Raw genomic sequence first — 144,179 nt, forward strand, 5'->3', positions numbered from 1 at the left:
GATCCATTGATTATTATTATTTTGAATTTGATCCATCATGTTGTATTTATTTAGGATTAAACTTGATGGTTTATTTTACTTTTCTAAATATGGAGATTTTGCGATATCAAGAAAGAATTATGATGCTCAATTGATGTTTAGTTTGGCAAAATAAAACTTAATTTTATTGATTTAAAATAATTGAGGCTTTGGGACCGAGTTTGAATTTGAGACAAATATTCAACCCCTTAATTTGTTTGCATGGATTGAATTGAGCAAGTAGGGAAAAATGCTTATCCTTCTTTTTGGTTGCCCTTTGAATTTTTTTCATTACTCCACTTAATTTCTTCTTTTTCAAATTAATCCTTTATCATTCAGTTTATTTGAAAATGGACTTAATGATTTGTTTCAATTGGTTAAATATGTGGATTTTATGATGTCGAGAAACATTATAGCGCTTGGTTAATGCTAAGTTTAGCACAAAAAAAATCAGTTTCATTGACTTAAAACCAAAGTTTTTAAACTTGACTCGACAGTCGATCCAATCCAAGGTTTGGATCACAAGTTTGGTCCGGGTCAACCTTTTTTGATCAGGTCATTTGAGTCAATCCTAATTTTTTTATATAAATTAAAACGACGTTATTTTAATAAAAAAAAAGCCAACGGGTTGCAACCGGATTTTTGATCGGGTCTTACCAGGTCACTCGGGTTTTTGACTTCCCTTATTTTTCTTAAACTCGGCTTGGTTCCAGCCCTGGGCCAGGCCGGGTTTTAAAATCATGTTTAAAACAATTAAGGTTTTAGAGGCCAAATTTGAAAATAAAACAAATGTACAACCCTATTTTTTACAAGATTAGAGACTAAATGTAAAAGAATGAAATTGAAAAAAAAATAAATGAAAAAAAAAGACCAAGGCAATTTGAATTAACATTTCATACCTATGACCTAGATCATGACATTGAGATCACTGTCTTGAAAAATTACAAAGCCTTATTTTTAACAAATTCAATATTGAATGATGAAATTGAAAAAAATAAAATAAAATAAAATAAAAAGAATCAAAGAGGAAAAAAGAAATTAAAAGAATAATAATCAAATTTAACATAAAAAATAAAAAACAAAATGATGAGTTATAAAATTAAAAAATAAAATTAATTAAGCGAAGGATATAAAAAATAACAAGAAAAATAATGAGGATCAAATTTTATATAAAAATAAAATAGAACCAAATGTTAAGGGTTAAAATTAAAAAATAATAATAATAAGCAATTAAAAAAATAAGAATTACAATTTAGAGGATAACTTTCAATTTTGATTTGTCCAACATGATTTCCAGAAAAAAAAAAAGGAAAGAAAAATAAAAATTTAACTACGACCGAACCCACCATGAATAACCATATAGTCTTCGTCCCATAAGATTCATCTCCACTCAATGCTTAAAGTGATATCGTGGTTGGCAATTTTTATTATCGAGAAGCATTGCACGTGCCAAAATAAAATGTAAATATATATGCAATAAAATAATGACCTCTTTTAGCTTTTGTTTTAATGAATATATACACATAAATCTTATTTTATCCGTACAAATATACTGTTATATTTTGGGAAAAAAAAGGTCACTGTAATCTAAGATTGATTAACTTTTCTTCAATTAATTAACTTTTTTTCTTAAACACAAGGATGTAAAAGGGATAAGCGAATAAGTGACTTTTGGGCTGCAAACATCTTCGTCGAAGTGACCTTGAATTAAGCACATCTGGGCTTTGTTAGCGACCCTCGGTTCCCTACTCCTACTCCTTTACACTGAATCTCGGGCTTCGACAAGATCCAAATATAATATTTCAGGAGAAAACCAAATTCATAAGCTCATTGATGTCTTGTAACCTTTTGGTCTCTCATAAAAGGTCACTAGAACTCATCTCCATAGCCAAGTTAGCCCCTTCATTTTTGTTGTTATGATAAGATTAATCTGGTTAGCAGTTCCTCAGAAATCATAGACATACAGGGAACAGATCTCGAGTACAGTTTTGTGGGAGAACAAGCCACACATGCATAGAAGTTGGAATTTATATTGACAAGTAGTGAGGGCGATAGCCTCTCTTTTTTTCACAAATATCACCCACTAAGAACACCTGGGTATAGAAATGCTACTGCTGAGATAAAGCATCTAACAGTATGTACAATAACATATTCAGCATACCGAAAGCTAATTCCAGATTTTCCGGCTATCAAGCACTGTAACCTTGGTTTGAAGGATGCAGTTCCCCAGCATCATGGCCACTACAAGCGGCCACACAAGCTTCCTCCATGGAGGCTAGAGAGACGCCGCCATTGCAAATGTTGGCAAATGCTCGCATGTGTTTCATTCCATACTGAGTCAGTGATCCACAATGTGTTTCAAACAATCGAACCTACAATTTTCGAAGTTCACATGTTGCTAGTGATTAATAATAAAATGAATGCGCAGCAAAGGAAAAGAGACTTCAACAAAGCATTAATGCTATGTTACCGTTGATTTTAAGCATCTCCAGTCATCTACTAGGGGCGAACCGGGTTCCCTAACAGATTTAAGGATGGCGGAACCTTTTTTAGGTCCAAATAATAGTGTTGCAATCAATTCCATGCTGCTGTCCAAGTGAGTTCTATGCCTCATTGTCTCTTTAATCTGATTGAGGATTTGGGTCTTCTTTTCTGACCCACCTTCAGCTCTTTTGTACTGCACGACCCAAAACAAAATTATGGAGCTGAAGGAAATATAAATTGTGATGCTCAAACCATTTGCTGCACTTACCATTTGCCAGAGGAAAACAAGCTCTGCATCTCTCTGGTTAACAACATCCATACGCGCACCAATGTGGCCATTGTTTGGAGGGAAGTTTACACTAGCTGGATCGAAACCTTGATACAAAAAAAGCTTCTCTCCTTTGAGGCTTTCGTTCCCATACTGCATCACATGGGATCCAGAAGTGAATGCATTGTAATTGGAAGTCCTCTCTTTCACCTGCATAAACAAGAAATCACGCGTTACTTTAGCCCTTTAGCAGTAACAAATTCAAATTAAGCTGTGTAGAAATGCTCATTTAGTGATAATTGTCGGCATTACCGAATGATATTGCTGCTTAATTGTTTCTTTCTTCAGATTGTGTGTTTCACTGCAGGAGAAGGGAGAGTTAATAAAACAGAATAAACGCTGATAAACATTGATTACCTCAGAAAGGGACCTTTATTAATTGTGAACTACTACTGTGGAAGAAGAATGAACTGGTTGGTTTATATAAGCAAGTGAGGAGCGGGACAGAAGGAGCCAATATTATACACACCTATCTTCCATCCAAGCAACACTGTACAGATCCCCTAAGCAAGTGACATACTCCGAGGGTGGAGATGGATCCATCCCAGGACAATAAGTTCCCCAGCTACTCTCTTCCGCATTTGATGCTGTCGTCACGTAAATGTTTAGGTCCTTAGGCATGATCCCTTCGAAGATGCTCCCACTCTCGCAAGCTTCTATATACATTACCTGTCCGCAACAAAAGCTTGTCAGCAAGCAATTGTTTGTAAGTTGTCTCGGCAGCCTATAGAATCACTAATTATGATGTAAGAATAAATGGTCTCTTTACCATTTCTTTGTAGCTCCCAGATGCATGTTTCTTCTTCAGAACCTCGATGAAATCCATTGCATATAGAAAAGGCATATTTGGCATTCCTGTGTTCACATGGTATGGGCCAGTTATGCATTCTTTCCGAATTAAACCTTGATTAAAACCGAAACAAAGGAACAAATTTGAAGTGAAATGGATGATGTTGCTATGGTTGAGCTATCAACTGAAATATTTACGACCAGTGTCAAGACTACTGGCATTTTGAAGGCTAGGAAACGAAGCTGAGCATCATGAAAAAGGCGGAAAAATTACACACCAAGAACTCCAGGACCTCCATGATCAGAATAGTACAAGAAGATCCTGTCATTGGGCTTGCTATCCACAACCTTGCCACTTCCACCCTTGACTGCACTCTTGTTACCAAGAAGTACTGCATACAGATTCTCAGTCTTAACCTGTTCACCAGTGTAATCCTACCACAAAAGACAACGCATTTCAACAGTTAGTGAAAATTTCACCATTAAAATCCAAATCATGGCTTATAACTTAAATTAGAACAATAATTAATTATCTCAATTTGGTCATAAACCTTTAGTCCAAATCCAATCAGGTGACCGGCTATCAATAATTAAAAAATAATGTGGATAAAGTGACTAAAACCACCTCACTGTTTATCGATAATTCCTTGATTATATTTTTCTTTTTTCTTCAGAAATCAGAAAACCGTGTTGTTTAGTTCTCTATTGCTGCAACTAGCAGGAGTTGAGAGATTCACATCACACAGGCACTCAAATATTGCCGGTAGTAGTTCATGACATGCTACCAACTGAAAAGAAAATCGCAGATGGAGACTGTATAGGAGTGCGATAATTTAAAATGATTTTTGCTTGAAAAAACATTAAAACAATATATTTTTTATTTTTTAAAATTTATTTTTTATATCAGAAGCCTAAAATGATTTAAAATCATTAAAAAAAATTAATTTGTAATTCAAGAAGATTTTTAATCATAGTTTAATACACTGAAGTAAATCCGAAAATGGGTGTCCTTTTCCTTTTAGATAAATATTTATAAAATTATGTCATATTCTTTGGATATTTCGGATAGACCAATAAGGTTGAATTACAAATCTTACAAAGAACGCAACTTGGATGCAGACCAATAAGGGTAGCATCACGGAACCAATCACCATCAATTACGAATCTAGGATGGAACATGTCAACCAAAAGCTTCAAACATGGTAGACATGATTAATCCTAAAAAGCCAACCTAAACCACAGAGGGGAAAAAACACATGGGATCCCACCAAAGTGGGGTCCGAAGAGATTATCATAATTAGACGCCATTCATTTCCCCTTCTTCAGTTCTCCTATGAAATGATAGCTTCCACTGTCTTTACAGTGGCAATCCAAATAATTACTTTTGTAACATGCAATGTATGTATGTATCTGTGTGTCTACATATATATATATATATATATATATGTATGTATGTATATATATATATATATGTATGATTGTGTTACACCGTGGGTTGGGTTAAATTTTTTTTTAACATAAAAAAATATTTAGATATTACTAATACTTTTTTAATATAAAAAAATTAAACCATGTGGGGATGACTCGAAATAATATAGTTGGCTTTGCGAGTTCAAAAAAAACCTTAAAAGTGTAATTTGACTCTAAAAGAATTTCAACATGATATTTTTTTATATTAAAATTACAATATAATACATTGATTTGGGTCAACCCGAGTTAACATGTTAAATCCGTGACTCAAGTTATGAAGCTATGATACCCCATAGAAAACAAATAAAAAAATTATAAAGCCTAATTTGCAATTAACACAATGTTGAATGATGAAATTAAAAAAATAATAATTAAAAATGACCTAAAAATAACTCAAGTTAACATTTTAAATTTGTGACTCGGATTATAAGACCGAGATAATCCCTTAGAAAGAAAATTGAAACAAATTATGAAGTTCAATTCTTAATTAATTTAATGTTGAAAGATAAGATTAAAAAAGATGTCAATTACAAAATATAAAAAATAACTCAATTCAATCTGTCAAACTCATGAATCATGTCATGAGACTAATAGAAATAAAATTAAAAAATAACCAGATTTAACTTGGATTAATTTGTTAAATCCACGACTCTGGTCATGAAACTAAAATAATCCCATAAAAAATAAATCAAAATAAATTATGAAGATCAATTCTCAATCGATCTTATTAGATCCGATGTTGAATGATGAAATTTGTAAAAAAATTAATTACAAAAATGACACAAAAAATTATCCAAGTCAACCCGTTAAGCAATATTACTAGGTTATAAAGTCGAGATAATCTCATAAAAGTCAAATTAAAATAAATCATGAAGTCTAATTTTCAATTGAACACAATATTAAATAATAAATTAAAAAAACCGAGTCAATAAAATTAACCTGCCAAACCTGCAACCCGGGTCATGAGACATGGACAACCTAATAAAAAACAAATCTAATGTTGAAGGATATGAGGCTGAAATAACTTCTTAGAAAGAAAATTAAAAAAAATGACTTGATTTAACCGAGGTTAAAATACCAAAACTCGCGATCCTGATTATGAGATCAAAATATCCTCATAGAAAAATAAATCAAAATAGATTATAAAACTCAATTACCAACTGATCTAATATTAAATAATAAATTGAAAAAACCTCAATTAAAAAAATACAAAAAACAACACTCAGGTTAACTCATTAAGCACTATTCTCGGACCATGAGACTAAAATAAATTTTTTTTAAAAAAAGAACAAATCATAAAACCTAATTCCTAATAAACTCAGTATTAAATTATGAAATTAAAAAGAATAAAAAAATACTAATTAACAGTATTAATCCATCAACCCGAGATATGTCAATAATAGTAGAATAACCTAATAAAAAATAAATATAATATTAAAGGATAAAAAAATATATTGTTAAAAAAACAAAAACAAATGTTTTTTTTTTTATAAATCACACCAGAACATACAGGGATTCAATGCTACAATACTTTATCCATGTGTTTCAGTAAATAAATAATAATTCAATAAGCAAATAGTATTTATTTATTATACACGTGGTTACCTTAGGCACACCAGCATAAACATCATCTCCTTGTGGATGGTTGATGATAACTCCAGGCCTTGGGTTCAACTCATGCATGGCTATATCATCATACATAAACACCACTATGTTCTCTTCTTTTATCCCGCCTTTTCTTAATAGTTGATATGCATGGCAGACATCCGCCTGCATAATACATGTATATCCACAGTCAATCATCAATAAGAATTTCACATCCAACAACAACAACAAAATTACTGTCTTTTAATTATAATATTAAAGAATCTTCGAGAAAATAGTAATCACCATTTTTTGAATATTTTTTATTTTAAAATATATAAAATAATATTAAAAAAAACAATTATCATTATATTAAAAAAAAAAATCATTTCAAACAGTTCCCGAACAGCTTATAAGCTTAAAATTTATCAAGTTCAGTGAGTTTAGTGAGTTGAGACCACAAGAATTTTAGCTAGCTAATTTTAGTGAGTTTCACCTGATGCCTGTAATTTCCATAACCACTCGAACCGGCCACAAGAACCGCCCATCTCGAGCCAATTTCTTCACCATCATCATCGACTTCTGGCTCATCTTTCCCTGTTGGCATAAGAATCCTTGGTTCAACCGAGTTCAACCGGGCGGCTTGAACACTCTGTACATGTAGAAAAGACAGCATCGCAAGCACTAAAATAGCAGACAAAAAATAGGCCTTGTGGGTCTCCATCGGAGAGTTGTTGACCTGTTCAAGAAATATTGATCACAGCAGCAATGTTCTGGAGCAAGAACAAAAACTAATGAAGAAGAAAAATTAAGAGCCTGGAGAGAAAATTAGGAGGAGCTAGCAAGCCGCTGGCTGGAATAGAATCGGTGAAGGGGTTTATAAAGTGAGGGCGATGGGGCGATGTAAGATGCCATGCAAAGTAAGGGGTTGACACGTAAGCGAAATGGCTATAGAATGGTGGGTCCCAAAATAACTCAAGTGGAGGTGGTGTTTTGATGGCTGCTGTGTTGTTTTCATGTTTTTTGGAGCTGTGTTTATCAATCTTTCGCTTTGCTTTGCTTTGCTTTTCTTTTCCTGTGGGCTTGGCGTTCAGGTTTTAGAGATGGGAAAAGTAGTTTTACTCGGTTCAAAGAGGAAGGATTTTTAGGTGAGGCCGGCTTTTGTTGGTTTTTGTCAGAGGGAGGAAAATGAAAATTAATAAATTGCAGACAGCTCAGTTATGAATAATAAATATATTAGACTAGCTAGCTTGTATAATTGATGGGTTAATTAAGAGTTAGGACTTCCCTGTTAGGCTAGCTGTCTTGAGCTTTACTCACAAAAATAATAACCTCAGCGGCGGATGAATTCTCTCCTCTGTTTTTCGAGCAATAAATTTACACCATAACGAATAAGATTTTCATGAATTCCCCGTAAATCTTAACTTACATTTACATCAGAAAGATAAACTTAGTTTTGATGATTTTTTCTTAATATTCTACATAATTATATTTATATTTTAACATAAACTAACTACAATAGAAGGAAAGAGATGACATGCTTTTTCCCCGAATAATTAAATTATTGGTATCAATCATTCTGTTAGTATTTTCATCTACAAAGATGACATATCACCAATAAAAAATATTATTTTTAATTTTATTAATGATTTATTTTTATATTACCAACAGAATTAACATGTTTGTGAGAAAGTAGTATTAGTAACGTTTCTTATAATTTTTTTCCAACTCTCTAACCGAACCATGATGGGGAACTACTCTGATTCCTTTATCAGTGGTATCAAACCAATAATATTTGAATAAAAAAATTTTATTTTGCTCGTTATGATATTGCAATTCAATCATCTTTTCTAACTTCCCATAACAATCAACTTCAAACTCATTAGAAGTTGATCTCTTAACACAAACTTCAATGTTATATATTTTTATTCCCTCACCATAATCTTAAATATGAAAGATATGTCCATCGACAAAATACATGTTATAGCACTTCACTTTTTTTTAGGACCTACACATAGTAAATTCAAAGTACCATTATCATTCCCTCTCAATTGATAAACCTGGTACAAGATTAAAACCATTAACATTTAAAGACAAAAGGTGTGATGAAATTAATTTTTACAAAAGATAAGAATAGTTAAGCAGTACTTTTCTGTACTTGTGATCATTACTGGTGGCAATAAAAAATATATTTTACCACTATTTTTTAAGGTGAAGGTCTTGTTATTTTCCATACAGTATGGACATGCTAATTTTTCATGTGTCTTCATCTGAAAATTATATTTACTCGAGATATCATAAATTTTGACCAAAGACAAAAATATGAACTCCGACCTTATACACATCTATGGTGGCAAGTTTTAAGAGACTAACATGGTGGAATGTGAGACTCTTAAGAGGTGTTGTTGTTGGAAAATGAAAGAGTTTTGGGTTTAATCATAAAATTATAATTATGGTTTAGGCATCGCCACCTAATATTATGGTTATTAGAAAATCTATGGTCTGCAAGAGTTTGGGTAAAGGACTGGTTATGCAAGGAAAAAACGCGTCACCCCTAATGCACCGTACCAGAGATAGGCTGCATTGTTGTTTGAATGTTTTTCTAGATCAAGTTTCTATTCGTTAGTCTTTTTCAAAGATCTAAGACAGATCTTCTTTTATGAGAAAGTCTCTACCTTATTGGGTAAAGTCCTAACCATACTAAAGTTTAAATTTTAGTATCGCATTTATTTTGCATTTATCTTTAATACCTGATGGTGTACTCTATTGTGTAGTTTTACACCCCCAAATATTAAAGTCTATATCTAAACCCTAATATAAAATAAACAAAATGATTGGTTAAGAGTTTTTGATATTTTGGTCAAAGTCTAATGGATAATCATAAACTGATTATTATATATATATATATTTTTTTTTTTTTTGCTTAAAAAAAACATGAAAGATGCAATTCTTTTTGTTTTTTTTATATAAAAATATGCTTGGAAAACCTTTTTTAAAAGGAAAAATTAATTTAAAAGTTTTGAGATTTTTCTTTGAATTAAAAAAAACAAAATATATTCCAGAGAAAACCAAGTATTTTAATACTGGATCTGTATCTTACAGTGTATAAATACAATCCAATACTATGCAAAATTGATAGAAAAACACGTGAGAAAATCAAAAATATTTTGAAATGACCCTTGTAATTTTTTGTTTTTTTAATATATATAATATTATAATATATTATTATTATTATTATTATTAAATATATTGGGCTGGGATAATTGCCTAAACCATCTTGAAAAAAACATTTATTCAAAAAAACTCATCAAGATACTTATGTATCAATTTATCCTTAATACATACTCTTCATACAAAAAAAAAAACCCAAATATCTATTTCTTACTACCATTTACTAATTTGGTTTTTTCAATCATGAAAAAAAATATTTTGAGATTTTATAAATAAAAAAAAATATTAATAGATTTTACTTAAAAAATATTTAGTAATGTTATCTATTTAAAATATTTATATTACATGTATAATTATATTTTATAAAATTAGCTATATAAAAATATATAATATGATAAAAAAAAAATATTTAGCCATTACAGTTTTTATATATCATTCTCTTATTGTAAATTGTTAAATAGTTACATATAATATTCTATACATGTTAAAAAAATATATTAATGAGTTATTTTTCAATTTATTTTCTATAATATATCTAAATACTAGAAAATATTTTCTAATTTATTTTTTATAACACTACTAAATATCAAAAAATAATCTAATTTTTAAGAATTCACTTTCTAAAAATTTATTTTTCACATAAATTACTTGTTAAAAAAAATATTTTCCTGCAAATAAATATTTTCCTTAATTAAAATAATATGGAGAACCAATCATGTATTACCATAGAAGAGTTAATTATTAGAAAAGCATACAAGCCTCAACATGCATCGTAGGAGAGCCTGATCCCAATTTATCTCGTTAAGGAAGTAAGGCCTTCCATTAACGTAATTAAACGCTGGAACATAAAATCAATACATTACAGTCTATAGGATCACAAATTACAACATTTGGTAACGAAATAGATAAAAAGTTGCCGGAGGAAAAAAAAAATAACCTTCTTCGGAATGTCATGCCACAAGTGTCTCTAGTGCATCTAGTCAACAAGATATTACTCCCAATCTGAAAATCGCAGCATACCATGCCAAGTAGATCACGAAACTTCAAGTACCACTTCACACAGTTTCAATAGCATGCCATGCTATCATTGGAGAAAGATTCCACGATTTATTAGCATATTTATTATGGAAGACGATATCCTTATTGTAAAGGAACCAGAAATGTAACAAAACTCTCTCAATTGCCCTTGTAGTTCGTTCACCCAGTTCAAAATTTTGATTCAAAGAATGAAAACGATGAATTTTTTTCAGTATTTGCCCCTCCACGAAGACCATTTTAGTTTCAACTGGTATGATAAAGGAGAAATACCCAGAACTCCACGTGCTAACCTTGGATCAAACACATCAAAATGTACCCGACTCAGGGTGTCCAAGAAAACTTGGGCAGACACAGCTGGCAGAAGCATTGAACGAGCCTCAGTGGGGACTGTTCCAGCTAATGAACGAGCCTTCTGCAAATGAACATTGGCTACTGATGCCATATCAAATACAGCATTACATAAACTCTCGCGTGAATCCAAGCGGATTTCAAATCGACCTCCCTCCTTAACCAGCAACCCGTGTTTGGCTGCCACTTCAGTTGGTATGTAACAAAAGTGTCGGTTGCGACTAGCATGATATGGAAGTGACCTAAGCAGCAAAAGAAGGCCACTTGCCTTACCAGCATGTGATGCTGCATGATCAGCTGCAGTGGACCTGATACCACCAGCTTGAAGAGTCATATACAAAAGGGTTGATACAGTGTCCTCGGCATATTTTTCCAACTCTTCTATTGTTTCTGGGATGTCAGTAACCTCTCTCCTAGCATCGTTAATCCGAGCTTCAACAGGCCGTTTCAGCCAGCCCCTGCTAATTCTATTCTCAGATATCACTGATGAGAGAGCCTGGGCTGCTGGGTGCTCAATTACTTTGTTAGCGTAGATCTTATCTATAGCTTCTTGCCACCACAGAAGGCGCATAAGACCAATCCTGGGATCTGAAGCAACATCCATAGCTCTGGCAGTTTCAACATTGAAGGCACGGAGTGCGAATGCAGCCTTCCGGATGTTAGGAGGAAGTTCAAGGAGGCAGAGATAGTGATGGTAATCATAATTTCGCACTTGCTGTACACAATAGGAGAAAGCTGTTCGTAAGCTACTAGAAGCACCGTTCATCAAATCGCCACTGTGGTTCCTCCTATAAATGCATGATAGTTATACAAATGGCAAGTCTAAATGATGATTTAAAAGAACAAAACTCACTTTTTTATATCTGGGCAAAGTAGATTATTTAGAAAACCATAGAGGAGAAAGATCCACTTTAGTTCCACGAGATCAGCAATTGATTCACAATTTTGTTCACTTAGATTCCAAATGGTCTAAGTAAAAGGACAAGTAACAATGAAAGGAGTAAAAATCTCATAAATTCATCCATGTAACTTGCAAGTTATAGAACTTGCCAGTAGTGATAAAGCACTTCTAGTCATGCAAGAAAGTGGTGGTGGTTGCTCATAAACCAAACCGAAGATGTTAGCGACAAACTTAAGATGTCAAGCATGTCACACATGGTAACCCTTTTATTAGTGATAAAAGCCATTTATTAAAGAGACTCACTGTAACAGTGTTAAACATGCACGAGATGCACACTTCGGCAGGTTGTCCAAAACAGTGCCTAAGGATGCTGGCAGCCATGCCAACAATGGGAGAAATCGGCAACGCAAATTTATGCGGTTGTAGGTTCGTCAAAGGAAAATCAGCAGCGCAGATTGTTGACGAACATAGGCTTGACGATGGAATGTCCAAGCCAGGCAGGAAAACTCGTCAGGGACTTAGGCTGACGAGAACAAGGGCTGTCGAGGAATTTGGCAGCGAAGACATTGACAGCCTGAACGTAGATGCGAATTCAGCAGCGCGCAACGGCTTGTGCAAGTCATTGGTTCAACTTGGCACGATCTGAAACTTGGACGAAGGACTGTCCAAGGCATGTGAGTGACTCAACAGATGACGCAACAAGAGCTAGCAGTTGGGGCTGCCAGGTGGACATGCAAAATGTGGGTTAGTGGCAGTTATGGATATCCAAGATCATGGGATCATGGGGGCTGAAAACGTGGGGGCTGACTAGGGGTTGCTCTCAACCCACTAAGATCATGGGAGATCATGGGGGAAAACTACCCACTATTTGGTAGATAATGGGGCCACTATGTTCATGGATGAACATGGGTGAGATAGTGTCCCGCTACTTCCTTAAAAGTAGGAATGGGGGGTGTGCCTTGTAAATGCTTGTCTATAAATACTTATTGTAGCTCTTGGTTGAGGGGGTGGCATGTATGGGCATGCAGCAGCATGCGTGGGGAATGTTCAGCATGTAGGGGCATGCAAGAACATGTAGAGCACTAGTTAGAGGTAGCTTGGTGTAACATGCAATCTTTGATCTGTGTACGAGATCAATAAAGGTTGGGAAAAGTTCCTGTAAAGTTTGCTGTGCACTTTGATTCTTATTCTTACTTGTGTATTTCGTTTGCTTAGTTACTAGGCAAACACGAGTGGGATTGGTGAGGGAAGGCTGAGTTTAGTGAGGCACTAGGTTGCCGCACGGGTTTATTCGCATAGCAAAAAATTACCCCGTGACACTCACCGTGCAATATCTTATATTACAATTGAATTAACAGAGTCAGTTTCAGTTCATTTGTTACTCGAGCTGAACCACTTGCATTATTCTAGCTCTCCATGTTTTCTCTGTGAGCCAAGAAACCGCTCACAGAATTTCAAGATTTCAAAGACAACGATTCTCGTGGAGGACTTCCACATATGATGTCAACGTACACGGGTGGGAACAATAGATTCATTGTTTCCTTGATATGTCCTGGCCATTACCCAATATCTTTCCTTAAAAACACAACCCAGTGCAGAAAACAGAGTGCTTCTAGGGAAATAAATTGTGCCCAAATTTAAGATTACTGTTAGCTCAGAGTGAGGAAATTACAGGCGGTAATCCTTATAGATCAAGCATGTCGATTTTCAAACCACACGAGATCTTAACATTACAGTTTCGGTTGTCTCTAGAGAAATATGATTGCATAACTGGAAGCTTTAAATTCGAAAATTGATGAGAAATTAAAATCCAACAAACGGGTGGTAGGTGGAAACTAGGAGTAAACACAAAGCTTACAAATTTGACAACAGATCATTGACAAAATGCAGCTTAAGCACGTTTCATATAGGCATTTAATCAAACGAAATGAGGGCATTCTAAAGCATTAGCCCTTTTGCCTTAAAACAGGAAGAGCACAAGGCAACCAAATCTATACGAGGAAGTAACAGTTATAGAGCAAAGAAATCAAGTAATTTAAGAATAATCTTCACGCAGGAATGATTGCAGCTTACCGATAGAGAGAAAAAACAAAGGTGAAGCTTTCAAAAGGCAGAGCGTCCGGATTCCTTATGCGATGTTGGAGAGAGAGAGAACATTAAAATGTTCGTGTGGCATCTACAAAAACCTACCTCGTGGAAGTGAGATTCAGGGCACCAAGGTTGTCAATTCCGTTCCGTTCCGCCCAGAATGGCCGAAACATTCCATATCAATTCAAAAAACGAAACAAAACGGAACAAATTTCATCTCATTTTAAATCTCGGTCCGTTCCGGATTTTTCGGCTAAATTCCGCCCGAAACGTTCCTGTTCCATTCCACATGTTCCGTTCCGCTCTTGAAAAGCTATTGAATCAAATTGAACCTTATTCAATTTAATTAATTAAACCACCCAATTATAAAAAGCTCTTTTTATTACTATTTTCTATAACAATGATATTAATAATAACATTGAAAATTATTATTACTATTTTCATTAATAATGATATTAATTTTTTAAAATTAGATTTATCACTAATATATATGGTTTATATTCATGTTGTTTTTTTCATGTTTATATTTTGTAGGAATTTGAGCAAAACAAGGGATGCTTTAGATTTCATTAGCCTTAATAACATTGACCTAACTTTATATTTAAAATATTTGTGTTAAAACATTTTACTTTCATAATATTTTGATATTTTGTTTAAGTTGAATTACTTTAAGTTAAAGATCTATTTAATCTTGACTATTTAGAAATATTTTAAATTTTGAAATTATATTTGTTTGGCATTGTGTTTGTATTGCATAATTTATAATTAATTTATCTTGAATTTGAATTATGTTTGTTGAATATATATATATATATATATATATATATATATATATATATATATGAACAGTACAACCCCGAAACGGCACGCCGAAACACTCCGAAACTGAAACATTCCGTTCCAATTAAAAAAACGAAACACCTACCGAAACGGAATTAACAACCTTGCAGGGCACTGATGTCTCCACGAAACGGCACCATCTCCAACAACACTACCTTCCCTCTCTCCCTAAACGCTGCGTTTTAGCCCTTTCCTATTTGTGTTATTCACAATCATCAATGAAGCATATAGGATAATTTTGGTCAAATCGAATTTTGAGTTTTGAGCTGGACTGGGAGCCTCAATTAGTTTAGGAGTTCACCGGTCAGATACCCTAAATTGTTGTTATGATTTAATATTTATTATACTAAGCCCCAAAAAACGTTTTTTTTTTAATAGTGCAAAAGTTGATTTACAATAATTTAGTGTTTTAACTCAATTGTCAACATGAAAAGAATAAAAAAAACATGAGATCACAGTCAATAAATAAAATGTTATTTTTTTCTTTATAAAAATAAAAGGCTGAAAACAAGTTTGATAGCAAAATAATAATAATAATAATAATAATAATAATAATAATAATAATAATAATAATAATAATAATAAGCTAAGCAAGTCTAGCCTCCTATTGTGGGTCATGTGATATGCCAAGTCCCTTTTTTTTTTCACTGGAAAAAAACTTACAAAATTCATCTACTTTTTAGCTTTAACAAGATGCTTAAATCCTATTATAAATTTATATTTGATGTTTAATATTTTTTATTATTATGTATTTGATAGAAAAATATTAATACTAATAATAAATTATTCATGAAAATTCATTTTAATTTTTTTTATTTTTAAAATTTTAAAATCAATTTCTAATATGATTTTATCATATTTATTGTATTTTTATATTTCAATCACACGTAAAATATGAATATATTATTTTGATATTTATTTAAAATTATTTTAATAATTATAAAATTCTTTTAACAGAAATAGTAATTTTAGTTAAAAACATTGAATTCATTAAGATCAATAAAAGATATATTAATAAAAAGATTTATCTTAATTGAAAAAAAAATTATTAGACCTAAATATTTTTTAGCGTTTAAAGAAACTTTGTCACATGTTGTGCACCGCAGGCAAACTAGTATTTTCACTGGTTAAAAAATAAAATATTCAAATAGAATTATAATATGTTACATTGTGTTTACATTTTTGTAATGCTCTAGATCTCTAATTTGATATGAATATTGCTATTTTTTTCTTCTTTGAATGTTTTATTTTATTTGACAAATTGATATTATGATAGTTTATGTATTTTGCATCTAGTCTCACATATATTTGTATTTTAAACTTTGATTTTGTAAAAATTAAAATAACTTGCTTTTTATTCATAATATTTTATTTATTTTGCATGTAAAAATTTATTTTATAATAGTTTTAATCAAATATATATTTTTTTAAACCTATTTTTTTAAAATTATAACTAAAAATATATTTTTTAAATCTATAATTTTTAAAGTGCAATTATGAAACCTACTACAATATTAAACACGCATAGTTTGCTGAAAAACAATTTTAAGACTATTATTATAAATAATTTAGTGTGAGTTTTCTTTATGTTATTGTGAAAGAAAATATTTTTAATATTTTATTATATAGTGCAACAGACGGAGATAGTTAGTTGAAACCAATGCGAAATTAATCTTTTTAGCTTAATTATTTTCCTTCAAGTTTCATATTTTTTTTATATATCCTAAATATTAAAGACTAATATTTTTTTAATATATACAAATCACATAAAGAACCCTTGTCATTTTGTATTTTTCTGGTATGATATGATTAATTAGAGATATTAAAAAAAAAACTGACCAACCAAAAAAAAATGAAACAAAAATAAAGAATGACCAAAGAAAATACAACATGAATAAAAAAAATACAACAACAGTAAATAAATTGAAAAAAAAGCAATGAAAAGAAAGTCAAAAGAAGCAATTTAGGCCTATCCAAATTAGCACGTCAAATATGCAACTTGATCGTAATACTAGGGTAACCCCATCAAATACAAATTGAATAAAACTATAAATCTCAATTATCAAACAATTCAATGTTAAAGTGTCAAATTGAAGGGAAAATATCAATTTTAAAAAAAAAGCAATGAAAAAAAACTTAAGTCAAACCGGATTAACTCGTTAACCTCGTAATGAAAGGCATAAAATTGAGATAATCCCATAGGAAGGAAAGTGAAAAAAAAAAAGATATTAAAACCAATTCTCAATCAAACAAATTTTAAAGGATAAAATTATTTTTTAAAAAAAAATATTGAATGATTTTACCTGATAACGAAGCAAAAAAATAAATGTGAACACGATAACTTTTTAGAAAACAAAATGAAAAAAACAAACATTCAAAGCTCAATTTCTAGCAAAAAAAAATATTGAAGGATTAAATTGAAGAAACAAATATAATCCAAAAAAGTAAAAAAAAAAAAAGAGAGAAAACTCGACCCAAGCCCGCTTGGGTTAGCATGCAAAATTTATGATCTTGTTGTGACACTGAGATAACCCCGTCAAAAGAAAATTGAATAAAGTTAAATTATCAAATAACTTAATGTTAAAGGGTGGGGTAACTCATATTATTTTTAAAATCAATGAAAAATTCAAAAGAAAAGGAAAAAAAACAATAGAGCCCAATCTTTAATTAAATAAATGTTGAATGATGAAACTAAAAAAACAAAAAATATGAGCTTGAAAAAAAAGGACAAACCCAAGAAATCTCCTAAACTTGGGTTAATATTTCAAACTCACAACCCATGAAATCTTAGACATTGGCTCAATCAAGAAGATCAATTTTCAACTAATTTAATGTACAAGCATGAAGCTAGAAAAAATATCAATAAAAAAATAGGGATTAAATCTGATAAGAAAACAAATAATAAAAAAGAGGATGAAATTATGAAAAAAAGTCAATCGTAGAAATTACATAAAATAAAACAAATAGCAATAAAAAAAATAGAGACTGAATCTGACACAAGAAAAAATTAAAGAATGATGTAATTAAAAATAATTAATTATATAAATTATTTCATATAAAATAATTATTAATCAAAAGAGTAAAGACCAAATCTAAAGAAAAACAACTTCAATAGTTGCTTTGAAAATTTAAAGGGTTAGGCTTAAAAATTAATGGGGAGAGAAAAAAAAAGATCATCCTTGTCGAATTGAAGGTTCATTGACTACACACACCACGTAAGAATGGAGGGGGCATAAAGATTATTTGAACAATGCCTTGAAAAATAACATTTAGTTTTCGGGCGATACCCCATGTGTTGCCTAAAATGCAAGGCCATTACCCACGCATGTAGTGCATTCACCAGCTACTCATTTGTTTTAATAATATTTATATTTGTTAAATTACCAAATAGCCCCTAAGTAAACTTGGTTATAACAAAAAAAAAACATAATAAAGATGAAAAAACCTTAGACACAAGTTAAAGAAATTTGATTTGAAAGGTAATTATGGGATTTCACTATGCTTAAAAAATTAAAAAGATTAAAACAAACCCTTTAACGCAAGTTTATTTTTTTACTTTTAAGAGTAATTAAGTAATTTTAATGTGTTTTTCATAACCCAAATTATGACCTTCGTTTTCAAAATATCTTCCATGAATAAGAAAAACAAAAAATTCAAAAAAATGTGTTTTAGATGCATTTTGCCCATCACATGCTTTTTTGTAATTTTCAATTATTTTTCTCCCATTGATGTCTTTTCAAAAAATTTAAACTCAAAGAATAAATTTTCGACAATTCACGTCCATTTGTATTTCTTAATTACTTTTCTTATTGAATTGATTTTAAAATTTTTGTTAGAAAAAAACAAAATATAAGAAATATAAGAAAATTAAGAAATCAAAATATATAGTAAAATGCACAATTGGGCTAAAAGTACGAAGTAAGAAAATGAGGGACCAAAATAAAATCAAGTTATTCAGGGGCAAAACAATTGGAAGGAAAATGAAAAAAATCTTGCCTTATTAATAATAGAGGAATCTTACAAGAAAATAAGGGTCACCATGGAAAAACCCTAGCTTCCATTGGGCTAAAAAAAACTATGATAGAGTGAGTATGATATAAAGAAAAGAAGAGAGTGTGCATGGAAAATTAAAAAATCAAGGGAAAAAATGTGAGCCTCTCTTTCTTGAAAACCTAAAATCAACTCTCTCTCTCTCTCCCCCCCCTGCTGCTCATGCACTCATCAATTTTATTTTTTTTAAAATACAAAGACCACATTTTTCAATCCCTTATTCTAGCACAAAAGATCAAAAGGAGAAGAAATATAGAAAAAAAAAATTTTTGTGAGTGATTGCATCTTCAACCCTTTCTCTTGCTCGTTTCTTTTCCACTGACTGTTCATCTCTTTTTCACTATTGACTACCACACCGCTTGTAACATAATAGACCTGAATTAGTCTAATAAACTTCAAGATTGTCTATTGTTATTCCCGATTACTCTAACAATGTCTACTTCATCTACCACGTTTCGTATAAAGCTTGATGAAAATCTACATAGTGGTGTGCTTCGAGATCCAATTTCATTTTATTATATTCATTTTCACGAAGTTATACAAAAAATAAGGCGTTTTAAAAAAATTAATCCCATTTTATGCAAGTATTTTTTATCCAACAAGTTCCTCTAATAATTTATCTATTTCACCTCTTTCTTGGTTAATTGATCATGTAAACCAATATATTTTAACTTCAAGTCAGATCTTTAAATAGTTTTAGGTACTTACATAAGACATCTTTTGATTTTGTGGAAACCACCAAATTATCTTTAGACGCTTTATTCTTTTCAACAAACCCTTTTTAACTTTTCAATAATATTTATTCATTAAAGTTCTTCAAGCACATAGGTAAGAGAAACACTTTATTCGAGGTTATCATTGATTTTTATACCCTGGTAGTGAAGTTTCCTCGAATAAAAAAGTTTAATTCAAACCATCTCAACCTTTTTATATGGTATGTTTGTTCTTTAAGGATGTTAGTATGAGAAAAAATCTCATCAAAATTGCAAAAAATTACCTTCCTTTTTAGTTTATTATATATTCCATTTATTATTTATAGTTTGTGCTCTAGTTCAATTATGAGTTTGGATCCATGAATCCAACTAAATACCTGTGGATCATGCTTTGATTAAAATTTTAAATTCATTAATCTCATTTATACACTTAATGCATGCTTTGAATCAATTGTACTTTGTACTCTAGCTTGACATCTGTAACTCATGTTTTAAAATTGACCAATAATTATCTTTTTATTTTTAATATTCGTCGTTCATATTTTATTTCGATTATGCATTCATTAATATAATTATCCATTCATTTACACATTTATTATACCCTTTTTTTGTTGCTAAAACATCATTTATTCAATCAGCTCTTATTTTACCTTTCTGACCACTCATTTATTTTATTATAGTTCAAGCATTCTATTAACACTTTCAATGCAATACCATCAACCCCTCGCACTACAATCGCTCATCCAAAACAACTTTAACAAACTATGAGCACTCAAATAAACTAGAAATCTTTATATTGTCCAAGGCAGCATCTGATTAAAAAATTACACATCAAATAACAAAACAAATAAAAACTACCCAAATTCCAACCCAATTGAAAATGGGGATTAAATTCTCAAATGTAAGCAACGAAATAATAATGATATTGTCTTAAAAGCCTGCTTAATATTTCCCAAGATATCATCTTCCTCATAGTTTATCACCTTCACGTAATAAATAAGATTGACATACTTTACCATTTGACTATTATCTGTCACCTATTTCCCCCTCAAATCAATTGAATTCATTTATATTTACCAACAATTACTCTTGTGACTAGTTTAACCACTCTTAATGTAAACTTCGCTCATATAGTCCACTTAGCTTTCTTAAGAAAACAATCTCTGTTGATATGGACGGCTTTTATCTTTTTAAATCAATAGTCCCCGTCTATATGTCCTCTTTTATGATTTTATCTTTGATCATTCTTGAATTGTTAACCTGATAATTAAATATTTTAAAATTTCAAGAACTTTTAATTCTTTTGTCAATTATTTTATTAAGTCATTAGTACACTATCCAGGGTAACCTGACCAATCTAACACAATCTTTTTTACAATTATCGCGTATAAGTTTCTCCTCTTAATTACACCATCCTATACAATATATTGTTCATCAGTAATACCTTTCAAATTTATAAAATCTATTGAACCACAACTAAAAGCTTTGTTACCAATTGTAACAACCTGTAAATTTTAATGCATCTTTATTTATTTTATGTTATCATACACATGTAAATAAGGTAATTTTCTTTATTTAAGGACCTTTCTTAGTACTGTAATACCCCATATTTATCACACGTAATATTTTTTTTCATTTCATACATATCCATCTTATAAGAGATTTTCTTTTTATTAAAGTAGAAGATTATTTAATTTTAATAAAATTTCGACAGAGTTTTTCATGCACGAGGACTATATCCAAAATTTCATCTCGCTTAAAAATACTTGCAAATAACCATAAAGACCCAAACACAATAGCTCATATAGTTTATAATCAAAGGTAGCCTCAAACATACCACTCAAAACATAACCCTTAATTATTATCATCCACCATATTTTTTAACCATTATATATGATAATATCTTCTTAAGAGGAATGCAAATAAACATACATACATACATAAAAAATTTGAAATACTTAAACAATTCAACATTTTACTAATTACAATATTAAGATATTTCAACATAACCCAAACATTAATTAATTACATGTCATGATATAGAGTTTATAAATTTCTACCTAACAAGACTAAAAAGATCTAGCTAGTATGCTACTATTGTGATGGTAGATAAGATGAGCCTTATATATATATAGAAGACAAAAACAATTAGTTATAGAGAAGTATAATTTACACTTACATATCATAATACTATTTTAGATGCACACATAAATACAATATTTAGCTTTTTATATAACCATTCCTTTTTCATTTTCAACCTTGCCATTACGGTTTACTCATTTCTACATGACTAATTCTGATAGGTAAACTTACTAAATTTACACAATTAGTCCCCATCAAAGCAATTGAATTCATTTATATTTACCAACAATTACTCTTGCGACTAGTTTAACCACTCTTAATGTAAACTTCGCTCATATAGTCCACTTAGCTTTCTTAAGAAAAGTCTTTGTTGATGTAGCCGGCTTTTATCTTTTTAAATCAATAGTCCTCGTCTATATGGCTGATTTAATTATTTCCACTAGTCTTTAGTTGTTGTTTATGCGATCGGCTTAATTATTTTCTCAAATTATTAACCCTCACTTATGGAATTGATTTATTTCTCTTTTTAATGATGATTTTTTATATTTCTTTTTAAGAATCATTTCATATTTAAATAGAAGTTTTTTATTTACATTGTTGTAAATAAAGAGGCGACATAACAGACACCTACCTGATGCTCTTGTGGAATTCTAATATGCATCTCAAATGAGTGTCAAACTTTTCAACTCTGTTAACACACAATACTTTTCAAATCATCTATTATCTTTACTCAATCATTCTACTTCAAGCTGAATTCTAATATGCATCTCAAATGAGTATCAAACTTTTCAACTCTGTTAACATACAATATTTTTCACATCATCTATTATCTTTACTCAATCATTTAATATCTAATGTTATTCATCCATTTTTTTTCTCCTGTAATTCATTTTAATGCTCGCAATTTAATCCAATATATATTTTCTTATTTCACATTTCACTAACATGCCAATTTGGATACCACATATACACAACATTATCTTGATTTGAAATCCCCAACTCAATTTTTAACATCATAACACTATTACAATACTTACATCTACATAATTTCACTAAAATTTCATATTCCCACTTTCCCACATTTAACCCCATAACCAAAAGTCAAAAATTTATTTCACATAAGTCACCATCAAGATTAATTTGTTTCCATCCTTATATTTTTACCACCCATTACCCAAATTTTCAGGCATTTTATTTAACATGAATCACTATAATGAGTTATATCATTCCACCATTATACCAATAAAATTTAACAGAACAACATCATTAAAACATTTACATTTACACAATTTTATCAATTCATATACTTCCCTTTTCACACATTACAAAATAATCCAATATCTAAACACTTTATTTCACATGAATTTCGATCATGCTTCAACGTAATCCCACCATCATACCAAACTCAAACATCCACAATATCATTAAAAACATCCTATTGTAATTTTGTCCAATTTCCATAACATAACTAAAGCATAAAAATTAACACAATTAATCCACATTAATTCCCATCAATTTAAACACATTACCATTGTCATTCAAACCAATTTAAGCATAATAACATCACTAAACACTAAACATATACAATTTTGCATTACTTTATATATTTTCAATATATCACTGAAACTAGTAAACTTTTAGTACTATACCTTACTAAAGCCAAATCATTCTTAAACAACATCATTAGAATACTAAAATCAACACCATTTAAATCAAATTCCTAAATTCACCAAGTTTCCTAAGCATGGCCGACCACTAACACAACAACTTTCCATAAATTGGTTTTTAATTTCTCAAACTTAACCCTTACTTATGGCATACACATTAATGTGAAAACAATTAATATAGTTTAGCATTTCTATTCAATATTCATATAAACCCTAAAATTAAAAAATTAAGGGTTTTTCATTTCTTCATATAATTGATATAATTCAAACCATTACTATGCATTCTTAAAACTCAACAATAATAATAAATAACTCAAATTAACATTCTAACATAAAAAATTATGAACAATAATTTCATGAATTAGGGGTTTTACAATTCAAAATCAAAATCAAAATCAAAATCCAACTAGAAATTAAAATGAAATGGTTAAAGTCTTTTACCACAACTAAATCATTTAAATGGATGTGTTTCTTGCAAGGATTCCAAAGTTTCCTTATTGCTTTTAATTATCCATGTTTTTCATATTTGAAACCCAAACTTCCAACCTCACTCTCACTCTAAGTTTCCCCTAACTTGATTTTGTTATAATGGATAAAAATCACTAAATCATATTGTCATGCCTATATTCTAAGTGACTTTAAAGAAGAAAAGAGAAGAAAAATTGAAATCTATAAGTTTTTCCCCATTCAATATCGTCGACGGGTTTTAATAGTACAAGAGGAGGATTTCCCCCCTAAAATTACAACAATGCTACTCATTTAATAACATACATGGTATTTTCATCAAAACTCTAATTGCTGATGTTTGTTGTTATACAGATTCTTATTTGGTTTGGCTTGAGATTAGTAACTAACTTACTAGGGATTTTTATCCCCGACCATGAGAATTGTTTTCTTAGTTTATTGTTTTTTAGTTGAAAACTACAATATTAAACACAGGATTTACATGTTGTGTTTTATTGAATTTTATTTTAAATTTTATCCTTCAATATTTAATTGATTTTGAATAGATTTTCATATTTTTTTATCATATAATAAAATAAAATAAATTTAATTGAATCTAGTAGAGAATCCATGACTTGAACCATGAGTTTGATAGGTTAACCCAAGTTAAATTGAACTATTTTTTTCTTTGTTTTTTTCTATGAATTTGTCAAGTCAACAAAATCATATTAGGACTTATGATAATTTTTACATGATTTAATTTGAAAAATTAAGTTAGGAAACAGTTTGGTGGAGACTTTTTAAGTGTACCCCATTGTTCTAGGTTTAATAGCAATAACAAAATAAATTTTACAGCCTAAATCTTATGTTTTATGTTTAGAAAAATCTTGGTCTAACCTCAGGATAGGATCTCAGGATAGGATAGCACGTGAAATAACCTAACATGAACAAAAAGATGATGATGATGAATGATCTTATATATTTTATTGTTGTTTGGCTAACATGAAAGAGAAATGATAAAAGTCAATTCATTTAACATTAAAAATAAAAAATAAATAAATTATAAGAGTTAATTTATCTAAACTGAAAGATTATAAATTATAAATAAAAAGGATTAGAAAGATTTCCTTCTTGGATCCTTAATAATTATTATCCTCATGACATTCTCAATTTTATCTCTCTGAATTATTTCCCTTTTATCCATTTTCTTTCAACTTGACAAATAGAGTGTAAAATTTAAAATAAAACCCTTTTAAATTCCAAAAGATTTGATGACAATAGAGTCAAATTAGTCAAAACAAAAACGCATCTTAACCAGAGCCTTACCCTTACAATCCCCGTCACCAAACACCCTCTTCCCATCCAGCGAAATCGAATCGAATTAGTAAAAACCACAAGAAAGAACATTCCAGAACTCACTTTCTTACCAGAACTCTCTCGTCCTCTTCTTTCCCTATATGACCCCTCTCTCCCTCTCACTCTCACGCTCACTCTCACCTCTCTCTGAAAGAAAAAAAGTATCTCAAAAAACCCCCCTAATCCCCTAGCCGATTTAACTCGACGCCGTTCAACATGGCCGAAGAAGCCAAAGCCAAAGGCAACGCTGCCTTTTCTACCGGCGATTACACCGCCGCCGTCAAGCACTTCACAAACGCCATTTCTCTTTCTCCAACTAATCACGTCCTCTTCTCTAACCGATCGGCGGCTCACGCTTCTCTACACAACTACGCCGATGCTCTACAAGACGCTAAGAAAACCGTTGAGTTGAAGCCGGACTGGTCCAAAGGCTACTCTCGGCTCGGCGCCGCTCACCTCGGCTTGCACCAAATCCAAGACGCTATCTCTGCCTACAAGAAAGGACTCGAGATTGATCCTAACAATGAAGGATTAAAATCTGGCTTGGCTGATGCTCAAGCAGCTGGCTCCAGAAGCCGTGCAGCGCCACCGCCAAGTCCGTTTGGTGATGCTTTCTCCGGTCCAGAGATGTGGGCGAAGTTAACGGCGGATCCGTCCACGAGAATGTATTTGCAGCAGCCCGATTTTGTTAAGATGATGCAAGAAATTCAGAAAAACCCTAATAATCTGAATCTCTACTTGAAGGATCAGAGAGTGATGCAGGCTTTGGGGGTTTTGTTGAATGCGAAGTTTAGAGAACCGAATGCAGGGGACGATATGGAGATTCCGGAGGGGACTTCCACTCCGCAGCAGCCTGCGCCGGAGAGGAAGGAGGAGGAGAAGGTGGAGGAGGAGAAGGTGGTGGAACCAGAGCCAATGGAGGAAACGGAGGAGAAGGAAGCGAAGGAGAGGAAGGCGCAAGCAGTGAAAGAAAAGGAGTTGGGGAATGCTGCTTATAAAAAGAAGGAATTTGAGAAGGCTATTGAGCATTATACGAAGGCAATGGAGCTTGATGATGAGGATATTTCGTATTTGACGAACCGTGCTGCTGTTTATTTGGAGATGGGAAAGGTAAATTAAATATTTTGATGGGCTTTATGATTTTCAAATGATGTTAGAATAAGCTCTACATGAGTTAAATGATGCTTAATCTTATTGAAGTAAAGAAATTCTGTTAATGATATCATAGGCTGTTAAAGGGCGAATCTTTCATTTCAACATAGAGCTCAGATTATAGCATTGATAATCTCTCTTTAGTGACTATTTGAAAGGAAGAGTCTTAATGGAGAGAGACATAAGCATGAAAACAAATCTTCTAGTGGAGTTATATATCTGTTCCTTTCTGCTTCCTTTTATTAAACTCTACCATTAAGCAACCTGTTTTCTCTCACCCTTTCCTTCACAAGTTTGGTCCAAAAGGAGTTGCAAGTTTTGGCAATTATTTCAGTGAACTATATTACTTGAGAAAGAGATACTATTTAAGTGTTTGGAAATTTGTCTGGAAATTGATTGAGTAGTGTGAAATTGGGTTATGATGCTCATACTTGAATGGAATTTGGGCATATTTGTCCTGTTTTTCCTAATAGCAATCTAGATAAATTTAGGTGATCGCTTATAGGCTGATTAGCTTACTCTGCTTTGATGAAGTTTGTGATTATGCTAACAGGGACTGGCCTTTTGAGGCTTCTGTTTATGCCTTCTTCTGTCATAAATTTGTTCGTTCTGTTATGTTTTTATCTGTGTGATGCAGGACAGCTTTGAAGGCTGTTTTGAATCTGATTTTGGAGGCTGGTTGGGGCTGTATTGAAGTGGGTTTTTTCTGGGAATTGTAGAAACTATTAGAGTCATGTTAATAGGGTTTCTATGAATCACTCCTAGATGATAGAAAAAGACCTAAAGCTTCACACCTAGGGTTCTTTGGAATCACACCCAAGGGAGATTGATTCACACAATCAAAAGCAAATTGATGGAATTTTTATTCATAAACTGTTATTCATAATATTGAAATTCTACATGCGTATTTATAGAGTTCTAGTAGTCCTAATACATTAAGGACTTAGATTCCTAAATAATAAAATACCAAGTCTATGTCGAATAGGAAAAACCTAATAAAGCTAGTTGTCCCTTGGGATAAATAAAATACTAAATAGAAATTAAAACCTAGATTCCTGATTTTCCAGCAATTACAGAAATCCCCGTGCTTACAAAAAGACAAGTTTTGTATCCTATAGTGTCCACATCATTCTCCCCTGTTTGGAGAAAGCTCGAATCCTTACCTTGATGCAATGCCTTTCAAATAGGAACCAAAAATTCTTCTTAGTTGGTGACAGTAATGATTATATGATTTTTTTTTTACCATTTTCACCATCAAAATCAGGAATAATGAAGTCCAATTGTGTTGCTAATACCACTTTCTCCTTGCTTTCGTGGCTTTCATTAGTGTTGTGCTCAACAGGTTCTTTCTTTGGTTGAGCTCCATCAAGTGTGACATATAGCTCTTTAGGCTTTGTAAGGGCCTGATTAGAGAATTCTTTTTCATCTCTTTTACTCTCTGCATCATTGTCAATCTGAAATTCCTTGTTTTTGTTGATCTAATGCTGCTTGCTCCTTATTGAACCTGGCAGTGATAGATGTTTCCATTGAATTCTACCTGGTCTCTGTGGATTTTAGTCTTGTTTCCAAATTGTGCTTGAAGATTTTGAGTTTTGAATTCAATTCAGTGACGGTGATCATGGTTGAAGAAGAATGAAACAAAATTTCAGAATCTTGAAGCTTTGATACCAACTGATGCAGGACTGCTTTGAAGGCTGTTCTGAATCTGACTAAGTCTATGTAGAATAGGTAAAAACCTAATAAAGCTAGTTACTTATTAAAAATCTGGAATATGAAAAACCTAATAAAGCTGGTTTCTCCTTGGGACTAATAAAATACTAAATAGAAAATAAAACATAAACCTAGACAAAGTTTCCAATTTTCCAGCAATACCCTTGTCTACAAAAAGACACAAGTTTTGCTTCCTTTGTTGTTTTCGCATCACTGTGCATGGTTTTCCACTGAACACAGTAGTAGCATTTAGCAGCATTTGTTACTATTTGATTTCACCTTTACCCTCTCTCTGATCCAATTACTGTAATTTCCAGAATGCCGATTGTATTGAAGATTGTGACAAAGCTGTTGAAAGGGGTAGAGAGCTTAGATCAGATTTTAAGATGGTAGCAAGAGCATTGACAAGGAAAGGAACTGCCTTGGCAAAAATGGCAAGATGCTCGAAGGACTATGAACAAGCCATTGAGACCTTCCAGAAGGCCCTGACAGAGCATCGCAATCCTGACACATTGAAGAAACTAAACGACGCAGAGAAAGCAAAGAAGGATCTTGAGCAACAAGAATACTTTGATCCAAAATTGGCTGAGGAAGAGCGTGAGAAAGGTAGCCATTCTTTATTAATATTCAGTTGCTGGTTATTCCTTTGAATGGCACTTAATTAATACATTTCCTCACATATATGCATATTGTGCTGGTATGCATTTTCTGCAGGCAATGAATATTTCAAGCAGCAAAAGTATCCAGAGGCTGTTAAGCACTACACAGAATCTTTGAGAAGGAATCCTAAAGATCCCAAGGTAATAATAGCCATCCAAGCATTTTCTTATTTAGGCAACAAGTTTCAGCTGTTCAACTCTAATTCATGGCTTTGCTATTTTCAGGCATATAGTAACAGAGCTGCATGCTACACTAAACTAGGAGCTCTGCCTGAGGGATTGAAGGATGCAGAGAAGTGCATTGAACTTGATCCAACTTTTTCAAAGGGTTATACAAGAAAAGGTGCTGTTCAATTCTTTATGAAAGAGTATGATAAAGCTTTGGAAACTTATCAGGAGGGTCTGAAACATGACCCCCATAACCAGGACTTGCTAGATGGTGTCAGAAGGTATTTATGTTCATCTAGATTTGTTTACATTTGAGTGTACTCGTAGCTGGGAGAGTCTTGATTGCGCTCACACATATTTTACAGATGTGTGGAGCAGCTCAATAAGGCCAGCCGTGGTGACCTAACCCCTGAGGAACTGAAGGAGAGACAGGTAAGATTGCTTTTCTGACTGCTGTTCATTCTCAGAAAGTTAATTGTTATCTGGATCATGGTCTTGAGTTTGTGCCTTCCCTCTCGCCAGGCCAAGGCAATGCAGGACCCAGAAATTCAAAACATCCTCTCAGATCCTGTCATGAGACAGGTAAGGATCTAAACTGCCATATTCACCCTTTCCTGGCAAAATCCAAGATGGCTGCACTTGTGCTTGGTAATAATACATTTTGCCCCAATCTACAGGTGTTGGTTGACTTCCAAGAGAACCCTAAGGCGGCTCAGGAGCACATGAAGAACCCGATGGTGATGAGCAAGATTCAGAAGCTTGTCCATGCTGGGATCGTCCAGATGAGATAGATTTTTTATGAAAAAAAAAAACAGTTACATCAACATGTACCGTTTTTTGGTTTTGTTTTTACTTTTTAACCAGTGAATTGTAATTTCAAATGTGAATTTGAGTGGGACAGACGGTAAAAATTAAGTTGGAAAAGTAGTTTCTGAGATCTTTGATTTTCATATATTTGCTTGCGTGCGGCGGACACTTGTGCTTGCCCTTCATTAAATAGTGTAAAAGGATTCTCTAGGCTTAGCCACCTTGAAATAGATTCAACCACCACCTGTAAAAGACCAGTCCTGTGGGGATCGATCCTAAATGATTGTTGTGCTTGTCCCGGTCTCCTCCGTGACTGAAGGAATCCAAAGGCAGCTCTACCCCTGCCGCTATTCAAACAGAGAGGATGCCGTTTTTAGGTCGTTCCTCGGCATGGGGATTCTTCATTTTTCCTTTTCTATCTTCGAATTGGGGAAGGAAGCCTGAGATACGTGACGGATGTTTTAAAGGCATCATTTACAAGTTCTAATATGAAGCTCCTTCACACGTGCAAAATAAGTTAAAGGGAAAAGGAACTGCTGTTCTTAGGAATTAGAATTGGAGTTTTCTGTGTACTTTGAAAAACTGATAAAGTAGCACAGCTCTAAAAATATATGGGGATTTAAGATGTTTTTACTGGTCATACACTTGTAAGTTGCAGATAACGATTCTACTCGCCTTCTCAAGCCTCTTACTTCTTGCCTACAAAACCATAATTTACAGCAAGTCATATATAAATTTTCTGTTTCAAATCACAATTCGCAGAAGTAACACATCTAGGTGGATACAGTTCAATCCTAACTAACACAGTTAAATACAATTATTAACATAGCATAATATTTTATTAAAATTATATCCCATAACTACAACTAATAATCACCCTAGTTTGTGGACAGTCCTAGAGCACCACCCTAACTTGTCTAATTGGAGGACTAGTGTTTAACATCCCTGTAGGTGTTGGGACCAATATCACCCCTACTCGTGGACGGATCTAGGATGCTCGTGGAGGGACCTGCACCACCAATACAATTCACCCAACTCGAGGATAAGTCTATAACATCCATGTAAAGACCAACACCAACATCACTCCAGCTCATAGATGGGTATGAGATGCTTGTGGATGGACCAACAACAATAATACTCCCACGATAAGCAACCTCATCTTCTGCTAATGTTAATTCAAGACGCTCAACCTCCCTAACCTTTTGAAGTCCTATCATAACACAAATTAAATGTAGCGTTGGCTATAATACATCTCATTTCATTGACGCCTTCATAAATAGTCATTTTTGCTTTCTGAGCCTTTCATACTAAGTAATGAATCTTTATACATACATTAAAAAATAATTAGTACTCGTCATCTATAATAACATTAACAATATTTAATAAATATTACATGTAAAAATAAATTGCTTACCAGTCAATTATGTCTGCAATATTGGGGCACACAATGCATCGAATTGCGCTGATGTCTTAGAAAACACGACTAGATAAGTGTAATAAATCGTCGCGTAATGGTTAAATACCATCTCATGTAGGTATGTGCACCAATCGACATATGTTACTATTGAAATATACGATCCTTTATAGCATCCCAAAGATCTAGGTAAGTTGAATGACAACAAATTCCCCTTATACTTACCCTGACGACTGATATCATACATCTCGTTATCGGTATCAATATAATTTGATATGCGTTGAGATAGACTATATTGTCGCATTATTCATTCATTCCATCTGTATTGGTCATGCCCACTCACAACCTTAAATTCAGGAGTATAGGTTGTCATGTATTTATTTATAGGCTCAACCAAATTAGTATCCTCATCTTCCTCCTCAACCTCAACTCTATCAATGTGACAGTCATATTTATCGTCACTTGGTTTGGATTCTATATAGTAATATGAAGAGAGAATGCCATACCCAATTAAGGTTCTATATTAAAAAAAAAATATATGCTAACATTTGTCTCCTTATATACCCAATTAAGGTTCCATATTAACAACTTTCTATGCTGACATTTGTCTCCTTACATACCTAATCGAGGTTCCATATTAACAATTTTCTATGCTGATGTTTGTCTTCTTGCATTACCACCTAATCTAGATGGATAAGTTGCTCGTGATGTATGTGTGGTCTTCTGAGTTACTAGAAGAGTAGAGTTTTCTTGTCTAGGTTTACTATTTAAGTAAAACTATAACATATTAATCTCATTAGTGCTTTTAAATCCAAACATTGAATTTACACTTCCATTACTACAGATGGGTACACCGATATAACAAGTTCAACTAACCTCAATTGAAATTTTTTTTCAAGTAATTTCAACTTTTACTTGAAGTATATTATAGCCAAGCTAATCACATGACATTCTAAATAGTTTGTTAAAAGACATATCTAATATAGTTAGGAACTTATGACTTTCTCTATTATAAGTGACGTTGTTTTCGATACTGACAATAATACCACCATAAAAATATAATATTCTAATATTATTAGATATTTTGTCAGAAAATACAACATTACACAAGCTTAATTTATTAATATCATGAGTTTAATCAAAATACATAATTTATTAATAAAACCATAATAATAACATCATCGATGAAAACCTGAATTCATCAAATTTTGCCATCATGATTTTTTTATGAGATCACAGCCTTTTTTATTATGTTATAAAAATCTCTTTCGTACATTTTTCATGATTTTCTTATAAAAAAATATTTGGTTGTTGTATAATTTTTCATGATTTTCTTATAAATAATTATTTGGTTGTAAAATTATTTTTGAATGTTGTTTGATAAAATATTTATTTTTATTTTGTTTCTTTTTAAGAAAGTCATAATGGGCCCACATCACTCCCTCTCCTGAGCCACCATTTCTTAAGGCCTTGGATTGTATTTTTTTTTTAAATTCATTTAAATAAAATAAAAAATTATTTTTAAATTTATCTTTGAATGAGATCCTTACATTTTTTTTTATATTAGTGGACCCTCTTTTTTATGTCAATGATTTTTTTTTCTTTAAGTTTAATCAAAATCAATTATGATGTAATAAATAATATTAGATTTGAGATATAATTTAATTAAATTATCAATTCAACCAGCTCAAACTTTAGTTAGCTCGGAAACCTTTTTAGTAGTTCTTAGAGCAGATGATTCTCAAGCTTTCCGGAATCAAGTGTGTTTTTTCTCTTCTTTTCTTTCGCAGAATTCAGTGAAGAAATGGCAAGCAAGACATTAAATTTCCAAAGAAAGACATTACAATCGCTATGCCAAAGGGGAAGACATTAGTGCATATTGTATTAAATTTACGCCATACCATATTGTTGATAACAGCACATTGCAGGTAATTCACAGTACAATAGTCCCTAAACACACTGTAGTATCCAATAACATGCTTGCTGATTTCATACCAGAGGCCACGAAAGAAACTAGAGTTTTAGTTCAAGAAACCCAACCCAATTTGACTTTGGGGCAATTGAACCTCAAAGAACTGTTTCATAGAATACTAATCCACAACCATAGTGACCAAGTTTTTTTTATGAAACAAGATAGTATCTTCAGAAACTGCAGAAGACAGGGGTAATTCAGGCTAAAAATGCCTATATGCATGAGCTTTGACAGCTTGGGATTGGATTCCTTACAATTTCCACTGGAGGGAGATAAAATAAGGACTTCATTAAGGTAAGTTGGCTTGAGTTGAAGCATATCTATTGACAAGAGCCAAAGCATTACTGGTCAAACGTGCAATTCTTCGTATGTGTCTCTTAACAATGGCCGTCACTTTTTTATTCACGACCTCTTCAGCAAATCCATCCAAGCAGGTATCATCATCTGTTAATGCTGCACTAACCCATGTTTCTACATCACTCATTGCCTTGGAAAAATCTGACCCACCAGCATGACCAATCTCTTCCATGGACCTTTGTAGCTCATACACTGAGTCCCCAACCTCCTCTACACAATCTAACATGGCTGCAACCACTCTAGGCTCTAGACCAGGAATTTTGGACACCCTTATCATGAACCTTGATGTCGAGTTGGTGTCTATAAGGCTCACATTAAGGGCAGTTTTAGCTAGTAGTTTAGGGTTGGTTTTGATTGTGCTAGCATAGATTACGAGGGTATGGTAGCATAATTTAGGATAGAATGTGGTGTTATAACAAGAAGTTTTAATATATTCTATGTATGTGTTTCTTGAAGGTAGAGATGTAGTGGCTGAGAATGAGGAGTTTATAGGGGTAGAGAATTGGAGAATGAGAATAGCTGCCAGAGCAAGGCCTAAATAAGAAGTTTCCATTTCTCTCTATTTCGCAAACAAAGTAACTTTGTTGAATATGCGAAGGAAGAGAAAAGGATCCCCAATAATATAAAGGCTCGAGGACGAACCTGATTTTAAGGATGAAAGAGATAATGAAGATGTTCGTTAGAAAGGCTTATGAAATTGCGTATGAACCTTTCCTTAAGTGGTGCCCGTTTGACATTGACATTGATATTGATTCTGAAGTTCAATCTGTTTTTTATTAATTTTTTAAATATTTTTAGATTTTTTTGATATATCAAAATAGAAAATGAATTTTAAAAAATAAAAAATATATTATTTTAATATATTTCTAAACAAAAAATACTTTTAAAAATAATTTTTATCATATTCTTAAATACCCATGTACTTGACAAGTTATGTCATTGCTTTTACATTAAAAATCATATTCAGATCGGGAAATGTTTGTTTTCTTATGTCTTGTAGGTTGTTTTTTAAAGTATTTTTTGTTTGAAAATATATTAAAATAATATATATTTTTTATTTTTTAAAATTTATTTTTGACATCGACACATCAAAACGATTCAAAAACATCAAAAAAAATTAAAGCAAAAAAATTCAACTTTTTAAAAAAAACATGACATGTCCATAAAGATAAACAGGACCTACATGTCAAATACAAGACAAAAATAAAAAAAAAATTAATTTTTTAAAAACCATGACATGCCCACAAAGATAAAAATAAACGGACCTACATGTCAAAAGCAAGAGAAAAGAAAAGAAAAGATTAAAAATCTCAACTCTAATATCATATATTATTTTTCACACTATTCAAAAAATAAGAAAGTACAACAATAACACATGCTAAAAAAATAATTTATAGTAACAACACAACCATTAATGTATCATGCATAATCTAGTCATGTCAGGCTAATAACTTGACATAAAAAAAATTATAACTTTAGATGTGATAATTAAATCAATTTTAATTTTTTTCTAATGATTCTATATGCCTAGTTCTATAAGAAGCTTGACTCATTGCAACTAGTTGAGCTCCCAAAAAAAAAAACCCTCAAATTAGGCTCAGGCATATTATTTGTATTAATTTTGTTATTTTCTTGATTTTATGTTGAACTTGAATTTTTAAAAAATTTTCTTTTCTATTCTAGGATTATGATATTTTTTTTCTTATAAAGGTTAGTTTCTAACCTATTTAAAAAGTTATTAATTTTTCAGAGAGACAAAATATATTCAAATTATATTAGTTTTTACTTTTTGTTTTTGGAAAAAGTTATTTTCAATAAAAACACCCACCATCATCATAACCACTTTATTTATCACTGAATGGGCAGTCGTATAATCTCTACCGTAGGCTGTGACCATTTTAAGAGTTCGTTGTGGATTTGACTTATCTTTGTTCGAAGTGTTTATTACGCCGTTTTCCGACTAGTTTTCATAAATGTCAGACTAAAATAGATTTTAATCTTTGTGTTGAAGTTGACTCGTGATTAATTAACAAGACACATGATTTAATCAACGTTTACCTTTTCAGAAGGTATCTGTTTCTGTAATCATATCTCTCTAAATTTTCAGGTCAGGGTAGTTTTCTAGCCCTTGGTCACAGCCAGAAATTCCCAGCCAGAATTATCGTCTCCGATGAAAACCCTATCGCAACGCCAACCATGAATAAAAGACCAAAAGTTCCTGAACCAACCAAACTGTGTATAGAAACTTATCACTTCTCATAAAAAGAAAAAGGAAAAAGAAAAAGAAAAGGACAAGTATTATATCATCATCCGATTGCTACTCTTAATCAAATCATGCAACGCTGTACTACGTGGTTTGTTTTTACAATTTAAAAGTATTTTAAAAAATTTATATTTTTTTATTTTAAATTTATATTTTTTTATGTTTTTAAATTATTTTAATGCGCTAATATCAAAAATAATTTTTAAAAAATAAAAACAATATTATTTTAATATATTTTTAAATAAAAAACATTTTAAAAAACTACACAATCAAACTTTTGAAAACAGTAACCGTCACAACCTCCGTCTTTTTCAGGGATTATGAAATTAAAATTTGAACCGGGTAAGGTGTTACCTGAGGCCAGAAAAATGCAGATATCAAGTAAGAAGAAACATCAAAGATATTGTGAAATGTGTGATAAAATTGCCAATTATAATCTATAGATGATTGATTGATTGATTGATTGATTGATTGATTGATTGGGAGGGTGGTTGGGTGGGCCTTAGTTTGTTGGCTCGAAACCAATGATGAAATGCTTCGTTTATAAATCAGGGTAATTTTACTTTGTCTTCTTCTAAGACAAAATGGATTGCATTGTTCATTAACGTCAAGGTGTTACTGCAAATATGCCTGCTAATTTGGCAATTGGGACTCTATATTTTGCAATTCGGTAGAAAACCCTCACGGTTCTGCAAAGAAAAACAAAGACACTAGCTACGGATGGTGCTGAACGTGATCAGGCAGCAAAACACTTTGAATCCGAGGGGAAAATGGGGGAAGACACTGACACTGTAGAAGCCATTACGTTGGTTATGTATAGGAGAAATTTAACATGAAAAGGTCAGTCCAGCTAGCTCTTGCAATACCACTGATATTGCAATACCACTGACACTGACTGCCTAATGTCTTTTCTGTCAGAAGATACATGCAGCTAGCTCTGCTACCTACTTCCCAATTCCGATTTGTGTGAGCTGCGGAAAACTCAAGCCACGAGGCATTTAAAATCTAACATGTATCGAACCCAATCCTGGTTTCTCGACAAAATACCTTGTTCAAATCGAGTTTTTAATCAAATGTAACCATATATTTAATAACCTGCATAAAATTTTAATATTGAAAGCAATCTAGGTTCGGCGGCCCCATAGCTACGTGTTAACATACTTTTATTCCTTTTTCTTTCTACATCATGAAACTATGATGAAACTAAACGTCTCTTCACTACGTGGGACCGTAATAGTTACTCTCCTTAATTTAACTTCCCATTAGCTCCATATGGCGCACACCTGGTTCTTGCCCATTCCATTTTCCTCTCCCTCCCTCTGCCTGGGCAGTTGAGCCTCGCGTGATCATACATCGCTTTGTGGGGACAGGGAAACCTCTTTTCTTATCGTGTGCCAGCTTTCATGGAGATTGATTTTGGCTTCCCACAATTCTGAGATAAATATAATAGACCCAACCTCATGGTCTAATGTGAAGTCTCCATCCCTCCTCAACAGTAGCTAAATATATCAAATTTTAGAATTGTTTTCTAGAAAATATCAATTCGAGTTTTATAAATTTTAGAGTTTTTAGAAGTTTACATGATCGTTAACTTTAAGGTCTGTGAGATTAGTTGAGGTACACGTAAGCTAACTCGGATATTCATATTAATAATAATAAAAAAGGAATTTATTGCAGGAAATCGTAAAGATTCCAGAGTTTAAAATGCTTTATACTACTTAAAAGTCTCAGCAAATTTGAAAACATCAAGAGAATAAGCTTATGTAACTTTGGGGTAATAGATTTTGTACAAATTTGAATATGTCTAATAATTATTTCTATTCAAAAACTTAAATTTTAAATAAAATTTTTAAATTTAAATTTATATTATTCTCTAATATATCTTTTTAAATAAAAGTTATTTGAACTTGAAACTTGTAAAAGTTCACACTATTTTATATTTAATTTTTATTAAGTAAAATGGAATGATAGTTGTAATCACTTAATCATTAAAACTTTAATATCTTACTAAAAAATTATTTCAACTCAAAAATTTAAATACATAGATAAAACATCTAAAATTTTAAATTATAATTTATATTATTCTGAATAAGTCTTTGTATGTTGGTCTTCAGCATCATTACCGTAATTGAGGACTTCACTAGAACAGAGGGGCATGGCTATACCCTCCTTTACCATCGTCACCTGCAGTGCACTGCGACTAGCAGAATATTTTAGACAATCGTCAGATCATTCATATAAAATTTGCATGGATAACTTAGGAAGATAAGCACTACAGAAAGATGTGTCCTGCTTTTAACGCTTTAGATTGCATTCAGTGATGTGAAAAATCAACCAGAACCGGATTTGGTCGCCTTCTGGCAAGATAAATCCAAAGTTGTCAAAAGTAAACTAGTATTACTTATAATCAAATCAGTAATCATGCTTTAGCTTTAACTTTGTTTTGTTTATCTTGACCACGGCTTATGGTCGGACTGTAGCCTCGCTCTCATCGTGCATAACCATAAAGTCGGTCACTTCTTGTTTTGTTATCGTACTATCATCAATAAAGCGCCCCCCCCCCAAAAAAAAAAAAATACAACAACAAAAAAGAGGGGGGTGGGGTTGTGGAAAGATACCACGGGTTATTTTTTAAAAAATACAAAAAAATTAAAATTTAAAATTGTTATATCCAAGAACCTTAGGTTTAGCTGCAAAACTTGACCCAAGAGTAATATTTATAATATTATTAATAATATTAAACTTGCATAACCCAAGTTTAAGTAGATCTGACTGCAACACCAAACCAAAAAGCCTTGGATGTGGGTCTAGCTGCAAGATCATGTCATAAAAGTGTGATGATTAAATAGAAAAAAAAATTTAATATTACAGAATGAAATTAAACAAAAAAAATCAATTAAAAAGAAAAAAACAATAAAACCCAGCACTATTCCAATGAATAGTGCTTTGTAAGGAAGGGTATAGTAAAGTGTCCTCATGAGATCACAATAATCTAATGAAAAGTAAAAAAAATAAATTATAAAATTGAATTCTTAATCAAATCGATATTAAAATATGAAATTGGAAGAAAAAAATAGCTTAAGAAAAAATAATTCTGAATCAACTGGTTTAACTCGTCAAATCAGGTTAACCCATCAAACCTGGAATTCATGTCATAAAAGTGATAATTAAATAGAAAATAATTTAATATTAACAAACTAAATTAATCATAACAAAGATTAATTAAAAAGAAAAAAGCAAAAAAAAAACCTAAAACTAATAATATTTTTTTCAAATTTATTAATTATTATATAAGCAATATTCATTATAATAAAAATAATAATATTAAACTTGCATTACTCAAGTTTAAGTGGATCTGGCTGCAATGCCACGTTCAAGAGCCTTGGATTTGACTGCAACACTAGAGCCAAGAACCTTGGATGTGAGCCTAGTTGTAATGTCGTTTCTTGAAAGTGTGATAACAAAATAAAAAAAATTAATATTAAAGAATAAAATTAAATAAAAAAAAAGTTATTTGAAAAGAAAAAAAAACAAAACAAAGCACTATTCCAACGAATAGTGCTTTGCGAGAAGAGGTACAATAAAATCCCTTCATGAGATTATGATAATCTAATGAAAATTAAACATAACAAATCATGAAATTTAATTCTCAATCAAATGATATTAAAAGATAAAATTAGAAGAAAAAAATTAATTAAGAAAAAGAAAAAAAATATGAATCAACTAGGTTTACCCGTCAAATCAGATTAATCCGTCAAACCTGGGATTCGTGTCACGAGAGTGTGATAACTAAATAGAAAAGAATTTAACATTAACAAACTAAATTAAACAAAAAAAATATTAATTAAAAAGAAAAAAACAAAAAAAAAACCTATAATTAAAAGGCATCTACCTTTCACTATGGATTTGCACAGTGCAATCCACAGTGAAAGGTTGATCTCTTTTAGTTATAATTACAATATTAAAAGATAAAATTGGAAGGAAAAAACTCATGAAGAAAAAGAAAAAAAATCTAAATCAAATGGGTTAACCCGCTAAATCAAGTAAATACGTCAAACCCAAGATTCATGTCATGAGAGTGCGATAACTAAATAAAAAAAATTTAATATTAATGAACTAAATTAAACAAAAAAATATTAATTAAAAATAAAAAACAAAGAAAAAAACATATAGGAAGAAAAAAAACTAATGAAGAAAAAGAAAAAAAATCTGAATTAATTGGGTTAACCTATCAAACCATGTTAACTCGTCAAACCTGAGATCCATGTCATGAAAGTCTGATAACTAAATGAAAAAAATATTTAATATTAATAAACTAAATTAAACAAAAAAATTAATTAAAAAACAAAAGGCATGAGTCTTTTCACTGGGAACAATGCTGCCACAAGAAACTCTACACGACGGGGCGATCTGGAACGGCTTCCTCCCCTCTTCACTTTCCTGCCGGCGGTGAGGACCACCATTACCTGTAACAAAAGAAAAACACACAAGCAATAGATTTTAGTTTTTAGATTTGTTCACAGATCCCTATTCTCTTTTCCTCCTGGTTTGTTTTTTCTTCTACTGATGACTGATCTGGTCGCTGCTGTCGTCCGTGGCTGTTGAAGTTGCGGTGGAGATGGGAGGTAGTTGCCCGGTCGGCGAGTTCAGTTGGAGGAAGGTGAGCAGTGGCTGGTTTTTGTGGGCGCCTCCGTATGGGGGCTGTTGATGGAGAGTCTGATTCGAGTCTTGGCAAGCTGATCGGTGACGGGGAAGAAAGAGGAACGGTCGAGAGAGGGGAGGAGAGAATGGGGGCTGAGAGAGGCAGAAGGGGAAGGAAGGTGGCAGTTGTTTGGCTTTTGGTGGAGGAGATCGGGGGAACAAAAAAGGAGGCAAAAGTGAGATGAAAGACAGAGAAATGGGAGCTAAACAAAGAAAAAAGGTGAAGGAGAATGGGGGCTCTCTTTGGCTTTTTGTCAAGAGGAAAGGGAAATGAGGGGGTTGTCTAGGCCGGTTGTGTGGGTATGGTCGATTGGCTGAGGGAACGACTGAGAGGGAAAGATTTGCGGGAATGAGGCTGCTTCGGGTGCAAGGGAGAAGACAAAGAGCTAAAATGGCAGGGGGTCTTTGGCTCTGTTCTAGGAGAGCAACAACTAAAGACCCCGGGGGACGGCGGTTTTGTTTCCAAAAAAACCAATCAACTTCTAGGAGCTGCGACTCCTTTTTGTTTCGGGAGCTACGGCCGCTGCCTTAGAGTGGGAGCTGGTAGGGTTAGGTTGTTTAGGGTTTTTTTGTGTTGCCCCTCAAATTTTGGTACAAGATTGCCTCCCTCTTCTTTTTGTGTGTGTTGAGGGCTACTATTTATAGGCAAAATATTGTTTGGTCCCTCAACTTCTTTCTCTTTTTGTAAATTTAATTTTTTTGTATTTTTTTTTAAAACGAGCAATATCAATGTCGACTCAATGAGAAAAATCAATGATTTTAAAAATAACACGTGAAAAGTCGAACACCTTCAAAAAACTTTTGAAAAATTAAATTCTTTTGAGACGATGCTGAAAATACTAAAAACGATACAAATATATTAAAAAACATATTTTTTTGAATTTTCGTTGTTTTTCACTATTTTTTGATTTTTCAAAAAAATTATCAAATAAGTTTTCAAAAATTGAATAACAACACTAATGAAGATATTAATCTCTCTTGTGCGTGTCTATGTTGCCTTGCCTCCTAAAATGAACAAAGTATATATGGTAACATGTTCTATTTAATCAATGAGGCTCTAGTTCGACTGGTGGCAACAATCCCCCTTTGAGGAGGGGTTGCGGGTTTAACTCTCCAAAGGGAAATAAACCTCAATTCCAAAGCACCAAAAGAAAACTAACAAATCAACCTCAATTCTCCAGATGACATGGGAACTTGGATTAAGGGCTTTGCAATGAATACCGGAATGCGCTCCTCGGTTAAAGCAAAGTTATGGACAGTGATAACTGGATTGGAGCTCGCTTGGTTACTGGGGTTGAAGAAAGTAATCTTGGAGTCAGATTTTGCTATTGTGGTTGTGCTTATTACAAAGGAGATAGTAAAGATAGACATGAATTATAGCATGATCATGAAGGCTATGAGTTTGTTTGCTAGGGAGTGGAAAGTCCAGATAGTTATAATTATAGTGAAGCCAATGCAGCTGCAAATTGGCTAGCAAACCATGAGCTCAATAAGAACACCATATATAGAAGTTCTTGTGTTGTTAGTGATTCTCCTCTGGGTTTTTTTCTGATCTTATATCATGATCTTATTGAATCTATCGTTCCTCGTTTAATTTAGTTGGACAGTACACGCAGATTTTTTTAAGAAAAGAAAAAAAAACATCTATTTGATTGATCTCATGTGGGACCAAAACACAATAAAAGCAAGATTTGGCAAAAAGAGCCAGAATGTGAAAAGGAGCGAGTTAAGGAGGAAACTTGAAAAAAAAAAAAAAACCAAACGTAAACCAGCAAAAACATAGGTTCACCCACAGAGATCCTTATTTTATGTGTCTTCCACTCCACATCACCCAATAGCAGCCATAAGCAACGTGCTAATCCCAATGTGTTGGCTCATTTCACTGACGAAAACACCTTAGTCCTGTGCAAATCGTTCGAGGCCTGCACTAATCTTTGACAATTATCATTTGTATGGATAGTCCAGTATATTTTTTAATCCTCATCCTTTTAGAGAGGCCAGTAGCAAACCAGTCTTCACTCTTCACAACTCGCATACACCTGCGTGGAAGTGAGATGTCTAGAAAATTGTTGTCGCTTCTAGGTGTACCGAAGCAAGGCTTCATCCTTTTCCACAATCAGAATTATTTCACTAGATAACCTCTACTGTAACTATTCAGCCCGTAATGGAGACAAGTAAGGTCCAAAACATACTGTATTGCATAGAACTTAATTTATTATAAGTGCTTATAATGATATACATTTTCATAAGACTATATTACTCGAACAACATTTGGCTTCAATACAATGAAGGAAACTTTTATGATGTTTAGAAGGAATGTGATTGAGATACAGTTCACATGTTATGGTGTTTTGGACAAGAAATGTAGCCCTTGCAAAGCACACCAACCTCATGTTATTGAAGCTTTTAGCTGTGTAAGAATTCCATTTTCAGTACCGTTTCAGTCTGGTGTAAGGAACTCCAAGTTTATGTAAAAAGTTTTAATCAAAGCAGAACTTTATACATTCAATCAATTGCTTTCATTTAATACAAGATTGATATAGCTAATACTCATAAGCCAAATACATTTTCAAGCTAAATCCATTAAAACAAAATGCATCATAGTTGAAAGGTACCATTATTCATCACCTTCGTGCTAAACTGTCATGTACTTGAGAACAGCTGCACGCAGCTTTTCCATGAAAGCTGCTGCTTCTTTCTGCACAATACGAATCATTTAAGAGTTCAATCTAACTAGCAAATCATTAATCATTAATCATTAAGTTTAGGACTTTTGTTCCTTTTCCTTCTTAAAAGGAAAAGTTGAAGGGAAATGTTTATAAATGTTGACTGAGTGGATATACTGATAGAAATTTTATTCGAAAAACATGCAAGCAGTGTTACAAAATGGAGAGTAAGACACACACTCTTTTAGAATGTCAGTTTTATAAAGAAACCCCTAGAGGGCACCTAAAGTGGAAACGCATTTATAAATTCATAATTTTTCTCGTATGTTTGGTCATAGTAGCTCTTAGAAGAAATCTGCTCCAATATATCCCCCGTCCTATATGCTGATTGTGGTGCCACATTCATATCAATATGATTTTTTTGTGTTCCTCGACCCCAAAGGCAACACTGAAAAGAGAGATTGCAAAACAGGTTGAGAAGAAAATTTAGTCTCCAGCTCTTACCTGTTTACCTTGGTTGGCGCTTGCTATGTTTTCATCAAGAAGCGTTAACAATGATCTGTTAAGTTCATTCTGCTCAACCATTTCCAGCAACTGGCATGGAAACCAGAGATGCAAAATCAACCTAATTAACATAATTAACAAGGCAAAAGAATAGTAAAATATTTGAATTAAAAGATTGATGAGTGAAAAGGGTAGTGCATACAGTGGCTTTTACATCCTTTGATGTCAACATTTTTGTCAGGCTTTTCTTTGCTTTTACAAGTTCACCTTGCATTTTATCGTAGGCTTCTATAACAGGACGAGGGACACAGTTCCATCAGTTTCCAGTAAGCTGGAAAAAGTCAATTCTTCTAAGCAAGTTTGCAGAGACTACAAACCTATTCCTTCCTTCAGAGCTTTCTGTAGTGCTTCCAACTCAATCAATCTGTCTTCCATCTCCTACAACAATCACCAACATTTCCATAAATAGGTTTGATATGGTTATGGAAAAGGGGTTCAACTTTCACGTATAACTCTTGAGTGAACCTCAGTTTTTGAAACAGCAAAACGAAGCTGCCCCAGTTCAAATTGTAGCTGCGAGAAAAATTCCTGGTTCAATCTGCAAATTCCACAGCCATTGTTTAAAGGCAAGATTTGAGGTCAGTAAATAAAAATAAAATCCCATTCTTATGCTATAATGAGTATGACCCTAAAGTGGAACTTCTCATGATGCATAGTACTTAGCATTCTTCCTTTACTCTGTGCAAGAGAGTGAATTGGGACAACTAAAAGGCAGCTACGAGCTATCATAGCAATGAAGCAATCGATGGAAAAGAAGGACAATTCAAGAAAAAGCTATTTCCTCCTTCAGAACTGGAGTTCGAAACTACTTTGCTTACATTGGGAACGTAATACTTGAGAAAGTCCATATCAAAATAGGGCGGGATCATATCATTGGTTTTTTTAAAAAAAAAATATAAGTGTCAAGAAAAATAGCTTAGCCACCGGAGAACAATTTCATTGGAAGAGGCGAAATCTCAAACATATTGCCTATAGTAACAACTCACAACATTATCCGTAAAATAAATAAATTGTGCATCAGAGCTTAAAAATTGAAAGGACTAACCGTTGCCTCAGTCTAGCAATCTCAAACTCAATCTCTTGAGCTTCAGTATCAAGAAAGTACTCTATCAGCTTTTCTGAAGTGTCCGGTATCACCCTAGACTAATCCAACGTCCACAAACACCACAAAAATCACAAAATACAAAATAATAATAACGAATATTTACAATAAAAACGATTAATTAACTGAATTATTACTTGGCGAAGAGCGTGGCGACGCTGTTTTTCTTCACGGGCTTGCTGCTCAATTGCCTCGCGAAACTCTGCGTCTTTCTCGAGCCTTCTATTGATCTCCCGTCGAGCCAAATGGCCTGTTTGTGGTGGCCCATATAGCCCCTCTGGGTCCTTCCTTCGCATAAAATCAAACAAAAACAGAAAATATAAAGGGATTATTGAAAGCGGAAAGGTTTATAAACAAATTGGAGATGAGATTGAGGCATTGAATTGAAAAAGGAAATGAGAAGTTGAGATACCCATTTAACGCAGGAGATTCTGCAGGGTTTGTGATTGGTTCTTGTGACTGGTCTTGTACGGACAGTCATGCTGAAGCCGCCGAGTGTAAGAGAGGCCATTTGATGATGGCCGTTTCAAAAAGCTCCGTGACTGCAAGTGAAGAAGCTCTTGTGTTTTCAACGGTTTTGTGTTATCTTGTGATGTTATCTATCTGATTTGCTTTTTGTCGTGTAACTTTATCTGTTGACGATGGCGGGAATTACAACCGTTAGATGTGATGTTGCGTCATCATTGCCAATTGTTTGATGAGGGGAAAACCATGGATGCCCCCTCCCCTTCCCCACACTGGAATGGGCCTGGTTTGTTAAATTAATACGAGGAGTTTCAAGTCCAGCCCAACTTAAAGGCCCTACAATCTGGCCAGTTATACCCCTTTCAAATACACTGTTTCACATTCACCGGAACAACGTAATGGTAGATTCGCGCCTCACACCAAAAAAAAACTTAATTCTTGTCATTGGGAGTATTAATATCTATTCACATGGTATATTAGTTATTATTAAATTAATTAAAAATAAATAATTTTTTTTATTTTAATTATACAACGAAACAAGTAAAATACCGTTGGAATCAAAAAATTTAAAATTAGATCCAAGAGGCAATTTTGCATTTTCATAGTAATTTTTATATAATTATCATATCATATGAGGAGAAATTTAATCTTTATTAAAAATAAAAAAATAGATTTATATGCAAATATTTTATCGCATATCACATGCTGCTTTTTGAATTTTTTTTTATTTAATAATATAATGTTAAAAATGGATTTTTATAAAAAATAATGATTTAAATTATGTATAAAAATATAATTTTTATTCTAAATTCTATCTTTCTTATTCATGTATTTTTCTTAAAAACAATATATCGTTTTTTAGTTATGTAGTTCATTGTATACAAGCTAAAGGCAATTAATAAAAAAAATATCCCCAAAAATGATGATGATTTGAAATAAGGAGAAAAATGCATATCTTTGATCAAAACTCTTTTTCCTTATTTATGTTTTTCTTTTCCTTTTCCTTTTCCTTTTCCTTTTCCTTTCTTTTTCTTTTTCTTTTTTCTTAACAAGAAATATATCTTTTTTCTTATCACAAGTATTATTTTTGAAATGAAAGCTAATCATGATCTTAAAACAAAGTTTTAATAAAGTAACAAAAAACCATTAATTGATAATTTTGACATGGATATATTAATAAATATAAAAAAATTCAAGAAAAATTATATAAGACTTTTACAATAAAAATAATAAAATAGATATTCCGTTCACATTGAATATTCATTAGTGAAAGTTTTAGAAAATCATGCATGTTGGGTTTAGATATAATTATTTAAAAAGTAATTGTCAATATTATCATAAATAATATTTGAAAATAATGGCATAATCATATAGTTATTTGATATCATTTAAATAAATTTATTTTAAAAAAATCTTATAATAAAATACAAGAAAAAAACAATCAAATAATTAAAAAAAAAACTGGAGTGTCATCATAAAAAAAAAGGGTCAAACATACCTAGACTAAAAGAATGGGTTTGTGAGCCTAGCCCACAAATTCAAATCTTGGCGCGTCTTGATCTAGAAGGACAAACTCACATACATGGATTTTTAAAAAAAATAATAATATGGATGTTCGAATCAGTTTACATGCATCTCAATTAATTTCATGGACCCTGAAGTTAACGATTATATAAGTCTCTAGTGCCCTTGAGGTTTGTGAGACTCAAACTGATGATCTTTAGAGAACAAACTCAGGATCTAACCAATTAAACTACATTCCACATGATTAATACATACATGGGTTTTAATTTATTGAAAAGTGGATAACATCTTGTCCATTTTATCTTTATTGTTTGAATGGAAAATGTGTCATTCTCTTGCAACTTATTTTAATTTACTTCGATAACCGAAAAATCAATTTTCAATTTTTTGGACAACAAAAAACCATATTTCAACCATTTTCACTCGATATATTAAAAGAAAAAAACATCCTACCTTTATAAAAACTCATTCATTAAAACAAAATACATTTTAATTGACTTAAAATTTCAAAATCATATCATTTTAAAAAAAAAATTTGCTCTACTTTTTCTAATATCATTAAAGATAAAAACCTCATCCATTAAATTTTTTTTTAAAAGTCGCAATTAGTGGAGGGTATAAGGGCTCCTTGTGTGAGAAAAATCCTCAAAGTTAAGTAAGTTAGAAAAAAAAAAAAACATCGTGGCGATACAAGAGCATCCACACTTTAATAGTCTTAATTTAGCTTTCTTTTATAGGAACATGTTGTATTGTATTCACGCACAACAAGAGAATGGATCATACTATTAGGATTAAAAAATTTAAAAAATGAACATGTTGTATTGTATTCATCTAAAATTTAAAAAATGTTTATCATTGTTAATTAATCTCTTCTATAGCCCAAAACAATCACCAGATTTTTACTGGAAAAAGAAGAAGAAGAAAAACCACTATAAAAAACGATAATAAATAGTTGATAAAAAACAATATAAATTTAAATACAAGATGCGATTTATAAATAAAAATAATGTAAGAATTAAGGGCAAGATAAATACAAGTCTTTGTAACAAGTTTTTTTTTTTAATTAAAGGCAAATAATAAAAATTGTTAATTCATTACCACATATATTTCAAATAGTATAATTGAATTGAATTTAATGGTTTAGTATTTTATTTTAGATATAAAAATTATAATATGTTATCAAATTAAATTCAATTTTATATGTGATTTGATTTCAAATATACTATAACATATCAAAACCAATTGTCTTAGATCTATCTCTTAGATCAAGTAAGAAATGTATGCTTCTTAACCATTTAGGTAGTGGTCCAGTGGTAAGAGTTTAGAACCAAGAAGTTTGCTCCCTCTATGGTCTCAGGTTCGAGTCATGTGGTTGCTCATATGATAGCTACTGGAGGCTTACATGGTCGTTAACTTCAGGGCCCGTGGGATTAATTGAGGTGCGCGCAACCTAACCCGGACACCCACGTTAAACTAAAAAAGAAATGTATGCTTCTTGTAATTTTCTTTCTCCTCCATTTGTGCTTCAAGAACTCTTATATACGAGGAAATTGCTATACATATTGGCCACTCCTTGCGGAAAGAAAAACTATGTCATTCATTGATTAAAACATCATAAATAGGACCTTTCATGTTGAAGTTATAAACTTTCATTGTTTCAAAGTTGTTGTGATTGTATCTTATTATTGTGAGGGGAATTAACTATTACACTTTTCATTAGCATGTTTACTTGGTTAATTTTTTTTAATTTTATTATTTAATATTAATTTTTTTTATCTCGGTATCATGACTTTGATTTTGAGTTAACATGTTAACTTGATTTGAAATTAGACTTCATAGTTTTTTCAATTTGCTTTTTATAAGGTTATTTCAGTCTCATTATCTAGAACATGGGTTTGGCGGATTGACTCCGGTCAATTTTTCTTGTCCTTACTTTTAATTGATTTTTTTATTATTACTTTCATTCTTAAACATTGAGTTGATTGAAAATTAAGCTTATAATTTGTTTTGATTTTCTTTCTATAAGGTTATTCTAGTCACATAACCCAAGTTACGAGTTTGACAAGTTAACCTAAGTTGATTTAAGTTGCTTTTTTCTAGGTTTTTTTTAATTGATTTTTTTTCAATTTCAATCTTCAACATTAGGTTGATCAAAAATTCATGAGTTTCATAATTTTTTTCGATTTGCTTTCTATGAGGTTATACTGATCTTATGATTCAGTAACGGATTTGGCAAATTAATCTAGGTTTACCTGGGTTGATCTAATATGTTTTAATCTTAATATTTAAAAAAAATATTTTGAAATTTATTTTTAGTCAAACTATATTTTTAACTGTTGTTTAGATTGTTTTTGGACTTATAAAGTTAATCGGGTCGCATTAGGTTAACTCTCACTTAATTTCAATTTAATCTTTTTTTTCTACTAGAAATTACATTAGCAATATCTAAATTTTTTTTTTTATATTAAAAAAAATAATCTTTCACGCGGTATAGTTGAAGCAAATAATCTAATTGGAAAGTATAAACTATTTAGAAGTGGGGGTTAACAGTAAAGATGCAATGTCAAATGAGGAAGTTTTAGACATATTCTTCTATACCCCAGGTAGAGGAATTTATTTTCGATTCGATTCGATTTTTATCAAAAAAAGTAATCAAACTGAATTTAAAAAAAAACCGAAACCAAACCGAAACCGGTTCAAACCGACCGGTTTCGGTTTGGTTCGGTTTTTTAGAGCAAAAACCGATTCAATCCGGTTTGGCTCGGTTTTTTCAGTTTGGCTCAGTTTTTCAGTTTTATCCAGTTTTTTTCGGTTCGAGTTCGGTTAGGTTTTTTCGGTTCCAGACTTAAGAAACCAAAACCGAACCGGTCAGTTTTTTTAAAATTTTAATCGGTTTAATCAGGTTTTTTTCACGGTTCGGTTTTTTCGGTTATTTTTTTTCTGGTTTTCTCGGTTTAATCGATTTTTTGGTTTTTTTGAACACCTCTACACCAGGAAAGGATGAGACCAAAAAAACAAAAGGCAAAATAAAAGGAAGAAGCAGGAATTCAGTCTTTTGACATGTGTCCCGTAACACAAAAATTCTTTAAAGTATTATTATTATTATTTTAACTGTGGGTATCCAGGCTAGTTTATGCACACCTCAATTAATATCCCAAGATTCTAAAATTAATAATTAAATAAGTCGCGAGTAATTCTGAGGTTTATAAAATTTAAATTTTTAATTTTTAAAAAACAAATATATTACCTCATCCATTGAATTATTGTCAAAATATTTACTGTTATTAGCAGGACTAATCTCGATTCTTGCATTTCGTTACGGCCGAACGATTTATTTAAATAAAAAATAAAAAATAAAAAATAAAAATATTTAATAAAACTTGAGAGGAGCATTTATAATTAGTGTTTTCATGACCAAGGTCCGCCGAACCAAGAAGTGGAAAAGTCTCCATGTGATGTGAATGGCCGGTGGCTGTTGTTTTGAATTATGGCTCTTTTCCTTGCTGACATTGGGAAATCCACCCACCCTCCACCACACGTGGCTTTACTTGCTTTATGAAAGGGAACGGGTTTTCTTTGAGGTTTCTTAATGACCAAACATCTGAACTACTACAACGCTTTTCTTAATCGCTGTTACGTCAAAAATCGTACCAACCTCATGACAAGATTATTAGCTCCGATACTTTTTCTTTCTTCTGATAATTAATCAGTTAATTACTTTCTTGACCTGGTGTCCGCAAAATCCCCCGCCCCCCAGAAAAAAAATTCTTATTTACCCCAAGCTAAAATAAAAAAAAATTAAACTGTTGGGCAAGTATACCTTTATATTTTTTACAAGATTATAAAAGGATCTTTTTACCCTTACATTCGGGAAAAAATAAAAAAAGAATCTAGTTGTAATTTCATTTTTTTACATTGTTTTTTTTTTTCAAATTCTAAAATCACGGGAGGTGTTTTGGACTCTTCTCTCTCATTAATTAATTTTTAAATTAAAGAACAGTTGGCACGTGGAATATATCTATGACCTTATGGCAGCAAGAACGGTGTATTCTTGTAGCTAAATATGTTGTTTTTCCATGTCATCGTAAGCATCGTCTCACCTTCTTTTTCGTGGTGTAACACGTGGTGGTGGTCGATGGATGGATTTTTGACTGTGGCCGTTTTTTTTCCTTCCTACTTTTCTATCTCTCCTAACAAAAGTGCACATATGTTCTATTTTCTTTTATTTTCGTTTCTCAATTTTAGTCCTTAGTTTTTTATTGATTATTTTAGTCCTTATCCCTTTTGGAAAAGCTTTTTATATTTTTAATTTCATCATTGAATTACAATTTATCATGGATTATTGTTTTGGATTAGGTCCTTATTATTTTAATTTTTGATTTTTTTCTCTAACTCTTGTTTAAAAGTTTTGTTGTTTTAAATTTCACCTTCCAATCAAAGTTTATGTTATTTCTTTTTTAATTTAACCCTTATTCTTTTAATTTTTTTCTTTTTGTTAAAGTGTTTTTTCTTTTCAATTTAACACTCTAATGTTAATTTTTTATGCCATCTAATTTATTTTTTATTTTGATTCATAGACTTTTGATGCTCTCATTCTTTTAATTATAATTTTTTGTGTTATATATTTTTTCTCTTGTTTCATCTTGTGACGTTTGATTTGTTGGAGATTGAGTTTCATGATTTTTTCAATTGTCATGCTTCCGATTTAATGACATGGATCACAAGTTTTAAAAGTTGGTATGGTTAGAGATTTCTTTTTTTCATTTGATTTTATGGTTTTATCATTATGCATTTTCTTTAAAAAAAAAATATTTTTGTGGTTATCTTTAATTTTTTTCTATCGGTTTATCCCAATACTTTTTTAATAGATTTTGTTTGAAAAAAATGTTTTGTTTTGTATTTAATTTTTCATGCTTTTTTTATGCCGATGATATTTTTTATAAAAAAATTATTATATTTAAATAAATTTCTGATATGTCCGACCTAGCATATTTTTTTTCTTTTATTTTATTCACTCAGTTTCATATGTGTTTCTATTTTTATTATCTTTTATTAATTTTAATAAAAAAAATTTAATTGGCACAAACGAATAAATATTTCATTTTGTGAGATTAAATATCTTGATGCATACCTATCTTTTACTTTTTCCAGTTTCTCTTTTAGTTGTTGTTAATAAAATTTTTTTGTTTATTTTCATTGATGATGATCAATTTATTTCATTAGATGCTTGGATAAGCTTTTCTATTTACACTTTAAAATTTTTATGTATAAACATATATCGAAACAACATGTCTAACCAGGTTTTTTTCTTAAAAAAAAGTACGGGCCCAACAAAACACAGGTCAGATATCTAGTAGTATATATGATCTACCGCGTAGTGTCGATAGGTTAAAAAAAATTTCAGAAAAAATTATATTTAGTCAACACAAGCACATTTTAAAGAAAATGAAAAAAACCAATATCGAATGGTAAAAACAAAAGGTAATAATAAAAAAATGATGACAACTCATGTTACAACAGATCAAATATTGAACGGTGAAATAAAAAAATTAATCATTAAAAAATAAAAAATAAAAGCAAAAGGAAAAGGTGCGAGCTCACCTGGGCTAACCTATAAAACTCATGGGTCAGGTCATGAGATTGGGATAACTATATAAAAAAAAAACAAAAAAAAACCATGAATCATATTTAAAAAATATCAATGTCGAGTAACAAGATTAAAAAAGAAAATAAGTAAAACATAATAATGTGAATCTGTAACCTGGACCATTTGATTGGAAGCTCCGAACCTAGAAAAACCTCGAAGTCTAAATTTCAATAAATCAAATGTCAAAAACTAAAATTGAAAAAAATCAATCATAAAAAAAGATTCAAAAGAAAAAATAACAATTAAAAAAATACGGATCAAATTTGAAAAACCAAATTGGAGGATGGATAATTTTGTGTTAAAGGGATAAATTAAAAAAAAAATCAATTTCACATAAGAATTAAAGAAGAAACCACGAAGAGAATGAAGATCAAATCTTAAAAAATTAGCAAATTTAAAATTTTAATTAAACAATGAAATTAAAAACAATTGAAAGTCTGCAAAAGAGGCAAGAAAAAAATAAAGAAAAAAAATCAAGACAAAATTTGAAAAATAAAAATTTAGATTGAAAGATGCAATTGAAAATAAAATAAAAGAACTTACAAAAAGGCTAAGGACACAAATTAAAAATTCAAAAGAATGAGGACTGATACTCAAATATTCCCAACCAAGAAGACTGCTATGAAATTTTCAATGTCAGACGTGAATTTCGAGGGAGGAGAGAGAGAGAAAAAATCTTCTACAATAATCTATCCATCACAACCCAACACACATCGCTTGTGGAGGAAAAGGACGCCGTAGGCAATCAACTAACATGATGAAATGAATTTTTCGACCACCTGACAATGCTTTATTCGTCACTAAAACTCCACAGAACCTTCCATATGCCTCCCCAGGCGGAGCACGCCTGACATGCTTGAATACTTAATAATTTTTTTAATTATTGCAAAGATCAATATTCCCTCTATCCATTTGATTATAATAGAAAAGATCTATATTAAAATACAAAAATACCCTTAAAAAAACTAAATTAATTATGAAAACAAGGGTAATTTAGTAAATTTAATGTGCTATGAATTTTTTATATTTTCTAATTATTGTAAAGACCAATTTACCTCTCCATCTATCCGATTATAACAAAAAAATTCTAGATGATTAAATAAAAATACCCCAAAAAACTTAATTAGTTTTGAGATCGAGAATTATTTAGTAAATTTGTTGTGAAATAAAATGTGAGATTTAAAAAAATTCCTTGGAAGCCAATTATAAGGGTTTTGTTTTTCTTTCAGGTGTAGTGAAGGTATTTTGTTGTTTTAAAATAAAAAAAAATCACATGAAAAATATCATTTTATCCTCGAATTTAGTTTTGTTGGAGGATAAAAATGTCAATCTAGTATTACAATTAACGTCAATAAACTTTATCCGGTGCTACACCATATTTATTTTTGGTATGTATAACATGAAAGTTCAGATGCATTTAGTTTTATTCGATCAATTTGAAAAACAAGACGTTAAAATCAACCCTTTTCGTTCTGAACATTAAAGTTTTAGCACCTGATTGTATTCTTCTCAGAATAGTTTGAGCACCAAAAAGGTCTTTTTAATTGTCAAAAACAAGAAAAACATTAGTCGGCTGCATTGGAGGCGAGAATTATGCATTAGATTGTTACTTTCTAGTTAAGAAATGGAACAAAAACTCTAAGTGTGAAACATACCAGGAGTTCCATAGCACGTGAATGTGACCTTCGCAGCTTCCTGCCATGTCGAGGGACTCCCGCTCGCTCGCTGTGCGTACCTAACACAGGTTTGCGTAGAGATTTCAATCGTTGACCGAACAAATACCTTTCAAACTTGACCTGCCTTCAAACCCGGAGGTCCATTCTTCAAATTGAAACAGTCAGCGAAGATCGCTTCCATTCTAGAGCTCAGCTGGCCCTTTGATGATATCATAGGCTTCCAGCGAGTCATTTTCCCGGCAATGCTAAAACGGACTCGCAAGTCTATTTTCAAATTTCAACAGGCCTTTTGTCCCTGTTCAGTCTCTGCTTCCATTTGAAATATGAACGTACGTGCCGTGATAATTTTCTACTTCAAATAATAATAACGAACAAACTTGTTGACTTCTACATGATTTCACACATGATCATTCACCTACTTAATTAAAAAAAGTTAAAAAATTCATGGTTTATTTATAATTTAATGAGTTTTTTTATATATAAAAAAGTTAAAATATAATAGTTAAAATATAACTATTAATAATAGTTAGAGGACAAATCTCAAATTAGTTGTAAGACTATTGTTACTTTCTCAAACAAGTAATTTCCCCTGGTGTTCTAAATTGCACCCTTTGTCTAAAATCATTGCAAATATTTAATAATAATGTCGAATTCTCTAAATATGGTTTTGATAGGACTGTGATCAGGGTTTATTGGATGTTAAAGATACTGGCGGTGTCTGGATAGTAGTAAAGGTTGTTATTTAAATATTTTTATATTTAAAAATGTATTAAAATAATATTTTATTTTTTAAAATTTATTTTTGATACTAGTATATCAAAACGATTCAAAAACACTCAAAGCTGACTATTCGATACTTAAATAAGTATTTTTTTTTAGATAAAAAAACTATGACGTTTTAGGAAAAACTCTAAAAATAAATATGCAATAGAGAATGAAAATTGAGAACCCGAAACTTAAAGGATTCATGGTCTATCTATAACCTAATGAGTTTTTTTTATGGAGAGGAGATGTTAAAGTTTAATTTTGCTCTGATAACATTTAACGAGGCAAAATATTCTTAACATATGAATTAATGAGAGATAAATACCCGTCACATGAACATTAATATGATTGGAATATGTAAAGAGGGTAGGATACAAACTATACCTAAGCATACGAGAACTGAGCTCTTCCTCTAAATTGGGCGGAAAATACTCTTCGGAAGTTGTGAAAAATTTAAAAATATCATATTATTTGCTGATTATATCAAATTTGATCTTCAAACTTTTGATTGCTATATATATATTTTGTTTTGAATATTTATTTTTCAATTTCATCTCTTAAAATTTAATTTTTATATTAACTTTGATCCTCATTTTATAATTGTTATTTGCTTTTTCCTTATCATTTTTTTATTGAAATTTTTTATATATCAAATTTGATCCTCATTCTTTTGATTGTTAATTATTTTATTTGAAATAATTTATGAAATTTTAATTATTATTATTTTAATTTCTTCATCTTTTATTTTTTTTATTTTTTAGATTTGATCTCTATTATTTTGATTATTATTTATTTTATCTGATATAATTTATGAAATTATATATTTTTTTTCAATTTCATTCCTATTCAACCTTTTAATTTGTAAGATTTGTTCCTCATTATTTTAATAAACTTGAAAAAAATAAAATATTAATAAGTTATTTTCCAGCTCATTTTTCATGATATAGCCAAACATTGGAAAATGTTTTCCAACTTATTTTCCATTACACTACTAAATATCAAAAAATAGTTTCCTGGAATTCACTTTCCCGGGAATTCACTTGAAAAAAAAATTTACTTTCCTGCAAACAAACGGGGTCTAAAAATAAAAGTAATAAAACCTTTTGCCATGTTATTCATCATGTACCGTTTATTTTTACGTTTTAAAAATATTAAATATTAAATATTTTTTTTTATTTTGAATTAATATTTTTTTGATGTTTTTAGATATTTTAATATGCTGATATCTAAAATAATTTTAAAAAAATAAAAAAAATATTATTTTAATATATTTTCAAACAAAAAATACTTTAAAAACAACCACAGAATCTCAAACACCCCTTCATTTCTAGAAATCCATAAACCTACGTCGTCCAACTCTAGAGTGCGACTCTATTTATTTTTACATTTCAAAAATACTTTTGAAAAAATTTAAATTTTTTTATTTGCTTCAAATTAATATATTTTTAATGTTTTTAGATTATTTTAATGCACTGATATCAAAAATAATTTATAAAAAATATTAAAAAATATTATTTTAATATATTTATAAATAAAAAACGCTTTAAAAAAACAACTTCTACACGGTCAAATACTTCAAATTTATTCTCACCCAACTACACTGTACATTCACTGGGTACGAGACGATAGAATAGGTTGCTTTAAATTGGGATTTGATTGTGGGGTCACTTAAAATTGTGAACAAAAGTATTCTTTTCCAAGAGAAAGATATTTTCAGAGCACCTTGCATTGAAACTAAATATTTTTTAAGCAATATTAAAAACACATTATTATGATGTATTTAATAGACGCAAATTGCATTGCAAACTGTGTTTTTTTTTTTTAATTTTTTATATGATAATATTAAGAATAATTTTTTTAAAAATAAAAAATTATTATTTTAATAATTTTTTAAATAAAAAAATACTTTGAAAAATAGCCACCACCACCCTCTTGAATACCCTTAAATAAATTTAATAATTTCTTAAATAATTTTGAATCCAAGATTTCAACGCGTCAAGCCAAGAAATAAAGATCTTTTTAACTATTAACTATTGGAACAACTTTTTAAAATTATTGTAAATAAAAGGGAAGACTAGGGTCGTTTGGTTTGACCAAATTATTTAAAATCTTTGAAAGTTTGGCTTGCTGGTTAAATATTATGTTATTTTTTCATTGGTATAATTCGACTATCACGTCAAGAAATTACATCTACTGGAATGATTATTGAAAGACTACTCTAACCTCCCTCTTCTTAAAATTTGATATCTTTTAAGAAGTAGAACTAAGAATTTGAATTAAAATTACTTCGGCCTAATACAGATGAGTTGTTCAAAAGCTGAGTTGTTCAAAAGCTGAGTTGTTCAAATCCATCGCACAGTTTGTTGGATAAGAGTGAATGAATTAATAAGGTAAGTTTATGCTTTGGTTGTTTTTTAAAATAATTTTTTTTTATTTTTTAAAATTTATTTTTGATATTAATATATTAAGATGATTAAAAATTATATAAAAAAATAAATTTAAAAATAAATTAAAGTAAAAAAACAAATAAACTTGAAGGTATGAGTTGCCTTGCCCATCATCTATTTTGAAGCTGATATGTTCCTGTACGTAAAACATTTCCTTGCACGATTTTGAAATCATGGAACTGTTTTACACGGAGAGAGTATACTTGGTCGCACCAAGAAAAATCAAAGAGGGTGAGGTGGTTCCAGGTTCTAGACTACATGTGTGTTAGGTACTGTAATGATGTATATTTTATTTAAAAATATATTAACATAATGTTTTTTGATATTAGTTACGTATTCCAGAAGAGCGTCGTGGTGTTGACGCCCATTGAGGTCATGTGGGTGTTTAATTTTCTCGCTCTTTCTTTTATCATTAATTTTCCCACTTTCTTTAACGACAAACAAACTATCCGAACGGCCGGCTATACATAGACCAAGGAATTAATCAGTTTCTCCTCACAGGCAGTCAAAAAGATACAAGGAAATGGCTTCTTCTCTCAAGATTTCTATTCTGGCGATGATGGTTGTAGCTTTTTTTTCAAGCGCGACAACCTTAACGAGAGCACAAGACCAATCTACTTCTTGTGCATCTAAGTTAGTACCATGTCAAGCCTACCTCAGCACCACAACCCAGCCACCAGACAGCTGCTGCAACTCCATCAAAGAAGCGGTTGCAAATGAGCTTCCTTGTCTTTGCAAACTCTATAACGACCCCAATTTGTTTCAGAGTTTGGGTATAAATGTCACTCAGGCTCTCCTGCTCAGCCAGAGATGCGGTGTCACCACTGATCTCACTAGTTGCAGCGGTATTGTGGATTCTGAGTTTTGATAGATTTTTTTACTGGTCTGATTCATGTTGTTTTTTTGTTAGGGTGGTTGATGGTTTTGAACCTTTGGGGTTCAAGAAATTGCAATTTGATTTAAAACTATGTTAATTTTGTTTCTGATAAACAGAAAATTAAAGATTGTAGATATTAATTCTCGTCTTTCAACTTATGGTCATTCAGACTTTCTTGATATTCTCACTTTTATTTTCACATCAAGGGGGCCGACTCCGATTTTTCTCGATTGTTATTTTTTTTTAATATACGTTCTTGAACATTAAACTAATTGTTTTCTTTTCCTTGCTTACTTTTTACAGCTCCAGCTCCAACGCCAACTGGTTCAGGTAAATATAATAATAATAATAATTATTTTTCTTGATACTATAAAAGTAAAAATTAGGTTTTACATCAATATCTGAGTATCATCATGTTCCGGGGATATCAGATTATGATATTCTGGTGGCAGGCTGTTTCTGATTCTTTACCAGTTAATTAATTAGAAAAGTCACTTCAAACTTCAAACTTTAGGCTGTTTTTGGTGAATTAATGTGTCATAATTGAATCCTTTAGGATATTCAATATTGTAAGGGTGAGTCGATACGATGATGCCCAGCGTGCTCTTTCGGTGAGCCACCAATTTCGCCTGTATTTTTAACTCAGTTCGAAATTACGTTTAAAATATCGTTTTATTTTATTTAATTATTTTTATATTGTTTTAATATAATGATATCAAGAATAATTTTTAAAAATTATTTTAATATATTTCTAAACAAAATATATTTTAAAAAATAATCTTTATTACATTTTCCAACAACTCTTTAATTTACACCTAATTTATAGCTACCAGACACACGTTTTCAGGGAGAACACCTCATATTTTGGCTCTATTTTGGCAGTCAATGATAGTTTATGAGGATGATAAAAAACAAAAAAGGGTAAAATATTCTTGAATGGCATATTGATGCACGTTAGAAGAATTATAGAATGACTTTGTTATATATAAACCATATTTGCTGCCTTGTTGATTGTATTCAACATGTTCGTTCCTTTTCCTCTCTAACCCTCTGTGAACACGCTTCCGAGAATATAATAGCGATGAACTGAAAAATTGGCAGCCTCAAGGATTGGTGGTCATTGCGCAGTAGTGGTTAAATCATTTCAATTCTGTGTAGGCTATAGTAGTTTTCCATCCAATTCATCTTCATTAATGCCTCTGTTTAACCTTTACAGCAGTTCCTGGAAACGATGGAAATAATGGTGGTAGCAGGATGCCATTGTCGACTGGACTTTCAGGCTTGCTCGTATTATTGGTCGCGTCTCTCCTGCATTAGGCGATCTGAATCTGTAATTTGTTATTTACAACCATCAGGATAGAATTACCAGCGTAAATAATGTCGAGAGCATTCATGTAATAGAGAGCCATATTTCCTCCATTCAGGGCTTTTTTGCGCATATCTTTCTCTGGATTGATATGAGCATTATCGTTATTGTATACTCCCTCTTAATAAATTCAGATTATGTGAGACTTCATTTATGATGCGTCTGAATGTTTCAAACGATAAATTCTATGTTTAATTTGATATTAAATATACCAGTTTTTAAATCAATTTTCCACCATTTTGCATACTCCTAGACCTTGTTTGAGAAGGCCCATCTTGATAGTTTTTGACTAATGGTATTTATGTTGAAGAAAAATTTCTAATTCCAAAATATAAGTGAATTCTATGTTTAATTTGATATTAAATATATCAATTAACAATATTTTTTAAATCAACTTTCCAACATTTTGTATACTCCTGACCTTGTTTGAGAAGGCGCATCTTAATAGTTTTTGAGTAATGATTAGTGGCGTTCAAAGACATTGCTTGTTTTGTTCATCGGCTTTTGGGCAGAAAAGCCTTCACTTCTTCGTCACTTTCAGGGAAATGATTTTCAAGGCCTATATTAATATTACCATTGAGTTTCAAATTATGAGGTTAAATAGTTGTTATTTTTAATTTTTTTTAATTTAAAAATATATTAAAATAATATTTATTTTTTAAATTTATTTTTAACATCAACACATTAAAACAATTCAAAAACATATAAAAAATAAATTAATTTAAAATAAAAAATAATTTTTTTAAAAATATAACATTTTAATTTAATTTGTTTATTAATTGATAATTAAATTAAATAACAATAACAGGTGGCTCTTTCACAAGGAAAATAAAAATAAGGAAATGGGTGCATTAAGAAATGGGCTTTGCCTATCTCCAAAAACTAACCGGGCCTAGCTTCATCAAATGCTACCATCGATATACAGTAGGCCCGCCCACAACCTTCAGATGATCCCCATCCAATTATAGTTACAAGCTACTAGAAAAACCCAATAAATAATAATAATAATAATAATAATAATAATAATAATAATGAAAAAACAAACAAGCTGCTATCCATTTCCATTTCGAAAGAAACGCATAAATTAAAAAACCCTCGACACGCGCTCTCTCTTTCTCTCAAAAGCAAAAAATATCTGAAGGATGGACGCAACAACAGTAGAGGAATTGAAGCAATTTATTGAACAGTGCAAATCCAGTCCATCCATCCTCGCCGATCCTTCCCTTTTCTTCTTCCGCGACTACCTCGAAAGGTATAAAAATAATCATACTAATAATTACGGAATTATTTGAATCATTTCACTGCCTATCTCTCTCACTTCCGATGCCATTTCTTTTAGTCTCGGCGCTAAGCTCCCCGCTTCCGCTCACAAGAAGAGCTATGTTGTCGAGGACAGTGATGAAGAAATGGAGGAGAAGGAAGAGTCACAAGTAGAACCTCAAGTCGAGGAGGAGGAGGAGGAGGAGGAGATTATTGAATCCGATCTTGAGCTCGAAGGCGACACTGTTGACCCTGATAATGATCCTCCACAGAAGGTATTGCTTTACTTTTATTTCTTCAAAACAACTGTAGTGCGGTATGTATTGGTTGCTTTTTAGTTTTTCTTTTTCCTTGATGATGGGCTTGACTGTTTGTAGATGGGAGACCCGTCGGTAGAGGTTACAGAGGAATGTCGCGATGCTTCTCAAGAGGCCAAGGCTAAAGCCATGGAAGCTCTCTCTCAAGGTATGGTATACAAGCGTCCAAGTGCTCACATGCATTAATATGTGGAAATTTTGATTACATGCGTGCGTGTGTAGTAGTTTAAATTGGTTTTATGGTGAGATTTGTGTATGCAATTTAGTGCTTCATGCTGTGCAGGTAAACTTGAGGAAGCGATTGAACATTTGACAGAAGCAATTTCTCTCAATCCTACATCAGCAATCATGTATGCCACAAGAGGTACATTATCATTGTTTTTTTTTTGTAAGGTTTCCTGTTGGTCTTATGGAAGTTGTATGAATGAGATTTGTTTGTACAATTTCCTCTATGTTGTTAATATTGTGAACTTGTGATGCTTTACAGCTACTGTTTACATCAAAATGAAGAAGCCCAATGCTGCTATCCGGGATGCTAATGCAGCTCTTGAGGTTGTTGTCTGCCCTATTTATTTACTCTTTTGACATCTGTATATAATCTAATCATGTTTTTGTATGAAGGGATACTTTGAGGTGAAGTTTATCCTACTTATAAATTTAATGGTGATTTCAGATTAACCCGGATTCAGCTAAGGGATACAAGTCTCGTGGCATGGCACAGGCAATGCTTGGTCAGTGGGAAGATGCTGCCAAGGATCTTCACCTGGCATCGAAGTTAGATTATGATGAGGAGATAAGTTCTGTACTTAAGAAGGTCTCTTTCTATATTTCTCTCCCCAATGCGTGTTTTGTACCTTTTGTTGTATTTCCTGTAATGTTAAATTTTAAAATGATGGAAGCAATGGAAACTATTAATGAAATGATAGATATTCAAATGCAGTATAATATCACCTGTTACATTTTGTTCTCTATGCATATGAAATGCTTGATATTCAGCTACAGTTGACAAATGCTAGTCACATGTTACGTTTCTTGCTGAATGTACTTGGGAAGAGATGGGGGGGGGGGGGATACAGCAGGAGATTCTCCTGCCTTCCCTATTTTGAATAGATAAATGTGATGTAATTTTAAGAACAAAAATTTTAAGTTTTGGTTGGGAGTGGGATTGTTTCACTGTCCAGATCATTTAATAATTGTAGATTAATGCACGTATGACAGTCAGTCTATCTTTAGGACTCACGTGTGCTGCTGACACTTTCTATTTCAGAATTGTTAATTTCAATGGCATGAGTTTTACCAAACCAAGTAAATTAGGAACTAAACAGCTTGATTTTTTGTCTAGCTGGGCCCTGCCTTCATAAAATAAGTTGATACATGTGTGGTTGCTTGCCTTTTAAGTTCATGACTGAATTGCTAAAGAAAATCTTATTGGTGTATTGCATAATATTTTTTTTCCATCTCACTGCAACTGCTATATTACACAGGTTGAACCAAATGCACACAGGATTGAGGAACACCGCAGGAAGTATGAAAGGCTACACAAAGAGAGGGGGGATAGAAAAGCTGAGCTTGAGAGGCAACGCCGTCGTGCTAAAGCTCAGGTAACTATGATCATGATCATCCTGACATTTTAGCTTGCTGTCATCATTCGACTTATTTCCTCCTGTTTAAAGGCTGAGTATGAGAAGGCCAAGAAGCAAGAGCAGTCATCTTCCAGTAGAAAACCTGGAGGCATGCCAGGTGGATTTCCAGGTGGGATGCCGGGAGGTTTCCCAGGTGCCATGCCTGGGGGAATGCCTGGAGGTTTCCCAGGTGCCATGCCAGGAGGGATGCCTGGAGGTTTCCCCGGTGCCATGCCAGGAGGGATGCCTGGAAATGTTGATTTTAGCAAAATATTGAATGTAAGTGTCATGGAACTCGTCGCTAAGTGGCCATTTTATATCATGTACAAAAGTAATTTAAGATGCTTCTAAGTACATGTTAATTGTTTGATGTTTAGAAATTCTTGTCAATATTTTTGTGCTGCCGAATACAAATAACATTGGCTTTATTTTCTTTCTAAAAACACTTCTTGTTTTTTTGCCAAATACAAATAAAATTGGCCATGCATTTTGCTTTAAATGATAAGATCACATTCCCTGCACCCACACCCACACCCACACCCACACCCACACCCACACCCACACTGGCACTGATACTCACATGCACTTCTACACATGCTTTTTCGTAGGGCATAATGTTCATGATTAAATTCCTTAGCCAGTGAATACTCTATGGTTTTATGCTTGTTGTTTGATGTGTATTTTATTGTGTTTGGCCAGGACCCTGAATTGATGGCCGCATTTAGTGATCCAGAAATCATGGCTGCACTTCAAGATGGTAGAATTTTTTTCGGCCTAATTATGTTTTATTTGTTTTCTGTTGTTGGTTTTTATTTTAACCTTGACGGATTAGCTGCTTCTGGTTTGTCTATTGTGAGGGTATTCATGTAATCATGTTCCTCTAGCCAGGGTAATATAAAGATACCTGTATGAAACATATGCCTGAGTAACTAAATGCAAGGATGTTAAGAAACAAAGATTAGTAACTTACAAAACGTTGTTTACATGTTTTAATGTAGAATTCTAATTTACATGTTTACTAATGTTTCTCATGCTCGTGGGTGATCATTTTGCAGTAATGAAGAACCCAGCTAATCTTGCTAAGCATCAAGCAAACCCCAAGGTGGCTCCTACAATTGCAAAGATGATGGGCAAATTTGCAGGACCTCAATGAGTGGTTGTCGAAGTTGACATTGTGCTTGGGTTAATCCTTGTGTTTTGAGGTGTCACAGCTTGATAAATCTCGTGTAGCTCACTTGTTTTTCAATTACCGTGTTGGCACGGACCAAGCTACTTGGCCGCCACTCATTGCTGTGCTGGGAATTGTTTTTATTTTTTTGGACTGGAACGATTCATTTCATAGAATGGAGAGAAGCTTAGATTTCATTCAAAGGTTTTCGGGAGCAGAGATGTTTTATGAGCAAGATTTGGCTGCTTTCTCTGTTTGTTCCCAACTGTTGAGATGCTGTTGCAGACCGCGGGGGTTACAGCTAAGCAATATAAGGAAGGCTTGCCCCAGTCTTCCAATCCTTGGATGTCACCTCACTTGGGAACACAAAGCGGGGACGTGCTGCAAAACCAGAAGCATCAATCTATACATCCATACTGGAATGGAGGGCCTGTAAAAAGAAAACTAAAATATTTGTTTGACCTCCAGAATTAGGTGACGGGTGAGCACAAAGATGAATATACGGGTTCGGAGCTCTGTTGCCATCGAAGAAAAAGGTTGCATTAGGCCGCCTCTTCACGCCTGTTTCCTTTAGTTTCGCGCCAAAAAGTCTTCTGATCTACGCTCGACTAGACATTAACTACTTTGTTACCTTCCCGTATCACCAAGGGAGTCCAGCCCCTTTATTTGGAGTTTTCTTTCTGAACCCAGAGTGCTGCTTCTAGTTCTCTGGATAAGGTGCAAACTTTTACCTAAAAAACTAAACAGTGTTGGTGTTTTATTGGAGTTAAATGCATAGTAAAATGTATCTCTGGCTACAATAAAATTATCTGTGCTTTTTGTTTCAAAATACAGACACCATAGTCTTTTGCCTGCAAGGTCAACAAAACATAGAATTGTTGATCAAGGATTTTCTCAACTTTGCATAAATCTTTTATTGGTAAAAATATGAATTTACCGTGTTGTGTTGTTGGATTAAGGGTGATTTGAGGTTTATAGATTTTACTATACAGGCAGAGATAATATAAGCTTGGCACCTGGAGTTATTTTTATATTTTTATATGGGTATTTTATGTAATTGTCGGGGTTATGAGAGATTTTTTGGTATTTTACATTTTTTCTAAATTTTTTCATATTTAAAGCTGCTGGAGCGTGCTTGGCATGTCTCAACACGTGTGGCGTCCGTGCCATGTAGATAGCTCGTGTGATGCCACTCGGTGGACGTAACTGGCCTTCTATTGTCTTCTTAGATATGCTGTCGTGTTAGCTTTCATTTGGAATCACGCGTAATAGCTTATGGTGATTGAATTGTTGCTGGTAGTTGGTTAATTCCCCCTTCTTCTCTCTCTTTAAACATGTAATGTATACAACTATTCATTTTATTTTTTATTTTTTAATTTTAGTTTTCGTTCTAATAATTTTTTATTTTGTTTCTTTTGTATTTATAAATATTTTTATTCTTTTCAATTTAATTTTTTTTATATATTTGATTTTTCATTTCAGTCCTCATCTTTTAAAATTTATAAACGCAGTATAAATGACTAGAATTTTCCAAACCAGGGGACTAGTGTAAGCCATGTCCACAACATCATATAATCTTCTTTTTTTCTCCCCGAAAAAAACCCTCTAATTAAATCCAAGGACTCGTTCCGAAATGGAAGGGTTAAAAGGAACTTAAAGGCAACAAGCTCTCTCCTTGATTTTAATTATTGTTTATTGAAAAGAAACTCCCTAGTTTGGATAATCTCTTTTGGGATTAAGGATTCTTGCATTGATATCGATTATCCGCTGGAAATTGGATCGCCTTTTGAAATGAAATTCTTGCGTCCATTCTTGAACCATTGTGCATGTCACATCGATTCTTATCCAATTCTTCCTTCTAGTTTCATCTCCTTCTCTCATTGCTCCCATTAAAACTTCAACATAATTAGATGGTTTTCAGATTCATCGATTTATTGGTTGAGTGGATTTAATTACAATCATGGCGCTCTTTAGATTCTTAATTAATTTACTTTGCACCCTAAATTACATTACGATAATATCCATCAACATAATTCTTCTGTAAATTTAAGGTTGTAGGAGACTTGAAATTGGAGAATTCCATACGATTGCAATTAGAGATGATGATTCTTCTCACAAAAATAAAAATAAAAATAAAAAGAATTGTTTTACTACTACTTCGTTTCCATGTAATTGTTTAATGCATATGTGGGAAAAAGAAATTGTTTTAGTAAATAAGTTTAAAATTACAGTATTGCACATGTTGTTGCTTCAAAAAAATGCTTCTCCAAAAGGCCGACAAGGAAAAAGACACGTCACCCATTGGGTTTTGCCGACCAATTACATATCCTTTTTGCGTCAAAAGACTAGAGGTCAATCTCAGATCTTCGAATTCTTTCATCTCAAACGTCTGCTCAATCTTATTCTCTGGATTGAAGATGAAAGATAAAGCGTATTTCTCAATAAAGAGCAGTTTGTTATTGATTTTTTTAAAATTATTATTTTTTTATACTTTCAAATCACATTTTAATATAATAATATTAAAAATAATTTTTTAAAAATAAAAAAATATTATTTTAACAAATCTCCAAACATAAAATATTTTAAAACTCATTCATTAACACACTCGGTCACTCCAACAAAATCTCCTCAAGTACATCTGCTTTAACCCCTTTTTTATAACGCACTCTCAATCACTCCAAAATCTCCTCAAGTACATCTGCTTTAACCCCTTTTTTATGGGAGCTCCTATACATTCGAGACATGGACCATCGATCGAGTACATTTGTATCGAGAGTATCCTTGCCAAGACTACTGTTAATTAGTAATCTAAACTGTATTTCCGAGGATGTGTTTGATTGATAATTTATTTAAACGTACAAGAACTTGAATAGATAATTAAAATAGAGGAGATCAAATAGAAATCTTCATAAAGTATGTATACTAAAATAATGGAGATCAAATAGACTTTCTTTCACATAAAGACTCAGCTACCAGGCTAGCCCGTGGCCATGCAATCATCCATGCGAAGGATGGCCTAGTCTTTATGTTAAAGAAAGTCTTGACACCTATCTCAATATTGCGAAGAATTGACCAGAGATTATGTTAGGGAAAGTCTTGACTCTAAGTTTAAGTGAGAGCAAAGACCAAATCTACCAACCTTAACAAGCTAGTTTTAATTGGGCCTTTACCGAAGTTTATTTCGACAAGTACATCGAACTCCCTTTTCTTTTTCTCTACCTAACATGATCGGCTTTTTTAAAAGACTTTTTATGTGTCTTTGAAGAAAAAATGTAGCCATTTTTTAGCTAAATCTAACCCATCGAGAGATGCTGTAGCGTTGCAATGTACAGGGTCAAAATATCACTGCTTACTGAGTTGAGTGTCCGGACCTCTCGAATGCCCGTAGTTTCAGTCGGATGAGCAAGGTCCCCTCTCTAATGCGTGCTCGAGATATGTTTGTTGCAACATTGGAAACAAAAACTTTCTGACATCCATGGCATGCCAGCCAATATATAGGCTTTTTGGCTAGATTTCCTTTTTCTTTTTTTGATTTTGTATTATAAAACTTGACGTGTTTTCTATTTTAATGACGGGAATATTGCTCCATAATTATGTAATAAGGCATTCTAATGAATCCCTCAATTGTCTTCACAACATAGCAATGTTTTTAGTCAAATTATTTGGAAAGTAATTGCTTACTAAATGTTCCCATTAATTGGTAGTTCATAAGTCACTTTGATGTTTGCTTGATGATGTTTTGAAGCATGATTGTGCTCTCCCCTTTTGGACCCTTGTCGGAAACACAAGTGGGATAAGTGGATGCCGACATGTAATTAGTAATAATTTAAATTAATTAAGGCAGTTAAACATGTGATTTATTACCTATAATATTATTTACTTCGGCTCACTCTGTATAATTCTGGTTAAGAGATCCCTAACTGATCGCACTCTGATTTCCTGATATTTTTTCTTAGAAAAGGGGAATCGTTTGTAGTCATAGTATTACCAGACGACTTGCGCTCCACTGCAAGTAAGAATAAAAAGTTTTTTTACACCGTAATGTCAACATGTTTTTAGTAACCAAAAAAAAAAGAAAAACTAGGGGGTGTTTCCTAGATAGGTGATTTACTCTACATCGTGGGTTGAGTAAATTTTTTTATAAATGCAAATAAAATGTTACAAATTGTAAGACCAAATATATGTTAGATGACGAGGATGAAATTAAAAAAAAAACCTAGTAAATCCCGGAGAATTTTCTAAATTTAAGTTAATATTCTAAACTCGTAGCTCAAGAAATTGTAGATCTATGTTTAATTAAGAAACTCAATTTCTGACAAATTACATGTTGGAGTATGAAATAGGATAAAAAAAGGGAATCAATCTAAAAAAATTGCCAAGAAAAAAAAGTTAGCAATCAAAATAATGAGGATCAAATTGGTAAAAAAAAAACTTAAAAAGGATGAAATTATAAAAAAATAAAATTTTAAAAATCATCTTAAATAAAACAAATAGTAATCAAAAGAATATGAATTAAATATAAAGAAATAACAAATTGAATGTGTGCTTTTATTTTTTTGCAGGGTCAATACAAAAATCAAGAAGAAAAAAAAAAGAATCATATGTGCCAAAACAAACATCTATTTGAAACACACATCATATCTAGATGGAAAGGAAGCCAAAATAAATCTAATATCATCCTGGAAGATATATATGATCACTACACGATGTCTCAAGCACCACCTAAAAGCATGAGGACATTTTACACATTGATATTTGTGCACCAAATAGTAGTCATCTTTTTTTTTGGTTAATAATATCTATTCAAAATCAATTAACGAATAACCCTTCTAACATTCACACTATTACAAAAAAACCTAATATTAAAAGACACAATAGCCTTTGAACCAGCAATAAAATCTTGACTTTAAGGGAAAATGCGTCATTTAACTGTTTTTTTAGAAAAACAATAAAGCCCCTAAATCTAGGTTTAGAAAACTTTGCTTTTAAAGGCGGTTAAGTAATTTTATTGTGGTAAATAAAAGTGCGAAGACCTTATTGCCATTGTTCAATTCTTAAATGATGTTTTGACTGTTTATAAAAGACTATTCTATCCGTGATGTAGGGTTTTATGATTTTGAAATGAAAGGTAAAATCACTATTTTATTATTTTAATCCGTAATAAATTTACTCCATTCATAGTATAACCACTTATAATTTTTTTTTTAAAAAATTGTTAACGTAAATTGTTTTTATCTCAAGACCATCGACTAAAACAAGGAGAAATAATGTAAACACAAAAGAAAACCTTGGCCATGATATGCACAATCATTATATAATTAATAAACACACAGAAGAGGAAAACCAGCATGAAGGAATTGTAAAATGTTTTTGGAGCAATATTTAGTCGTTGAGGTGATCATGAACTCACGACAGCTACAAGTATCCAGTTGTGTGGCAACGCTTAAACCAGACAGACCCAACCGCACAAGCAATATATACCACCCTCAGCTACCTTATCACATGGCATAAAAGTTGGTTCATACTTGTCTCTACGGCTCTGCCTGTATATAAATATTAATAAATTTATCATCTCTATTCTCTCGTATACCTACAAACTGGCAAGTTTGGTGACATGCAGATAATATCTGGCTATTCTTGCTATGGGAGAACTTCGACGTGGTTGATTTTGGATTAGTTCATGTTTGGAGATTATAATTCGATTGTTGGGAGATCCTGGGCACATAGCAAGCGTGTCTTCTTTCACACTTGCATGAACCAATGATCGACTTTCTATCACCTACCTTTCCTTGTGGAGAAAGCACGTGTACTCTCGACACATACGTTAGTTACACGTACAAAGACAAGTAGGACAAAACATTTAAATTCAAGGTGTACGTGTTGCCTTTCAAGTCACTTGAAGCTTTTCCTTTAAAAATCTTAACACTTGGCAATTCTAAAACCGAGGACCAGACTCGGATTGAATCTGTTACTGTGGGCACGAGTTAATCACTCGACAACTTGAGATTAATGTATAAAATAGAGCCCGTGGGAGGCAGTGGATAACCAAAAAAAAGAGGGCGATGATTGTTCATGACAACTAAAGAAGCGGTGTTGAGGGTAAAGGGTCCACATTTGAACTAAACTCACCTAAGCCAAGAGATAGAAGTCAGAAAACCAACAAGTTGGATCATGAACTGCCCCGAAATCTTACCTATATGTATGTATGTTTGTTTAACAAGACAATAATCTAGACATCGCAAGGTCAAGATGTTGATTTGAAGTTTGACATGGAGGTTCCTCTATGAAGACAAGTGTGCCGGGCCAAGCCGAACTGGTCCCATAATCAAACAAAGGCTTGCACAACTTCATTGTATAGTTATCGTATGATTTCCATCCAACTAATAATTAAGAGAAAAATCTTAATCAATGGTTAAAATTTGAAGTGGCTTAGACTAGATTCATGTATCGATCGAACAATCTAGAATTACATCCAAAGCATACAAATACGTGGCAATGACAAAGTAATGGTACGTGCAAGTATTAATATATGGATGATGTCCGTGTGAAGTGAAACTACACAGAAAATAATTCTCAATGTTGTTTTTATCAAAATGTGCACGCATGTGTATGAGATTGATTGTAATATGCTTAGCAGTTAATAAAGGTAAAAGTGATGAGATTAATATAGCTAGCTAGAGTCCTGGTAAAGATCATTGATTGGCGCGTTAATAAATCCTAGTTAAGTAAGCTAAGTAATTATCATATTGTAATTAATGTAGTTAATTACCTAAGCTAAACTAATGGAAATTTGACGTGAATTTTCTTAAACAAATTATCTTTCTTTTCTCTATGAAAAAAAGAAAACAAAAAAAGGTTTTTCTTATGGAATATTGTCATTAAGCTATATATTGATTGTAGAACTTAGAAGATACGTAGATTTGGCAAGTTAGTCGTTTAATTACCTTTGTGCTTTGATAAGGAAGCAACTCGACCGCACGTGTAGAAATTAGAATGAAAACAAATATGTTTCTTGACAATTTTCACTTAAATATACATTATCTTTAGACAAAAGTAACACTATTTTTCAAACGTCAAATGATGTCTTTTCTCTCCCCCACACTGAACACAACATCCCTTTTCCTGTTTAGCATAGTCGGAGGTGTAAAATTGAAATTAATGTAGAAACAATAAGAATTCAATTTTCAAATTTTGACTAAAGTTGTGTACTTGCATTTGAACTCATCGTGGAGATAGGCTTCTATCATGTGCAAGACACCTAGACTACTTTCTTATTAATCATTATTGCAAGAGTATTTACACCTATACCTATTCTCATAAGTTGTACACATTAATTTCCTTTTTTTATTTATTTATACCTTGTTTATCTTGTGTTTTGCAAGTGTTATTAAAGATGGATGATCTATCCTAAACCTAATTGATTTTTAAAAAAAGATTGCATGATCCGAAGAAAACCATATATTTGGATCAAACAATTAGTTGACATGGTGATCAATTGGATTGATGAATCGGTCACTTATTTATTTTTATTTTAGAAGTAAAGAAACTAATGATAAAAAAAATAAAAAATATGATTGTGTGTATATATATTAATGAATCTCCTAATTATGATACAAGGAAAATTTTAAAAAGCATTGCTCAAATTACAAATGAAAAAAGATTTGCTTGAAGCCCTTCAAATCCCACCAAAGTCACAAATTAGTTGGTCGGATTTCAATTTTCAATGACGTGATTTTCCCCAATCATATCGCATTTCGCCTGCAATATCTTAAAAGTGCCCCCCCTTGCTATATTACTTTTATGCTTTCCAATTACAAGGCGCAGAATTGATCATAACTCTTCTTTCAACTCTATAATCCTACATATTAGGAAATGCAAAGCAGCTGTAAAAAGATGGACTGGTGTTGTGACTTGTAGTCGAAAGGTTAATCAATACAAAAGGAATTGATCATTAATGGCTTTCAACATAGTCACAATTGCTCATGTAAACTCAACAAATTGAAGATGGTATTAGGGCTTTTTCTACGGAGACGTCTTTATATATATATATATATATATATATATATATAGAGAGAGAGAGAGAGAGAGAGAGAGAGAGAGAGAGAGAGAGAATTCACGCATACTGAATTAGGTCTCTATACCTCGAACAAAATTTGTAAAACAGGACTTACAACCATCAATATTAATGAGCATAAAGAGTCGAACTTAAGAACACATAAAAAGCATACCTCTTGGCTCCATCCACTATACCTATTCAGCCACCCGAATTAGTTGAATGTTCGTCAAACATTTTTATTTTTGAGAAATGATTTGCTAACACTACTCTCTTACAACCATTTAGTAACAAAACGGTGTCACATTGTTTTCCACCACATGTTTAAGAGCATTTTAATATTGCATTTAAAATAAAAAAATATTAAATTAATTTTTTTTAATGTTTTTTGATGATCTTAATGTGATGTTGTTAAAAATTAAAAATAAAATATAAAAAAAATATTATTTTAATATATTTTAGATAAAAATATATTTTTAAAAAACATTACATACCACAATACTAAACATACACTACAGGACATATTTTTGGAAAATTTTAGGGTAATTGTATGGTTTAGTCCCTCTTTGTCAAAAGAAAGAATAAAAGAAACTATTTCATTTAAAAAGTTTTAATTAGGATCTTTTTATGAATTTTTTCTTTTCCTTTATCAAAATTAAAATACATCTCTTTCCTTTATTTCTCATAAAAAAACAAACTTTTAGAAATTACTAAGTATTTTTAAACTCGAAAGATCATATAAATATATATTGCTCCTTTGAACACTTTAATAGAAATAAATAAATCTATTAAAAACAACTGTACTTTTCAAGATCCTTATTATACATAATGTTGCGGTCTCTCTCTTCTTTTCACAGTCCTCAATTATCTCCTTTTCTCTACTTTTCACAGTCCTCAATTATCTCCTTTTCTCTACTTTTCACAGTCCTCAATTATCTCCTTTTCTTAACAGTTAGGGATCCAACTGTAACATAAATAAAGTTTTGGTAATTATTGAAAATATTAGGGATTGAAATAGACATTTTTTTTGAAAAGTTGCTAATTCTTTTAGGTATTCAGAAAAACCATCATGTCAACTCATCGATTACGATAAACGAAATTTTGTAATTTTTTCTTTTGCAATATATATCTCGACATCACATGGATTTACAAGAGGTTTTTTTTTTTTAAAATAAAAGCTAATAAAATCATAATATACTGCATTTGAAATAAACTATACAGCAAAATATCAATTCTATACCATCTAAAAACCATAGTATACTGCAATTTAAGACATTTCTAGATAGCGCAATGTTCCTTATTTTCATCCAAAGGAATCAATACAGGATGCAGTACATATAGGTTTTGGTCAAATATTTATAAAATCAAAACCCATCTAAGAGATTTGTGTACAAATCCAACGGTTAATGTCATTAATGCAAATTAAGACACATTACCTGTTAATTAGCAAATGGGATAACAGACTACAAATATTACAAAGGACACTTGAACGTGGAGATGACGAAATAGCTGATGGAATGGTGGAGTAAGAGTGCATTCAGGGAGTGGGGTTGTGTATGAAAATGGGAAGAGTTTCCTTTTCTTTTTCTTTTTTCTTTTTTAATGTTTTGGGCTGTTTTGATGGGGTTCTGTCCTTCGGTCATTTATCATTCTCTTTCACTCATTTTTTGTGTACTCGCATAAACCAGAACAAGCCATTTTAGTTCCCATGTCCCATTCATGAACCAATGGTGGACCCTGGAATCTCTTTCTCTCCCTCCATACATGGCTGTGCATATTTATTTATATATAAGCACTTGGGGTGGGAAATATAAAGGTGGTTGTGGGGCTTTGAGTCTTTACAAGTAATAATATTGGCGAGGCTTAATTTGTTTTAGTGGTGTAAACTTAGCTATAGTCAGCGAGCTAGCTAGTACTGTGTGCAGTATGGGAAGGCAACCTTGCTGTGACAAACTTGGGGTCAAGAAAGGTCCATGGACAGCCGAGGAGGATAAAAAACTCATCAATTTCATCCTCACCAATGGCCAGTGCTGTTGGAGAGCAGTCCCTAAGCTTGCAGGACTCCGACGATGCGGCAAGAGTTGCCGGCTTCGTTGGACTAATTATCTTCGCCCTGACTTGAAGAGAGGGCTTCTTACTGAAGCAGAAGAACAGCTGGTTATCGATCTTCATGCTCGTCTTGGCAATAGGTTAGATCTCTTCTCCATGTTATCTCCTTTTATGTTGATGATGACATGCATCAAAGCATACTGTTTAAATATTTTGGTTGTTTTATTAATGGTGTCTGGTGGGTGGTGTGTCTTCGTGGGCATGTTTTTCTGCTAACATATGCGGAGGACGTTAAAAAATTTTCTACTGTGAAGGTTAAGCTTGTCTTCTATCAGAAGGTTGAAAGATCAATATGCACTGCATTTTGAATTGAAGAAAATGCTCCTAATCGTGACCTTAATTAGATTTCCAAAAGATATTATATGCTTGATTGTGATAACATCTCAGATTTTGCACAACCAATGGTATCTGAAACAAATATATCTTGTTGTATTCTTATGACAAAAGAAGGAAAAAAAGTGGAATACATGACAGGGCCATAAAGTTTCAATAAAAAGTGTCATATGGATTTGCAAGTTGGTATAAAGTGCTAGAATAATTATGCCACCGATCATGGTATTATAAATTATTCATCATTTCTTATAGTTCATTGCCTGCTTATATTACTGCTTCCTTAAGATGCAAGTGATGGATAACTTTTAATGAATTTTTGGTCTTTGATTTTGAAATTGAAGCTAAATATTGTGTGTTTTTTTTTTAATTAATTAGGTGGTCCAAGATTGCAGCTAGATTGCCTGGAAGGACAGACAATGAGATTAAGAATCACTGGAACACTCATATCAAGAAAAAGCTACTCAAGAGGGGAATCGATCCTGTTACACATGAACCCTTGCACAAAGAAGCCAGGCCTGAAGAAAGTTCATCGTCTCATGCTGATATTTTGCCGGAATCTAGTAACAACAATGTTATGCAAGAAAATGATGGCATCGTTATTAATTCGGACGATAATCCAAGATCACCGACTGAAAATTCTTCTAGTCCAGAGGATTCGATCTTGTTAGATAGTATTTGCAATGATGAAATGTTACTGAACAGCTTGTGGATGGACGAGCCTCCGCTAGTTGATGCATCATGGAACAATATAATTCCTCCGGCTGCGGCGAATACTAACGACGACACGGGTTATCCTTCATGGGAGGAAAATTACACATGGTTATCGGACTGTCAAGATTTTGGCGTTCACGACTTCGGGCTCGAATGTTTCGACAGCATGGAATTGAGCGCACTTAGCACATTAGAGATGGAACACAAGCACTAGATTATACGTGTGTACGCTAGAGCGATGATGAGAAGATTTTACAGTGTCAAATATGAACATGTTACAAAGTATCATGTGTAGCTGAAGTTAGGTTTCTCAGGGTTGAATTTTATCTGTAGTATGTTTCATCAGATGAAAATTATTACTGGGTAGGGTCGAAGTAAACCGGTCGTCTTCAGAGGTTTCTCACCAACCCAGTCAAACAGTGATATCAAACCAAAATCATTAAAAATGTGACGTTTATTTGTGCTTGACAGATGTTGTGATCTCAGATGTAAGAGATAGGGACAGGCTCTGCCATATATTGTCAAAATGCTAGTGGGGTTTTTTTTTTACAGCATTATAATTATTTGTAAATAATGTACATACGATGGAAATAAAGTGGATGATCATGTTATTGAGTTTTTTTTTTTTTTTCGTTTAACTATGAAGAAAGTGATTAAACCAATAATTTCACTCTTAATCTTTTGTTGTTAACTAGCCTGGCATCTCTGATTTTCCTTCAATGCTAGCTACTGGTCTCAACAAGGATTTCTCGTTACCCTGCACATATAAGAATTTATATACTTCTGCTCATATCCATAGGGGAAAAAAGGGCAACTTTATGCATGGATGTACTCATATAGTTTACACTAAAGCAGTTGTATACTTTATACTATCAACGCTGAAGTGTTGAACACTACCAGATTAATAGTTTCATTGATGGAATTCTTTGTTGATATTTATATTAATATTTTATTGATAGATTCATGAATGGAAACGATCCATTAAATAACACTTGTTGATAATTTCTAGTTTGTTAATACAAATCTATCATTAATAATAATAAAAAAAAAAAACCGATAGCTTTACTCGTGTGATGCCCTCTTCAAGACACGAGTAATATAAAATTTCATCGAAGGCTTGATGCCCCCTTCTATATTACTCGTGTCTTGGAGAGTATTGATTGTGCTACAAAATAATCAGCAACTTTCTTAAGTGGCTGGTATATACTTGATAATAAGATATTCCAAGAATGATGTTATATATTCATTAGATACAGTGCCACTTGTGGCGTGGCAAGGATATGCCTCCGTAGTCTGAGCTGAGAAGATAAATAAAACTTGAATGCGCACAGGCTCCATCAATCTTTTTAAGAACTTGTCACCTCATCATCATTCAACAGATATTCCAGAGAAGAAATGCACTTGAACAGGATGCTTTCACTAATATAATTGCACCTTAAGCAACAGTCTTAATCATGATATCTCTCATCTTGATATGCCCATCAGCTTTAGTTCTTCGTGCGAGCAAGTTATCAGTTCTAAAAAACACTGCAGCCCTGGTCAATTCACCTCAGAACCTCCCGACCAGCGACCGGCTGATCAGAATTAAGATCTTTTGGTATGCCCCCTTAAAACATAATGGATTAATGGCCTCTTTATTTACTCTTTTGGATTTGATTCAGTTTCTTTTAGAACAATAAATTTGGTTTAATTGTTTCTATTGATGATTAAAAGTTTCTGCAATGCCACTGTTTTTTTCCCCTTCATGAAAAGCTCACAGATTGTGCTAGTAACGATAAAGCCAAGGGAATAACCACTTCTTTTACAGGAAAATATTACTTCTTGATATGTAAAGCTAGCTAGAACTGATCAGAATAATTAATTAGCTAGATTGGAAACAAAACCGGACATTGACAATTTCATATCCCTGACAGGGAGTGCATGATTTAACTAAAGAAATAATACCCAAGTGTGTGTGCAACCACTGGTCAGTACATTGCCAAAGTCCAAAGCTTTCATGTCACCATGAGCTTGATTGAGAAGATTTTATTTTGAAAGAATGTCTTTGCAAATACAGAAAAAGAAATAATAATCTAATTGATCGTTTTATAATTAATCTTGACTTGATGGCGACATGCCGATAGACCTCAAATTCAACATATGTAACAATCAAGATTCGATGTTTGATAATGAGTTGAAAAATGTTATCATCAAAAAGTTAATTACAATTTTTATTCAGTGGATAAGAAAATACCAAGCCATCAAGTGTGAGCAAGAAGTTGTTCCTACCAAGTTGAACAATCATGATAAAAGGGTTTGTGTCAATGTGAATTTTCTTAAGAGACAAGCCAGGGCAAATCTTGCAATATAAAAATTGCTTATGAAGTCACATAATTATACCAAACGTTTGCCCCTAACAATTCACCTTAAAGTTGGGGAGGGAAAGGGCAAAAAAGATTCATGTGCCGTCCCTGGATCTTCATTGATACATGTACACCGTGATGTAAATCGTAATGGGAAGATGCTTTTAGCAGCAAGGGCGTGGCGTTGGGGTTCGTCTTGTTGGAAACCACCATGGCTCTTGGTACTTCTTAGAAAACCATGGTACTCGATCGTGAATATAAACCTCGTGACAAGAATATTGTTTTTTTTTTTTTTACTGGAAAGGAGTAGGGAAGTATGATCTCAACGGAAATAAGAAAAATCTCAAGGAAAAGATTCAGACGATCGAGTGCTTAAAAAGGTGTGGAGGATGTGAAGACCCTGCACGTAAGATTCTGATCAAGCTCCACTGAATAGTGTTATTGGCCTTAAAAAATGAGTGATTGCGAAGTGGAATGTTGAATCATGAGCTAGAATTGTGTGTATGTTTCGATATGCTTTTTATATATATATATAAAAAAACACAATTTAGCTGATGCTGCAGCAGCTTTCAAGAGTTTTTCTGAAAAAACAAAAGAGTCCACATTATATAACGAGGGAAAGGTGCCCATCCCCTATCTCCGTGATGTGTATGCACCATCTAATTGTAATGTTATGGGACTCTACAGTCATGTGAAGAGCGCAGAGTTTGGACAGAACTGAAAAGAACCATTAAGTACCACCAAACACACCAATAAAAATCGAAAGTAGTGAGGATGCTAACATGACAAGAAAGGTAAGTTTATCTGACCAATTAATAGAATATCATAAAGAATTTGATATGGCTATACAGTACCCATGCCAAGATACTACCTTAAAGAAATGGTTATGATACATTTCTGCTGTAATTAGGGTTATTTTTTGTGCAAGATCACTGGTCATTTTGGACTCACTTCTGACCACAACAACAGTAATAATTAAGGAGAGCCTTCTGTTGTAAACTGCTAGATTCAGGACTCGAAACCTATGGGTCTCTGGCATGAACTGTTGTGTCTCGGGACATCATGAGATCACAGATGACTCGAGGAACAAAATTGTTTGGGTTACCAAATAATAATAGTTCTCAAGCCTGCTTCGGTCCGTTAGACAAGCACGAACCTGGACCTAAGGCCAGATTGGAGTAGGAACCTCGACCCAAGGCTCGATTGGATGTTTAATTGGACTGTTCATATCATCGATTCGGCCAAAATCTGGTGGGATCAAATATTTTTTTTAAAAATAATAATTTCCTTGATGATTTGTGTGAAGCCAATGTTAAACTTCTAAAATCTTGTCACTATATATATATATATATATATATATATATATATATATATATATATATATATAGCTATTGACAAGATTCTACTCCTATCTATAATCAAATTAGAGTTCATAATAATTTAATCAAAATTAGATAATTAATTCATCATAATAATTAAATATACTAAGAAAATGTGTTTTTTATAATGTCACACGTATACAACGCGCGACGATTATCCTCTCATGCGTTGGTATTTGGGTAATCAGGAAATGAAAGAGACAAAGATTTCTTGTCTTTTATATGTGGAAAGAGAGAATGAGAGTCGTCATCTAGTATTTTGATCATTAGAAACCCTAACTAGTTTTAAAGATTGGGTATGGGAATTGATTGTGTAAAAGAAAGATACTAGCACCCAAAATACGCTTTACCTAAGGTAAGCTACATTGTTTAATTGTTTAATGTATGCTAAGGTGTTATTGTGTTTTTTAATTGTTAGTCTGTCTAAGGTTTAAGAAAAGTCCTTCTCGGTAAGGAGATTCTTATCTTATCAGGTAAAAATCTAACCATTCTAGTGTCTATATAAATAAAAACTATATTTTTAATATCGCGAATACATTTTACGTATAAATTTATAATCTCAGATACTAAAAGGTTTTCAACTTTAAACAAGAATATTGATGCAATAACGAATTTCGATTTCAATCAAGAATATTGATGCAATAACAATTTTAACTCTAAACAAGTGACACTTAAAACACTTGAGAAAACCTTTCTAAATACTATTTAAGTGGTTTGATAATTATCCATCTACAAGTATTGTGATAGGTTTGATCCTGAAACTATAAAAGGATTGAGCTTGATCTTTGCCTACAAAAGAATTTGGTTAAATCTGGACCTACAAAAGGGATGGGAAAGGTTTTTAATTTTGAACTTGTGAAAAAAATTGTGTAAAAGTTTGGTATCACTCGGGAAAAAGACTATGTATGATAGTAAACACTTGAATTGTGACTCAAGGAGAAGAGTAGGCGATTGTCCGAACCTCTATTAAAATCTTAGCACACACTCTTGACTCTATTTCCTTACCTATTGTGTTGATTATTTTGGTGTACCTTTAAGTTTGCTTCCATTATTATTTAAGCTCATTTGTATTTTGATATATCTTTAAGTTTATTTGTATTTACCGTTAGGTTATGCAATATATTATTTTAAGTCAAGATAATTGGCAACCTAATTCAGCCCCTCTTCGCCTAGACTTTCACCTTTCACTTATGTTATGCTTTCACAATGTTAATTCAATTATACTCGGACAAAATTCAAACACATAGTAGCCTTTCATTTATACTCTTGCTTTCACAATGTTCATACAATAACATTTCATTTGTGCTCTGTGTTCACAATGTTAATTAATGAAGTATCGTATATTTTAACAACCAAATTCATTTACACTTAAACTTTTCATTTTATAGCCTTTTTGTTATGGTTTATGAATTTTATATTTGGCTTGCAAAGTAGTATCTAGAAATATACTACACGAAGGCATTCGTTAGTCCTGATTAAAAAGGAAGCAAATAAAGCTTCATTTTTTAAAAAATAAAAATAAATAATGGAGGTATGCTTTCTACAAGAGAAATTAAAAGCCTTTTCTAGTAAGTGGTATTTGGAGTTTCTTTTTCTGTTAAAATCAATTTTTTTTATTAACATAAGTGTCCGGGTCAGTTTGTGCGTACCTCGACTAATCCCACGGGTCTTGAAGTTAACGACCATATAAGCTTTTAGTGACTATCATATTAGCAACTACATGGCTCGAACCTAAGATCATAGGAGAGCAAACTCCTTGTCTCAATTTTTTATCATTGGATTACCTACTATTAAAAATCCTTTCTTTTTATTATAAGATGTAATAGTTTTCTTTACTGCTGACGGATGCAAACGATTTTGGCTTGTGAAAGTATGTTCACTCACAAGAAATGTTTTATCATAATATTTTTAACATGATTAAATTAACCTATTTTAATTAATTTTTTCTTTAATTTATCATCTTCATGATGAAATCCCAATAATCTCTCCACTTCTCATAATGCTTTCGTACGTGGTCAACTTTAAAAAATTAATTTTATAAACACCAATACCAATGTTATTATCCTCTTTCATTTTTGCTCTTTATTCTTCATATCTCGGAGATACTCTTTAACTTTTGCCAAAAACTCTTAAATCATCTCATGGAGTAATGCCATCACTTGAAATATCTTGTTAAACTAAAGGGACTATGTTGTAATTTACTCTTAAAACCGAAACTGGAATGACAAGTCGTTCTAGAAGTTAGAGGGTCGTCTGACAGTTCCAGAACCCCTAAATTCAAAGTAAGACACGACATCGCTTTCTTATGGAAGGAAGCAGAGCATTCTAGTGAAGAAGAAACCCGAAATCGAGGTGAATCGAGAGCGAGTGGCGATTCTCTGCTTTCATTTTTTTCTCCCAGGTCTTTTCATTCGCCATCCTTATTTTCTTATAATCTCATTATTATTTACCTTTAGTAAGTATCGCACTAACTGAGAGGATAGAAAGAAATCAAAACCCTAGACTACATTGATTGAACCATGATTATCGAATTATGTTCTTGTCTCTTTCTTGAATGTTATTCCTTGATGATGTTGGGTTTCAATTGATAAACATCTTTTTTTTTTGTTAGAATTCAATTCATTTCGCCATTTACGTAGTCATACATTATAATGAATTGTGTCTTGCACACTATCCATTGTCGTGCCTGGTGGGCTGCCTTCGATTCGTGTTTAAATGTACGTTCTTAGAAATTGATTAGATGGAATTCCTTGTTCCTTGATTGCTTCAGGTCATTAACGCCCCCCCCCCCCCCCCGGTCAGATTCCTGCAATTTGAAAGCATAATTTTATGTTTCATATGCTTAATCTTTCCATGTGCTTTTGGTTGGCTTTGATGACTTGATCTTCAGTTTGTTTCTGTATTAACCTTCTTCTGTTATTGTATCTTCTTTTCTATACTGGATTCATGTTGCCTGTCAACCAACCATGATATTTCTTAAGCAGTTCCTTGTAAGCGCCAATTTCTAGTTAATGTCTTGAAGAAAGTTTTCATATATATTTAAAAAGAGTAGGCAGGAGTTTGAATTATTTGTTTCCTATTGATGTTTTCAGGTTTCTTTGTTATATTTTTGGGGAATTGCTGTTATGGGTGATTTTTCTATTCAAATTACTCCAGAACTTGTTAATCGATTTGCTAATGATGGGGAGAAATTAAAGAAGAAAACAAAGAAGACTAAACCTAAGACCCAACGAGAACCTCCCCTGCCCAAACCTAAGGTGAATGAGAAACAGCTGCATGATGATTCTGAGACCCGCAAAAGGATTGCTTCTCCAGGATGGCCAGTTCAAACTCCAATGTACCTGCCAATAACCCAACCTGTACAGCCTGCAAATGCTGAGTTGGATGAGATTCGATCAGTCATTCGAGAGAGCGAGAGGGTTCTACAAAAGTTGCTGAAGCAGGAGGATAACATGGTGCAAAAAGTTACAGAAAGAGCCAAGGATCTTCGTGATAAGGAATTCAAGCTTCCATACCAGAAGACTATGCCCTGTTTGGCTGATTATGATGCTTGCAAGGCATGCTACAAGGAGCATGCTAATGATATTTTGAAATGTGCCCCCTTCACTAAGAGTTATTATGAATGTGTTCGCAGAGCTAAGCAGCAACAGAATTCAGCAGATAAGTAGACTTTCTTGGAAGAAAAATTTCTGAGGTGATATACATGATTCCAACCCAATTGTGGGTTTTGAGAGATGAGAGATATGCATTTTTGCTGTGAAAATAAGCAAAGCACTAATTACCCTTATCGGAATGTAAGCTGTGCTGTCATGGTACATTTAGAATTTTGTTAGAACAATTGTTTGTCACAAAACAATGTTGAAATTCTCATGGCAAGCAGTGCCATGTTAAAATTTCTTTTGGAACATGTGAGTGAAAGTTGACTCCTCTCGTGGTGAATCTCAATTTGGCAATATGGAAATAATTCAATCTCAGCATGGAGTGTGTTCCTCATATCTGAATGAGTATTCCAATTGACAAATCTCTCTGTTGTTGATCAATTATATAACGAAATTGGAATCGAGTCTGTGGTATGCAGAATTTTCATGTTCTAACGCAGCTTCTTCAGTAGCGAATACCTGGCTGGAACCTCGTGGTTCAATGATATGCTGGACATGTTGATGGAAAGTGGAGCACATGGGAATTCATTTCTCTTCCACTTGATATTATTTCTTGAATTCACTTAGGTTTTCTTAATGTTGTACACCGTCTAGCAGAAGGCCAGATTAGCTTCCTCGTTGAGTGAGCATTGGGTGGGATGATGAAATACTAATCTTTTTAGAGATGATAATATGGAAAGTAAACTTCCCCAGCTATACTAATCTTTTTAGAGAACATCAAGGTGCTATCTATGTGATGTTATTGTAGTAAAATTTCCTTTTGAAAAAAAATTAAAAGAAAATACATAGGATTGAACTATAACATTTAATTTTGTTTGCAAACAATTTTATAATTAAAATAGAAATTTAAAAACATTAAAAAAATATTTTTTTTATTGTTAGAATAAATTTAACTTGGCTATAACGAGAATCACCTATCTAATATTAATGCTAAACTAATAAAATAAGAACAATAAAATTTTAAATAAATTAATATCAGTATAAAAATAACTTATATAATTTTTTTAAAATATAATTGTTATTAATTGACTCAACTAAGTAAAATTTGACACCTTCACATAAACACTAACTATTTTTATAATTATCATGCTATCATAATATCATGTATCACATCATTATTATCCATTATTATCACTATTATTTATCATTAAAATAGCAACTATCATTAATTTAATAATACTTTATTACAACTAGCACCATCACAATCAAAATCATTTCAACTTCCAGTACTATTTTTTTTTCCATCACCATTCTTGTTCCACCATTTCATTACTATAATTAAATCATATTATAATCACTACTTTTTATATATATATATATATATATATATTTTAACTATAATATATTTTAAAAAAAATAAATGAATATTCAGAAAAGCATAAACAACTAACAAGAAATATTTATTTTGGTTTTATGAGATATATAAAGTAATAAGCAATACCAATTACCTAATACAAAAACTTGAAAAATATAATGGAGTTTTATTGTTTATATCAAAAGTGAAACTCTTTGTTTTTTTTTCAATTATATTTTTTTATTTTTATTCTCGAACTTTTTTTAACAATCATTAAAGTTATTTTTTAAAGTAACAAGTTGATTAAATCATATCAAAATAACTATAATACAATTTAATTTTAAACCTGATTCAGGTAAGAAGTTGAGTTAAGAGATTTTTTTCTTATCTTTTTTTTTCTTAATTTTTTTTATATTTTTTTTATCAATTAAATATATTGTTTTTAGACTAGCCAAGTTAAATGAATCACACCAATATAATTTTTATATAGTTTAATCAAAGTCAAGTAAAAAGTTAAGTCAATTTTTTTTATAATTAATTTCATCCTAGAGCTTTTTTTATTGGCAAACAAGTTATTTTTAGAGTGGATAAGTCAACTGTATCACATTATATTAATTCTCACGTAATAAACTTGAGTTAGATAAAAAACCAGAGTAAAAGATTTTAAAATTGACTCATTAGAATTAATTTAATAATAATAATATATAATTCTATGTAAATATACAATATATTTATCAAATAATATTCTGTTTACTATATTTTTTTTACTTTAATTTTATTTAATAGAATGCGAGCGGGCCTGTAAATTTGTGAGGCCGTGAATAGAAATCACAAAAACAACAGCGAAGAATGGCTCTGCTCCTATTCCAATTCCAATTCCAACAGGAACTGTTTCTGTAGTACACGTCAGCATAACAGAAGCCACGCACTAATCACGTGAAAGTAGTAAAGACGATTTCGACTAATTTATCGGCGTTGTTTTCCATTTCCTCGTTTCTTACCTCCCTTCCGAATCGCCGATCCACAATTTTCTCCAGATTCCGACCAGCCCCCGAATTTTCCTCTGTCCACCCTCCTTTTCTTACAAGAATCGGATCCAGGTAACAACAAAAAGAAAATATTTTTTTTTTGTTTCTTCTTATCTTTACTAGCTTTCTTTCTTTCTAGATAAGGATTTACCACCCCTTTTGTTTCTCTAGCTTTCGAGTTTTTGCATTTCATTTTTGTTAATCTTGTAGTTTTTTTATGGTACTCTAAGTCTGTCAAGTGTTTGAACTTAAAGAGATCTAACAACTTGAATTCACAAAGTTGTGTGCATGTTAAAAACTGGGATTTTATGCGGACTGTTATGGTGTGGTATGATCTTTTTCACAAGTCAGTCAGTCTGTAATATGCAGCGTTAATCAAAAGTTTTTCTTTTTTTGACCGATTTTATTGCCAGTAAAAAAGGGATTTTTTTTTGTTAATAGAGTTTTAAGTTTTCTTTTTCTGAAGAAAATGAGACTGTCAAGGTTAGAAATGTGAAAAATATGAAGGTCCAGGTTTATCAGATGATGGTACATGTGAGAATATTGTGTTGGAGCTACCAAATTAGAGTGAAACATTTTTGCAGAGTCAGTTTTATTAATTTGCATATAGATTATTTGCAGCTAAACAAGCTTTTTGGACGATCAGCATCTATTATTATTTTAAACTTGATGTCATCTGCCAGTTGTATGAGTTACATCTATGAAAGCAAGGTCTTAACTATTCCTGTGTTTAAGAGCTAAGGTTTCTTTGGCATTGCTTCAATCTAACCAAGGTGTTTGATGCCACTTCATCTGTTTTGCCTTGATAGGGGGGGGAGGGGGGGTGGTTTAAATTCCTGATGCATTTGCTTGCCCTTTACTGGGCTCAAATTTGATGCTTATATGCCAAGGCAGTGTGACATCCTTTTGCTGGATTACTCTGGTGGGCGATATGCCCTCCGTGTTTCTGTTCAAGATTTTATTGTGCAAAATGTGAGAGTCTTGCATTCATCTTATACATTTTAATTTACCTCAAATCTCAATCTTTTTAGTGCTGTTGCCTCGAATGTGGTTTATCCTGATGCCTGTTTTTGCATCTAAATTTGATATTCCGATTTGTTTTAGTGGTTATGGTTCGTGGAAGAGATGCATGTTGGGAGCACTGTGTTCTTGTGGATGCCACGAGACAGAAGGTTAGATGTAATTACTGTCATCGGGAGTTCAGTGGAGGGGTATACCGAATGAAGTTTCATTTGGCTCAAATAAAGAACAAAGATATAGTACCCTGTGCAGAAGTTCCAGATGATGTGCGGGATCACATTCGTGTTATATTAAGCACTCCCAAGAAGCAGAAAACTCCCAAGAAACTGAGGGTGGACCGGGCAGCCATTGCTCAACAAAATAGCTCTTCAGCTAGTGGTGGTGCACATCCTAACCATGGATCCAGTGGACAACATGGTAGCACCGGCCCCTCTTTGTTATTTCCACGTCCTTCACCTAGTGCACAGCCAGAAGTGGATGATGCTCGAAAGAAAAAGCAGGACGATGCTGATAAGAAAATTGCTGTGTTCTTCTTCCACAATTCTATTCCCTTTAGTGCTTCTAAATCCATATACTATCAGGAAATGGTGGATGCTATAGCAGAATGCGGGGCAGGTTATAGAGCTCCAAGTTATGAAAAATTGAGATCTACCCTCCTGGAAAAAGTGAAAGATGATATACATGACTGTTACAAGAAATACAGAGATGAGTGGAAAGAAACAGGTTGTACAATCTTGTGTGATAGCTGGTCTGATGGTAGGAACAAATCAATTATTGTTATTTCAGTCACATGCCCAAAAGGGACGCTATTTTTGAAGTCAGTTGATGTATCAGGTCATGAAGATGATACTACTTATTTGTTCGAGTTGCTTGAGTCAATTGTCTTGGAAGTTGGTGTGGAAAATGTTGTACAAGTAATAACAGATAGTGCAACCAGCTATGTATATGCAGGGAAGCTTCTCATGTCCAAATACAACTCATTGTTTTGGTCGCCTTGTGCTTCTTATTGTATTGATAAGATGTTGGAGGATATTGGTAAACAAGAGTGGATGGGGATGGTTTTGGAAGAGGCAAAGACCATTACACGCTATATGTATAGCCACGCATGGACTTTGAACATGATGAGGAAGTTCACTGGTGGAAGTGAACTGATCAGACCAAGAATTAGTAGATCTGTCGCTGATTATCTCTCCTTAAGGGCCATTGTTATTCAGGAGGACAATCTAAAGAACATGTTTTCACAATCAGAATGTCTATCATCCATGCATTGTAGACATCCTGAGGCTCAAGCTATCAAATCCTTGCTGTATCAAGATCGCTTTTGGAAGTCTGCACATGAAGCTGTCAGTGTGTCTGAACCTCTTATTAAAATTCTAAGGATTGTTGATGGGGACATGCCTGCGATGGGCTATATATATGAGGGAATAGAGAGGGCAAAGTTTGCAATCAAGGCATACTATAAGGGTATTGAAGAAAAATATATGCCAATTTGGGAGATCGTTGATCGAGGATGGAATAAGCAGCTTCACTCCCCATTACAGGCAGCCGCAGCATTCCTTAATCCTTCAATTTTCTATAACCCGAATTTGATTGATTTGAGGATGAGGAATGGGTTTCAAGAAACTATGATAAAGATGGCTACAACAGATCGAGATAAAATAGAGATCACTAAAGAACACCCAATATACATAAATGCACAAGGCGCTCTTGGTACAGAATTTGCTATTATGGGAAGGACGCTGAATTCCCCAGGTATGTTTAAGCTGCATTCATTATCAATCAATTCTTCTCATGGGGCTTAAAAGTTCTTGGTAAAACGAAATATCCCCTTACATTTGCTCCTTGGGATCGGAAAACCAAAGCAACAGCCAACAGGAGATAGTACTTGTTGGCATATGAGGTTACTGTTGGTCAGAATAGAATCATTAAGTGATATAGTTTATCCGTTAGAACAGTCTGTCAGAATAGGCTGAATCAACTTTGGAGATCCCTGACGTGTCCTTTGGGTGCCTGTAAATGCGGCTCCTTTATCCTGGGTTGTTCCCGTATATTTAATGTGTTTTGAGATATGAGGTTCATTTTTTGACTGCTTTGAGATATTTTATATGTTAGCGGATTAGAATCTCATTTTTATCGCCATGTGCATCTTTAGGTGATTGGTGGGCTGGATATGGCTATGAAATCCCCACTCTGCAGAGAGTTGCAATAAAGATACTTAGCCAACCCTGTAGTTCCCACTGGTGCAGGTGGAATAGGAGCACCTTTGAGAGCGTACACACCAAGAAACGTAACAGGGCGGAGCTTGAAAAATTCAATGATTTGCTTTTTGCGCACTGCAATCTTTGGTTACAAGCCATTACCCAAAGTCATGATGGAAAATGTAAACCTATTATCTATGATGAAATAGATGTTAGTTCAGAATGGCCCACCGAGTTGGAACCTTCGAACCCTCTCTTGGATGATTCGTGGTTGGACAATTTGCCCCTTGATTGCGGAGGTAGTCCTTGAACTTATGTATAAAAGAAGATAGCTAGCTAGAATCATTGATTGTATAATGTTGTATCTAGAAAACCATACAATATGAAGAATGTAGAGTTTCTTTTTACCTCAAGGTATTTATGTAAAAGAATCTCTTGCTTTTGTTCTGAACTTACAACAGTTCTCTTCTCCAGGGAGCCTGAGAGTATCATTTCAGGCTGCGGTAGTGACCTTTTCCTGCATTTTGTTTGTTGACTTCTGCTATTTGGGTTACTGAAGCACCAAATTACACAGAGAGTGCTAACTTGTTGAAAAGCGGTAAAGCACTGTAGAACAATCTGGTTGCGTTGGCATTAACTTTGGTCATGCACTCGGAACCAAGTTCAGTTGGAGCCATCTGTCGAAGGTTTCATTTTCAGCAGGGACTATTTTTCTTGCAGCTTTAGTACAATTATTGTGGTTCTTTTTTATTCGTATAATGTCAACCATAGCCTCCATTATCACACTATTTTGTTTGGTAAATAGCATTATTATACTTGTGTGGTATGAGACTATATATGACGCATCATGATTTTGACTTCTTTTTATTTTGGTGACTTATTAAGCCAAGCATTAAAATCTCAGATGATGCCTGTGAAATCAATATTCAGGCACTGCCCGGTCCGAGAGATTCTTTACGCCAACAAATAATGACCTTAAAAATTCACGGATTCAATTCTTAGAATTGAAATTGTTTACATTCATTGTAAAAAATAGTCAAATTAATCTCTCAAGTGATGTTAAGGATTTCTCTTTGGGAGAGGCAGAAGAATAATTCCTTCTTGATTCATAAAACCATCTCCTTATTCATTCATTCGCTGGCTTGGAATAATTCCTTCATTTGCTGAGTTAACTCTATTGTTACTCATTTTGGACCCCTCACATTAACAAAAAATTAAAAAAGAAAAAAATTAAAAAAAATGTTGGAAGAAAAAGAAATACCAGTCAGAAAAAAATACCAGAACGTCTAGGAAATTGCCAAAGACTGATTGAAGAAGATCAAGATATACAAGATTGAAAAATTTGACAGTGTATTTTCGATTGATGAAGACCTTATTGGCAAAGAATAAATCGATGTAAGGAGGAAAATTCAAAATTTGATATTTAAAGACTCAATTTGAGTTTTCAAGGTTTAATTAAATTTATTGAGAACTTAATTACAAGAAAAAATGATTTTGAAGTTAATTTAGGCTTTAATAGGAAGAAATTAAAGTTTAGAAGTTGAATTACAATTTTTAAGAGTTAATTTGGTCAAATAAGGGGCTTAATTTTATAAATATTGAAGTTTGGTGGGCAATTAGAGACTTAATTGAAGAAATACAAAATCAAGGAACAAACTAAAAAAGATGGGTGAATGTAAGGGCTAAAATTGACCAAATCAGGGGTCAAATTAAAGAAATCAAAAGTTTATTGGTCAATTAAGGGTTAACATGCACAAATTCAGAACTAAGGACTAAAATGAAAATAACGATCAACTTTAGGGTTGGAAATTGAGTTTGGCAAGGGTGAAATTGCATGAAATTAAAAGTCTGGAGGTAATTATAGGTACAATTAAAAGCAATTGGAAGAACATGGACTTAATTGAAATTTATCAAATCTCAAATTAAGAACCCTGAATGACGTATCATTCAGACTTAATGAAGAGAAGGTGAATGACACGTTGTTCGTCAACTTGCACCTCTATTTTTGATAGTTTTCACTGATCGAGTTGACAACTTCAAACACATGAATATGGAGTTACAAACCTTTAAATTGAGTAAGGCTAGATCCAAATGAAAGATGTGCACTTCCTCTACCAACTTCAAGTGGTCTCAAGCCACGATAACATCAAAATTACTTCGACGAGGTCTCGAAAATAGCCAACTTAGTCAGCCTTAACAGTGCAACTATCATGCAAATAACAATTTAGTTTTTGTGTGTTCATACACAAAGGCTTCTTGATGGATTCTTATCAAGGGTTCACAACACTCCCCTCAATCTCAAGAGGTCAAAAATGGATTCAAGACCTCCTAAAACCCTAATAAAATCCTATAAATACCTCTCTCAAGATTAAGAAAGGAGGTTGAAAAAAAAAGGAAAGAAAACATAAAAAAAAAGGAAAGAAAAAGGAAAAAAATAAGAAAAGGGAGAGAAATATCAACAAGAAAGATAATAGTAGAGGTCCTAAAAGATAAACTAAGCTCAAGATCGAGTTCTACAACTCTAGTTATTATTAAAATATCAAACAGTATTCTAGGTTGGTTAGATTAAACCAACTAAGACTTTTATATTTATAATGCTTACTTGGAATTACTGTTAGTTGAAGATATTAACATTTTAAATTATAAGAATAAGTATGAACATGAAAACGAAATATACATGTATATGTAACATGGATTTTCCTTGTAACATGGTTGTATTCCTAGTATTATAGGGAGGCCATAGGGATCAGAAAATAGTATAGAATAATAACATGTGCACAGGCTTAAGGTAGGTGCCTAACACTTATATTAAATAGGCGGTAAAATTTTATAATTGTTAGTTTAATTTTTATGACTTATGATTTATGTAATAGAAATGTCGAAAAAGTAAAAAGAAAAATGGGTGAAAATGATTTGATTAGCATTCCATATAATGAAAGCTAATGATGTTAGCTAGACCGACATCAATATTAACCCAATAAAAAAAGAAAATGAACTTGATTAGTTGTTCAGGTAATGGAAGCTAATGATATCAATGGGTAACATTGATATCGATATTGACTTGAACTTGGTTAGTTGTCCAAATAATGAAAAATAATGATATCAATAAGGTAACATTGATATCGGTATTTACTTGAACTTGATTAGTTATCCAGGTGACATTGATATCGATATTGACTTGACCTTGATTAGTTGTCCTGAGTAAAGGAAGCTAATGATATCAAGGTGGTTACCTTGGTATCGACATTATCTTGGATTGATTGGTCGTTCCAGAATGGAGACCAATGATATCAATTTAAAATATTACAAGCCGACCTAATATTCATCAAATACATACATTTCAATATGTATATTGAAACACAACATTTTAACTCTCATTCTTCTTCTTTTATTTTGGTTTTTTCCTCTCCTCTCTATATTCTTTCTCTTTTTCTTTCACCTCCCCTACCTTCTTACTCAATCTAACCTTACTTCTCTTAGCTTAAACTTTTCTTTTCATTTATCTTTTTTTTTTAAATTGGAACGTTCTCTCTCTAAGTTGACTATCTTTGTTTCTTGCTTTGCCCTTTTATTTATAGACAAAGATGAAGCTCTTCTTCCCTTCTTGGTAGAATGATCATGTCCATTAGTTTTCCTGTGTTATTCTCAATCTTCCATCGTAGTATACTCTTTGGCCAAACATGCCGGCGTTGTCCCCTTTACACTAGATTTGCAATGTCTTTAGACAGTTAGACCAAGTACTTTTTTAGTTGAGAATATGGTACACATGTAGGGAAGCAGAATGGTGTGTTGCTTGGCATTTTTAAGAGGCCTGGGGGGAGGCTAAAGTATGACAAAAAAATACCATGAAAAGACAAAGAAAAAGAAAAAAGTTGCAGGGGTCATGTAATGGTAAAGAATGACTATTTTAATTTTGAGTTTCAAATTAAGATGTGACCATTTTGGACCATAGCTTGATGTGAATTTCCATTATAGAATGTTAATTTGTTTTAATAAAGCAAAAATCCAATGTAGTGGTAAACTAGTAAGTTAAAGGATATGGGAAGCGCATTGAGACCAAAGCTTCCAACTTCAAGGATGAAAAAAAATAAAAAACTATGGGAGAAGTCGAGGAAATGAAATAACTTGCGCTACTAGTAAGAAAATATTTGTTTTTGTATTTTAAAAATATTTTGCTTAAAATTAATATATTTTTATGTTTTTAAATCATTTTAATATGCTGATGTCAAAAATAATTTTTTAAAAATAAAAAATTATTATTTTAATATATTTTTAAATATAAAATGCTTTAAAAAATAATTGTTATCGAGCTTACAAATACCTCAGAACTCCCAAAATAATATTTACTTAATTTTGCTTTGCGTGAGAGCCTTTTTAAACCATCTCAATTTAACTTGCAGCAGTTTCTGAAAGAGACAAAGTTTTGCCTTTGGTAGCTTCACATTTGTGTTTGAATTGATTACAATTTGATTCTTATAAGTTTGGTACTGGATAGTTAATAGAATCTATGGATATAAATAATTATATTGTTTTTTTTAAGTTATTTGAACTATATATTAATTTTTATTTTTATCATGTATTTTAAGTAGCTGAAAAAAAATTCTTGTAATTTTTCAATTTAAATTTATATTGTATTTTTAATGTCACGGCAATGATATTTGAGAGAAGTAAGAAATTGGATAATGACAGCCCACCCACCCAAAAAGAGTGACTCAAATTTAAGTTCCACAAAGTAAACTGTTCAATCTCTTCTCGTCTCTCTCTGATTTTTTTTTTTTTTTTAAAAAAAGTTTGTTTTTATTAAACCTTTCGCCGGCAAGCAGTTTTGCAGGTCATCGGTGCAATATCCTCGGCAAACAAGTCAATCCAGACAATAAGTTGTACTGAAAGCTAAAAGAAAACAGACAGGTGAGGATTCCTCTGCTTCATTTTAGGCATTCTCTTCGGAATCCCCCCTTTGTCTTCATCTTGATTTGAATTGTCGTCGATCTTGATTTCGTATCCATAAAGACCACCTCCTCAATGCTTTTTCTCTTTCTCAATTTTTTCCTTCAATCACAGCTTTTAATGGCCAAATCATTAATCAATTTATCATAATATTTTAAGAATAGATAAATTAAAAAAAAAAGTATAAAGCAAGAAGAAATAGTATGGTTAATCTAAAATTCTTAAAAAAATGTTTTTTTATTCCTTATTATTTTAATTTGATTCAAAAATTTATTTTTATTCTTTAATCAGAGAAAAAAAAGAGAAAAAAATACACTAAAAACAACGAGGAAAGAAAAATTTCTTGGTTTGACTATTTTTGTGAATGAAAATAACAGTAATTGATATTAATCGGTGTCATTCAATGAGAAAATTTTGATTTTATGTTTTTTTGTCTCTAAACTTGCATGTGAGGATAGACATGGGTTCATAATTTTGTTTTTCAATTTGGGTTAATTTTTTTTTTAATATTTTTTGGGTTTTCAAGGTTATTGGCTGGTTTAAAAATGGTTTCATTTGATGGTATTTTTTTTAGAAAAAAATAGTTTAAAATGGATTTTTAAATCTAAAAACCATCTTTATTGATTTTTAAATCATCAAAATAATGGCCAAATTATAGATAAATAAATGACAAATTTATGTTGATTCAGATTAATTTAATATATTATTATTTTAATAATTTTTATAAAAAAATATCATCTTATAAATTTTTTAATGAGCACACGGTATTAGATTTTTTATGATATAAGTTTTTCTATCATCTAATATATTTTTATTAAAAAATAATTTAATCTAACTTGCATCGAATTGCAGAATAGTAAATTAGTAAGTTGTACTAAAATTCTGTTTGGTTTTGCATTTCAAAAATATTTTTTTAAAAATGAATTTTTATTTTATTATTTTTATTATGTTAAATTAATATTTTTTTAATATTTTCATATTATTTTAATATATTAATATTAAAAATAAATTTTTTAAAAAAATTATTTTAATATAATTTTTTAAATAAAAAATACTTTAAAAAATAACTTAAACTATACAGCTGCAAAGCTGAATAAATAAAGACAAAAGAGCAAGATTCTTGCCTCGTTAAGGCCCCCTTTTCAAAATCCCCCTTTGTCTTCCACTTGTGAAATGTCCATAAAGTGCCGATTTCCGTGTCCTTTAAGACCACCTCCTCCTTTTCTCTGAAATTCACTCCGCTGTTGTTATCAAACACCATGACCCCCCTTACAAATTTTCTTGAAAATTTTAATATAGATGCTTCTACAAGCACAATAGCCACTCTCTTGGCTCTCTGTGCTATTATTTGGTATGCACGGAGACGTGCCGAATCCAAGAAGGGACGTCCATCTCTACCCCCTGGTCCAAGAGGGCTCCCATTAATTGGCAATCTAGCTTCTCTTGACCCAGATCTTCACACATACTTTGCTGGGCTAGCGCGCACTTACGGACCAATCTTGAAGCTGCAGCTTGGCCACAAGCTTGGCATCATAGTGAGCTCCCCTAATTTGGCTCGCGAAGTTCTTAAAGACCATGACATAACATTTGCTAACCGTGACGTGCCTGATGTTGCCCGGATAGCAGCCTATGGTGGGTCAGATATAGCTTGGAGCCCATATGGGCCAGAGTGGAGGATGCTAAGAAAAGTTTGTGTCCTCAAAATGCTCAGCAACTCAACGTTAGACTCGGTTTATGAGCTTCGCCGCCGCGAAGTGCGAAACATCATTGCTTACATATATAGTAAGCCCGGGTCACCCATCAACGTGGGAGAGCAAACTTTTCTGGCAATATTGAATGTTGTAACGAGCATGTTATGGGGTGGCACGGTCCAAGGTGAAGAAAGGGGTAGCCTAGGTGCTGAATTTAGGCGGGTTGTGGCTGACATGACTGAGTTATTGGGGGCGCCAAACATTTCAGATTTTTTTCCTGCCTTGGCCAGATTCGATTTGCAAGGCCTAGTAAAAAAGATGAGTGGTTTGGCCCCGAAGTTTGATCAGATTTTTGACAGGATGATTGAAAAACAATTGAGCATTGATGCGTTGGGGGATAGAGCAGGGGCGAGTAGCAAAGACTTTCTGCAGTTTCTGTTGAAAGTGAAGGATGAAGGAGATGTCAAGACGCCATTAACCATGACCCACATCAAAGCCTTGCTTATGGTATGTTTTTCTCTTCATGATGATAATGAAATGATACTAAAAACTAATATAAATAAATTTTTAAAATCTTATCTAAAAATTTAAATTTTTTATTGTTCTTGTTGTTCAAAAGAAATCATGTTTCACTAAGCACATCCATAAGTTTAATTTAATATTCAATCTATCATATATATATATATATATATATATATATATATATATATATATATATATAAGCCAGAATTTTTTATTGATTAGGGTGGGTTTGGTTCGGTGGTGTTAAATAATTGGGTATCAAATAATAAAGTCTAGAATTGCTCTTATTTGAAGTGATTGTGGAACCAAATTGATGGAGCTGTTTCGGAAACTACAAATAATTTAATGGAGTATAGATTTAAATAACTTTCTTTTCTTTTCTTTTCTTTTCTTTCGATTTCATCTGATTAATTCTGTAATTTTGTGGAAGAACTTTTTTTAAAAACAACGTATTTATGAAAGAAAATTAAATGCAAAAGGATTGGCTACCAATATGTGTGTGTGTGTGTGTGTGATGTGCATTGCAGCATTTAAAAAGGGCAATATGGTAACGAATTTCATCTACGAATATACTCGTATTTGCATACATGTAGCAAGGAAGATCGATCCATATGCGAATTTCATGCTAATTATTAAAAGATTATTTTCTCGTTCCTTTTCAAAATTCTGGTTTACTTGGGAATTATAGAATCAGTTTCGGTAGTCGAGCCGCAAGAAATTGATTAAAAGATTTGGTTAATCAATGACAGGATATGGTTGTCGGTGGTTCAGACACATCCTCTAACGCAATTGAGTTTGCCTTTGCTGAAGTTATGAACAAGCCAGAAGTAATGAGAAAAGCTCAAGATGAATTGGACAGAGTAGTTGGCAAGGACAACATAGTAGAGGAGTCTCACATACACAAATTGCCATACTTACATGCCATCATGAAAGAATCATTGAGGTTGCACCCAGTTCTCCCACTGCTAATCCCTCATTGCCCTAGTGAAACATGCACTATTGGAGGCTTCTCTGTTCCAAAGGGTGCTCGTGTTTTTGTCAATGTATGGGCAGTACACAGGGACCCTTCAATCTGGGAAAATCCTATGGAATTTAAACCGGAGAGGTTCTTGAACAGTAAATTTGACTACAGTGGAAGTGACTTCAATTATTTCCCGTTTGGGTCCGGAAGGAGAATTTGTGCTGGGATAGCAATGGCTGAGAGGATGTTTCTGTATTTCCTTGCTACACTTCTGCATTCTTTTGATTGGAGATTACCTGAAGGTAAGAAAATGGATCTCACGGAGAAGTTTGGGATTGTTTTGAAGTTGAAGAACCCTCTTGTTGCAATTCCAACACCAAGATTATCCAATCCAGCTCTCTACGCGTAGATTGCAGAAGATGTCCTTGCAATAATCAATACGCTGATGCTCTGTGTACCTGGGCATTATCTGCTTTCCTATTTAATTTTAAGATGAGTATGCTATCGATTAATTTTCAAAATTTCCCATTAGCTGAAGCCATGTATAAATGGCATGTGTACGGGTGGATTAATCATGAAACGATAACATCAAAATAACGGCTACTTCCTTCACGGGATGCAATTTCTACTCATTGTTGGTTTAGCAGAATATTCAGTGTATATGGTTACGTTAGGATTGCTGTTAATTAATTCTCTTCTACTTATAACCACCTGTAACCGAATTATAACTAATCCTAACTACTTTATAACTGCCAGCAACAATTATAATAGACAGTTGTCATGACAGTTACAATCTGTAACTATATATATGCATGTGTATATACAAATGATACAAAGAGTAAAATATAATCTTTAGAAAAGAAGAATTCTCCTATTTCTATCTTGGTATCATAGCATTTCTGAAAGAGAAACTTCTTTCTCTCTTCGATTCAGCCATGACTTCTGCTTCAAGTCACTCCTCCTCTGTCTCCAATCCTCTTGAATCTGAGCAAACCACAATAATAGCACTCACTTCATCCTATCAATAGCTCAACCATGCATTACCAGTAAAACTTGATCGAACCAACTATGTTTTGTGGAAATCTCAAATTGATAATATTGTTTTTGCTAATGGCTTTGAGGATTTCATAGACAGCACCTTTGCCACTCCAAAAAAAAGAATTGAGTGCATGTGTAATCAATCCAGTGTTCATTACTTGGAGAAGACAAGATCGCACAATCCTCAGCTGGATTTACTCATCCCTCACACCAGCTATCATGGCACAAATCATTGGACACACTACTTCTCAGTCTGTTTGGAATGCATTGGAGAAGACCTTCTCTTCTTCTTCAAGAGCCAGAATAATACAACTAAGGCTTGAACTGCAATCCACAAAGAAAGGATCTCTACCTATGATAGACTATATCATGAAGGTGAAAGGAGCTGCAGACAGTCTAGCAGCCATTGGAGAACCTGTATCCGAACAGGATCAAGTCATGAATCTACTTGGAGGACTCGGTTCTGACTACAATGCAGTAGTTACAGCTATCAATATTAGAGATGATAAAATCTCAGTTGAAGCAATTCATAATATGCTTCTAGCATTTGAAAATCGACTTGAGCAACAAAGCTCAGTAGATCAAATCTCTGCAATGGCAGCCAATTATACCTCTTCCTCTAATAACAGAAGTGGTGGAAGGAGATACAATGGTAGTAGAGGACACAGCTACGCAAGCTTCACTCCAAATGCCAGCAATCACAACTAAAGAGGTCGTGGTCGCGGGGGCAGATATACACAGAGTGGAAGACATAATTCAATCAGTTCAGAAAAGCCACAATGTCAGTTATGTGGAAAATTTAGGCATACAGTACACGTTTGTTATCACAGATTTGACATTTCATATCAAAACTCTTCCAATAATGGTATTAACACTGTGAATATGAATATCAGAAGTCAAAACAATATACATGTTATGGTTGCCTTTAATAATCTTGCAGATGGCAATTGGTACTTTGACTTTGGAGCAAGCCATCACCTGACTCAGAATGCTGGGAATCTAATCAATTCTACTCCATACACAGGGACAAATAAGGTCACAGTTGGTAATGGTAAGCACTTATCCATTTCCAACATTGGTTCCCATCGTCTAGTCTCTAACTCTCGACCATTTCAACTTAGAAAGGTGTTCCATATTCCATTCATCTCAGCAAACTTGATTAGTGTTGCTAAGTTCTGCTCAGATAACAATGCCTTGATTGAATTTCAATCTAATAGTTTCCTTGTGAAGGATCTGCATATGAAGAAGATACTAGCACAAGGCAGACTTGAGAATGGACTTTACAAGTTCCCAGCACTGAGCAATGAGAAGATGGTATACGTTGGCATCAAAGACTTTTCTGTTTTTCATTCTCCAATCTCCAAAACCACTCAAAATAAAAATGGACATATGGCATCACAGACTAGGCCACGCTGCCACTGATGTTGTAGCCCAAATATTACAAAGCTGTAATGTTTCCTATGAAAAGAATAAAGCTACTGATTGTTCTACTATATGTTCTTCTTGTCAGCTTGCCAAAAGTCACAGATTGCCAACCTATCTCTCCTCCTCTCGTGCTTCCAAACCATTGGAATTGATTTATATGGATATCTGAGGGCCTGCCTCAGAAAAATCCACATCTGGTGCTAAGTACTTTATTTTGTTCTTAGATGATTTCTCACGATACACATGGTTCTATCCATTACATACAAAGGATTAAGCTCTCCCAATGTTCCAACAATTCAAACTCCAAGTAGAGAATCAATTTGATGACAATATAAAATATGTGCAATTTGACAATAGAGGTGAGTTCAAATCCTTCCTCACCTTTCTTCAACAGGTTGGTATTGTGCATCGTTTTTCCTGCCCTTATAACTCAGCTCAGAATGGGAGAGTAGAAAGGAAGCATAGATATATTGTAGAGACTGGATTGGCCTTGCTAGCTCATGCGTCGTTGCCTATGAAGTTTTGGCAGTATGCCTTCCAATCAGCCACATTCCTCATCAATAGAATGCCTAGCAAGGTACTTAACAATGCTTCACCTTATCTAACTCTTTTTCAGAAACTGTCCAACTACAAGTCTCTAAGAGTGTTTGACTGCCTATGTCATCCCTTCATTCACCCTTACAACAACCATAAACTACAATATCGATCGGTTCAGTGCATCTTTCTTGGTTATACCCTCAGCAACAAGGGATATTTGTGTCTTGATTATCTTATTGGACAAGTTTATATCACACCTCATGTGGTATTTGATGAAACACAATTCCCTTTCACCACTAAATCTCCTTCATCTCAACCTGATAACATTCCTTCTGCCATTTTACCTCCTGCAATACCATTCCCATCTAGTGATTTGTCTCACTGTCTAGTAGATACACCCATCTCAATACATACTGATTCCATTCCCACAACTGTTGAGTCTATTTCCTTGAATGAACCTATAACTTTTCCAATTTCTCCTCCTTCTCCTGAATCTGCTCCTACTAATTCGATCCCTAATTCCAGTTTAGCTCCACGTATAATAACAAGGTTGATGAGTGACATCACTAAAAATAAGGTTACTCTAAATCTAATTGTTGTCATAGAACCATATACACTCAATCAAGCTCTAAAGGATCCACATTGGACTAGAGCAATGGATCAAGAGATTGCAGCCCTTCATCACAATCACACTTGGGACCTTATTGCTAAGCCTTCTAATGTTAACATTATAAGATGCAAATGGGTATACAAATCGAAGCACAAGCCAAACGGGAGCATTGACAGGTATAAAGCTTGACTTGTAGCAAAAGGGTATCATCAAACACTTGACCTTGATTGCTTTGAGACATTCAGCCCAGTAGTCAAAGCTGCAACTATACACATTATCCTCACCATTGCTTTTAGTTCTAAATGGGAAGTAAGACAACTTGATGTCCACAATGCGTTTCTGAATGGTGAACTTGAGGAACAAGTCTACATGTCTCAACCTCCCGGCTACATGGACACCAAGTTTCCTACCAAAGTTTGTTGATTGGGGAAAGCTTTATATGGCTTGAAACAAGCTCCACAAGCTTGGTTCCAACGACTCAGCTCTGCTCTTTTACAGTGGGGGTTCAGCACCTCCAGAACCGATAGCTCTATGTTCATCTCCTGTGGTCAATCTACAACTTTGATCGTTCTCATCTATGTAGATGATATCCTCATCACAGGCAGCTCATATATGCAGATAGCTTCACTTATTACTAAACTGAATTCTGAATTTGCATTGCAAGATTTAGGAAAACTGACCTACTTCCTTGGTATTGAAGTCTCTTACCATGACAATTCTATACATCTCAGCCAAATAAAATACATTTATGATTTACTGCACAGAACAGAAATGTTTGACACCAAGCCTGTCAAAACTCCTGGGGCTGTTGGACATAATTTATCTAAATTTGATGGTGAGCCTATGGAAGATCCTTTTGGTTATTGTAGTGTAGTGGGAGCTCTACAATATCTTACAATTACTCGACCTGACATCGCCTTTACTATTAATAAAGCATGTCAGTTTATGCAACAACCGACTTCAGCACATTGGCTCTCTGTCAAATGTATTCTTCGATACCTACGTGGAACTATGCATGATGGGTTACTCATAAGTTCCTCAAATCAGTTGACAATTAAAGGGTTCACCGATGATGATTGGGGAGCTCAGCCTGACGATCGAAGAAGTGCCAGTGGTTACCTCATTTATCTAGGGGGTTATCTAATTTCTTGGTCCTCTACCAAGCAAAAATTAGTCTCTCGCAGTAGTGCAAAATTGGAGTATAGGGGACTTGTTCTGGCTATTGCAGAAATTATTTGGATTCAAGCCTTGATGCACGAACTATGTGTTCCTACCCCTGTTGTGCCTATACTCTAGTATGACAACATCAGTGCCTATCATATGGCCAAACATTATGTGTTTCACGCACGAACAAAACACACAGAAATTGATCTACACTTTATTCGTGATCAAGTTCTACAAGGGAAAATAGAATTACAATTCATTCCAACTGAAGACCAGTTTGCCGATCTCCTAACTAAACATCTTACAAGCTCAAGGTTATTGTTTCTCAAAACACAGCTGTGCCTCGTTCCAAGACCCTTTCACTTGCGAGGGGATGATAAACCAGTGATAGAAGAAGAAGGATTGGTTACGTGAAGGACTAGTTACAGAGCTGAAGAAGAAAGAAGGATTGGTTACGTTAAGATTGTTGTTAATTAATTCTCTTCTACTTATAACCACCTGTAACATAATTGTAACTAATCCTAACTACTTTATAACTGCCAGCAACAGTTATAATAACTGTCATGATAGTTGTCATGACAGTTATAATCTGTAACTATATATATGCATGTGTATATACAAATGATACAGAGAGAAAAATATAATCTTTAGAAAAGAAGAATTCTCCTATTTCTATCTCCGGGGATATATTAGAATAATAGATGGCAAAGGTAGCCAGTGGTAAAAGGAGAGAAAAAAACAACAAAACCGTCATCTTCAAGAATTCGTTGCATGTTTTTGGAAGATTCAATCAAATTGAGAGATCTGGTTTCCAAGAAGTTGTGCACGCCATCATTATTATCTTCACAATTTTCCAAAGGAGATAAAGCTCTACTCGTTTCTCCAGCTTTTGAATTTAAAATAACATAAAATATATGCATTTTAAAAAATATCGTTGAGTATTTGTCATGATATATTTGAATTTTTTCTTTCTTATATACAAAATTTGCATATTCTTCATTGTCAATCTTTGACTTCTAGAAAATTATTTATGTAATTGACATTTTCTGGACATGTTCATTCATTTAATGTTGCCTTATCTTTATCGATGCAAAAATACCTATAATACCCTCGAAGGAATTCAACTTCAATGGATTGATGTATAAATTTTGAAGTCTAAAGACGGTATACAGATTCCTTTAATTAAATCAAGCGATATCAGCTACATTAATTGCCTCCAACTCGAGCCCCGTCAAAGCCTTGTACATGTCCCGACTATACTTTAAAATATTTATAACATAAAAGATAATATTTTTAATATTTATAATTGAAGGTATTTATAACAGTCCCGACTATACAATTTGTGCCATCTATTATACCTTCCATGGACTTTGAAGTCTGAACTCATTATACAATTTTTTTTAGGCCTTGTTTATTTGTTGGAAATTATTTTTTTTATGAAAAGTGAATTTCAAGAAAGTAAATTATTTTTTGATATTTGGTAATGTAATGAAAAATAAGCTGGAAAACATTTTCCAATGTTTGTTTATGTCATGAAAAATATGCTGGAAAATAACTTATTAATGATTTATTTTTTTGAGTTTATTAAAATAATGAGGAACAAATCTTATAAATTAAAAGGTTGAATGAGAATGAAATTAAAAAAAAATTAATTTCATAAATTATCTTAAATAAAATAAATAATAATCAAAATAATAGAGATCAAATCTAAAAAAATAAAGAAATTGAAAGATGAAGAAATTAAAATAATAATAGTTAATATTTCATAAATTATTTTAAATAAAATAAGTCACAATCAAAAGAATGAGGATCAAATTTGATAGATAAAAAAATTCAATGAAAAAATGATAAGGGAAAAACAAAATAAAAATGAGGATCAAAGTTAATATAAAAATTAAATTCTAAGGGATGAAATTGAAAAACAAATATTCAAATATATATATATATAATAATCAAAAGTTTGAGGACTAAATTTAATATAATTAGCAAATAATATGATATTTCTAAATTTTTCACAATTTCCAGAAAGTGTTTTCCGCCCAAAATATAAGAAAAACACTTTCCTGAAAACCAAGCTAATTTTTATTTTAACTGGAAAGTATTTTTTGTTAACTGAAAAGTGTTTTCTATTGAGTTATTTTTTAAAAGACAAACAAACAAAGAAAAATTTAAAAACTGATTTCCAAAAAAACTATTTTATGAAAACAAACACACCCAATATTATATCAAGGATATCAGCTATATTAATTTGTCTCCAACACGATTCCCTAGTAGCCCCGTGAAAGCCTTTGTGGAATAATTAATGTATATTTTATTAGTTAGTTTTTATATTATATTTTAAAAAATAAATAGATATAAGTAGAAGATAATATAGCAATGGAGATAAAATTGATGGAGTCTCAACTAAAAAAAGGGAAAGCTGGTTTTGAATGAGAAATTCATTTGCTACATGGGCTGGAACTAAATAGATGATTTGCAGGGTGGTAATTAATTTTTCAATAACAAAAATTATTAAAAAAAATGCAGATATTTTTTAACAGAGCAGGTGAGGGTTTTTTTTTTTTTTTTTTTTTGCATACACCCCTACGCTATGCTATGAGATGAAGCAATTCTTTTTCTTAACACATAAAAGTGCAAGCATTGTTAATATTGTATTTACCATCAAAAAAAATTTTAATTGCAAACTAAAGTTTATATATGTGTTAAATAAGATAAATTAAAAATTATATGTTTTAATAAATAATAACAAATATGTTGATTTAAATCAAATACTAAGTTAAGAAGTTAAGATAAAGATGTATATTAAACTATTTGATCTCATGTTACGAGTAGCTCTTCAAATCTTTTTAATTTAATTATACAACAATTAAAGTTGTTTTTTTTGTTCAAAAAAAATAATTTAAAATTCACTGGAAAAAGACATTTTTTTTACCTAGGTTCTTAATTTCATAAAAAATAAAAAGAATGATAACAAATATAAATCATTTATTTTGGTTGTTGAAATATGATCAATTGATAACTTTTTCTCTTCTTCACTATTTTTCAGTTAGATTCTATCTCCTCTCTTAACCCAAGAACTGAAAAATCAACAAAATAAATTTTTAACTAAAATGACTTTTTATGTGAATTTTAAATTGGCCATGTGGTTTCCTTGATGCTATGAAGAGCACTCTTCAACAAGTCTTAACCACAAGTGTGGTTATCACCATCAATCTTCTTTAAAATCTCGCTTATATACTCCTTATAAAAAAAGATATAGATGTTAGACAAGACCAATAATTACTAATAATGAACATCATTCTCATGAGGTAACATGTGGGAGATTCTCCACTTTTTATCATAAAATTTCACTCACTCATCTCTCAAAAAACTGTCTCCACAAAGACTAATTTGAACAAATGTAATGGCCTTATAAATTCTAGAAAGCATATGCAAAATGTTAGAAGAATAATTGAGCTTGTAACACAAAATAGTGATCCTATATGCAAAATTTCCCCTACTATATTGCATGGATTTGCTCAGGTATGGTATCATAACTTTGAGCCTAACTTCATATTTGGCCTCTATAATCTTTATGCTAAGCTTATCTCCTGTTTCCAACTAAAAAGAGCACAATTGAGCTATTTTCTATCACCCAATAAAAAAATAAAAGTACTAGAGCATATCTTTAGAGATTTGACAAAAAAATATTAAACCTAGAAGATTTACTTGAATCCATTTTCATTGACGTCTTAATCAATGATTTATGAGAACACTTGTATATTTTCCATGACTCTTTTTAATGTGAAAAGGAAATGGGAAATCATATTTAAGTAGAAAAAATCACATAGCCACACATATTGCTTTTGATAATGTGAGGCTCACTTTGTCGTGATATTTGATTTTTTTTCTTTCTTATATATAGAATTTGCATATTCTTCATTGTCAATCTTTGAGTTCTAGAAAATTAAATGTAATTGACATTTTCTGGACATCTTCATTCATTTAGTGTTGCCTTGTCTTTATCTTCAGATGCGTGTGTGTGTGGCTATGTGAATTAGCTACTTGAAGGACCAAAAACCATCCAAAAATCAAATCAGATCAAGCGATATGTGTGGCTATGTGAATTTGATAGCTTTGTCTTGATACTGTGAGGCTCATAAATATTGGTGCATAAATGGATTGACGCGAAAATATTTTTGAAGTCCGAATATATTATACAATTATTCCTTTTAATTATATCAAGCGATATATATCAGCTATATTAATTGTGTCCAGCACGATTTCCTGGTAGCTCCATGAAAGCCTTGTACATATCAGAGATTTTGTGATGTTGAAAGAGTAATTAAAGAGTATTTTATTAGTTATTCTTTAGGTTACACTTTAAAAAAATATCGTTGAGTATTTGTCGTGCTATTTGATTTTTTCTTTCTTGTATACGGCATTTGCATATTCTTCATTGTCAATCTTTGTCTTCTTCAAGTACATAGCCACATAATTTACATAGCCACACACAGAGAGCTAATTTACATAGCCACACACAGAGAGCTATTCTCGAAGGAGGGTGACCATTCTGATGCAAGCGATGACAACAAAAGCGAAGCGCCAGGGGGCAGGGGGGAAGCTGAAAATTCCACAAAGGACTCATGTTCTGCTATGAATTCTTGTTTTGTCCCCAGCTCCGCAAATTGACAAAAGGAAACAAATTTCTGAGAAAAATCTTGATTCTCTTTGGGCAACAAATGGCTAATGAAGTGGTTCTACTGGATTTCAAAATAACATAAAATCTATGCATTTTAAAAAAATATCGTTGCGTATTTGTCATGATATTTGATTTTTTTTTTCTTTCATATATACAGAATTCGCATATTCTTCATTGTCAATCATTGAGTTCTAGAAAATTATTAATTGAATTGATATTTTCTGGACATCTTCATTCATTTATTGCTGCCTTGTCTTTATCTTCTGGTGCATATATATGTGTGTGGCTATGTGCATTTGATAGCTTTGCTTTGACAATGTGAGGCTCAAAAATATCGATGCAAAAATATCTATAATACCCTCCACGGACTTCAACTTCAATGGATTGATGCATAAATTTTGAAGTCCGAATACATTATACAATTCCTTTTATTAATTAGATGAAGCGATATCAGCTATATTAATCGTCTCGAACACGATTCCCTAGTAGCCCCATGAAAGCCTTCATGGAATAATTAATGTATATTTTATTAGTTATTTTTTAGATTATATTTTAACAAATAAATAGAAGATAATATAGCAATGGAGATAAAATTGATGGAGTCTCAATTAAAAAAAAAGGAAAGCTGGTTTTGAATGAGATATTCATTTGCTACATGGGCTGGAACTAAATTGATGATTTGCAGGGTGGTAATTAATTTTTCAATAACAAAATTATTAAAAAAAAATGCAGAGATTTTTTAACAGAGCAGGTGAGTTTTTTTTTTTTTTCCAGACACCCCTTGGCTGCTGCCGTGTACCATGCTGTCTCCTGCTTGCACTGGCAATAAACTCCAGTGCAAGGTCCTTAAAAAGCCATTAGATAAAGTAGTAAACAGATTTGAACCCTCAACTATTTAAGTGGTGGTTTAATGATAAAAATTTAAAATTTAAAAATTTATTTTCTTTGTGATCTCAGGTTCGAGTCCTGTAATTATTCATATGATGGCCACTAGAGACGTACATGGTCGTTAACTTCAGGGCCCGTAGGTTTAGTCGAAGTAGACGCAAGCTAATCCGAATACCTACATTAAACTATAAAAAAAAAAATTTGAACCCTTAATTTAATCTAATCTAAACAGAGCTTACCACGCTGAATTATTGATCCACACTCATATGTTTCTAGTAATGAAATCCCTTACAACTTGTTTAGAATATAATGGATAATGTATTATAATTTTTATATTTAAAATAAAATATTAAACTATATAATGAATTTAATTATACTGTTTATAATATATATAAAAATAAATTGAATTAGCAATGTTGATTATTTTATCTTTAATTTAAAAATTATTTTGTTATAAAAATCAATTCCTTTTTATTACAAGGACCTTATATTTTAAAATAACATAAAATTTATATAATTTTATAATAGATATAAATAAAACAATTTATGGTTTTTAGTGTATATTTTATTAGTTATTGTACAGGTTATGAGGCTCACAAATATCGATGCAAAAATACCTATAATACGAATTCAACTTCAATGGATTGATGTATAAATTTTGAAGTCTTAAATTTGCATATTCTTATACATAAAACCGAAAAAATTAGCAACATTTATGATTGAGTTGTTAATAATATCACCATAACTAGTTTGATTACCTGCGCTATGCTATGAGATGAAGCAATTCTTTTTCTTAACACATAAAAGTGCAAGCGTTGTTAATATTGTATTTACCATTAAGAAAATTTTTAATTGCAAACTAAAGTTTATATGTGTGTTAAATAAGATAAATTAAAAATTATATGTTTTAATAAATGATAACAAATATATTAATTTAAATCAAATACTAAGTTAAAAAGTTGAGATAAAGATGCATATTAAACTATTTAATCTCATGTTACGAGGAGTTCTTCAAATCTTTTTAATTTAATTATAAAACAATTAAAGTTGTTTTTTTGTTCAAAAAAATAATTTAAAATCCATTGGAAAAAAACATATTTTTTATTTGGGTTCTTAATTTGATAAAAAATAAAAAAAATTATAACAAATATAAATCATTCATTTTGGTTGTTGAAATGTGGTCAATTGATAACTTTCTCTCTCCTTCACTATTTTTCAGTTAGATTATCTCTCCTCTCTTAACTCAAGGATTGAAAAATCAACAAAATAAATTTTTGAACTAAAATGACTTTTTATGTGAATTTTAAACTGGCCATATGGTTTCCTTGATGCTATGAAGAGCACTCATCAATAGGTCTTAGCCACAAGTGTGGTTACCACCATCAATCTTCTTTATAATCTCGCTCATATATTTTCTATAAAAATAGATATAGATGTTAGACAAGACCAATAACTACTAAAATTGAACACCATTCTCATCAGGCACCAGGTGGGAGATTCTCCACTTTTATCATAGAATTTATCGCTCATCTCTCAAAAAACTATGTCTCAGCAAAGATTAACTTGGATAAATATAATGGCCTTATAAATTCTAGAAAGCATATGCAAAATGTTAGAAGGATAATTGAGCTTGTAACACAAAATAGTAATGCTATGTGCAAAATTTCCTTTACTATATTGCATGGATTTGCTCAGGTATATTATCATAACCTTGAGCCTAACTCTATCTTTGGCCTCTATGATCTTTATGCTAAACTTATCTCTTGTTTCTTGCTAAAAAGAGCACAATTGAGCTATTATGTATCACCCATTGAAAAAATAAAAGTATTAGAGCATATCTTTAGAGATTTAACGAGAAAATATTAAATTTAGAAGATTTACTCGAATCTATTATCACTGACGTCTTAATCAATAGTGTTTATAACTATTTTTTATAAAAACACTTTTGTATTCTTTCTAACATGACTTTTCTTAATATAAAAAATAATCATATTTAAGTAGAAAAGATAGATAGGCACACATATCGTTTTTGATAATGGGAGGCTCACTTTGTCGTGATATTTGATTTTTCTTTCTTTCTTATATACAGAATTCGCATATTCTTCATTGTCAATCCTTGAGTTCTAGAAAATTATTAATTGAATTGACATTTTCTGGACATCTTCATTCATTGATTGTTGCCTTGTCTTTATCTTCTGGTGGATATATATGTGTGTGGCTGTGAATTAGCTACTTGAAGGACCAAAAATCAAATCAGATCAAGCAATATGTGGCCATGTGCATTTGATAGCTTTGCTTTGACAATGTGAGGCTCAAAAATATCGATGCAAAAATATCTATAATACAAATAATAATATCTATAATACAAATAATATTATTAAATTTTTTTAATTCAATTTAAGTGAATCGGATTATAACACTAAACCAGGAGCTAAAACCGCAAAAGATCAGTATATATACTTACTGTCAGATTTTGATTTCCAACTTTTCTATTGTTGAGAGCTAATTTTTTTATATACACTACATTCTTAAAGGTCTCACTGTTACATTTTAATTTGCACCCAAAAATACCATAATGTTGAACACGGTCACTGGGTTGTGGTCACGGTTGTGGGATGCTAGTAACGAGAGACAAAAACTGTTTCTCATCATGGCAGTCACCATAATAACAATGTTCTGGTTCTTGTGGAACAATATCAAACCAAAGAAGGCAGTCGCTGCTCCGTTTCCGCCAGGTCCTCGTGGCTTGCCATTAGTTGGATACCTTCCATTTCTTGGTAATGACCTCCACAAGAAGTTCACTGAACTAGCTGGGGTCTATGGCCCTATCTACAAGCTAAGGCTCGGAAACAAATTGTGCATGGTGGTTAGCTCACCACCACTAGCCAAAGAAATTGCTCGTGACAAGGATACCATATTTGCTGATCGTGATCCACCTATTTCCGCCCGGGTGCTCTCATACGGCGGAAATGATATCGCTTGGTCCTCTTACAGTCCTCAATGGAGAAAGATGCGCAAGGTTTTGGTGCGCGAAATGCTAGGCTAGCCTTGATGCTTCTTATGCACTGAGAAAACAGGAGGTTAAAAAGGCTATTAGAGAGGTGTATAATAAAATTGGCAACCCTATTGACTTTGGTGAATTGGCATATGTAACAAGCCTAAATACTGTCCTGAGAATTTTGCTGGGGGGTGGCACAATCCAAGGAGAGAAATGGACTAATTTCGTTGCATAGTTTCGGTGTCATGCAGCAGAGATGATGGTGCTATTTGGAAAACCTAATGTTTCGGACCTTTTCCCCATGCTGGCTAGGTATGACTTGCAAGGTATAGAGAGACAATCAAAGCGATTAGCAGTCACTCTCGATCAATTTCTTGAATCTGCAATTGAGCAACATTTGAATGAAGAAAAGGCACATATGGATGTGAGAGAAGACTTGCTGCAGATTCTCTTGGATCTTAACAAGCATGAAGATGCTGCAACATCAATTACGATGGACCAACTCAAAGCCATGATATTGGTATGACTGCTTTAATTTCTTCTTCTTCTTCTTCTACTTCTTTTTTTAAATTCTTCTACTTTAATTATTCATTTCTTATTTATACTTTTAAAGCCAATGCAATGTATGTTTCTAGATCATACTGGTAGATAAAACTAAAGTCATTTCTTGGGAACATTGAGTCACTCGTGAATATGTCTTGGAAACATATGGACCTACAAGCATCAGTAATGTCCAAGACCAAGACCACCTTAACAAAGGGTGATTAGAAAGTTCAGATCGAGCAAAGCGTGCTTTTCCCCAAAAAAATGATGTAGCTGCTGTCTTACAAGTCTGCTGCTGATCAAAATCATGCATCTACCTAGCGTTAAAAATAATGTTATTTTCTATGCACAGGACATTTTCGTGGGCGGTACTGACACAACTACTACCATGATCGAATGGACAATGGCACGACTAATGCAACATCAAGAGGTAAGGCAGAAGGTATACCAAGAATTACAGGAAGTTGTTGGAGCGAACAACACCGTAGAAGAATTCCACTTGCCCAAGTTACGGTATTTGGATGCTGTGATGAAGGAGACATTTCGTTTGCATCCTGCACTGCCTCTCTTAGTGCCCCGTTTTTCAGGGCAATCATGCACACTAGGAGGGTATATCGTTCCTAAGGGTACTACAGTTTTTTTTAATGTTTACGCTATTCACAGAGATCCTAATCTGTGGGACCATCCCTTAGAATTTAGACCAGAGAGGTTTTTGAATGATGATACTAGCACATTTGATTACTCGGGCAACAATTTTCAGTATCTCCCATTTGGATCGGGAAGGAGGGTTTGTGCAGGACTCCGTTTAGCAGAGAAGATGCTGATGTATTTACAGGCTTCATTGTTGCACTCCTTTGAGTGGAAGCTGCCAGTTGGAGGAGTGCTGGAACTATCTGATAAATATGGCATAGTTGTCAAGAAAAAGAAACCCTTAATAGTTATCCCAACACCTAGGCTATGTAATTTAGAGCTTTACTAGAGGGTGGAAGGATCTGCTATCTGCTTTTGTCCAACGCAGTCGTTGAAGCATTTCAACCTCCAATAAATGAAAACTAGTTATGTTTTTTCTATGTATTTTTATAGTAAAAAAAAATTATGGGCAAATTAAAAAGTTTATACATGCAAATGGCGGAGTCAAAAAATTTTAAACGAGACAAATTATTAAAAAATACTATATTATATAGATATATATGTGAAAAATCAATTTGAAACAAATATATTAATTCATATAAAGCAAAATTAATTTTAAAATACTTTTAAAATGAAAAAATTTACAAAAAAATAGTTTTTTTCTTTTTTTTAAGAAAAAACTAACATGCAGGCTTGTATACACGTGTTAATTCTTCTCCAAGCTCTAACAAAACACAAATTGTCTGACGAAAACAAAAAAATAATAATAATAAAATATGAATTATTTAATCATTTATCCTGATTATTTTATAGAAAAGCTCAAGGTAATTAACATCATAAAAAGAACCAATCTCAAGCTAAAACAATTTTAATTCTACAAATATCAATATTTACTCACTAATAACAATAAGAATGTTTGCTTGTTCATCTCGTGAAAAAGTTTAATTCTATACTGTAACCATTACAATAGAAAATTATATAACCTTTAATTAATTCAAAATAATCAAATTAATGTCTATTGTTCAAAATTGGTGTCTACCATTTACCTTTAATTGATTCAAAACATTATACATATCAAAACCCCTACATTATTATAACCTTAATATTTTCAATAACTAATTATAAAATAATGAAATTAAAATTAGGTAATAAAATAAATAGAAAAAATAAAGGAAATTTATCTAAAGTTAAAAAAATTACTTGCTTAATTGAACTTGAAAAATAATTTATACAAGAAAGAGAGGTATGGAACAGCACCTCAAAAAAAATAGAAAAGCTCTCGAATAGTGAGTGGAAGAAAAAGAAAGAAAAGAAAAACGTTTGGGGAAATGAGAAATGAGCTGGAGTGAGTGCTGGAAACGTAAACATAAGACATATATTATATATATTATTTATTATATTAAAATAAAATTCAACAATATTTCCTTTGCATCTCTGCGTGTGTAAACCCCTCAAGCCCTCACCATACTATTATATTAATATTCTCATATAAAAATATTCAAAAAAAATTAAAGGGGCAATTATCCATTTTGACCTTACGTGGCTCTACCACTGTACATGAATGTAATTAAATAAATCAAAAATTATATATATTAATAAAAACAAGTCATTAATAGTAAGTAAAAATAAAATTAAAAAAATCAAAAAATAGATATAATTCAAGATATTTAATCTTGCAAGAAGGGATATTTACGTAGTTATATTTATTAAATCTTGTTTATTAAAATATCTTTTTTATTCAATCAAAAGATAAATATAAATAATTACACACATTAAATTAAATAAATAAAAGCAAAGAAAAAAAATATTATGCAATGCTGCATATATTAGAAATATTATCTGAAAATAATTTTTTTAAAAAAATCATCAATATAAAAAATAAAAAAATATAGATGAATCAGAAAAATATCTTTAAAAATTAAATATACACAAAATAATTTGAAAAAATCTTTATCCAAAAAAGATAAATAAGCAAATAAAAAAATAACAAATGAGTGATATCAATTGGAACATGAATTTAAATTTTTTTTAAAAAAATAAATATTAAAAATATCAATAAAAAAAGCAAAATTAAAAAAAAAATTCGAATGTCGTAGCTTAACTATGCGGATATATAACTATTATATGTGTTATAATAGATATTCAGAGGTTTGCTACCTTGTCATGCTATGTTATTTTCTTTTCCACAACTTGAATAAAATCAAGCCACAAATGATATATATAATTTTGATGCGTTCTGAACTCCAAAATGAAATTAATAAGATGAGTGTGTTTACTTTTGCATTCAAAAACTATTTTTTTAATTTTTTAATTTTTTTGTTTTAATTTTTTTATAATTTTGATTCGTTTTGATGCGCTAATGTTAAAAATAAATTTTTAAAAAATATATATTATTTTGATATATTTTTAAATAAAAAATACTTTAAAAATCAACCGTTATCTCGATCTTAACGGACATCTTCGTTGTTGCCACTGTTTAAAACGCAACATATAACAGAGAATTCCATTTAGTGTTATTAAACCTGGCCCGGCCCGACGGGTCAACCTGGTGGCTGGACCGGTTCAGGTTTACTAAAAGACCGCTAGGGCAACAGCTCGGTCAAACCCGGGCAACCCGGCGGGTCGACCCGAGCAAACTTGGACGAGACCCGGTTTTTTTTTCAAATGTGGGATTTGAAACCCATTAGTATATAACTATATATACTCATGTTCCCAAGAAAAAAGTCATGTGTTTTTAATGTCGGATAAAAAACATTTTGGCTTAAATACTTCAACTTAAAAGGATAACATAGTATCTTTTCAATGTGAGATTTGAAGCCCTTTAGTATATATACTCTATGTTTCCAAGAAAAAAAATTATGTTTTTTCAATGTGGGATAAAAAATCTTTTGGTTTAAATACTTCAACTTAAAATGATAACATAGTATCTTTTCAATGTGAGATTTGAAGCCCTTTCGTATATATACTTTATATTTCCATGAAAATAATTATGTTTTTTCAATGTGGGATTTGAAACTTATTAGTATATATACTCTATGTTCCCTTAAAAAAATCATATTTTTTTAATGTGGGATAAAAAAACCTTTTGGTTTAAATACTTCAACTTAAAAGAATAACTAATATCTTTTTAATGTGGGATTTGAAGTCCTTTCGTATATATACTATATGTTCTTATGAAAAAAGTTATGTTTTTTCAAAGTGGAATTTGAAATCCATTAGTATATATACTCTATGTTCCCAAGAAAAAAAATCATGTTTTTTCAATATAGGATAGAAAACTTTTTGATTTAAATACTTTAACTTAAAAGGATAATATAGTATCTTCTCAATGTGGGATTTGAAACCATTTCATATATATATTCTATGTTTCCATGAAAGAAGTTATGTTTTTTAAATTTGGGATTTGAAACCTATTAGTATATATACTCTATATTCCCAAGAAAAAAGTTGTGTTTTTTCAATGTGGGATTTGAAATTCATTAGTATATATACTCTATGTTCCCAAGAAAAAAATCATGTTTTTTCAATATAGGATAGAAAACCTTTTGATTTAAATACTTTAACTTAAAAGGATAACATAGTATCTTCTCAATGTGGGATTTGAAACCATTTCATATATATACTCTATGTTCTCATGAAAGAAGTTATGTTTTTTCAATGTGGGATTTAAAACCTATTAGTATATATACTCTATATTTCCAAGAAAAAAGTTATGTTTTTTCGATGTGGGATACAAAATTTTTTTGATTTAAATACTTTAACTTAAAAGCTTAATATAATATCTTTTTAATACGGGATAAATTTTTTAAAAATATATTCTTTTAAATTTCATTGTTTACAATATTTATAACCTATATTTACATGGACTTTTTCATATAAAATATTAAAACTTTAATTTTAATTTTAATTTTTCCGGGTTGATCCAAGTTAACCCGAGTTACCCATAAAACCAGGGACCCGGCTCCTTGGCTGAGTCAACCCTCGGACCGGGTTTAATAACTATGGTTTTATTGTTCTTTTAGCAAGATAAAAACAGAGTAATTGCTCACATTTTATAGTCGCAGTATTGGCCAAATTTTGTACCAAAATAGAGGTGAGCTATTGAAAATTTTATCATTAGATAAAAAATATTTTTAAAAAATATATCTAATATGTGATGGGTTAATAAATTGAAAAGTAAATAGTTAGTGTGGATTTTTTTACAAATTCCTAATCTCAACATAAATGACTTAAATTAATAATTTGCTATCCAACTATGCCGGATGGGGGAGAACGTTGACCCAGAAGGGTGGAGTGGATAACGTCTCTGTATACTCGCGGTAGATTAGGATACGTCCCAACACCGAATTAGTTAGATGCTACATGCCATACCAGCGTGATTTCGCAGGTTTGTGGCATGTTTATATATTGTTGTGGGTTTGTAGAAAAAAATTATATGAAAAAAAATTATTATAATTTATAATATTTTAAAAAAATATAAAGCTAAATTTTTAATTAATTTAATATTAAAAAAATAAAATCGACAAAGATAATTTTAAAAAAATTATTAAAAAAACAAAAGAAAAAAAATCAAGTAGAGAAACACTATAGCAATCTATAGTGTTTCATGAAGAAATATAAAGTTATAATTCTCAACCAGCTCAATATTAAAAATAATAAAATCAATAAAGATAATTTAAAAAAATCATAAAAGAAAAAATATGTGGTGGAACATTGTAACAATCCACAGTGTTTAAAAAAAACTATGAAGCTAAATTCTCAACCAACTTAATATGAAAAAAATAAAATCGACAAAGACAATTCTAGAAAAAAATTCATAACAAAAAAAAAACCATGTGGCAAAACACTGTAGCAATCCACAGTGTTTTAAAGAAAAAAATTATAGCTAAATTCTCAACCGGCTCAATATTAAAAAAATAAAATCAAGAAAAACAATTCTGAAAAAATAACTCAAAAAAAAGAAGACAATTTTGGGGAAATAAAAGCAAAAAACAAAAATAGGAAAAAAAACATGTGGGGAAAGTTAAAGCTAAATTCTCAATCAGCTCAATATTAAAATCATTTAGGAAAATACTGTATTAATCTATAGTATTTTGTGATGAAATATAAAATTATAATTCTCAACCAACTTAATATTAAAAAAAAAACTAACAAAGATAATTTTGAAAAATATCACAAAAAAACAAAAGGAAAAAACAAATCATGCAAGGAAACAATTTAGCAATCTATAGTGTTTCATGAGGAAATCTACAGTTGTAATTTTCAACCAGCTCAATATTAAAAATAATAAAATCGATAAAGATAATTTTGAAAAAATTTATAATAAAAAAAATCATTTGAAGAAATATTATAGCAATTAACAATGTTTTAAAGAAAAAAACTACAAAGCTAAATTTTCAACCAGTTCAGTATGAAAAAAAAATTCGATAAAGATAATTTTGAAAAAAAATAGATAAAAAAAGACATATGAAGAAACACTGTAGCAAGGAAAAAATCATGTGGGGAAACACTATAGCAATCCACAATATTTTAAAGAATTACAAATTTAAATTCTTAATCAGTTCAATATAAAAAAAATTGATAAAGATCATTCTGAAAAAAACAAAACAAATCGTTAAAAAAAAAACCATGCGAGGGAACACTGTAGTAATCCATAATATTTATTTTAAAAAAACTACGAAGCGAAATTCTCAACATTGTAGCAATCCATATGAAAGAAACATTGTAGCAATCCATAGTGTTTTTTTAAAAAAACTACAAAGCTAAATTCTCAATCAATTCAATATTTTTAAAAATTAGCAAAGATAATTTTAAAAAAATATAAAAATGAAAAAAAAAAGAACTAAATTTTCGAAAAAAAAGGAAAAAAAATGGAAGACAAAAAAACAGGGGAAAATAATAAAACATTGGAAAAGCTAACTTTTATCAAGCATATCACCATGACCTGGTACAAAACCAAACTTCACTTTTCAACCTCCGTAATAGATATAATATAATAATAACTATGTGGAAAAAAACAAAAAGGTTATGTAGGGAACGAAAAAAAAAAAAAGGTTGCGTGGGGAAAGTTACAGTGCTTTCCTCACGTGTTTTAAAGTTTCTTACTAAGTGACATGTCCGCGCGATAACACAGGCTTGTGGTATATTTATATATTATCATGGATTTATGAAAAAAAATAAAAAAAAATTGTTATTATCCACAATATTTTAAAAGAAAAAACTATAAAGTTATATTCTCAACCAGCTCAATATTAAAAAAACAAAATTGATAAAAACAATTATGAAAAAAAATGAAAAAAAGAAGTTGACAATTTTGGAAGAAAAAAAAGCAAAAAGCAAATAATAAAAAAATGGAAAAAAAAACATGTAGGGAAAGTTAAAGCTAAATTTTCAACCAGCTCAATATTAAAATCATTTAAGAAAACACTGTAGCAATCTATAGTGTTTTGTGAGGAAATGTACAATTATAATTCTCAACCAGCTCAATATTAAAAAAAAATCAACAAAGATAATTTTGACAAATATAAAAAAAATGAAAGAAAAAAAACACGCAGGGAAACACTATAACAATCTATAGTGTTTCATAAGAAAATCTACAAATATAATTTTTAACCAGCTCATTATTAAAAGCAATAAAAACGACAAAGACAATTTAAAAAAAACATAAAAAAACTCATATGGGAAAATATTGTAGCAATCAACGATGTTTTATGGAAAAAAAAGCTAAATTGTCAACCAGCTCAGTATGAAAAAAATAAATTTGACAAAAACATGTGGGGAAACACTGTAGCAAGGCAAAAATCATGTGGAAAAACATTGTAGCAATCTACAGTATTTTAAATAACTACAAAGCTAAATTCTCAATCAGCTTAATATGAAAAAAATAAAATCGATAAAGATAATTATGAAAAAGTTTAATAAAAAACCATGTAGAGAAACAATGTAGCAATCTAGTGTTTTAAAGAAAAAAATTAAAAAACTAAATTATCAATCAGCTCAATAGTAAAAAAATAAAATCAACAAAAATAATTATGAAAAATATATATATATAAAGAAGAAAGAAAATTTTTGGAAAAATTTAAAAAAACAAAAAAAAAAGTGGGGAAAGCTAAAGCTAAAACTAAATTCTCAATCAACTCAATATTGAAAAAATAAATTCGATGAAGATAATTTAAAAAAGAAACATGTGGGGGAAACATTGCAGCCAAACAAAAACTATGTAAGGAAAACACTGTAGCAATCCATAGTATTTTTTTAAAAAAAAAAGCTACAAAGTTAAGTTCTCAACCAGCTTAATATATTAAAAAAAAACCCACAAAAACTATTTTAAAAAAAACAATCAATATTGGGTAAAAAAAATGTAAAAAAGGGAAACAAAAGTGAACAAAAAAAGCACGTGGGGAAAGCTATGGTGTTTTAAAGAAAAAAACTAAAAAACTAAAATTTCAACCAGCTCAATAGTAAAAAAAATCAACAAAAATAATTCTGAAAAAAACAAAACAAAAAAAAAGAAAATATGTAAAAAATGACAATTTTGAAAAAAAAGAAAAACAAATAAAAAAAAGATGTGGGGAAAGCTAAAACTAGATTATCAGTCAGCTCAATATTAAAAAAAATAAATTCTTTAAAGATAATTTTTAAAAAAATATGTGGGGAAACATTGCAGCAAAACAAAAACTATATAGGGGAAACATTGTAGCAATTCGTATTGTTTTTTTTAAAAAAAACTACAAAGATAAATTCTCAACCAACTTAATATAAAAAAAAATCTACAAAGATCATTTTGAAAAAAAAAATCATGAAAAGAAAAAAAACAATGTATAAGAATATTATAGTAATCCCCAATGTTTTTTTTTTAAAAAAAAAAACATAGTTAAATTTTCAACTAGTTCAATATTTAAAAAAATTAGCAAAAAAAATTTTGAAAAAAAAAAATAAGAAGTCAATTTTGGGTCAAAAAAAAGGAAAAAAAACATGTAAAAAAAAAGAAGAAACAAAAGTAAAAAAAAAACTGTTACAGTTAAAAACCTAGGCGTTTTAGAGTATTTGTTAATAATATTTCATAGCCAATCATTTTTAACATTTTTTTTACAAGAAAACGCTACTTAACCTTTGTGAATGATTTTAATATTTTTAATTAAATTAAATTAAAGTAAAATTGATCACAAAGATAATTTGAAACTAGCCAGCACATGCTACACCGAGGGTTAGAGTAAAAAAAAATCCAAACAAAAAAAAATCTAGATATTACTTAAGTATTTTGTTCTTAAAAAAAATAAGTATAAATTTAAAATTAGTTGTATATCAAACGATATTTTTATTTAACATTAAAAAAAACACATTAGATTAACTTGGGTCATTCTAAGTTGACATGCGAAAGTTGCGGGAATAATCTTGGAAAAAAAAGTTAAAAGATAAATCTCGAATAAATTTAATGTTGAAGAATAAAAATAGTAAAAAAAACAAATTTTTTTTAAAAAATAAATTTGATTCAACCAACCAAACTCTCGATACAAATCATACACATCATTGGATTCAATAATGTTTTTATTCTATAGATTATTTTTCATTTAACAGTTTTATGTGATAATAAAGTGCAAGTTTTTTTTGTATGTAATATTTTTTTCCAAGAGAAAAGAACCATGATAGGCATGTGAGACTGAGATAGCAAAAGTGAATTGTTGATAACAAATGGTGAAATTATATATTTTTTTAATTTTAAGTTAAATAACAAAATATCATCAATTACAAAACGATGAAATTATATTTTTTAAAAAAAAACACATTAAAATAAATAGACCGGATGTTGTTGCTTAACATTTCAAATTTATGATTCATGTCATAGAATCAAACGAGTTTTTTTCTTCGTATATTTATAGTAAAAAAAGGTAAAATGAAAAAGCCCAGCATCGCTAGCTTATGACCCAATATAATAGGCCTTTAGAAGGAACAACTAAGGCCCGTAGGCATTTACACTTAGGCCCAGACATTCGGGCTTGTTTTTTCTCTCATTTAAAGGGATGAATGACCTATATATCCTTTTTTATTTTCTAGAAAAAAAATAGACATACAACACATCACTCGATAAGATAGATGACGCGTCGTCTTCCAGCCAAATTCTGGCCACCACTTTGATGGTGGGAAAATCAAGGCTATTGGTTTTTAACCCAACAAATCTATTTTTCAACTCATTTAAACCCAAAAATCAATCCTAGAATATATAAAAACCAATCTAGCAATCCAATAAGCCCAAAAAGGGACTCAAATCACAAAAACAAATCGGATAAATTTTCTTATCTTCAACTTAAATCTGTTTTTTTAGGCAATATCAAAGTTGAAAACAATCACTATAAAACTCATCTCACCGAATGGAATCCATTGACACCAATTTCAACTATTTTAGTGGTCGAAATAGATGTAAACAATAACATTTTCTCTCTACGCCAGAGTCTAACAATCCTCTCTCTATACTCTCACAAGAAAGGACTAGAAAATTAGAAAAATAAACTTTGATATCAAAATTAATTTTTTAAAAACTAAAAGAATCGATCACTTATAAATCAAAACAGATAGGAGATCAAAATAAATATTTTATCACTACTTATTTTATCATCATTTTTATTTTGATCCATTATCCATCGATCCAACTATTCCTTTTAAAAAAAATTATGCAATTAAATATTAATTTGAATTTAAAAAAGCTTAATTGTGCTATAAAAAAAACTTGATAATCAAATTAAAAATTTAAGAAAAATCAACTATTTTAATCCACATTGATTCATTGATTCATAAAAGAGTGCACATTAAAATTGCTACACAGAAAATGCCACAATGCCTAGTGTTTTGTGCAGTACCATCTGACCTAGCCTCGATCGTAACCATAAAGTGGTCATAAAACAGTGCTTAATCCATCGCCGTCTCTCTTTTTTTCTTCTTCTTTTTTTGCGTGTTATTCTGAAGCATTCATCTACATTATTGATCTCAAGGTTTTTACTCTGCTACTGCATATATATGCAGATAGAAGAGCTGCAATTAGCTGTTCAAGCCGAAGCAGCAGGCTTGCAAACAGGCAAATCTTTTTCAACGTTAGGTGGGATACGGAGAATTGGGTTGCTCTCAAAGAAATTGACGGGCTTCAGATCAAAACTCGATGATACGGTTGGCATGATAGGGAAGTCCTCTTGGCACGGTACGTGATGGAAGCCTAATGTGTACCACAATACAATGTCCTTGTTCTCAATTGGACGATCCCTGAAAAAAAGAAATGAAAAATCAACATGGAGATCTCCAAGGAGTAATATTTTGATTTTTTATTTGAGTGGAAATCCATACCTCTCAGACCACACTGCAAGAGTGTCTTCACCTTGACTCTGGTAAACAAATAACCCACCAGCCCATTGCTCGCTCTGGTTATATGGAGTGACCCATATTTGGTTATTTGTAAATGCACCACGTTTTTGGGGAGGATCGTCATGATCTAGCAAGCTAGCAGCCGTGCCACCGGGAACCAACTTGTACCCAACGGGGTTTCCAACCCGAGTCCTTTTCATCGGGTTAACCACGTGGAACTCGGATGGGTCATAAAGCTTAAGCTGAATCTGTGCATCCTTTTCTGTCTTTGCCACATTTCTTATAGCTTTTAAGTAGCTCCTCCTCGGTGATTCTCCAGGTGAGGTCCGTTGCTTTTGAATGTTTACATTTACAAAGGAATTATCAGAGCCATCTATGTCCATGTCAAGGTAAAATGTGATGTAGTGGTCATGTATAACGCCGATTACGTTTTCTGACAATAGGGTGCCATAGAGATTTTGTTGACCCGGAACTTGGTTCGTGTTCACGTATGAGGTGCCTTTCACCATCAAAATACCACTAAGTCCAACCTGTGCCCAATTAATTACATTCTTTCTTGATTAGCAGTTGTTATGATTGCATAATGACAAATAGAAGTTCAAACGTGACATCCTCCAACTAGTAGTAGACAGTCGCATGATGATCAAGAAAAACTCCGACAACTGAAAGCTGTTTTTGCCGAACATATGTAGGAAATTCTAAAGTGGACTCCTTACATATACAATATTATTTCAAAGAACAGGAAATAGGATGTCCTCATCGCAGGAAAGAAAGACATTGAAAGTGGCCACTAACCTTGATTCTGATTAGCCCATCAGTTTGGAACTCCCAATCAACTATATAATCATAGTTCGCAACCGATGCTGCCATTCTAACCACTAGCGTCACCTTCGGTCTAACTTCTCTAATCTGCCAAAACAACATAAAACAAACGACAAACGGGAGAGGGAAGAAAAAAAATAAAGTCGACAGCTCAGTAACACGTCTACACGTACGACGATTTAATTACTTGGGCAAGGTAATAACTTAAATCTTCCATGTTAAAATAGGAAATTTACTGTCTCAATCCAAATAATATCATTTTAGATAAAAAAAAATTAAAAAATTTAACCTAGTATGCTGAAATTAATTTAAAATAAAATTCAACTCGAGTAATCATTTTAACATGGTTTGATAGGATTTACTTCCAAATCATTTTTAAATCAAACTTTATCTAAATAGAACTTTGATTTAAAAGGTTATCCACTAATTTATTGGATTGGTCAGTTTCTGGTAACTGTAATGATTTAGTTAGTTAATTTATATAAAAATGATGAGAGACTATGTTTGAAATAAATTAAATTCTCGGATCCAAACCTTCTTACCTCCATACCCGTAATTGGACTCTCCGAGTGCCGCCATCCAATATCACCTGCGTAACTCTCGAACACACAAACCATATGTGATCGGACATATGGAGTTCCATCGCCAGCGGCAAACACACCATCCATGTAATAAGCATTCCTAGGACAATCATTAAGTGGGTCAAGTGGCATGGCCTGCAACCCAAACCCATATTCACCCGCATCCATATACGTCTTAAAATACCATGCATCAGTGGGGTCCATGTAAGGCACAAACAACTCACTAGTATACCCTTTATACATCACATTCCTCATCTCCCCACTATCTGGGTCCCGGATCTTAGCCCGAGAAATTATCACACCAGCTCTAGGATCGGGTTTAAGATGAAATTCCCAGTTAGCCCATTTGACCAGGTGCTCATCTTCTACCGTAAAACTCGGCCCTTTTGGTTGCTCTATTGAAATTGGATTGACAAACATCACCTCGGGATTGATTTCCTGTACAGAATAGCGATAATCAGTGTTGGCTGCCTTTGGTATAGGTATATCCCTCCCCTTATCTGATATCTCCACCACTTCTTTACTATCCATATCAAGCAAAACAGTCAGCCCTTCTATTGGTCTCATGTAAAAGTTTGCAGTGCCCTTCATGGAGTAGCACTGCACCTTAATCAATCTCCTGTTCTCTTCATTTTCACCAAACCAACCTAAAGAGATCGGCAAGCATGCAAGGTCCTGAAGCTCAACTCCACGCTCGATGATTGTACGGTTGAAATCAGCGTTCGATAGCGGGGCCCATGTCGATGATGTCATGTCCTCTATTGTCATGGTGGGGTAACCTGAGCGAGAACCATTTTCTTGTACAGCCACCTCGCCAGTACTTATATCCACCGTTAACACGTATGATTTGCCAGCCACGCGTGCGACCACGGCTGCTTTTCTTGGTAACATGGAGTCTCCTTTTTTCCATTTAAGGACAAGTGTTTTATCTGGTTCTTCCAAGACTATAGAGTGGAAAGCACAGGGAGATGATGACTTGAAAAGGGTGTGCGATTTTAGGATTGTACGGACTTTGTTGATCTCTGAGATTGTTAAGGGGTCCAGAGGATGATGGGGAGTGTCTGATTCGTGGTTGTGGTGCTTGGGATTTGGTGGTTTCTCGAGGATGTTATCGGCGGTGGATGGTTTATTGATGGGCTGAAAGCGGTTCTTGGAGGTGCACCAGGGAGAGTTGGTGGAGCAATCGAGGAGGTCAGTGGTGGAGTTTGGTTGTGGAGCATAGGGGAGATGAACCCATGTGAAGAACAAGACAAGAGATACACTAAGAAAGATAAAGAGGAAACGGAGAAAATTTCTTGATTCCATCTCTTATTTTGGTTTCTGGTTATTTACTGTTAATTTGTTGTTTTGTGAGAGAGTGGAAGAGTGTGTGATATAAAGAGGAAGGAGTGGACATGAACAGCTAAGAGAATCTACATTAAAAAAAAATACAAAAACCGAGAAATTAAAAATAAACTTCAGTGGTATCTGAGAATTGAAAGGCGACAAAAGGATGACAAGTACCGTGCATTTAGGCGACAAAAAGAGTTTAACCAATAATTAAATGTGGGGCTTATCTCACATTTTGCTGTTTATTTATCTTTTATCATTCCTAGTTAATTTTTCTCTTTTTTGTCCGTGAGTTTTTATTTATGATCATTAAATTTTATTTCTTTTCAACTCGATCCTGGTAATTAATGTCGATATTGTTTTATATATTAGGATCAATTTTGATTTGTATGCTCTTTACATATAAAAAATGGCATAGAATATTCTAACGTTTAATATCAATTTTACAAAATAAAATTTTAGTTCTTGTTAAAAACAATTGAAAGATGAAGGGCCAAAATCAACATAAAAACATAGCATTTTTCATTTATATTACTCAAAAGACATGGAAAAAATCAATTTGGTCCTGCAAGTTTTAGTTTTAGCATTACTCGGTCCTTGTTCTTTTAGGTTTTTACAGTTTCGTCATAAACTTTATTTTTATTATGTTTTGATTCCTAGATGTTGAAAGAATAGAAAAAGTCATCAAAAAAATAATTAGAAAATGAATTGTTGTACATTCTATTAAAATAAAAAGGAGGGACGATGTATTGCTTGTATTTTTACCCTTTTGTTTTAATTGAATGGGCCAAGGCTTTTCACTTAGACCAGGCACACGAGTCCGTCCTTCCAAGCCTAGGTGTCCATGACATTTTTGTTAAATAGTCCTTAACTTTTTTTTTCTTAAGATTTTAGAATAAAATTCTCTTAAATAAATTTATTAAAATAATATTTAAAGAAATCCAATTATGCTCTATTTTTTTAACTATATTTGAGTTTTTTATGTTAATATTAACAATTATTTTGTGAATAATTGTATATTTTTTTAATATTACTCTTCATTTTCCCACTATACTCTCTCTTCATCCTTCTACTTTTTTTTTTTATGGTGTCCACTGTTTTTTTTTTAAAGAATGTTCCCTTTTTAGCAGAAAAGTACAATGAATATTGAGATCTATTTTTCGTTGTTTTCATTTTCATTTTTTCTTTTAAACTGAAGTTTAGACTCATATAGGATCTATAGATCTAGAAACAAGAGAAAATAACAAGAGGAATGCTTTGAATAACCATGACTAATATTAACAAAAAAAAAACTAAAATAAATGGTGTTTTTCTATAGGAATTGTTTTCTACTTGGTTATTCTAATTTCATAACATGTGTTAAAAGTTTGATGGATTAACCTGATTGAATTGAGATTTTTTATTTTTTAAAAAATTATTTTTTTTTAATTTCATCCTTCAATATTAGATTAATTAAGAATCAGGCTTTCTGATTTGTTTCAGTTTGTTTTCTGTAAGGTTATCTTTATCTCATGACCCGGGTCATGAATTTTATGGGTTATTAAGTTGACTTGGGTCATTTTACTATTTCTTTGTTTTTAGATTGAGTTTTTTTTTCAATATCATCATTCAATAATGAGTTGAATGGAATTGAGCTTCATCATTTATTTCAGTTTGCTTTATATCAATTTATTCTGGTCTCATGACCCGAGTTACGAGTTTGACATGTTGACTAGAATTGTTTTTTTAGTTTGCTTTCTATAAGGTTATCTCAATCTTATGACTCAGGTCATGAGTTTGGAAAGTTAATCCGTGTTAGCTCATGTTATTTTTTGTATTTTTTTAATTGATTTTTTTTTCAATTTCATCTTTCAATGCTATATTTTTAGTTTGCTTAAAAAAATACAAAAAATAACATGAGCTAACACGGATTAACTTTCCAAACTCATGACCTGAGTCATAAGATTGAGATAACCTTGTAGAAAACAAACTAAAAATATAAGTTGATTGGGGGTTGGATTTCATAATTTATTTTAATTTATTTTCTATAGAGTTATCTTAATCTTATGATATAGGTTGTGGGTTTGATAAGTTAATCTTGGTTACTCGGATCATTTCACAAATGACTAGAAAAAAATATGGTTATGTTTTTTAAAAAAAAATCAAGACAACATCTTTTCTTTTAATATTGAGACAACGACATATTAGATCACCTCAGACTTCGCAGTTTAACCTACTAAATCCGCAAACTGGATCATGAACTCCTTTAAGTTTAACAAATTTTTTTTTCAAATTTTTTTTACTTGATGATATGATAACAAAAATAGACGTTTACAAAATTGAGCATCAATCAAATATCGGATGTTTGTATGGAAATACAATTATCTCATAGAAAATAATTTAAAATAAATTATGAATATCAATTCAAAATCAACTAAATATTAAAAGATTAGATTAATAAAAAAGGTCCAAAAGAATTCAATTGAAAGAAAGATAATAGGAAGATGGAATTAAAAAGAATAAACAATTTGGAATTATTATTAAAACAAACTTGATGGTCAACCATGAAACCTCATGACCTGACTCAATTTTCAGGATGTGTTTAATATCAATTAATTATTGGGATATTTATTTGAGATTAAGATAATCTCATTAAAAAACTAAAATAAACTATGATGATTAATTTAAAATTAATAAAATAATAAATAATAAAATTGGAAGGAAAAAGTTTGGAAGGTAGAATTTAAAAAGGGGGTGGTTTGAAAAAAATTGAGTTGCTTCATTATATGTTTATAGATGAATAGTGAAGCATCATAATAATGTTTCGTAGTTTTTGTTTTGTAGAGAGAATAATTTTTATCCATAACATGCTTCGTTAATTAAGCAATCTAAATATATAGAAATTCTTATGAGGTATCAATTAATTCTTTCAGTAGTTCTCGTGGGGGGAGGCGAAAAACAATGGAATCTCACCGATATAATAAACAATTGTTTTTTTTTAAAAAAAGTAATGTACCGATACCGACATTTTGATGTCATGTTCTTGGAATCCATCGTCGTGGATGGATCAGAATCATTCCGTGGCAAGGAATCACCAGGATTCCAGATATTCATGCATTGCAACTTGCAACTTGCAACTTGCGAGTTATTTATAATTTATACCAGACATCCTTATTTCTCCGATTAAAAAGTTCGCATCATAAATGCGAATCGCTGTAGCTTTTATGCAGTGTATTTAAGGGTTTTTTTTTTTTTTGGGAGGAAAGTAGTTTATTTTTTTGAAAAGTAGTTTTTTTGAGAAGTAAATTTTGAAAAAATAAATTATTTTTTAATATTTGGTAGTATCATAGAAAGTAAGTTGTAAAATACTTTACAGTATTTGGTTATATTATGAAAAATGAGTTATAAAATAGCTTATTAATATTTTTTTTAAGTTTATTAAAATAATAAGGAGCAAATCTTACAAATTAAAAAGTTGAATGAAAATAGAATTAAAAAAAATATAATTTTATAAATTATCTCAAATAAAATAAATAATAATCAAAATATCAAATCTAACAGATAAAAAAATTAAAAGATGATGAAATTAAAATAATAATAATTAAAATTTTATAAATTATTTTAAATAAAATAAATAACAATCAAAAGAATGAGGACCAAATTTGATAGATAAAAATTTTCAATTTAAAAAATGATAAGTGAAAAGTAAATAACAATTATAAAAATAAGTACCAAACTTAATATAAAAATCAAATTAAATTAATTCTTAAGGGATGAATTTGAAAAGAAAAAAAAGATTCAAACAAAATATATAGCAATCAAAAGTTTGAGGAGCAAATTTGACATAATCCGTGAATAATATGATATTTTTAAATTTTTCACAACTTCTAGAAAGTGTTTTCCGCTCAAAATAAAAGGAAAATATTTTTCTGGAAATCAAGCCAAATTTTCCTTTGACATGAAAGTGTTTTCCGTAGACCAACATTTCTATTGGCAAATAAACATAGGAAAGTTTGGAAAGTGATTTTCTGGAAACTATTTTACAGAAAACAAACACAATCTAAGAGTAAAATAGAGATTTTTTTTAACATATTTTTTATTTAGAAAAATATTAAAATAATATTTTTTATTATTTTATAAAATTTATTTTTATTACATCAAAGACATCTAAAAATATTAAAAAAAATTAATCTAAACAAGTCGCACATCTTTTTTTCAAATTTCACTTAATTAATACAAGTTTGAGAGTTCATGCATCGACACACTCAGATATGTTTCATTACATATTCACGTGAAATAGAAAGGGATAAATGCAGCAAACGACAACTGATTAAGAAGAGGTAGCTGGCCTGCAAACTGGCAGGTCCTTCTCAAACATGGGTGCTGCCTTTAGAATTGGACTGCTTTCGAAGAAATTGACGGGCTTTAGCTCAAAGCTCGATGACACGGTTGGCATTACAGGAAAATCCTCTTGGCACGGTATGTGATGGAATCCCAGGGTGTACCACAACACAATATCTTTATTCTCAATTGCTCGGTTCCTGCTGGCCATGAAAGCAAGTCCTCTATTTAATTAGTTAAATTTGTAGCTTTAGATCAACAGTAAAAGCTCTTGCAAAAGATGGCAGTTCTCTTTTAATTTATAATGCAATGGAGCAGATATGCCGTGCAAGGAAGGGTTCATTTGCATGGGTGGGCAGAGTTTCCTCTGTATTACCTTTTAGACCACGCAGCAAGGGTGTCGTCTCCTTTGCTCTGATACGTGAAGAGTCCACCAGCCCATTGTTCATTCCGATTATAAGGTGTCACCCATATCTAGCAGACAATTTTTTTAAGAAACAAAAAAAACACTGAAATAAAGTGTCATATTCACATTGTCGTGGCATGAATACCTGATTGTTTGTGAAAGCACTTCTTAGTTGTGGAGGATCAAGGTGATCGAGCAAGCTAGCTGCATTCCCGCCGGGGACGATTTTGTACCCAGCTGGATTCCCCAACCTGGACCGTCTTGAAGGGTTAATAACATGAAATTCTGAAGGTTCATACAGCTTAAGCTTAATTCGTGCATCATCCTCTGTTTTCGCTGTGTTTCGTTTTGCTTTCAAGTAGCTTTTCCTCGGTGATTGACCTGGCAAGGTCTCCTCCTTAACTAAATTAACCTTAACAAATGTGTTATTAGTGTCATCAATATCCATGTCAAGATGGAAGGTAATGAAGTGATCATGGACAACACCGATGAGATTTTCCGAGATTAAAGGGCCTGAAGCTGCTTCTTGGTTAGGTATTTGATCCGCAGTTTGATGTGGAGTGCCTTTCACCATCAGCATCCCTGAAAGAGAAACCTGCTTTGAATAATGTGGTTAGCGTGAGTGTAGAACATTTTTATAAGGAACAGGGATAAAACTAATGGCTTAATAAACACGCCCATTTACACACTTCCTAGATTTTATCAATATTCACTGATCATGGAATGGACTGAGTGCCATCAATCCATCAGTGTATTATTTTCAAGCACCAAAAAAGAGAGACAAAACTGAAGTATATGTGCATAAGATTTACCGCAACATGGATCAAACCATCAGTTTGAAATTCCCAGTCAAATATGTAGTCATAGTTCCCCACCGACGCTGCCATTCGAGCCACGAGTGACACCTTTGGTCTTGCCTCTCTAATCTGAAAAAATCCCAGTGTTTGAAAAGGCATATATAGTTTCCTTTTAAGCGCAACCTTGAGCAAGAATGTAGCAATAAGATGTAAAATCATGGGCACAATAGACAATAGTGGATATCGCATTGGAACTAGTATTCGTATATATATATATATCTCGATTTGGCTAAATACCTGGAGGCAAGGGTTGAGGCATGTATGGGCTCGGATTGATTCTAGCCTAGTTAAGATTTTATCAATATTTTTTAATTAATTTTATGTAAAGAAAATTTGTAATTTTTAATTGAGGTATCAAAAAATTCTAAAAATTTACATGGAACCTTCTAATATAATGTTTTAGCTTGAGTTAAAATTTCAGAATTTTTGGAGAAATTCAAAAATTTGATAAAAAAAATCACAATTTGATCAGTTTTATGTTATTAGGTGTCATTTTCACTTCGACCATCAGATTGAGCTGAAATTTTACTAGAGATCTTAAAATATATTGAATAAAAATTGGTTCGAATTTTAGGATGAAAAGAGTTTGGTATTGCTAACAAAAAAAAATCATCAAATAAAAGTAAAACGACTTATTAAGAGTAAAATGATTATTTGTCATTAAAAAATAAAACAAACCAGTTCTTCCTTCCTTTTATATGTTGCCGACTAGGCAGAAGTATAATAGAAAAAGGAAAAAAAAAGGCGAGAGAGAAAGAGAGAAAAGTAAGGGGAAAACATAAAAAAAATCCAAAGAAAAAAAAAGAAAAGTGAGAGAATAACCTTGTAAATTTACAAAGTCCAACTTATAAAATACTAATCTAAGGAAGAATCAAGTGAAGGAATGAGGAATTGAGAGAGAAAAAAATTTAATTACTTTGTTTTTCAGTTGACATGAGATTGTTATTTTATCCTGGTTGAGGGGTTGCTACAATATCAATTCAGATTTGATTATAGATGTATTATATCCACAAAACATTGAAGGATATAACTTTAATAGTGAATTTATTTTTATTTTTACTTTAATTTTATATACTTACAACTTTATTTTTTAATATTTTGGGTAGTGTATTTCAATTAAAACTTTATTGTTAACTTTAAAAATTCATATACATAAATTAATAATTTATCTTTTAAAAAATTTATATATTTATTTAATACCCAAAATAAAAAAAATTTCTCGCGATTTTTTTTATGAATGGGAAGGCAGTTAAGTAAGCCCATCAAGCATATAGAGATTTTTCACGTCTCATTTCATGACATTTCATTTGTTCCTTATGCTTGTTATTTAGGGAAATACACAAAAAAAAAACACAGAAATGTATGGGCATCAACAATAATGTTTATGTCACTTACATTGAAACCATTGACCGGGATCTCCGAGTGCCGCCAACTAATATCGCCAGCATAACGTTCGAACACACAAATTATGCTCGGCTGAACATATGGTTTCCCATCCCATGACACAAATATTCCATCCATGTAATAAGAGTGCCTGGGACAATCATTTAGAGGCACAAGTGACAACGCCGTCGCTCCCATACCAAATTCACCAGCATCCATATATGACTTGAAGTACCAATTCTCGTCAGGATCCATGTAAGGCACAAATAACTCTGAAGAGAATCCTTTGTACATGACACTCCTAGGGACCCCGGTCTCTGAGTCGCTAACCATGGCTCGTGAAATCACAATGCCAGCTCGCTGGTCAGCCTTCAGATGGAACTCCCAGTTAGCCCATTTCACTATGTGCCCATCTTCAATTGTAAAGCTAGGCCCTAATGGTTGCTCGATTGATATTGGATTTATGGGCTTCATCTTGGGTGGCTCTTTCTGGGCCTTGAATCGGTAATCAGTATCGGTACCTTTAGGGACAGGAATTCCTCCGCCTGTGTCAGTGAATTTCACTACCTCTTTCTTGTCAATGTCCACTGTCATGGTCAGCCCTTCAAGTGGTCTCATGTAGAAATTGGGTGTGCCTTGGTTTGAGAAGCATTGGACCTTTATGATCCTCCTTCCTTCCTCATTAGGCCCAAACCACCCTGCTGATGGAGTGATGCACGTTAAATCCGATAGTGAGATCCCACGATTGATGGTAGACTTGTTCAACTCCTTGTGAGAGAGAGCCACTTGGATTGCCACCGAAATATCGTTCATCGTTAACATCGGGTAACCTGAGCCATGGTTGACTTTGTTGCTTGTGACCAGGCCCGAATCCAAGTCAACAGAGAGCACATGAGACTGACCATTCAACAGTGCAATCACAAGGGCTTTCCTGGGAGGGAGAGGATCACCTTCTTTCCACTTCAATACCAAATCCTTGTGAGGCTCCTCAAGCGATAGTGAGTGAATAGCTGGGAAAGAAGGCAATAACGGTGGATAGGTTGAGAGAATGGTCCGCACCTTGTAGATTTCTTGCATGGTTAGTGGGTCTAAGGGATGGTGAGGGAAATCTTCCATGTGGTCTCTGGGTTTGTGAATTCCGGTCTCCAAAACCGAGCCCAAGTGAGCACAGACTCTGCTCTTCGAGTTGCACGGCCATGAGGTTGATTGAGGTGGATCAGAGAAGACCGGCAGGTTTAAAGAGTACCATGAACATGTTAAAAGAAGTATAATTAAGAATAAGATGAAGGTTAAACGAAGAAGTGGAGGAGTTTTCATGGTCTCTTCTTACAGAGATCAGAAACGGAAAGGTAAAAGCTCTAAAATATGGGAGGTTCAGACTTCAGAGAGTTCTCTGTGCCAATTGGCTAAAAAAAATCTTGTCGATGTCCTACGTGTTGCCTCTGCCTACCGAATGTTTGTATTTTATTGAATTTTATCAATTTATATTAAGATAACCCATGAAGGGTAATATATTAAAAAAAATAACATTGACATATTAAAAAACTAAAAGTTAAGATAGATAGATGTACGGGTTAGAAAAAAATAAAAAAATAATTAAATCAACAAAACCGGAAAAAAAATAACTGAAAAATCCAAACCGTGAAAAAAAACCGATTAAAATTTAAAAAAACTGACCGGTTCAATTCGATTTTGGTTTTATAAGCCTGAAACTGAAAAACCAAACCGAAAAAACCAGAAAAAAACCAAGTCATACCGAAAAAACCAATCCAAACCGGTTTGAACCTGTTTTTGTCTAAAAAACCGAACCGAACCGAAACCGGTCTATTTTGGTTTTTTATAAAAAAAATCGATTTGGTTATTTTTTTTTATAAAAACCAAACCGAATAAAAAATAATCACCACTAAATAAATATTAAATTAATTAAAAATTAGATAATTTTTTTACTTTATAGAATTTTATATATATATATATATATATATATATATATTATAAGTTTGGTAGCTAGCCATAATTAACTCTATGATTTGAATGGGGCTGATGCTATGTTAAGGTACTGGTCTTGGACATTGCTGATGCTTGTAGGTGCATATGTTTCCAAGACAGATTCACGAGTGACTCAATGTTCCCAAGAAATGATACTTTAGTTTTATCTACCAGTAAGATCTAGAAACATACATTGCATTGGCTTTAAAAGTATAAATAAATAAGAACTGAATAATTAAAGTAGAAGAATTTTTTTAAAAAAAGAAGAAGAAGAAGAAGAAATTAAAGCAGTCATACCAATATCATGGCTTTGAGTTGGTCCATCGTAATTGATGTTGCAGCATCTTCATGCTTGTTAAGATCCGAGAGAATCTGCCGTTTTAGTTTCATGTGTTTTTGGCAGTGTAATTATAAATGCTTTTTAAATAATTTTTTATATTAAAATATATATTAATGATATTTTTTTATTTTTTAAAAATTATTTTTAACATTAGCATATTAAAACAATTCAAAACATATAAACCATATTAAATTTTAATAAAAAAAAACAAATTTAAATTTTTAAAAACACAATAACAACCCTCTTTCCAAACATAACCTAGAGCAGGTAAAAGTACATTTCTTGTCACGTATCAATGTGCTGTGCTTCTACTTTCAAATCTTGATTGATACCAAGAGGTCATTTTCATTAGCCGTGGAGCTGACGTTTCTTATTAAAAGTATTAATTTATTGTTTTTTAAAATGTTTTTTATATTATAATATATTAAAATAATATTTTTTATTTTAAAAAATATTTTTAAAATAAACATATAAAAATAATTCAAAATATATAAAAATAAATTAATTTTAAATAAAAAAATTAAATTTTTATAAAATACAGTTTACACCTGAATTTGCGGGTGATTTTTTTCCATTGTAATCAGGTTTTTTTTTTTTTTTACCAATCAACATTTCTCATTTCTGATGGAAACAATTAATGTAGCTGATATCGCAAAAAAAATGCATGAGCCTCACGTTATCAAAACCAAGATTGTCAATTCCATTTCGGTAGGTATTTTGTTTTTTCAATTGAAATGGAATGTTTCAGTTTCGGAGTGTTTCGGCGTGCTGTTTCGGGGTTGTACTGTTCATATATATATATATATATATATATTCAACAAACATAATTCAAATTCAAAATAAATTAATTATAAACTATGCAATACAAACACAATGCCAAACAAATATAATTTCAAAATTTAAAATATTTCTAAATAGTCAAGATTAAATAGATCTTTAACTTAAAGTAATTCAACTTAAACAAAATATCAAAATATTATAAAAGTAAAATATTTTAATAAAAATATTTAAATATAAAGTTAGGTCAATGTTATGAAGTGGCTAATGGAATCTAAAGCATCCCTTGTTTTGCTCAAATTCCTACAAAGTATAAACATGAAAAAAAACAACATGAATATAAACCATATATATTAGTGATAAATCTAATTTTAAAAAATTAATATCATTGTTAATGAAAATAGTAATAATAATTTTCAATATTATTATTAATATCATTACTATTGAAAATAGTAATGAAAAAGAGCTTTTTATAATCAGGTGGTTTAATTAATGAAATTGAGCAAGGTTCAATTTGATTCATTGGCTTTTTAAGAGCGGAACGGAACATGTGGAATGAAACCGGAACGTTTCGGGCGGAATTTAGCTGAAAAATCCGGAACGGACCGAGATTTAAAATAAGATGAAATTTGTTCCGTTTTGTTCTGTTTTTTGAATTGGTATGAAATGTTTTGGCCATTCCAAACAGAACAAAACAAAAATAAAACGAAATTGACAACCTTGATCAAAACAAAGCTGCCAGAATGCACAGAGCCACACATATCACATTATCAAAACAAAGCTGTCAAGATTGACAATGAAGAACATGCAAACGCTGCATATCAGAAAGAAAAAATCAAATGGCATGACAGATACTCAACGATATTTTCTTAAAGTGTCACCCAGAGAATAACTAATAAAATACGCATTAGTTACTCCTTAAGCAACAGTAATGTACCGATACCGACATTTTGATGTCATGTTCTTGGAATCCATCGTCGTGGATGGATCAGAATCATTCCGTGGCAAGGAATCACCAGGATTCCAGATATTCATGCATTGCAACTTGCAACTTGCAACTTGCGAGTAGCTAATACAAGAATTGGAATAGATTATTAATTATATGTATTTAAGATTTTATTTTTATATGTATTATAAATATTATAATTCAATTCAATTACGTGGTTTTAGATTTTGTTTTAAATATAAGAATTGGAATAGATTATTAATTATATTCCGGACAAGCTGTAAGGGATTTCATTAATATAAACATACGAGTGTGGATCAATGATTTAGCGTAATAAGCCTTGTTTAGATTAGACTAAATTAAAGGATTAGATTTATTTACTGTTTGATCTAATGGCTAGAATATTTTAGATATCATTTGAATTATTTTAAAAAAAAATAATATCTAACGAGGGATAATAACAGTAGAAAAAAATAATTGGGTGTACAAAAAAATAATTTGACCGTTTTTTCTTTGTCCTCTCACAAGGAAGGAGTGAAAAATCTAGATTATAAATTTTGATATCAAAATTAAATTTCTAAAAATTAAAGGGACCATTTACATATAAATTAAAAAGGATGTGAGATCAACTTTTTATATGAAATTCAAAACCATCACCTATTTTATTTTTATTTTCACTTTCATCCAATGACTATTAATTCAACTATTTTTTAAAAAAACAATTATACACTTTTTTATCCATCGCCGTCTCTCTCTTTTTTTCTTCTTTTTTTTTTGCGTGTTATTCTGAAGCATTCATCTACATTATTGATCTCAAGGTTTTTACTGTGCTACTGTATGTATATGCAGATAGAAGAGCTGCAATTAGCTGTTCAAGCCGAAGCAGCAGGCTTGCAAACAGGCAAATGTTTTTCAACGTTAGGTGGGATCCGGAGAATTGGGTTGCTCTCAAAGAAATTGACGGGCTTCAGATCAAAACTCGATGATACGGCTGGCATGATAGGGAAGTCCTCTTGGCATGGTACGTGATGGAAGCCTAATGCGTACCACAATACAATGTCCTTGTTCTCAATTGGACGGTCCCTGAAAAAAAGAAACGAAAAATCAACATGGTTGTTAAAAAAAAAAAAAGAAATCCACAAGTTGGAAATGTTGGAAAACTGGAGATCTCCAAGGATGACAAAAATTAATGGCAGGAGTAATATTTTGATTTTTTATTTGAGTGGAAATCCATACCTCTCAGACCACACTGCAAGAGTGTCTTCACCTTGACTCTGGTAAACAAATAACTCACCAGCCCATTGCTCGCTCTGGTTATATGGAGTGACCCATATTTGGTTATTTGTAAATGCACCACGTTTTTGGGGGGGATCGTCATGATCTAGCAAGCTAGCAGCCGGGCCACCGGGAACCAACTTGTACCCAACGGGGTTTCCAACCCGATTCCTTTTCATCGGGTTAGCCACATGGAACTCGGATGGGTCATAAAGTTTGAGCTGAATCTGTGCATCCTTTTCTGTCTTTGCCACATTTCTTGTAGCTTTTAAGTAGCTCCTCCTCGGTGATTCTCCGGGAGAGGTCCGTTGCTTTTGAATGTTTATCTTTACAAAGGAATTATCAGAGCCATCTATGTCCATGTCAAGGGATGTGATGTAGTGGTCATGGCAAGTGCGGAGGCATGTTAAAGGCTTAGGTGAGTTATAGTGCAAGTCAAGATTTTATTGATAATTTTTTATTAGTTTAATATAAAAAATTTCATAATTCTTGATAGAGTTATCAAAAAAATTCTGATAATTTTTATAGAGTATTTTAATATGATGCTTTAACTTGAGTTAAAATTTCAGAATTTTTAGAGAAATTCAGAAATTTAATAAAAAAACACAATTTGACCAGTTTTATATTATTGGACGTAGTTTCCAATCCGACCATCAGATTGAGCTGAAATTTTACGAGGAATCTTAAAATATATTGAATAAAATCTGGTTAAAATTTTAAGATGAACGGAGCTTGATAGTGTTAACAAATAAAATGATTATTTGCCATTAAAAAAATAAAACAAAACAATTTTTTCTTCCTTTTATATGTTGCCGACTGGGCAGAAGCATAATAGGCAAAAAAAAAAAAAGAAAAGGCGAGAGATAAAGAGAGAAAAGTAAGGGAAAAACATTAAAAAAAAATTCAAAGAAAGAAAATAAAAAAAAATAAGAAAATAACCTTATAAATTTACAAAGTGTAACTTATAAAACATTAATTTAAGAAAGAATCAAGTGAAGGAAGGAGGAATTGAGAAGGGAGAAATTTAATTACTTTATTTTTCAATTGACATGAAATTGTTATTTTATCCTGGTTGGAAAGTTGTTACAATATCGATTTAGATTTAATTATAGATGAATTATATTTTACAAAATATCAAAGGATATAACTTCAATAATGAGTTTATTTTTACTTTCATTTTAATTTTATATACTTTTAAATTTATTTTTTAATATTTTAGATAATATATTTAAATTAAAATTTTATTGGTAACTTTAAAAATTAATTAAAGTTAAGTTAATAATTATTTTAAAAAAAAATTAATTAAAAAATTTCTGACTTCGCCATTATGATCCTGTACAATGCCTATTACGTTTTCCGACAAAAGGGTGCCATGGAGATTTTGTTGACCCGGAACTTGGTTCGTGTTCACGTAAGAGGTGCCTTTCAGCATCAAAATACCACTGAGTCCAACCTGTGCCCAATTACATACTTAGCACAGTTGTTATGATTGCATAATGGCAAATAGAAGTTCAAACGTGACATCCTACAACTAGTGGTAGCGGTTGCATGATGATCAAGAAAAACTCCGACCACTGAAAGATGTTTTTCCCTAACATATGTGAAAATTCTAAAGTGGACTTCTTATGTATACAATATTATTTCAAAGAACAGGAAATAGGATGCCCTCATCGCAGGAAAGAAAGACATTGAAAGTGGCCCCTAACCTTGATTCTGATTAGTCCATCAGTTTGGAACTCCCAGGTCCCAGTCAACTATATAATCATAGTTCACAACCGATGTTGCCATTCTAACCACTAGCGTCACCTTCGGTCTAACTTCTCTAATCTGCCAAAACAACAGAAAGCAAACGACAAACGGGAGAGGGAAGAAAAAAAATCAAGTAAACAGATTAACATGGTTTGATAGGATTCACTTCCAAACCATTTTTAAATCAAACTCTATCTAAATAAAACTTTGATTAAAAAGGTTATCCAATAATCTATTGGATTGATCAGTGTCTGATAACTATACTGGTTTAGTTAGTTAATTTATATAAAAATGATGAGACACTATGTTTGAAATAAATTAAATTCTCGGATCCAAACCTTCTTACCTCCATACCCTTAATTGGACTCTCCGAGCGCCGCCATCCAATATCACCGGCATAACTCTCGAACACGCAAACCATATGTGATCAGACATATGGAGTTCCATCACCAGCGGCGAACACACCGTCCATGTAATAGGCATTCCTAGGACAATCATTAAGCGGGTCAAGTGGCATGGCCTACAACCCAAACCCGTATTCACCCGCATCCATATACGTCTTAAAATACCATGCATCAATGGGGTCCAGGCACAAACAACTCACTAGTATACCCTTTATACATCACATTCCTTGTCTCCCCACTATCTGGGTCCCGGACCTTAGCCCGAGAAATGATCACACCAGCTATAGAGTCGGGTTTAAGGTGAAATTCCCAGTTAGCCCATTTGACTAAGTGCTCATCTTCTACAGCAAAACTCGCCCCTTTTGGTTGATCTATTGAAATTGGATTGACAAACATCATCTCGGGATTGATTTCCTGTACAGAATAGCGATAATCAGTGTTGGCTGCCTTTGGTATATCCCTCCCCTTATCTGATATCTCTACCACTTCTTTACTATTAACAAATATTCTAAAACACATGGAAAAATATTATAGCTTCTTCAAGTGTTTTTTTTTTCTGTTTTGATTTTTTTTTGTTTTCTCATTTTTTTTTATTTTTTTTTGTGTTTTTTTTCGTTTATTTTCCTTTTTTTCCCCCATATTTTTTTTCCCTCATATTTTTTCAGGCTTTGCATGTTTTTTTTTCTTTTTTTCCTCAAGATTGTCTTCTTCTTTTGTTTTTTTTTATGTTTTTTTTCAAAATTATGATTTTTTTTAATATTGAAATAGTTGAGAATTTAGTAATATAATTTTTTCCTTTAAAACATTATGGATTACTACAATATTTCCCTACATGGTTTTTTTATGAATGTATTTCTTTTTTTTCAAAATAATTTTTATCGATTTTATTTTTATATTGAGCTGGTTGAGAATTTGCTTCGTAGATTTTTTCTTTAAAACACTATGAATTGTTACAATATTTCCCCACATGGTTTTTGTTTTGCTACAGTGTTTGCCCACATGTTTTTTTAAAATTATCTTCGTCAATTTTTTTTTAATATTGAGCTGGTTGAGAATTTAATTTTAACTTTCCTCACAAGTTTTTCTTTCCATTTTTTTTCATTTTGTTTTTGCTTTTTTTTCCAAAATTGTCTTTTTTTTATTTTATTTTTTGTGTTTTTTTTTGGAATTGTTTTTGTTGATTTCATTTTTTTTAATATGGAGCTGGTTGACAATTTAGCTTTGTAGTTTTTTTCTTTAAAACACTGTTGATTGCTACAGTGTTTCTCCACATGTTTTTTTTATTTTTTATGATTTTTTTCCAGAATTGTCTTTATCAATTTTTTTTTCATATTGAGCTGGTTGAGAATTTAACTTCGTATTTTTTTTCTTTAAAACACTATGGATTGCTACAGTGTTTCCCCACATGATTTTTTTATGATTTTTTTCAAAATTATCTTTATCGATTTTATTATTTTTAATATTGAGCTGATTGAGAATTACAACTATATGTTTCCTCATGAAACACTATAGATTACTATAGTGTTTCCCTGTATATTTTTTTTTCCTTTTGTTTTTTTATAATTGTTTCCAAAATTTTCTTTGTTGATTTTATTTTTTAAAATATTAAGTAGGTTAAGAATTTAGCTTTGTAATTTTTTCATTGAAAACATTGTGGATTGCAACAGTTTTTTCCCATATAATTTTTTTATATTTTTTCCACAAACCCACGACAATGCACAAGTATGCCATAAGCTCGCGGCATCGCACATGCATGGTATCTCACTACAAGATTTAACAGTTTTACCAACAGAATTTTTCCGTCAGTGTAAGACACATATTCCATCGGTAATTATATTACTGACGGAATCACAGACGAAAATGATCCGTCGGTGAATCGTTTGCCGGTAATGTTTTGTTCGTCGGTAAATCCATTGGTAATAGAATCACCGACGGATTTACTGACAGAACAGACGCGTCGATAATAATTTTTTATTACCAACAGAATTACCGAGGGATATACCAACGGAATTACCGACAAACGATTCACCGATGGATCATTTCCGTCTGTGATTCCGTCGGTAATATAATTACCGATGAAATATATGTCTTACACCGATGGAAATTCCGTCGGTAATTATATAAAAACATTTTTAAAAAAATCATTTTATAAAATTAGAAAATAATTAAATCAACATAAATCAACATTGTATATTATATACTCAAAATGCTTGGAAAAAAAATCAACTCAAACAAATTTGCAATAAATAAATAAATGAAAAAAATAAATTCAACTAAAAAAATTCATATGAAAAAAATGAAGTTGCAATTGCTAAAAATTTAAAAATCTTTATAAATAAATCAACTAAAAATTGGTCTCATATGAAAAAAAAAATCTCACAACAAAATTTATACAATTATTAAGAACAAAAACAATTAAAAATAAAATAAAAAACAAATATAGTGAAAAAAATCATGAAAAAGGAAGAAAAAAGAAAAATATTACATTAACGTAGTTGCAAGTGAAGCTAAGGAGAGAAATTTTTTTTCGTAAAGCATAAAAAAAAACTAAAAGGATAAAAGAAGAAAGAAGAAGAAGACATACCCGAGCATGGAGGAAAAGAAAAAAAGATGAGGAGAGAAAAGAAGAGAAAGAAATAGATATTGATGTTTTTTACATATAGTGAAGAAGAAGAAGAAGTAGAAAAAAAATTATAAGAAATGAGTCTGTCTCTTGTGAAATAAGGAGATCCAGACTTTTTATCGGGCGCGTTAACGATGAATTTACCGACAGATAATTGAATATTAATATTTTTTAATTATTTCGTTGGTTATTACATCGGTAATATTTAATTTAAAATTTTAATTTTATAAAAAATTTTCAGAAACCGCCAACAATTATCGATGATTTTTCAATCTGTCGGTGATTCCGTCTGTAATATTTAAATGAAAATTTTAAATTAATTGAATTTTTTCAAAAAACCGCCAAATAACACCGACGACTTTTCAATCCGTCGATGATTTTGTCCGTAAAGAACAACAATTAACAGTGCAATTGGAAAGTGAACAGTTCTAGAGTTCTCTGGAAATTTCCGTCGGTGATTCTCTTTGTAATTGACATGATAAACAATGTTCACAGTTTACCAATGGATTTACCGACGGAATAATTCTGTTGGTAAAAATAACACGTCAGCATTTGTTTTGCTTTGTTTTAATTTTTTTTTCCCACGGTAATGCTTTCGGTATATACCGAGGGAATATTCCGCCGGTAAAATCTCTCGAAAATTTACCGACAAAAATATTCCCTCGGTATTTCCGTTTGAATTTATCAATTTTCTGATAGTGTCTGGTCCATGACTATTCCTCGTTGATTATCATCAAGAATCTCTTTTTAACTCATATTTTTTATTTTCCATTAAAACATACATTAAATAAAAACACGAAAAAATATATAAGAAAGAGCTAAGTTGTATATGATGTTCTTTAATTATTGGTTAAAGAGTTTAACCAATAATTAAATGTGTGGCACATCTAACATTTTGCTGTTTATTTATCATTTATCATTCCTAGTTAATTTTTCTCTTTTTTGTCCGTGAGTTTTTATTTACATTTTGATCATTAAATTTTATTTCTTTTCAACTCAATCATTATAATTAATGTCGATATTATTTTATATATTAGGATCAATTTTGATTTGTATACTCTTCCATGTCCAATATGGCATAAAATATTCTAATATTATATCATAGATCAATTTTATTAAATAAAATTTTAGATTATTATTAAAATAAATTGAAAGGTGAAGGACCAAAATTAACATAAAAACATAGCCGTTTTCATTTATATTATTCAAAAGACATGGGAAAATTCAATTTGGTTCTGCAAGTTTTAGTTTTAGCATTACTTGGTCCTTGTTCTTGTAGGTTTTTGCAACTTGATCACAAACTTTATTTTTGTTATGTTTTGATCCCTGGATATTGGAAGAACAGAAAAAGTCATTGAAAAAGAATTAGAGAACGAATTATTGTCCATTCTATTAAAACAAAAAGGAGGAATGATGTCTTGTTTGTCTAATTTTTTTATATAAAAAAGAAAGAAAGCAAAAAAGGCCAATTGAATAGGCCTAGGCTTTTCACTTAGGCGAGCACACAGAGTTCATCCTTCTAAGCCTAGGTGTGCATGGTACTTTTGTTAAATAGCTCTTAATTTTTTTTTTTGAGATTCTAAAATAAAATTCTCTTAAATAAATTTATTGAAATAATATTTTAAGAAATCCAATTATGTGATATTTTTTGAAGTATATTTGAGTTTTTTATGTTAATATTAACAATTACTTTATGAGTAATTATATATTTTTTTAATTTTTCTCTTCATTTTCCCACTATCCTCCTTTTATTTTGTTTATGATGTCTACTTCTTTTTTAAAAAAGAATGTATTCCTTGTTAGCAGAAAGGTACAATGAATATTAAGAAATATTTTTTGTTGTTTTTATTTTTATTTTTTCTTTTAAACCAAAGTTTGGACTCACATGGGATCTATATATCTATCTAGAATCAAGAGAAAATAATAAGAGGAATGCTTTTAAATAATAAGACATCTCTTTTTTTTAATATTGAAACAATAACATATTATATTACCTCGGGCTTTGCAGCTTAACCTATTAAATTCATGATGTAAATCATGAATTTTATTAATTTTAATAACTTTGTTTTTTCAAATTATTTTTTACTTAGGTTGAGTTTTATTTTTTTTTAATCAGAGTATGTAGATATTGACTTGATTAAGCTCAAGTGACCGGGTCAATCAACTTATGACTCAATTAATTTAGTTAAACTCAAATAAAATTTAATGGTGAAATCTTAAAAAATGCTTTTATATAATTTTAATAGAAAATAATATCATTTAATTAAAAAATTGAAATGTTTTTCCCATATTTTTAGTATTATGTTATCACTAAATTATTTACTTAATATCCGTATCAATAGAGTTTATGCATCGACACACTCAAATATGTTTCATTACATGTTCACGTGAGATAGAAAGGGATAAGAAATAGTTTAATTATTTACTCAATTATTTACTTAATATCCGTATAAAAAGTTGGACTAAGAGTTTGTTTTGGTCAATGTCATCCTTTTTTTAAAAAATTTATCTTCATATTTTTTTTCTAGTTAGCCAATTTGCTTTTGAACAAGGCAAATCAATTGGGTTATGTCGGGACAACTTATACATTGTTTAATTTTAAACCCAAGTTGAATAAGAAATTGGGTCAGGAGGTTTTTTCTACCAATTTTATCCTTTTTTTTCTTATCAATTTCATCATTTAACCTTTTATATCAGTCTTTTAGGTTGTCCTTGGACTAGTTATGTCGACAGAGTTACATCAAGACAACCTCCACGTAGTTTAATTTTATATTTGACTAGACAAAAAGTCGAGTAAGAAAAATTTAAAATTAATTCAATGCTAGATTTAATAATAATATCAAATAAATTTTTATAAATTTTTTATAACTTGAAAAAAATTACGTTAAGAAAAATTATTTTGATATGCAATGTGACACAAATCTATAAACTAATTTAACATTGTATTAGAAGAAAGCCCATATAATCTCTTAAAAAAAATTAAAGAAATGAGAGGTTATTAATTCGGGTCTCACAAACTTCAGGATCACCAGAGATTTATATAGTTGTTAACTTCAAAGTCCATGAGATTAATCGAGATATTTTTATTTGAACAATAAAGAATATTTTTATGACAAATAAATGATGGAGGCTTGGAGTAGCAACAGGTGACATGACCACCCACGGGGCCAATAAGTTCTCATGTGTGTATACTATATTGTATCAGCCTAGACAGTTACAGGCTATACATT

The 144,179-nt window shown here is 31.7% G+C and overlaps 13 protein-coding genes and 2 pseudogenes across 24 annotated transcripts; 8 read left to right on the top strand and 7 right to left on the bottom strand.

Moving 5' to 3' along the window:
• Positions 1-2,028: 2,028 nt before the first annotated feature.
• On the bottom strand, positions 2,029-7,544 carry LOC133678037 (vacuolar-processing enzyme). The gene is made up of 9 exons (XM_062100197.1): positions 7,170-7,544; positions 6,695-6,859; positions 3,898-4,054; positions 3,600-3,685; positions 3,300-3,499; positions 3,083-3,131; positions 2,771-2,980; positions 2,489-2,695; positions 2,029-2,390 (listed from the first exon to the last, which is right to left on the bottom strand). Exons 1-9 carry the CDS (start codon positions 7,395-7,397, stop codon positions 2,208-2,210), a joined length of 1,485 nt encoding a protein of 494 aa, XP_061956181.1. The 5' UTR covers positions 7,398-7,544; the 3' UTR covers positions 2,029-2,207.
• Positions 7,545-10,546: 3,002 nt separating this feature from the next.
• Positions 10,547-14,344, bottom strand: LOC133689767 (uncharacterized). Of its 3 annotated transcripts, none has more exons than XM_062109810.1 (2): positions 14,205-14,344; positions 10,547-11,945 (listed from the first exon to the last, which is right to left on the bottom strand). In XM_062109810.1, exon 2 carries the CDS (start codon positions 11,832-11,834, stop codon positions 11,091-11,093), a length of 744 nt encoding a protein of 247 aa, XP_061965794.1. In that variant the 5' UTR covers positions 11,835-11,945; positions 14,205-14,344; the 3' UTR covers positions 10,547-11,090. The 3 variants fall into 3 exon arrangements, with proteins under 3 accessions (XP_061965794.1, XP_061965776.1, XP_061965785.1); XM_062109792.1 differs by having other exon boundaries at positions 10,547-12,018; XM_062109801.1 differs by having other exon boundaries at positions 10,547-12,006; positions 14,205-14,338.
• Positions 14,345-25,427: 11,083 nt separating this feature from the next.
• LOC133676534 (hsp70-Hsp90 organizing protein 3-like) lies at positions 25,428-30,010 on the top strand. The gene is made up of 7 exons (XM_062098215.1): positions 25,428-26,481; positions 28,551-28,839; positions 28,948-29,033; positions 29,118-29,341; positions 29,426-29,492; positions 29,583-29,642; positions 29,738-30,010. Exons 1-7 carry the CDS (start codon positions 25,588-25,590, stop codon positions 29,849-29,851), a joined length of 1,734 nt encoding a protein of 577 aa, XP_061954199.1. The 5' UTR covers positions 25,428-25,587; the 3' UTR covers positions 29,852-30,010.
• A 3,123-nt stretch (positions 30,011-33,133) lies between these two features.
• LOC133700496 (pectinesterase inhibitor 10-like) lies at positions 33,134-34,298 on the bottom strand. The gene has a single exon (XM_062124044.1). The coding sequence runs from the start codon at positions 34,161-34,163 to the stop codon at positions 33,543-33,545; it is 621 nt and encodes a 206-aa protein (XP_061980028.1). The 5' UTR covers positions 34,164-34,298; the 3' UTR covers positions 33,134-33,542.
• A 4,281-nt stretch (positions 34,299-38,579) lies between these two features.
• LOC133696284 (uncharacterized) lies at positions 38,580-45,515 on the bottom strand. Of its 4 annotated transcripts, none has more exons than XM_062118461.1 (9): positions 45,319-45,515; positions 45,044-45,190; positions 44,850-44,947; positions 44,270-44,342; positions 44,122-44,182; positions 43,947-44,032; positions 43,745-43,834; positions 43,203-43,272; positions 38,580-40,339 (listed from the first exon to the last, which is right to left on the bottom strand). In XM_062118461.1, exons 1-8 carry the CDS (start codon positions 45,415-45,417, stop codon positions 43,210-43,212), a joined length of 717 nt encoding a protein of 238 aa, XP_061974445.1. In that variant the 5' UTR covers positions 45,418-45,515; the 3' UTR covers positions 38,580-40,339; positions 43,203-43,209. The 4 variants fall into 4 exon arrangements, with proteins under 4 accessions (XP_061974445.1, XP_061974436.1, XP_061974428.1 ...); XM_062118452.1 differs by lacking the exon at positions 38,580-40,339 and adding an exon at positions 42,208-42,496; XM_062118444.1 differs by lacking the exon at positions 38,580-40,339 and adding an exon at positions 42,750-42,984.
• A 12,262-nt stretch (positions 45,516-57,777) lies between these two features.
• On the top strand, positions 57,778-59,827 carry LOC133698675 (non-specific lipid transfer protein GPI-anchored 7). Of its 2 annotated transcripts, none has more exons than XM_062121704.1 (3): positions 57,778-58,275; positions 58,611-58,637; positions 59,527-59,827. In XM_062121704.1, the coding sequence occupies exons 1-3, from the start codon at positions 57,954-57,956 to the stop codon at positions 59,622-59,624; spliced, it is 447 nt and encodes a 148-aa protein (XP_061977688.1). In that variant the 5' UTR covers positions 57,778-57,953; the 3' UTR covers positions 59,625-59,827. The 2 variants fall into 2 exon arrangements, with proteins under 2 accessions (XP_061977688.1, XP_061977679.1); XM_062121695.1 differs by having other exon boundaries at positions 57,781-58,275; positions 59,524-59,827.
• Positions 59,828-60,715: 888 nt separating this feature from the next.
• Positions 60,716-64,243, top strand: LOC133677831 (FAM10 family protein At4g22670-like). The gene is made up of 10 exons (XM_062099965.1): positions 60,716-60,925; positions 61,013-61,208; positions 61,311-61,398; positions 61,534-61,614; positions 61,738-61,802; positions 61,924-62,064; positions 62,735-62,851; positions 62,924-63,151; positions 63,572-63,629; positions 63,928-64,243. Exons 1-10 carry the CDS (start codon positions 60,816-60,818, stop codon positions 64,023-64,025), a joined length of 1,182 nt encoding a protein of 393 aa, XP_061955949.1. The 5' UTR covers positions 60,716-60,815; the 3' UTR covers positions 64,026-64,243.
• A 9,654-nt stretch (positions 64,244-73,897) lies between these two features.
• Positions 73,898-75,866, top strand: LOC133699772 (MYB-like transcription factor ODO1). Its single transcript, XM_062123225.1, has 2 exons — positions 73,898-74,282; positions 74,911-75,866. Exons 1-2 carry the CDS (start codon positions 74,020-74,022, stop codon positions 75,458-75,460), a joined length of 813 nt encoding a protein of 270 aa, XP_061979209.1. The 5' UTR covers positions 73,898-74,019; the 3' UTR covers positions 75,461-75,866.
• Positions 75,867-81,212: 5,346 nt separating this feature from the next.
• On the top strand, positions 81,213-82,941 carry LOC133692419 (uncharacterized). 3 transcript variants are annotated; one of them, XM_062113358.1, is made up of 2 exons: positions 81,213-81,368; positions 82,060-82,941. In XM_062113358.1, exon 2 carries the CDS (start codon positions 82,093-82,095, stop codon positions 82,633-82,635), a length of 543 nt encoding a protein of 180 aa, XP_061969342.1. In that variant the 5' UTR covers positions 81,213-81,368; positions 82,060-82,092; the 3' UTR covers positions 82,636-82,941. The 3 variants fall into 3 exon arrangements, with proteins under 3 accessions (XP_061969342.1, XP_061969323.1, XP_061969333.1); XM_062113339.1 differs by lacking the exon at positions 81,213-81,368 and adding an exon at positions 81,403-81,684; XM_062113349.1 differs by lacking the exon at positions 81,213-81,368 and adding an exon at positions 81,765-81,957.
• Positions 82,942-84,808: 1,867 nt separating this feature from the next.
• LOC133694896 (uncharacterized) lies at positions 84,809-88,617 on the top strand. 2 transcript variants are annotated; one of them, XM_062116598.1, is made up of 4 exons: positions 84,809-85,020; positions 85,758-85,920; positions 86,053-87,720; positions 88,121-88,617. In XM_062116598.1, exons 3-4 carry the CDS (start codon positions 86,058-86,060, stop codon positions 88,474-88,476), a joined length of 2,019 nt encoding a protein of 672 aa, XP_061972582.1. In that variant the 5' UTR covers positions 84,809-85,020; positions 85,758-85,920; positions 86,053-86,057; the 3' UTR covers positions 88,477-88,617. The 2 variants fall into 2 exon arrangements, with proteins under 2 accessions (XP_061972582.1, XP_061972574.1); XM_062116590.1 differs by lacking the exon at positions 85,758-85,920 and having other exon boundaries at positions 84,810-85,020.
• A 5,627-nt stretch (positions 88,618-94,244) lies between these two features.
• On the top strand, positions 94,245-96,919 carry LOC133676569 (flavonoid 3'-monooxygenase CYP75B137-like). The gene is made up of 2 exons (XM_062098259.1): positions 94,245-95,311; positions 96,076-96,919. The coding sequence occupies exons 1-2, from the start codon at positions 94,373-94,375 to the stop codon at positions 96,694-96,696; spliced, it is 1,560 nt and encodes a 519-aa protein (XP_061954243.1). The 5' UTR covers positions 94,245-94,372; the 3' UTR covers positions 96,697-96,919.
• Positions 96,920-109,205: 12,286 nt separating this feature from the next.
• LOC133679628 (flavonoid 3'-monooxygenase-like) lies at positions 109,206-111,241 on the top strand (annotated as a pseudogene).
• A 9,341-nt stretch (positions 111,242-120,582) lies between these two features.
• Positions 120,583-123,919, bottom strand: LOC133676593 (amine oxidase [copper-containing] gamma 1-like). 2 transcript variants are annotated; one of them, XM_062098297.1, is made up of 4 exons: positions 122,516-123,919; positions 121,947-122,123; positions 121,134-121,681; positions 120,583-121,052 (listed from the first exon to the last, which is right to left on the bottom strand). In XM_062098297.1, the coding sequence occupies exons 1-4, from the start codon at positions 123,857-123,859 to the stop codon at positions 120,842-120,844; spliced, it is 2,280 nt and encodes a 759-aa protein (XP_061954281.1). In that variant the 5' UTR covers positions 123,860-123,919; the 3' UTR covers positions 120,583-120,841. The 2 variants fall into 2 exon arrangements, with proteins under 2 accessions (XP_061954281.1, XP_061954272.1); XM_062098288.1 differs by having other exon boundaries at positions 121,947-122,060; positions 122,516-123,918.
• A 4,135-nt stretch (positions 123,920-128,054) lies between these two features.
• LOC133676577 (amine oxidase [copper-containing] gamma 1-like) lies at positions 128,055-132,304 on the bottom strand. 2 transcript variants are annotated; one of them, XM_062098270.1, is made up of 5 exons: positions 130,862-132,304; positions 129,422-129,535; positions 128,755-129,204; positions 128,580-128,677; positions 128,055-128,406 (listed from the first exon to the last, which is right to left on the bottom strand). In XM_062098270.1, exons 1-5 carry the CDS (start codon positions 132,164-132,166, stop codon positions 128,193-128,195), a joined length of 2,181 nt encoding a protein of 726 aa, XP_061954254.1. In that variant the 5' UTR covers positions 132,167-132,304; the 3' UTR covers positions 128,055-128,192. The 2 variants fall into 2 exon arrangements, with proteins under 2 accessions (XP_061954254.1, XP_061954261.1); XM_062098277.1 differs by having other exon boundaries at positions 128,055-128,403; positions 130,862-132,303.
• A 3,438-nt stretch (positions 132,305-135,742) lies between these two features.
• Positions 135,743-138,845, bottom strand: LOC133681918 (amine oxidase [copper-containing] gamma 1-like; annotated as a pseudogene).
• Positions 138,846-144,179: the final 5,334 nt, after the last annotated feature.

The sequence above is a fragment of the Populus nigra genome, chromosome 1 (assembly GCF_951802175.1).
Source record: "Populus nigra chromosome 1, ddPopNigr1.1, whole genome shotgun sequence".
Lineage (NCBI taxonomy): Eukaryota > Viridiplantae > Streptophyta > Magnoliopsida > Malpighiales > Salicaceae > Populus > Populus nigra.

Coding starts and splice junctions, on each gene's coding strand:
- LOC133676577 (XM_062098270.1), bottom strand. CDS start 132,166: ATGAAAACTCCTCCACTTCTTCGTTTAACCTTCATCTTATTCTTAATT. Junction 129,536..130,861: donor TCCCGGTCAATGGTTTCAAT/GTAAGTGACATA, acceptor GGATTTTTTCAG/ATTAGAGAGGCAAGACCAAA. Junction 128,407..128,579: donor CTTGCTGCGTGGTCTAAAAG/GTAATACAGAGG, acceptor TTTCATGGCCAG/CAGGAACCGAGCAATTGAGA.
- LOC133692419 (XM_062113339.1), top strand. CDS start 81,619: ATGAATTGTGTCTTGCACACTATCCATTGTCGTGCCTGGTGGGCTGCC. Junction 81,685..82,059: donor CCTTCGATTCGTGTTTAAAT/GTACGTTCTTAG, acceptor TGATGTTTTCAG/GTTTCTTTGTTATATTTTTG.
- LOC133698675 (XM_062121695.1), top strand. CDS start 57,954: ATGGCTTCTTCTCTCAAGATTTCTATTCTGGCGATGATGGTTGTAGCT. Junction 58,276..58,610: donor TGATCTCACTAGTTGCAGCG/GTATTGTGGATT, acceptor TACTTTTTACAG/CTCCAGCTCCAACGCCAACT. Junction 58,638..59,523: donor TCCAACGCCAACTGGTTCAG/GTAAATATAATA, acceptor TAACCTTTACAG/CAGTTCCTGGAAACGATGGA.
- LOC133677831 (XM_062099965.1), top strand. CDS start 60,816: ATGGACGCAACAACAGTAGAGGAATTGAAGCAATTTATTGAACAGTGC. Junction 61,615..61,737: donor AATCATGTATGCCACAAGAG/GTACATTATCAT, acceptor GATGCTTTACAG/CTACTGTTTACATCAAAATG. Junction 62,065..62,734: donor TAAGTTCTGTACTTAAGAAG/GTCTCTTTCTAT, acceptor TATATTACACAG/GTTGAACCAAATGCACACAG.
- LOC133696284 (XM_062118461.1), bottom strand. CDS start 45,417: ATGGCCTCTCTTACACTCGGCGGCTTCAGCATGACTGTCCGTACAAGA. Junction 44,183..44,269: donor TTGCTGTTTCAAAAACTGAG/GTTCACTCAAGA, acceptor TGATTGTTGTAG/GAGATGGAAGACAGATTGAT. Junction 44,033..44,121: donor AGCTCTGAAGGAAGGAATAG/GTTTGTAGTCTC, acceptor GTCCTGTTATAG/AAGCCTACGATAAAATGCAA.
- LOC133676534 (XM_062098215.1), top strand. CDS start 25,588: ATGGCCGAAGAAGCCAAAGCCAAAGGCAACGCTGCCTTTTCTACCGGC. Junction 26,482..28,550: donor TTTATTTGGAGATGGGAAAG/GTAAATTAAATA, acceptor TGTAATTTCCAG/AATGCCGATTGTATTGAAGA. Junction 29,493..29,582: donor AGGAACTGAAGGAGAGACAG/GTAAGATTGCTT, acceptor CCCTCTCGCCAG/GCCAAGGCAATGCAGGACCC.
- LOC133694896 (XM_062116598.1), top strand. CDS start 86,058: ATGGTTCGTGGAAGAGATGCATGTTGGGAGCACTGTGTTCTTGTGGAT. Junction 87,721..88,120: donor AAGGACGCTGAATTCCCCAG/GTATGTTTAAGC, acceptor GTGCATCTTTAG/GTGATTGGTGGGCTGGATAT.
- LOC133678037 (XM_062100197.1), bottom strand. CDS start 7,397: ATGGAGACCCACAAGGCCTATTTTTTGTCTGCTATTTTAGTGCTTGCG. Junction 6,860..7,169: donor ATGGAAATTACAGGCATCAG/GTGAAACTCACT, acceptor TGTATTATGCAG/GCGGATGTCTGCCATGCATA. Junction 3,500..3,599: donor CTGGGAGCTACAAAGAAATG/GTAAAGAGACCA, acceptor TGTTGCGGACAG/GTAATGTATATAGAAGCTTG.
- LOC133676569 (XM_062098259.1), top strand. CDS start 94,373: ATGACCCCCCTTACAAATTTTCTTGAAAATTTTAATATAGATGCTTCT. Junction 95,312..96,075: donor ACATCAAAGCCTTGCTTATG/GTATGTTTTTCT, acceptor AATCAATGACAG/GATATGGTTGTCGGTGGTTC.
- LOC133699772 (XM_062123225.1), top strand. CDS start 74,020: ATGGGAAGGCAACCTTGCTGTGACAAACTTGGGGTCAAGAAAGGTCCA. Junction 74,283..74,910: donor CATGCTCGTCTTGGCAATAG/GTTAGATCTCTT, acceptor TTAATTAATTAG/GTGGTCCAAGATTGCAGCTA.
- LOC133676593 (XM_062098297.1), bottom strand. CDS start 123,859: ATGGAATCAAGAAATTTTCTCCGTTTCCTCTTTATCTTTCTTAGTGTA. Junction 121,682..121,946: donor ATGGGCTAATCAGAATCAAG/GTTAGTGGCCAC, acceptor AATTGGGCACAG/GTTGGACTTAGTGGTATTTT. Junction 121,053..121,133: donor CTTGCAGTGTGGTCTGAGAG/GTATGGATTTCC, acceptor TCTTTTTTTCAG/GGATCGTCCAATTGAGAACA.
- LOC133689767 (XM_062109792.1), bottom strand. CDS start 11,996: ATGAACGGTGCTTCTAGTAGCTTACGAACAGCTTTCTCCTATTGTGTA.
- LOC133700496 (XM_062124044.1), bottom strand. CDS start 34,163: ATGGAAACTTCTTATTTAGGCCTTGCTCTGGCAGCTATTCTCATTCTC.